This window comes from Prionailurus viverrinus, chromosome D1, assembly GCF_022837055.1.
Source record: "Prionailurus viverrinus isolate Anna chromosome D1, UM_Priviv_1.0, whole genome shotgun sequence".
NCBI classification, from domain to species: Eukaryota; Metazoa; Chordata; class Mammalia; order Carnivora; family Felidae; genus Prionailurus; species Prionailurus viverrinus.
In genome coordinates, this window is record NC_062570.1 from 38658697 (window position 1) to 38802875 (window position 144179).

At 42.4% G+C, this 144179-nt stretch overlaps 1 protein-coding gene and 2 long non-coding RNA genes across 7 annotated transcripts; 1 reads left to right on the plus strand and 2 right to left on the minus strand.

The window, feature by feature from the left end:
• Positions 1 to 16281: 16281 nt before the first annotated feature.
• Positions 16282 to 34029, minus strand: LOC125176334 (uncharacterized). 3 transcript variants are annotated; one of them, XR_007156218.1, is made up of 3 exons: positions 33445 to 34029; positions 31526 to 31667; positions 16282 to 16479 (listed from the first exon to the last, which is right to left on the minus strand). It is a non-coding gene; the product is annotated as an uncharacterized LOC125176334 (long non-coding RNA). The 3 variants fall into 3 exon arrangements; XR_007156219.1 differs by lacking the exon at positions 33445 to 34029 and adding an exon at positions 32969 to 33068; XR_007156217.1 differs by lacking the exon at positions 33445 to 34029 and adding an exon at positions 32949 to 33068.
• SESN3 (sestrin 3) lies at positions 33159 to 108260 on the plus strand. 2 transcript variants are annotated; one of them, XM_047877581.1, is made up of 10 exons: positions 33159 to 33230; positions 78767 to 78832; positions 81675 to 81872; positions 83321 to 83503; positions 87367 to 87603; positions 88095 to 88269; positions 94490 to 94608; positions 95478 to 95668; positions 98458 to 98602; positions 100400 to 108260. In XM_047877581.1, exons 3-10 carry the CDS (start codon positions 81765 to 81767, stop codon positions 100484 to 100486), a joined length of 1245 nt encoding a protein of 414 aa, XP_047733537.1. In that variant the 5' UTR covers positions 33159 to 33230; positions 78767 to 78832; positions 81675 to 81764; the 3' UTR covers positions 100487 to 108260. The 2 variants fall into 2 exon arrangements, with proteins under 2 accessions (XP_047733537.1, XP_047733536.1); XM_047877580.1 differs by lacking the exon at positions 33159 to 33230 and adding an exon at positions 34516 to 34867.
• On the minus strand, positions 88352 to 95642 carry LOC125176335 (uncharacterized). Of its 2 annotated transcripts, none has more exons than XR_007156220.1 (3): positions 95579 to 95642; positions 94320 to 94407; positions 88352 to 88511 (listed from the first exon to the last, which is right to left on the minus strand). It is a non-coding gene; the product is annotated as an uncharacterized LOC125176335 (long non-coding RNA). The 2 variants fall into 2 exon arrangements; XR_007156221.1 differs by lacking the exon at positions 95579 to 95642 and adding an exon at positions 95486 to 95561.
• Positions 108261 to 144179: the final 35919 nt, after the last annotated feature.

The following is a 144179-nucleotide window of genomic DNA, read 5'->3' on the forward strand; positions in this document are numbered from 1 at the left end:
TTAGATTCCAGATCTTTGACAATAAAAAGAACTCTACTTGGTTGGAAATCATATGACAATAGTAAACATGAGTGCCACTCACCATGTGCCAGGCGTGGTTCCAAGTGCTTTATATATATATACGTATTTTCTATTTTTTTAATGTTTATTTATTTTTGAGAGAGAGAGACTGAGAGAGGCAGAGAGAAGAAGATGGAGGATCCAAAGCAGGTTCCATGCTGCCAGCAGAGAGCCTGATGTGGGGCTCGAACCCACGAACCGTGAGATCATGACCTGAGCCGAAGTCAGACGCTTAACCGACTGAACTACCTGGTCGCTCCTAGGTGCTCTCTCAATATTATTTTCATTCAATACATGCAACCTTCCTATGAGATTGATACTATTAATATTTACCTTTTACAGATGAGGAAACAGACTCCAAGAGGTTAAATAATTTGCCAAAGGTCACTCAGCTGTCAAATGTCAGAGTCTGGGTATAAACGAACAAAGCCTAGTTCTACAGAATATGCTCATTACCATTGTTCCACATGGTATGCTTATCCAAACTGATTTACCTGGTTACAAGCAACCAAAGGAGAAAAACTAGCATGATTCTAAACGTTTGGGGAAGCCAAAAGTGTTAGTTTGCTTGTTTTACTGTAAACTTTTGGTTCGATGCATAGCCATAGTTTAGCAGTCCAAATTTTGTAGGCTTAGATTTGAAAAATTATTGTTAACATATTTGTATTGTTATTTTCCTAACTTTAATGTAAATCAAGGTCACTGTAGAAAAAATGTTAAATATAGAACAGATAAAGAGAGAAACAAGTCACTTAGACAACCACTATTTGCATTTTGGAGTATTTCATGTCAATTATTCTTTCCAGGGTATAGCTATGTATTTGGGTTCTAGATAGGCAGATTGAGGATCATGGTATATTCAGTTCAGTGTCTCAATCTTTGTCTGTGTCGTACTTTTTTACAAAAATTTCTTCTAAAATCTCATCATAAGGGCAGAAATATATGCCACCAAATGTGTATTCTATAATTTATTTAATCAAATCACTATTTTAGCCATTCGGTTTGTCACCATTTCCCTCACTGAAATAAATGCTTCCAGGGGTGCTGGGTGGCTCAGTTGGTTGAGCATCTGACTCTTGATTTCAGCTCAGGTCATGATCCCAGGGTCACGGGGTCGATCTCCACGTCAGGCTCTGTGCTGGGCGTGGAGCCCACTTAGGGTTCTTTCTCTCTCTCTCTCTCTCTCTCTCTGCCTCTGGCCCTCTTCTCTGCATGCTCTCTCTCTGTAAAAAATAAAATAAAATAAAATAAAATAAAATAAAATAAAATAAAATAAATAAAATTAATGCTTCCATAAACATCTTTATACATTTTTTTCAACAGTATTTCTTTTTAGGCTCTATTAGGATTGTATCAGACTTCATTAATTAGTTAATTCCACAAATACTCAATATGTATGATGTACGAGCTGCAGTTGAGGGGCTACCGTACTATTGTGTTACTGGGTCAAAAGGATGGAATATGGTTAAGAATCTTGACACGTGGGGGCACCTGGGTGGCTCAGTCAGTTAAGTGTCTGACTTCGACTCGGGGCATGACCTCACAGTCCGTGAGATCTAACCCCGCATCGGAATCTGTGCTGACAGCTCGGAGCCTGGAGCCTGCTTTGGATTTGGGGTCTCCCTCTCTCTCTCTGCCCCTCCCCTGTTCGCGCTCTGTCTCTCTCTTACTCTCTCTCAAAAATAAATAAATATTCCAAAAAAATTTTTAAAAGGAAAGAATGTGGGCATTCTTGACACATGTGGGCAACTGTTTCACTTGAAAGGCTGTTCCAATATTTTATCCTACAGAAGCTGCTTGAGAATGCATTTTACTGAATCCCATATGGACCAAGAATCAGATTTTCCAATTTGAAAGGTGAAAAATTATATCTCATCGTTGCCTTTGTACTTTTTTTTTTAATTTCTAGTGAGGTTATACTTCTTTTGTATATTTATTATTCATAAATGTTTAATTTTTAAACTCTTGTTCCGGCCTGGTCTAATTGAAGAAATTTCTCATCTCATATTTCTTTATAGCTTGAGAAAATGCAAAAATGCTCCCTGAAAGCCTTAATGTTGCTTTTTAGTGCCCATAAAAGTCAAGGTCAGGCTTTTAATACATCCAGCTTTCAGGAGTCTGGGTTATTGGAGAACATCAAAATGGGCCCACTGTATGAATTGAGGACTTGGAATGACCTGGACAGGGACATTAAGCAAAATTGGGCAGAAGGTATAAAATCTGTTGGTCTTTTGGCTCCAGGAAGTTAAACACATGCTGTATCAACAGTTGGAGTTCTTCTTTTTACAAAATATTTTTTTAATCCAAGCTTTGTCTCTAAGGCTAATTGCTAGTTAACAGAACTTAACGTAAATTAATGTAGTAATGTTACTTAAGTAACGTGCATCTCACTGAATCCCATATGCATAAAATACTTCTAAGCCCTTTAAAATGTACTTTTGTAATTTTGTCATTCTCAGAAATGACATCCGTTCACCTTTGCCATATTCTATTAGTTAGAAGCGAGTCATTGGGTCGTTCCCACTCAACTGATCACACAGGACGTATACACCGGAAGGTGAAGGTCATTAGGGGCTGTCTCAGGGGCTCTATCATTTACCTGTCTTGTGAGGGACTTGATCTATCTTGTTTGCAACATCACCGTTAGAACCTCAACTGGAACTGGCATACAGTAGGTGTTTAATAAATACTGTTTAGTTAATTAATTTATTGATCTGATAGACTATAATGGACAGGGAAATAGCTAAGTCTGTCAAGTCAAACAGACCTGACTTGAATTTATGCCTTTGCCACTTGCTAGCTGTGTGACCTGAACATATTGCCTCAGTGTCCACATCTGGGAAATGGGGATAATAATATCTACCTTGCAGAGTTATTACAATTCATTTTAATCATAGATGGATGGATAGATAGATATCATACATATTCATTTCATTTCATATCTATCTATCTATCATCACAATTCAGAGGATGACTCTCCTAACCTGGGGGTACAACTAAGCCTGGCAGCTGACGCCGTGCACTGAGACCCCTTGGCTATAAAGACCAACCTGGAGAAGAGTGTGTGAGTCACTTCCCAGGAGGCTTCACTCCCTCTACACCCACCCCGGGCCTTGTGTGGCCAAACTTAACCATAGAGAAGAGGGAAAGGGGGGGGAGGGTACCGAAGCAGAGACACGGACCAAAGGTCAGGCATGCACTGCAAGCAGCTCATTTCTAGTTACTATCCAGCCCCAACTGCTCTCATGGTGAGTCTGTGCCAAGCCCTCGTGCTCTTTCACTCTGTCCCCCCCATAACTGAGGGGGAGGCCCTGCCCCACAGAACTTCCCTGGTGCCATCTGGGGCTTGGGAGCTAACTGTGCCTAACCCCAAATAAGGGCAGGACTGTATAGGAAGCCAACCATCGGCACACGTACTGACCAACTGAACTGAACTGCTGGGGTCACAATCAGCCGACATCAGAAAAGTCCATCGAATGAGGGTGAAACTTTTCTACTTCGGCAGACGGTTTCACGCTAAATAAAAAATGCACACAAACACTCATAGTAAATAATATGTCCATTACTTGTCTGTCCATTTACTCCACAGTCATTTATTTAGTATTTGTGTGCAAAGCACCATGTATGGTACAAGAGGATTCGTAGAGAACTGATATACAGTAGTCCCCCCTTAGGGGCAAAGGATGCGATCTGCGACCCCCCCCCCCGTGGATGCCTGAAACACGGATGGTAACAAAACCTATATACGCTATGCTTTTTCCTGTACATGCATACCTGTCATAAAGTTGAATTTATCAATTAGATGCAGTAAGAGATGAACAACAATAACTAATAATAAAATAGAATGTTTTGAGATGATGTGAGATGATAAGATGCCTAGTGAGGAGCGGAAGTGAGTGACGTAGGCTCCGTGACACAGCATTAGGCTACCGTCGGCAATAGGTCGGCAGGATCATCTGCTTCCAGAGGGCGGTGTGGCCACAGATAACTGAAACTGTGGAAAGAGAAACTGGGGGGAAGGGGGTCGGCTGTAATAACTTTGTGGCTGTGCGATGGGGACTGCAAGGGAGCTCCTAACTCAGGTTTTCACGTAGGTAAAAACACCAACGACAACCACAGAAACTTCGAAATGAGTTTGGAAGAATAAAAGATTCCTTGCTTCAATTCATACTTATCAAGCTCTGAGACCCTATACTAAGGAAAGTGCTAGGTGATGTGGTGGAGAAAAAAAATAACAGTGAAAAACCCGCAGTTCCTGCCTTCAAATTGTTCATGGTCTTATGGGAAATAAAAGGGTAGGGGGAATTCTCTGGGGGAATAGATGGCTATCGGATTTTAGAAGAGGGAAGTTCAAGGCTTGGTTAGGAGGCAGCAGTGTGGCTACAATACATAAAGCGTGGGGATGAGGGGAACTTGGCAGGGGGTGGTGGGAGGCAGGCCTGAAGGGTGAGGCTTGGTTCTGACACGAAAAGCCTCATGCCAGGCCGAAAAGTTCCAACAGTATTCTGTGGGCGGCATCAGGCCGTAGATGGGGTACATAGGGGGCTGATGTTATCCGTTCTGTGTCTCCCAAGATCCCTCGGGCCCTTTGTATCATACATAGTTGAAGGGGAGAATGGTTCTGCCATTTCCCGGGCAAGAAATAACTGGGCCCTGAACCACGAAGGCAAGAGCAGATGGAAAGATGGGGAAGGATTCAAGAGCTAGATGGGAGGAAGAAAAACTAAAATATGGGGAGATAACTGCATAGTCTGAAAGGATTTTTGGACTCTTTGGAGTCACCTACGTTACCCCTATTTCACAGATAGGAGAACTTCCTACCAGAGAGGTCAAGTAACCTGCCCAAGATCACGCAATTGCCAACCTCGCCGGGGCTGAAGCGACACTGGTAATTGTGGTTATCGCCATACCTACTGGTTAGCTCGGGCTGCTTGTAACAAAACACCACAAATTAGGTGGCTGCTTAAAACAACAGAAGTGCAGGGCCTTACAGGCTTGGAGGCTAACATCTGAAATCAAGGTGCCAGCGGGACCATGTCTCCCCTGAGCCTTCTGGGGGAAACCTTCCTCGCGTCCTCCCAGCTTCCGGTGGTTTGCTGCCAGTCGTTTGTGTTCCTTGGCCTGTGGCTGCGTCATTCCAATTCTCTTCACATGGCATTCTCCTTCTTTGTGTCTGTCTCCACGCTGTCACCTTCTTATAAGGCCCCAATTATACTTGGTAAGGGGGACCCGCACTACTCCAGTACCACTCCATCGTAACTAATAACATCTGCAGCAAATCTATTGTCAAAGAAGTTCACATTCTGAGGTACTTAGGACTTCAATATCTCTTTTTCTTTTTTTTTTTTTTTATTCTCAGTGGGGAGGGTGGGGCGGGGAGGCCAAAATTCAACTCAACCCATGACACCGTATCAAGTTGTCTTGAAACAAAACAGCATTCTCTTGGAATACTTTTTTTTTATATATGAAATTTATCGTCAAATTGGTTTCCATACAACACCCAGTGCTCATCCCAACAGGTGCCCTCCTCAATGCCCATCACCCACTTTCCCCTCCCTCCCACCCCCACCCCCCATGAACCCTCAGTTTACTTTCAGTTTTTAAGTGTCTCTTACGGCTTGGCTCTCTCCCTCTCTAACTTTTTTTTCCCCTTTCCCTCCTCCATGGTCTTCTGTTAAGTTTCTCAGGATCCACATAAGAGTGAAAACATATGGTGTCTTCTTTCTCTGTACGACTTATTTCACTTAGCATAACACTCTCCAGTTCCATCCACGTTGCTACAAAAGGCCAGATTTCATTCTTTCTCATTGCCACGTAGTACTCCATTGTGTATATAAACCACAATTTCTTTCTCCATTCATCAGTTGATGGACATTTAGGTTCTTTCCATAATTTGGCCATTGTTGAAAGTGCTGCTATAAACATTGGGGTACAAGTGCCTCTCTTGGAATACTTTGGCTTCCCTTGCCTAAATACATGTAAAGTTCCGTGAGGACCTATATGTGGAGGTCAAGTCTTCAAAAACAGGCAAACTTGACTCCAGTCAAGGTAAATCCACTTGGATTTGAAGTGATTGGATTAAGGGAGGCAGTGTGAGGGGATCTCACCCTCCTGCAGTGTTTCCCCAGCCAGCCTCTGCATTTTGCCTCCAGTGTGGCCTTTCACAGTTCCCGAGCTTGCCCACAAGCTATCAGTTTATCTGGTCGTAACGTGGGAAGATAGCAGCTTCTCAATTCCTTCTCCCTGGTACAATAAGCCTTGGATGAACAGAGAATCGACAACATTTCATCTTCCATAGCAAATGCATTTTTCAGAGGAAATGCCTGGTGGAAATAATAGAATATTACCACTCTGTAGTTTTCTTGACTGCTGACTAATGAGAAACCAGAATCTAAAATAGCTGATTTGGTCTCGCCCAGGAAATGCTCTCCCCCCACTTCCTCCTATTTCCTCCCCTGGGCAGCAGCTCTGACCTCTAACCTGCCCTGGGGCTTTCACATCCCCTTGAACTCCCAGTCTGACCAGTCTGCAGAAAGCTTTTCTCAACTCCTCCCGGCACCAGGGAGCACGTCCCCTTGAGAGATGTTCAGACGAAGAAGGGGAAGACTAAGAACAGGATAGCTTCAGATACCTCACGGCTACACCTTTCTTGTAAAGAGTGCCAGGACTTTAGAGAAGCATTCAAAGGCTCACTGCATTCCCTCCAAGCTCCCCCAGAAAGGTAAAACTTAGATCACACTAAAGCACCTTCATTTGGAGCTTGGGGTCATTCAAACAGAGTGTGAACAAAATTTAATTTTGCCCTAGCAGTAAGGATTTGCTGAGCAAATTAATGCAGGAGTGTAAACAAGGCTTCTTGAGTCCGCCTAAGAGCCTGTAAAGGACAGCCTGCTTTCAAGGCTTGGAAGCAATCCTTTTACATGCTAATTACAAACCCTTCGGTGTTTGTGAAAGCGGGTCCCTCTGGGATTTCTATTTGCCAACAAGTTGTTTATTTCCAGTGTAAAGGGAGTGAAGGGTCTATGAATTATTGAGCGGCTACACAGTGTTTTGCCTGTGCGGGAGGAGAGGTTGCTTATCTTTATCTTCACAGCCATCCTCGGAGCTAAGCAGTGCCCCCGGGTTGCACCTGGGGAATGGAGGTTTAGCCCAAGGCACCGGGAGCCTAGGTAGTAGGTAGGTTGCGAAGCCGGATGCAAAACGGGGGAGCCTCAACGCCCTGCTCCAGCATGTTATCAACGTTTGAACATACTAAGTCTGCTTCCTTCCAAAGTATATTCCCAAATTCAGTCTCCTCAGTATTTCAGAACGGCCTGTCACTAAGCCCAAATTAGCTGGCTTTCGGAAACTCTGTTTTCATTTCAGGCACAAGGAAAATGGGGCATTCGGCCACGAAGCAAGGGGTCAGGGGAGAGGCAGGTCTGGGCTACTACCTGGTGGTCTGTGTGCCTTCCTCAGCTCTACCAACCACTCTGCAGGAAGACACGATGGAAAATCACTTCCTCTTTGTTACATCTTTTCCTCTTCTGGAAAGATGTGTTTTCCCCACTCTCAGCAGAGACAGACTTCCTGTGGTCTCTGGGTGCAGGCCAGATAGGTGAGAAACCTGCTGGGAAGTGTAATAGCCTGGGATGCCAGTTAGGTGGGGTTAACCCTTTGAGCCCCTTTCCGGTACTGCAGGCACTGTCTGCTAAGGTCAGAAAACCTGACAAAATGGCAGGCGGTAACATCGTGTTCTTAGAACAACTACAGAGGTCTACCCTCCCTCACCGTGAAGCGATATCTACAAGTCACATCATAACCTTCCCACTTAGACTTATTTTTAAAGCATACACAAAACACATTTCAGTGAAATTAGAGAACTGGAGCCTTTGACCCAGAAATGAAACAGCTGTTGGCTTCCAGACTGCTCGTCATTAGAGAGAAGGCTTGAACCTTCAGATGCAAGTTCAAACTCTATAAGGTACAGTATTGAACTTTGTATATAGTTCATGTGCCAAGAGCTAGCTGCCCAGCAGCACATAGTGCATGCAACTAAACAGGTTTCCAACAGTTATAAGGCACAACATATAAATCAAGCATTTAAAGTATTTATTAACGTTGAAATTTTTGAGGCAAAAAAAAAAAACACTTGCATAGATATGACTCTTATTACCCACAGGACCCACTGTTTGGATGCAAATAATCTTAACTGCTTGCACACCCATTGGTACCCTTTCAGCTAAGGAGCCATTCAGTCTCAGCTTCAAGTGCAGAGGAAGTGCAAATAGCCTCTGCACTTCAGAGCTGAGTTTGCTTTGCTAGGAAACCGTTGAGCAAATCCCAGCACGCTCTGATTCATTCTGCCTGCTGATTGGTCGCTCTCCTGGCCGCTGACGTCATCCTGTTGCTGGGTGGAAAACTGCTGCGGAGCCCTGGATCCCGACTTCAGATTCTTGTGAAGGGGACATTGTAATCAACAGCGAAATCAGATTGTAGCTCAAATGGAATGCTCTCCTTCGTGGGTGATAGTTTCAATCATTTTACGCCTCTTTTGTGTGCCTCCCCCCACCCCCACCTCATAATGTGGCAAAAGCTTTTGTGTGGCACTCTCCTCCAAGCCACCCAACCGCAACCCCGTCTAGAATACCTTTCTTCTTTGAGTGTCGGTGGTAGATGTTTTATACACCTCCCAGATGAGGCTGGCTTGCCGATTAGCTTATGTTCGCCTTTATCAACAGAATTGAAGTATGTTCTTACTTGCTACTGTGAATTGTGAAGTAGCACTTCGGACTTTCTGCAATAAATGCCTTCCCAGCTCTCATTTATTCTCACGGTATTCTATGAGGCATTGATAAACGGGGGAGGTGAATGGCAAAGGCCAGCTGAGCTATTTATTGCCCTTTACAGTTTGCGAAGCACTTTCTATGCTCCTTCTCATTTGCCCCTCACGACAATCCCATGAACTGAGCATATTACTTCCTCCATGTTATAGGTGAGGAAACAAGTCCCCCCCCCCCCCCCCCGCCCAATATTACATTGTTTGCCAGCCACATAATCGAAAATGACAGAGCTGGGATTCACACCCAGGCTTTCTGACTCTCCTTTCTGAATGTTTCTTATTCGGACGCAGCATCTGTAGCCCAGGGGGACTTAAGTGGCTTGCAAGGGTCGGTCCAAAGTAAATGGCTAACCCAGTGCCAGGATCCAGCACATCTCATTCTCAGTACAGGGTCTTTTCTTCTAAACCTCTTGTGAGCTCTCAAGACAGCATTCTTCAGGTTTTCTTTAGGGATCTTCTCAGATACACATTTATTTTAGAAAGCTCTAGGCTTTCACAAGCTTTTACTTATTAAGTGAAGCTTTCAGGGGAAAAAATAGAAAGCTAATAATTCAGATGCACATTTGCATACGTTACATAAGGCTTCTATAAGAGGTAGGATTCTCTAGTTGCAGGCTTATTTTAAGTTCCAATGAAATGACTTTGACAGAGCAGAAATCGCAGGCTCCTTACCCAGCTCAGTAACTTAGATGGCAGAGACATTTCTGCCATGGAAAGCCGGGCTCCTCCTCCTCCCTGAGGAGACCCTGGATTTCTCTTGTTGATCTCCGGCTGGGCTGATGAACCACCATTTGCTTGGCTTTCATCTTGTTCGTTGCTCCAAACTTCTAAGTTGCTCTTCAACTTTTAAGACACATTTGGAATATTTCAGCCTCCCTAAGTAATTTGTACATACGCAGAGCAAAACCCAAGGAGTTACTCCTTGGAGCCCACCACATCTGGTTTGCTTAGACAAAAACAATACGCCCTCACTCAGCTTCATTTTAAAGTGGGACAAAAATCCCTCCGCAACGACTTTGGAGGCTAAAATGTTGGAGGAGGGAATGAGGGAGTGAGGGGCACCGATGCCTCATGGAATTGTAGGTGTTTATTTTCTGTCTTGACCTTTGTGACTGCAGCCCCAAAACATAGTACTGTGACTTACACATCACAATTTACGTAGCTGATCTCAGGTACTTTACATGTTTCTGTTGTTCTCTCAATAGTTACCTTTTCCCCCTTTGGGGACATTGTGGGGCTGCATGTCCCTCTCAGTCCTCATGTTTCATGACTCCTGTGTGCGACTGACGTAGTCACAGGTCACTCTCAATTGCAGCAAAACGCTCTGTCTGAAACTGCTGACACTGCTCAGACGTCCGTGTTTTCACTGCCTGTGGAAGTACAAACATACTGATTCTTGTCTTTCTGTGTTATTTCAAGCCAACAAATCATTTTTCACATTGAAAGCCAGAATCTTGGTCTCCTGAACTCTCCAGAGGGACCCTAGGCAGTCTTCACAGCCAATCCTCTCCTCTCTGTTGAGTGAGCACCGTACACCTTTGCTCCTACCGTCCCTTGCCGGAAATGTGTATCTTACAAAAAGCACAGTTAGCTCTCAGTAAATGTTCAAGAAAAAAAAAAAAAAAATCCTACGGCCACATAGCTAGTTGGTGGCACTTGAAATTAAAATTAGATCCTGACCTCACTTAAACAAATATTTTTTTGAGGAAGAAACACATTCACGTAGGTTAAGAAATGTGTACGGAATCCATCTTGTTCCAAAACCCCAGGCATGACAGCTCTCTCCTGGGATCCCCGGAGCTGGATCACCCCTTCCTCTTAATCCATCAACTTCCCCTCCCTGACTCCCACTCTCTCTTGGAAGATTCATTTTGCCTAGAAGGTGACAGAGCAAACCAGATCACGGAACATACATCATGCTCTGAGCTAGATGACCTCAAAGGACACTTCTGCATGGCATCCTAGGTCTTCCGGTCTTAATGCAAAATCACGTGGGCTAGGTTGAGAATTCAGGCCCCGGAATCAGGCCTCATTCAAACCTCAGCTCTACAACACATCAGCAGACTGAGAGGAGGGACAGAAACCAATGTAAACGTGCGGATAATTTAACCTCCCCCATCTGTTTCTTTTTTTCTTCTTCTTCTTTTTATCAGTCAGGGACAGTCATGGATGTACTTCTCATAGATGAGGATTAAAGAGCACGAGGCCCATGAAGTGCGTATCGCAGACCTGGGATGTAGGATGTAAAAAAGTCCCAAAAAACGTCCCTGCGTATTTTTGCCAAACGGACAAAAATTCAGATGCAATAAGGAAACAAACCAAGGCGATGAGGGATTCAGGAAAGCAGATTTCAAGAATGAGTGCCTGTGGTACCCACAGTCTCATTAAAGAAAAAAAAAAAAAAACATGTGAAATATGCAGGGATAAGACGAAAAACTACAAATACATCTAGAAGCTTAACATCAAAAAGAAGGACTTTTGCCGTTTGCCCTGAGCTTTGCCAAATAAAACCGGGGCTTTTAGTACATCTGGTATGTTTGTTAATTAGAGTCCTGGGGGCAAAATCCAGCCCTTTTGATGTACTCTGTGGATGAAACTGGGGATCGGTGATACATAGAAGGAGTTGCACATTTCTTTTCTCCTGGTCTCACTGCATCACTTGCAGGCTCTGCAGAAGAAACTCCAGAGACCAAAAACTTTCACAAAATATCAGAAAACGTCTCTGGAGAGCAAAGCGCAGGAGGCTGTGGCGCCAACTCTGGGGAATGAACGTGAGCCCGCGTTACTCAATCATCATGGAGACCTGGGAAACGTCTGAAGGACTAAACTTTACATTTCTGTCCTGGAAACGTCTCAAATATCCGGGATGTTCTGTACAATTTCTTCAAGCCTATGAAAAATCATGCAGGCTAAGTTCCTGAACAAATGTGTACTGAGTGTCCACCACACGTAATGCACCTGTGCTCGGTGTGCGGAATCCCCTGATGAGAAAAACAGCCGCCCCATACGGACAGTCAGGTAGGCAGCAAAAGCAAAATACGATGTCACAAGTACTGTGACGTGGGGATTCACAGGGACCCGGGGTTCCCATCAGTACTGCACTTATCTCAGGCTACAAGACAGGGAGACACTTCCCAGGATAACAGTACCATATGGTCTCCAACATGCATTGATTAATCAATCAATAATCACCCAGAACGGAATCTCTAAATACTGCCATGCTAGGGGGCTTAAGGTCCCTCTGAGACCTGTCACCCAATTTTAAAAGTAGGATCTCAAATTAGCAAGAAGAAGACATGTTTATCAGATCTGCATATGGCATAAAGTTGGGAGAGAGCGCTAGTAAATTGACGACTTAAAAAGCAAGATTCGAAAAGATCTAGCAGCCTGGGAGGATGGCCTGAAACCAAGAAAAATGTAAAAATTTGTATTAAAAAACCAAATACATAAAAACAGGAGGAGAGAGAACTGGCTCAGAAGCAGCCTATGTGAGAAGACATAGGGAACGATGAACTGGAAGTTCTTCTTGGTTTGACTAACAAGCTTCTTTAACGAAACAAAATGTCATTATTAAACCGTAATAACCTTAAGGGCAGGGATCACACCTTAAATATTTTTAATATCCCTCCTTTGCCTACCATAGAGCCCAACACAGAGTAAGAGCTCTGTAGGACTTTCTTAAACGGGGTCAGAAGCGAAAAAGCCTCAAGTAATAAGCTCCACTAAACAATGGGTTGTGGTCGGGACCACCGGGGAAAGCTATAAACTCTTCTCTTACGTACAACTTTCCTGATACTGCCCTGGGCTTTCTCCTCCTGTTTCTTAAGCTGATAACCAAAATCAGAATCCTTTGCAAGACTTAGAAGTCTGACTCGATGCCCGCCTCACCTCCAGTCCCACTTGACAGGGTTCTTTTTGTTCACACGCTGTTCCAGCTTTTTCGGTTCCTCCGAAGCCAAGAAAAAGTGCTGGGCTCTGCACAGGAGACTCCTCCCCACCCCACCCTTGCCCCGCCTCACCCACAGGTTTTCCACCTGCTTCTCCCGGTTCACTATGGCACATTGCTTGAACTTGCTCAGGGAACCCTCCCTGAACCGCAGCCCAGGCCTGACCCCTCTATTGTACATTCTTCCAGCTCCCAATGCGTCCCCTTGCTAGCACTTTCTACAGGCCTCTTTCAACGTTAGCCAGGGAATTATTGTTGAAAATCTTCCTCCCCTGCTACAGTGTGCACTCCATGAGGGCAGGGGCATTGGCTGTCCTGTGTCTTCGCCACTGGATCCCACGTACCCAGGCCAGTATTTCTTAAACTTTAGTGCCTATGAATGGCCTCAGGGATCCTGTTAACCTGCAGATTCTGATTCAGGAGGTCTGGGGTGGGGCCCGAGATCCTGCATTTCTTCCAGATGATGCTGACATTACTGGTCTTCTCATCCGCTTTGAGAAGGCAAGTTCCGCAGCACAGCCTATGCAACACCCTCTTCTTCCCAGATCACTCAGATGATCTAGTCCCGCCGAGCCGGTCTTCCCGCCTCGGGTTCCTAGTGGTCCAGCCCCTAGGCCGCACACCTTCAAAGTGTCTTTCTGCAGTGTGAACCCGATCATGCTTCCCCCCTTGTTTTCAAAACTTTAGAGACTCCCTGCCACCTTGTAGGAAAAACAAACAAACAAACAAAACAAGCTTCTGAGTATGGCATTCAAGGCTTAACCCTGCCTACTTTTCGGGCCCTACCTCTTCTGCATCACCATCTTACATCCCAGACTCCTGCCCTCTCGAAGCCCTTGCAGATCCTCAGACTCACTAGGCTATTTGACCCCTCTCTACCTTTGCTCAGGCCACTGACTTCCCTTGGAATACCCTCTCCAGCTCCATCTGCCTGTCAGAAAGCCACACTCTTGGGTGGCTCAATCAGTTGAGTGCCTGACTTTGGCTCAGGTCATGATCTCCTGGTTTCCTGGGTTCGAGCCCTGCATCGGGCTCTGTGCAGAGCCTGCTTCGGATCCTCTGTCCTCCTCTCTCTCTGCCCCTCCCCCGCTCACACTGTCTCAAAAATAGAAAAATAAACTGAAAGAAAGAAAGAGAAAAAGGAAGAAAGGAAGAAAGAAATCCACACTCTTATGCTGTGTGAGGAACATTTCCAGGATTCTCCTCTCAAGGAGAACTGGCCTCTGCCTCGTTTGGGCTCTGCTGCAGCTCCTTGTGCTGTTCTAGATTATTTGCAGGACAGCTGTCTCCTTCCTGTCAGTGAGTCCTCTGAGCACAGAATTGTGTCTCATTTATCCCTGTTCCATTTATGCCTGGCACATGGCTGGCACTTAAAGAATGTGGAACACGAATGAATGGGTTTTACTATTCTCTGCTCCAAATGCCGTATTTTAAGGGGGATCCTTTGCCACAGTGGAGCCCTCCTAAGAAAGGAACACCAGTATTGGTCCAAAACCCACATGATACGAGAAACAGTTCAAGAAATGGCCTAAACATAAAGCGTGGAGAAAAGATGTGCCTGCGTTTAGTAGGTGCTCAATAAATATTTACTGAATGAACAAATGAGTCAGAATAGCTCTCTCCATCTGGAGCTCTCAACTAGAAGAGAGATTACCTGCGTTCTGAGTCATCCGTCGTTCCAGGAGCTTGAACATTATACCAAAGGCAGAGATCTCAGTCCAATAAAATGATGAATTTCCTAACAAGACCAAGATGTACCAAATTGCTCTCTCTCTACTCTAGGAGCCATCTAAGCCATCTCTTTCTTTTAAGTGACGCGACTAAGTCTCCGGACCAGTAAGAGTTATGTTTGTGACAAATGACAGAAAAAAATAAGTCGTGGGTGATTTATTGCCTCCAACGGTGTCACTAGGCGCCCCTCTTTTCCTCCCACCACCACTGCCCCTGTGCTGGCTTCAGTGCAAAGTCCCCCACAGCTCCAGCTCACTTGTCCCAACTCAAGGGAAGGACATCCTCCTGCTCCACACTCCTGTGACAGGTCCAGCTGGGACGGTGGCTGAACAAAACCCATGGCCCCAGGAAGGCAGTTCTCTGGTGGAACAGAGTATCACCTGCCAATGTTGGGCCCAGGGCAATTGAGGGAGAAGGACGGGGACAGGGCTGAGAGTGAAGGAGAGGACGATTTCTCAGACCAAGACAGCATAAGAGTTACCCAACAGAGGGGCACCTGGGTGGCTCAGTCGGTTGAGCAACTGACTTCAGCCAGGTCACGATCTCGCGGTCCATGAGTTCGAGCCCCACGTCAGGCTCTGGGCTGATGGCTCAGAGCCTGGAGCCTGTTACCGATTCTGTGTCTCCCTCTCTCTCTGCCCCTCCCCCACTCATGCTCTCTCTCTGTCTCAGAAATAAACATTTAAAAAAAAATGTTTTTTTTAAAAATAAAAAAAAGAGTTACCCAACAGAAAAATAAGAGCAGGGAGACAAAAACCACAGTTAGCCACCATGGCCCAAATCTTTCTTTGTTCCTACCATAAAATGTGTAATTGCGTTCAATAGTTGATGTGCACATAATATACATTTGGTTGACCACCACTGGTTATTAAAAACTCCCAAGCAATTCAATGCACATGTTACTAACCTGGTGAGAATTCACTAGACCAGAGGACTTTTGTATATTGACTTTTTTTTTTAATTTATTTATTTTAAAGTTTATTTATTTATTTTGAGAGAGACAGCAACAGCATGAGTGGGGGAGGGGCAGAGAGAGAGAGGGAGAGAGAGAATCTCAAGCAGGCTCTGAGTTGTCAGCCCAGAGCCAGACACAGAGCTCGAACTCATGAAACCATGAGATCATGCCCTGAGAGGAAACCAAGAGTCCGACGCTTAACCGACTGAGCCTCTCAGGCACCCCTGTAACATTGACTTTCTTTATTCACCTCTTCAAAAAATGTTTATAATATTGAGGATATAATGATGAGGAGAGCTGGCCTCATGAAGCCAATAATCTCATGGAGCAGGCAAACAGGAACAAAAACAATTGCCAAGCAGGTGCCCAGTAGCATGAGGAAATCACCTATATCCATATTATCACATCAAAATCTAAAAAGATAAAGCGAAAGTTTAATCAAGCTTCTTCACCACTAAGTATCAGTTTTCTTGGTTAACGTGACCAGCTGCCTCTCTGAGCGGTGATACAGATTGGCAGAAAAGTTATTTTTGCTGAAGGAATCTCAGTGTTTCCCTGGCGTATGGGAAGAAGAAACGCTACCCCCTGGCTTGGGGCCGTCAGTTCCAAACCTAGCAAAGACTCACGGACGTCACATCGCGGATATTGCAATCCCCCACCTTCAGAGCACAGAAAACAACAGCTTACTTTCAATGAGATGAGCAGCTCCTATCAGCCACTGTGTCTATAAAGAATAAAAAAGGAGAAAGGGAGGAGATAAGCAATGTCTTGATTCGCAAACCCTTTAATTCCTTGCGTCACCCATACTTCCGACTTTAGTCCTCAGTTTCACGGATTTTTCTCAGGTTGATGTTTTGAACTTCTACCATGATCCCACAAAGCGTGCGACCTCTCAGGTGTCCCCTTCGCTGTAGACATTCTTTTCTTGGTCTGTAGTAACATGGCCTGCTCCGCGTCCTTCAGAACCTGCCATAAGTGAGAAGGTTTGAGAATAACAAACCTCAGGCAGAGAGTAACAATGCTATTTTACTTGTCTCTCTAGCCTTGATCATATATTTCAAGTTCGTTGGGTCCCGCATGATAGCAGTGGTGGCTGAATTTACAAAGCTTACCAGAATTCTGTTCTCTGCTTTTCACCTGGTTTAAAAAAATGTTTCCTGTTGCCTATTGAAATCTTAGCTGCTCTTAAGTAGCACGCTGTACTTATCCTGAGTTAAGGAACATCTAGGAAAGACTCGGGATTATTTTGTTATCCCCTTCACAGGAAGCACAGATGTGCTACACTTAGGTGATCTAAGAGGCAAGGGGTTCCATTGTCATTGCTGGCCCACACTGTGGGCCCAGCTGGGCTGACATTTTAATTTGTTTCTTTTGTGGCTTCCATTATCCTGGGGACCAAGGTATAAACGTGTCTGGAATCACAATTTGTGGAAAGGCTAGTAAAACTTTGGAACAGTGCCAGGACCATTCAGTGCTTGGGATGGATTCCTTGGAGTCACTCCAAATGTATGGGTTGTCCATTTGTGCCATGTGGCCAGACTTGAGTCTAGAGTAGACAATTAAGACAAAATGATGTTTACTGCAGCCTTGCTGTACAATGGAAAAAAAACAAGGGAGCAGTCTGGAGAGGGTTGCCTCTGTGTTTAGAAGACTTCAGAAGGTTCCATAGAGGTATGCTGCTCACATGTGGAGAAGCTTGTAGGTGCTTAGAAAGCAGTTGCTATCCAGATATAAAAGATGATTTAAAGGGGAAGTGATGGTTAAGGACGAAAGGGCTCTGCTTTTTGGTAATTGTTCTGTCTATTGAAAGCAAAGGTAGCTCTATGCGATAAACCAAAGCATGGCATCCTGGTTCAGCCTGGGTTGGTACCCCAGCTTCCCCACTTGTTGGCTGTCAGACTCTGAGAAAGTGAACTTCTTCTCAGAAGAGCAACCGTATTGCGAAGTTAGGGTCAAATTAGGTAATACATACAAAATGTTTAGCATAGTGCCTGACCGCTGGAAAGCGTTCTGACAAGGCTCATAAGCAGACGATCTAAAACATTATATGAATCCAGTGGCTTATAAGGCTTTTGGGGTCTCAAGCCTTTCTGGAAACCTACTGAAAACTATTGGTCCTCGTTCCTCAGGGGGAATAAAATGCACACATACAAAATGTTTGCACACAGTTTTAGGGAGTTCAAAGACACAAGGCTGTACAGCAAGGTTAAGAGTCTTTGTTCTAGGGCTAAGTCCATTCCAAAAAGAGAGAAAAGTCCTCAGTTTTATTTTGTATAAGTTTTGATCATTTATGATCAGAATTTCATAACTTTTTAGATTAGGAAGGGATTTTACCTAGTCTAAATCCCCTCCCTTTTGTTTGGAGTAACAAAATATTAAGATCCTAAGAAAACACTTGGTGTCAGGGAACTCTATCAATTTCACCTTTACATAATTTAAAAGATAAATTTTCCTTTTATCAACTACTCTTCATTTTGAAATATTCCTTAAGATCTATTGTATGTCCACTCTCTTCCTAACTCTGTATTCTGAGACACATTTACAGTGCTCAGCTCATGTCCATTCAAAGCCCCACGATGGACACAATGACCATTAATTCTGTGTATTTTGATCGGCACATCTGCTGTACCCATTTGATATTGCGCTATTTGTTGAACTATATTGCTGGAGTGTAACTTCATCAAGTAGGAATTTGTATGAACAGAGTTATTGAGCACCGAGACTGGGACAGGCTCCATTCTCTCCTCCTAGGATACATGGATGAATAGACAGAGATGTTTTCTCCCCATGGAGCTCACAGTGAAAACGATCTTTTCTTTTGGACAAACATGGCTAGGGTTGAGATTCTATACGTGGACAGGAACAGAGGTAACCTGCAAGTTTCCAGTCAAGTGAATGTCACCAAAGCCTCCATTACCATTCCCCAAGGACACATGCCTTCATTTGCTTAAACAATAGTTGACAGCATGGACAGCACTAAACACAGAAAAGCCAAAGTGTGTCTGGGCATAATCCCACCCATAACTTCCCTCTGGCAGGAGCAAGAACTATATATCAAGGGGTAAATAGGCCATGTTTAGATAAGTCATCCCTTGGTTTTTCATTGAAAAATGCTTTTAAACACTTCTACTTTGCTTCCAGGATGTTTTGGGTGACTTTTGAGGAAAATGTGAACAAGAGAGCAAAGGCCTCTTAGCTGTTTATAGTTAGAATGGAGCAGGGAATATGGCTGCCAATGTGGAGAAGACGCTGATTCATATAAGGAACAGGAGACTGGAACGTGAAAAATTGGAAGTAGGTCAGATAAGGGACTGGGCCAAAGCAAGAGACACTAAAGGCTTTGAAATCATGGAATCTTGTTCAATCTACTCCTGGAGCCCCAGAAGCAGTAATGACACAAAGTCGGTGTAGCTAACACGTCGCTGGGATCCATGGGCTCTGGGCAATCCACCTGATCTCACGCAGAATACAGGTAGAATGATGTTGCTGTAGCCCTGAAGACACAGGGCAGAGACAACAGAGTCGAGGTGGTGCTGACCTGGCTCAGGAGCTGACAGTTGGGGCTAGAGCCTCCACTGACCTCAGCTTCCTGTTCTGTCTAGTGGAACGGACTACTGGCTTTCATCCTGAAGCTACTTTGGGTAACACCAGGTCTACGGAAACTATCGCACCGACACACCCAAGCATCTCCTTCCCTTCTTTGCTTTCCTACCTAGAACAATTTCATCCATTTTTGTTGCCCTCCACACCTACAGCCTCATCCTTGTCTGGCTAAATATTCTCCACAGTTCTTTGGAAAAGGGGAAACACTCTTCTTGACGTTATCAGGAGGATCTAACTCAGCCTTCACTTCAGCCCTTTTTTACCTGAGGTGTGACTGCGCAATAGCCTAAGAACCATAGCGAAAAAGCAAAAATCATGTTCGTCACATTCGAAGAAGGTGAAATTAAGTGAGTTGTGTCGTTTGCTCAAGAGAACAAAATCATTTGCTTTTGACCTGGTAATGCAGTGACCTTTCTTACGTGCACCCATAATGTGCAAGCCACAGTATTTTTGGCAGAAGACTTTCTTATCTCCTCTCCCAGTGAATGCTTTGATAGACGACAGTATAAATATCCTGTAGCCTGGGTCCTTGGTTTTGTAAACAGCCAGGAAATAAGATATTTTGCCTGATGACCAAGGCAGACTCACAAATAGGCTCCTATAAACAGAGGGCAATTGTAAAAGGCAAAGACAAAACCGATGGTTTGGTCCATGCTTTATATTTATCTTGCCCATTACACCACTCAGAGTACCCTCACAGCCCAGACCTATGTTTAAAAAAAAAAACAGACCTATGAATATGGTTAAGCCCTTGCTTGAGTCATACAGAATCCATCAGGCATATTATCTTTCATGATTTTGTTCATGTCACAAAAGGTAATTGCCTCCCGCAGACTAAAACTGGGGATCCTCAGCTATTGGCTAGTGGGCAAAACTCTTAAAGTATTCCAAGCCACTCTATCTCAGAATTCTAGCTTTTAAATGGATATAATATTTCCTTTTCCTGAGCTGGCAAACTGCCATCCTTCAGTTAGAACCTTAAGTAATAATCCTGACTGGCTATCTCTAGTTTAGCAAAAATAAATGCATTGAGCACAAGACACATAAAGGTACATACACATACGTGTGTGTGTGCGCACACTCACGTGTGTACATGTATAAGCCCAAGTTCCAGAGAAGATCATCCTTCTGCACCCAGAGAGAGGTCAGAATGAGGAATACATTGTCGTCACCTCATTTCTCCAAGCACTTATGTTCTTCATTATTCGACGTTATCTCTGACAGGGAGTTCTCTATCTTGGAATGCGATTGGATAGGCTAATGGAAAGCAAAAATGTTCTTTGCAAACACGAGTGCAATAAAGATGCTTAATGATAAACCTTGCATGTCATCAAGCACTTGAGGCCCTTTTAAATCAAAACAAACCGTGGCAAATGGTATGAGGGAACCCAGAACATTAAAATTCAAGTAAACTTCAATGCCTCTTGGAAAAAAGTACGATTGTTGTATGAAACCTTTAAAAATAACAACAGCGAACATCTGTAGAGTGCTCATGATAGGAGGAACACTGTTCTATGCACTTGGCATATATTTTTTATTTAACCCTCAAACACCCTCTAAAGTTCAATACTTAAAAACGAAATTTGAAGAAACATGAACAGTGACTAGAATACACAATATCGCGATAGAACAAAAAGTTTTCAATTTGCCCTTACAGAGCTCTTTTTTTAAATTTTTTAATTTTTTAAATTTACATCCAAGTTAGTTAGCATGTAGTGCAATAATGATTTCAGGAGTAGAATCCAGTGATTCATCCCCTACATATAACACCCAGTGTTGATTCCAATAAGTGTTCTCCTGAATGTTCCTTGCCTATTTAACCCATCCCTCCAGCTACAACCCCTCCAGTAACCATTTATTCTCTGTATTTAAGAGTCTTTCACGTTCTGTCCCCCTCCCTTTTTTACATTATTTTTGCTTCCCTTCCATTCTGTTCATCTGTTTTGTATCTTAAATTGCACATATGAGTGAAGTCATATATTTGTCTTTCTCTGCCTGACTTATTTCACTTAGCATAATACCCTCTAGCTCCATCCACGTTGTTGCAAATGGCAAGATTTCATTCTTTTTGATTGCCGAGGAATATTCCATTGTATATATATACCACCTCTTCTTTATCCATTCATCAGTTGATGGACATTTGGGCTCCTTCCATGTTGGCTATTGTCGATAGCGCTGCTATAAACATTAGGATGCATGTGCCCCTTCAAAACAGCACACCTGTATCCCTTGGACAAATACCTAGTAGTGTAATTGCTGGGTCATAGGGTAGTTCTATTTTTCATTTTTTGAGGAAACTCCATACTGTTTTCCAGAGTGGCTGCACCAGTTTGCACTCTCCCCAGCAGTGCAAAAAGTTCCTCTTCCTCCGCATCCTCGCTAACATCTGTTGTTGTCTGAGTTGTTATTTTTAATCATTCTGCCTGGTGTGAGTGGTATCTCATTGTGGTTTTGATTTGTATTTGCCTGATGATGAGGGATGTTGAGCATTTTTTCATGCGCTGCCCTTACAGAGCTCTTAGGCAACATATTTCAGGTCACTGCTAAATTTGTATCTTTATATTTACATTTATAAAGATATATATGTATAGAATTATATGAAGGTTTTTCATTTTCCATTCCTCGACATTCTAGCTCCCCATAGATGTGTGAATCTCTGGATGTTCAGGCTTTCTCAGAGACATAGGAAATGCAAAGTGACAAGTCTCAGACACACGGAAATAACGGCAGAGTGATGTCATCAATAGCAAGTCCAACACAACCACAACCCTTCCCTTATGGCCCAGGGGAAGAGCCATTTCCTTCTCTTCCCCATCCATAAAGTTTTCAAAGGTGTGGCAAGGCACACCTGCAATGATGATCCTCATTGATGAGGTGAAGTACCTCCCTCATTTTCCAAGGGCTTAGCCTAGCCTAAGAACTATTTACCTAGGAGATAGAGAACAGTTCAAGGCTTGCTGAGCTCAGAATGAGCCCAATGTAAAAGAGAGAGAGAGAGAGAGAGAGGTCTTAGAAACACAAAGGAGGGGCGCCTGGGTGGCGCAGTCGGTTAAGCGTCCGACTTCAACCAGGTCACGATCTCGCGGTCCGTGAGTTCGAGCCCCACGTCAGGCTCTGGGCTGATGGCTCAGAGCCTGGAGCCTGTTTCCGATTCTGTGTCTCCCTCTCTCTCTGCCCCTCCCCCATTCATGCTCTGTCTCTCTCTGTCCCAAAAATAAACATTGAAAAAAAAATTAAAAAAAAAAAAAAAGAAACACAAAGGAGCAGTGGCAAGAGAGAGAAAGAGAGAGACCTTAGAAAGAAAAAGGAGCAGTGTCTCCCGCACAGGCAAGGCATATGAGGCACAGGAATGGAAACCAAGAAAAGCCCAGATCTACTAAGGCTAGTGATTGGCTCTACAGAAACAGCTCAGTTAGTTAGGAACATTCCACATCTGGCAAGTTGAATCAAATTAAAACACTTCTATGTGTTTATATTTCCAAACCAAAATGACCTCCTCGTATATGCCTGGTCCCCTTTGTACCCCCATGAAGACCACCAAAGTGATCTTTAACCTGCAGGCTGACACTAAGTCACGCTCACTCACTTTATCTTTTTCTCGACTACTTAGTTCTTGGAATTAAGGAAATTTGAGGAAATTGAACTTTGATTTCTGTTTGGTTTTACTTTTTTAAAAAAGCTTTTTGGTTCAAAAACCCTAGAAAATCATTAAACCGGGCCAGCAGGCATTAGGTCTGAATGAAGAATAAAGAGTGAGCAGGGAGAAAACTTTTTGTCTCCCAAAGTTTTCTTCACAGGCAGTTGCTGGCATGGGCACTTTGGAATCACTTTGGCATTTAACCTGAAGGGGAAAAGCAGTTTGGGTAATAGATTACTGATATCCATCGTGCAACTAGGAACACAAAAAGTTTCTAAAAAGTTTGAGGTTCGTGCAGAGCAGACTTTCTTCATGAAACGTGGGCTGTAAGAATTTTTTATGTGCAAAAACTAACCTGGGGTTTTCTGGCCCAGTGAGTTCTAGTTCTTTCTTCTGGGCTGTCTGACTTTCACATCCATTTACTAATGAGAACTAAAAGTAATATGTCATATTTGTAAGTGCTTGACATGGAAACGAAGGAAGACCGTTTCAGTCCGTCTTTTTTGCTTGAAAGAAACAAAGGTGCATTCAAGTTACTCCATAAAATTGGTGGCGGGAGGAGATTAGCTGGGGGAAGGGAATTATTACAAGAATATGCAGCAAGGACTGAACAGGAAACACATCAGCACTGAAGGCATCTCTAACTACGAGTGTCTTAGTGCCTTCGCTTTTTTTCCGTGTGTTACTATGGCTGCCTCAACATTCACTCTCTATCTGTTCTGATCCTTCAAAGTTTGAGCTTGCATATGGTTCACGGCATCCTCTTACAATCTGACTGCTGCCAACTGGCTTAACATCTTAGCTTCCCATTGCCAAATCTCCAAGAGAGGCATCTGATTGGCCCTGGTTATCATTTTAAGCTAGTCTATACAGATGGCTGGCTGGGTTACAGAACGGTTGCCTTCAAACCAAGTGTCTACCCTTTGGTCCACTCATCTGGGAAGAGGGGCAAAGACATGGCATAAGAGCATGACTATTTAGAATGAGGCCCCAGTGGAAAGAGAAAGATATGGATGGGACAGGCTGAGAAAAGTATCTCTAGTTTGCTGGCAGATTACGGGAAACCAGTTTATCCATCTTCCTTCTGAGTGGAGCTAATCTTAACTAATCACAGCAGACCTGGACTATTTTCGGAGTGGCATGGGAGCATGACAGCGCCATCTTCTTTCCTCTCCCTTGCCCTCAACTTTATCACCTTTATCTCCGTTACATCTACCACTCTATCGCCATAACTGACCAAATGCCGAGGAATCTGCAGACTTCTGTATCAAAGTATTCGGAATTTCAACTTAGAGCGCCAACAAAAGTATTTCTCATTTTCCAGGGTCACTCAATTGTTTTATTTTAGAGTATCATGCCGGTAGACAATAAAATATTAGAATAGGGATCAGAGATACCCCTTGGCCCACTCCCATGGCATTTATTGCAATAGGAATTCAATCAACAGAAGCGCCCAAACTATATTTGGTGAGGGTTGGGAGATCTAAGTCAGCTGACCTCACCATTTGGTAACCTAATACAGAGAATTGGTTCAAAGAATATTTACAATAATGACCGATTGTACAATGCCAAGACATGATTGCATTAAGACTATTAAACTCTGGCATCAAGCAAATATGGATTCAAATCACAGCTCTGTCTTGCAATATCTGTGTGACTTTGACAAAATTGCCAGTCCCTGTGAATCACTTGTTAAGTGGATGTAATAAGAACCACTTCACAGGGGTTTTGTAAATATCTAGGCAAGATAATATTTATAATATTATTTAAGATAAATAAATATTTAGGCAAGATAATTTAGGCAAGATAAACCTGCATAGGTTATTGCAACATGCCTGGCACATAATAAGCACTCGGTAGGTGATAGTAATGGTTTCTATTGCTCTATTATCATTCACATGGGTGTTATGGGGATTGCAGAATGTGGATGAGAGATGTGAGGATTATCTTCAAAAACGAGACATCTTAGGAGAGATGACACAGACGTACTTATTAGAAGTGGGCATGCATAGAATTTGCACATAAACAAGCGTGACTCAGAAAAATGGTGGACTAAGTGGGAAATGTTATGTGTGAAACAATGTCTTTAATCGGGAAAAGGAGGTTCAAATTCTGGTGAATTTTTAATAGGGATAATGCCTCTGCAAAAAGAAAGGAGAGATCGCTCCCAGTGTGAAAGTGTATCTGCTGTAATGTAACAGGATGCCTAGGAGTTTCATAACTGGAACATGAACCCTATTAAAAGGGGGAATTAGAGCATCGAGCATTGCAAATGGAAAGGACCTACTGGATGGAAGACATGGAAGTCATTGTCAGAAACTAGGGACAGCCCACTGCTTGGGTGTACATTTCACTTCCCTGGGGAGGCTTAAACCTCCCGGGTCAGTGTCCCCTGCTGTATATTCTCTTCCTGTGTTTTCCCTACTAAAATACTCACTACACAGTGGTATTACTTGTTTGAGGTCTATCTTCTGCTTATAAGCTCAGTTTGACCCTGACTCTCTGTTTATCGCCTTGTTTCCGCAACTGGCCAAGTTCCTGGCACGTGGTAGGTATTCCACAAACATGCTGAGTGAATGAACGCATGAATGCAAGAATGAATTAAGTAATGAACATGGAATTCAGAGGTGATTGCATCATATACTGGTCTGCATTGTTCTCTAATATTTATAAGGATTAGTCCTACCTTCCTGTTGACATTATAAATTGTGTTGAGACACAGCAAAAATTCTGCATCATATGTCTCCACCACTATGAGATATCCAGTTACAGGCATAAATGGTCAAAGGTCTTTCTGAGCTCTCTACTAATAATCCTTTTTACCCTCTAGTCTCCATTTTCTATTCTTTTTATACCAATGCAGAAATTATACCTCTGTCTCACTATTACGGTATAAACATGTCTTTTGTTATTTTTCTCACCAGGACTTACCACTTGGTAAAGTCCCTATAAATAAGTGACTAAGGGAATATCTGGACAGTACATATTTCAGAGCACACTATCCAAACTTGCAGACTTCTAGAACCTCACACATTGCTGTTGTGATTTCAGGCTTATAGATCATGCAGGAATGCATCACCTCAAGCCAACATTTTGGGTTGAAATTCCTGTCTTTGTTGTTACCATTCACACAAATGTTGAATGTTTCTTCTCTTGTTAACAGGGAACATTTTACCGTTGCATGAAAATATTTTTACAATTTTAAGAAACTTGAGAACTTTTGTTGATAAAAGTAACATGCTCAGTTGCTTCCTAGTTAGCGAACTCTAATACATCCCATCAGTTCATCCAACAAGCTTTTTTGAACACCTCTTAGGTTCCAAGCACTTGAATTACTCAGATCAATAAGACTGGCCCCTAAAGATGCTCCAAGTCTTTATGTATCATAGCCACCTTCAGAGGGCCTGAAACTTGAAGTGTAGACTATTCCTTTCTAAGGGCCCCTTCAGTCTCACCTCTGTCCTGCATGTTGACTCCTACAAATCCCTCACAATAGACTACCATGGCATTTAAGACTTCTGAGTCTATAGATCATACTTCCTCTCTATGAATTAGATCCTACTCCCAAACTTCCTTACTGTCATGTAGATTTTTCTGTTTTATCCATCTACTTTCCCTTTTAGACAGCATATTTTACAATCATCTTGCTTTAAAATATATAAAATATTCCTCTGTCTGAGTTTTCGCATCTCTGAAAGAAGGACATTGAGAATTTGGGACCACGATTTTGGAATATCAAGGAGACAAACAGGTTAACATGGAGAAATAATCCCTGAGTGAACAAAGTATAAACCAGCACAACTCTGGCAATTTTTAAGAATAGAACTTTTACTTTCTCTCTGCCTACTTGAAGAACTTCTCCTGCTTCTCCTTTATCCTTCTTACACTAGATTCTCATGGAAATCCTAAGATAAAGCAGATCCACAGAATTTTAGAGCTTGAAAAGGTCTCTGTACTCCAACATGAGTTAACCACGAATAAAATAAAGTTTATGCCTTAGGGTCCACGGCCCTGGGAGAGGTCCAAGCAATGTGTGCACATTGTTATCTTTCTAATTAAATATCAAAAATAAGGGTTTTTTAAGTTTATTTATTTATTTTGAGAGAAAGAGGGAGCGCAAGCAGGGAAGGGGCAGAAAGAGGGAGAGAAAGAGGTAGAGGGAGAGAATCCCAAGCAGGCTCCACACTATCAGCACAGAGCCCTAAGTGGGGCTTGATCTCACGAACCATGAGATCATGACCCGAGCCAAAATCAAGAGTCAGACATTCAGCGGACTGAGCCATCCAGGTGCCCCAAAAGTAAGCTATTTTAACCATTATTGGTAAAGATTATATCTCTGCAGCCTGATTTACTTCCCTCAAACTTCCCCCTTGGGCTGGAGGAACTGGGGCAGCCATGGGTACTTTTGTTGATCTGGCTAAGGAGCAGTTGAGATGGAGATACCCTTAGCCCGGGTATACTGGGTTATATCCACTCTATGTGGATCACAGTTGTTTCAGGGGGTAGTTGTTCTTTTGAGTTGTTCCAGTGTAAGGATGGATTCTAGGAATAGTTCCAGTGCCCAGTGGGCTAATTAACTGGCATCATGTCACAAAGATGTAGGATTAGAGGCTGTTTCCTGATGCATATCTGTCTTACGGCATTCAGCACTGGCAATGTAAGCTAGGGAAAAGATAAATTATCTTTCTATCCTCCCTGAGAAGATAATATTGCAAAAACCATTGTCATATGAAGAGGAAATCAGCCCCCAAAATGTAGGAAAAAAAGTAAGAAGGGGTGGTATCAGATCGTTAATTGATAAACAGTTATTGGATTTTGTGATATTTATGGTATTTCACCCTAAAAATTTGTTGTAATTTTTGTTACTGACTTTAAGTAGCTGTTCACTTTCATAGCTAATTTTGGATCTATAATTTTATATTCTTTTCATAAAAAAGATTCTTATGGGGCACCTGGGTGGCGCAGTCGGTTAAGCGTCTGACTTCAACCAGGTCACGATCTCGCGGTCCGTGGGTTCGGGCCCCGCGTCAGGCTCTGGGCTGATGGCTCAGAGCCTGGAGCCTGTTTCCGATTCTGTGTCTCCCTCTCTCTCTGCCCCTCCCCCGTTCATGCTCTGTCTCTCTCTGTCCCAAAAATAAATAAACGTTGAAAAAAAAATTAAAAAAAAAAAAAAGATTCTTATTATATAAGCTTCAGTCTCCCCACCTGGATTTGGCCCCAGCCCTACTTAATCACCTCTCCACATTTAACAGATGGGGAAACTGAGGCCTAACCATACCACATAGTTCCAAGCACTACTGAACTAAACCCTAGGTCTCCTGACTTTTTGTCTATTGTTATCTTTACCCACATCATCTTACTTTTGAGAAGTACCTAAAAAATTAAATATCTCTACTAAAAAAAAAAAAAAAAAAAATCAAGTAAAAAAAAAAAAATCTCCTCACCACAGTATGTAATAATAGTAAACCTTACATAGCATTTCTTATATGTTAGGCATTGTTTTAAAGTGTTTCACATATAGCTCATTTAATCCTTAAAACAACTCTATGATTAAGCTAATATTGATACCCTCATTTTCAGAACAAAAATTTGTACCAAGAATGGTTATGTAACTAAAGTAAGGTCACAGTTTGCAGAGAATATAACATCCTTTGTACTGTGGATCCAGCAGCAAACATTTTTTAAGGGCTTACGATGTTCTAGGCACTTTGTTAAGCACTATAGTTAGTGCATTATCTCGTTCAATCTTTAAAATCACCTGTTAAGATAAGTAGCATTATTACTTCATCTTATGCTTGAGAAACTGAAGTACAGAGAAATTAAACAATTTGTGCCCAAGGTCATATGTCTGGTGAGGGGCAAAGCCAGGACTCAAATCCAAGCTTGGCTCCAGGGTCAGGGCTTTGAGTTTCTGCATGATACTGCCCATCAAGGAAATACTTTCAATGACTTACCATTGCCACAACTCCTGTGGTTCCTTTCCCCTAAAGTTACAATCAGAATGGGTATATGGGCAGAATTAGAATAAGGAGTGGGGTTAGCAGCCTAAAGGATATAGTAATCCCTTCTTTGACGATTGTTCTTCACCTTGTGAGATTTATATATAATCTCACTGTACACACACACACACACACACACACACACACACACACGTTTGGATCTTAGTGGAATATTTGTTCTTTGAAAAATGAGCTTTGAAAAGAATTTTCTTGGTGGTGATGGGTGATTGAGAGTGTGTGTGTGTGTGTGTGTGTGTGTGTGAGAGAGAGAGAGAGAGAGAGAGAGTCAAGGCCGTACATCATAATACTCCCTGCATCGGATCCTGCCCTCAACTTTTGCTGTCCCTTAGAGATGGCCACTTTATTTGTGACTCATATCCTGTGATAAAGTTAAGAATGACAACCAGCGGATCAGTGATTTAGATGCTGCAGAAGGTCTATCGAGGTGGCAAGTCCCTACAAATGTCAATAAGATAATGTAAATTAAGTGGCAAAATGTAATCCCTAGGGAGTGACAGAGACCTTGGTAAATAAAGTAGAGAGCACATGTCCAAACTCGAATAGCAGATACCGGCCTCCAGTAAACGGTTGCCATGTGTGACCATATCTGTCCATTCTTCAAGAGAAACTAGAAATCTAGATTTTTGGTGTAAAATCTCCTGAACTGTAAAAATTTTAAACTAATTCAAAAAATTTTTTTTTGTTTTTAAAGCACTGCGCTCGCTAACATTGTGCAGGCCAAACACACAACAACAAACCCCACATCAGTAGGCCTCTCCCTGGCAGTCTGCTCCAAAGGGGGTTAAATGCAGGAAACTCCGAAATGGGAAATGACAAGGGAGGACTGACAGAAATTTGGATCTTGGCGGAATATTTGTTTCTTGAAATATGAGCTTTGGTAAGAATTCTCTTGGTGGAGGTGGGTGTTTCAGGGTGTGGGATGGATACGGGCACTAAAGCAGTGGCCTTTTTGGATCAGATCCTCTTAATTTCTCCTCTGGTGTAGTATTGGTCTTGGGCCCAAGGAAAAAATAGCAGAAATCTAATTAACAGCTCAAAGGGAGCAATCAATTTACAATTGTGTGAAGTGCAAATTCCTTTGTGCAGGAAACAAATTACAGTATTTGCAAATTTGTAAATAATGCAGCACTTTCGGCTCTCCAAATGCTTTGGATGCCCCCAGGGAGAAGGAAACAGAAGTCTGAGGAGGCAAAATGTTAGAAAATGACCTATTGTCTCACGAAATGGAATTTTAAAAACATCTTTAGTAATTGATTTTTTCAATTGAATCCTTATTTAGGAACTATAAAGGGGCCCAGTTCTTAGGTCAGTAGGAGAATATCTAGAGAAGTAAACAATTTCACGTCCAAAAGTCACAGCATGTTATTTACAGGGTAACTTGTTTCAAAATTTCTGAACATAAAAAGTTGCCCCCAACTCTTCCTATGCTCTTGGTTTGTGGCTAGAACTTCCAATTTATAAAAAGAGATGGCAAGCCCTGGCCATAACAACCATTATGTTCAATGTCAGAGAAGGAATTGGTGACAGTTCAGGACATGGATCTGGTCTATCTGTTCCATAGCAATAATTTTGTGAACCGTTCAATTCACAGAGATTTATGGAGGCCCTTTTATAAAATGCTAAGCTGTTATTAGAGATTCACAAGGTGCCCTGGAAGAGTGTCTGGTGTATTTAGGAAAGTAACAGTGAAAACTCATTATTTTTGCCCAAGATTTTTGAAGCACTTCTCTTTGGGTTGAGCTAGGAATTGAGAATAAAGTAAACGTAACTTCATCCTTACCCTGAAGGTGTTCACAGTCTAATGAGAAGATAAAATTTAAGCCAAACATCTCAATGCGGAGATGGGTGCTAAAGAAGAGATATGAGGGTGAGCGCGTGGACACTTTGACAAGTGCTTGACTCTACCAGGAGATCTTTCAACAGGCGATGAAAATCGCCAGGCAGAAGGGCGTGGAAAGCATTAGAGATAGAGGTAAGTGGACTATTTATGGGCCTTATGTTGGAGAATGATGGTTCGGATTCGTGCTTTTTCAAATATTCTTTCCCCTGTGTTCTCATTCACTATAAGAGGAGTGCAAATTGGTTGAACCTTCCCACAAAATATTTTAGCCAATCGTTAACAGGACCCTTAAAACATATTCACATCCTTTCAGTTAGAAATTCCATTTCCAGGAATCAGAGGGACTGCCAGAAACGTATGTATGAGGAAGCTTATCACAGCCATTATTTATAACCATGAAACACTGGAAACAGCCTCCATGTTCAATAATGGAGTAATGGTTAAATAAGTTATGGAACATTCAAACCATGTGATTTTAAGCACTAAATGGAAAAAAGAAATCACATCTTAAAAGAGTTATTTCAAAACAGGCAAAAGTTATTTTAAAAAACAATGTAAAACAAGGGTGCCTGGGTGGCTCAGGGGGTTACGCGTCCGACTCTTGGTTTTGGCTCAGGTCGTGATCTTGTGGTTTCTGGGTTCCAGCTCTGTGCTGATGGTGCAGAGCCTGCCTGGGATTCTCGCTCTCTCTCTCTCTCTCTCCCTCCCCATCCTGTGCACTCTCTCAAAATAAATACATAAACTAAAAAAAAAAAAAAAAGGAAGAAAAAAAAAAAGAAAGAACGATGTAAAACATTTAATAAAGTATTATCTTAATTTTATAATAAAAAGTTGAAAAGTACTTCCCAGTGTTGGTAATTTTCACCAATATCTTAACTTTTCTGAGGTTTTTTTTTTTTATTCCATACATACCACACAACAAAAGGGAGTTTCTCCTTGTTCTGTGCGAAATCTGAAGAAGTGACTTTTGTTTTCTTCCCTCTTAAAAGTGTGATCCAGGATTCACAAGTCAATTAGCCTCTGAGTCGCATTCTCTTTATAATAACCAGGCTGACTAGAAAAGGAAGGGAGACCACGTAAGGAATGGAAGAGCAAGGAAGGATCCAGAAGTCGAATGTTAACATGAGAACAGAAAAGAACAAGTATGATGAGAGTGTGGGAGGTGAGGACTAGAAGAAAGGGTGGGGGTTGTGTGCTGAGGAGTTGCCGGATTGAAGATTTCAGGGGTGAAACATAGACCCATACGTCAGGGTTCCATGTAAGAAATGTCCCAATGCAGTACATGGTTAAATGCCAAATAAATGGCCCTATGGACAATTAATGTTATAAAAGTTTGGAGGAGTTTGGTGGAGACCACCATTATTTGGTCACATACATGAATCTATGTATCGGTCAAGCTATTCCTTTAAAACCTCCCTTTAGCAATCTTTGTCAGAGGGTGTAATTGTGTAGGCTCCACTCTCTTGGCCATCTTTTCTGGGGAATTTAGTTACTGAAGAGCTTAAAGAACCATTGTGAAAGGATTTTAACTACTAAGTAAAAGGAACGGTTATAAGAATACGATGGAAAACAATTTGAATCTAAAGCACTATTTGAGAAAATTCAATCTCTCCACAAAAATTCACTTCAGCCTTCAATATCTCCTATCCTTTAAAATGCATTCACATAAAATCTGCTTTACAAGGGAGAACCAGCCAGGAATATAGCCCAAGAAATTTACCACTAAACAGGGACACATATGTGTTTCAGTTCCTAGGAAAACTGTGCCTTGCTAACTTTCTCCCTGGATTTCTTGGTTCTCTGCATTGACGAGCCTATGGGTAATTTCTCTCCTTAATGTTCTTGTTTTTACAGTTTTTTCTGATTGTCAAGCACCTTCCCCACACCATTGCTATTCTAGGCTATACATGTCTACAACAGCATCAAGTGACCTTTAGCTATTACTAGTTAAGTGGATCAACACATTTACCCAACCGCATAACTCAGGCCCTTCAGGGGTTTTCCAGTCAATTTTAATGTATTTCAACCTGACACTGGCAGATTTCCACTTCCTTTGTTCCTTGTGTAGACTTGGTTTATGTGTGTTGGTCTCTAAAAGGGGCAGAGGAGGCAGCTGTTGAAAAAATAAGATTGACAGTTTTAACCACACAATTTGGTCTAATAGCTTTGATATGCTAAACTTGCTAGCTCCTCCAAGTGTACCTTTCTGATTTTGCATTACAACACCACTCTGAATCCCTAAGGAAACCAGGCTGTGTGTGTGTGTGTGTGTGTGTGTGTGTGTCCGTGTGTTTTTTAATTAAAAAGAAAAGGAAGAAAAGAAAGAAATGCAAACCAGTGAAACCGTTCTTTTACATCATCTCCAGATTCATTCTGCGGACTGCAGGCCTTCCCAAATCCCGGTACACTAGAGACCTCTAAAAAAGGAGAAGCTGAGACTACAGATCATGTTCTAAAGAGCGAAAACAGGTGATGTCATAACGCACAGTCCTGTGTGGTCACGGCCAAGGCCGGGTGGGGAGCCTGGGCTCCAGTGAGCACGGAGCTCCGCGCCAGTGGGTGAAGCAAGTTGTCTCCGGGGCCCAGAGGACACCCGTGAGGACCCGGCACCAATCAGGTTCTCGCTTGGCGCCTGCCTTTGTTCTCACTGGGGAGCAGGTTTCCGGGCGTCTTGCGTCGGGAACCCGCATTCGACCCGCACGCGCGTTGCTGGCCTCCTCAAGAGACCTGGCTCCCCCTTCGCCTGTTCCCCCTCGCTCTGCCAGCCAGAGCTTTCCCCATTTACATGTGGCTTCTCTCCCTAGAGCGTGGACGCCAAAATCCTGACTCACCATTTTTAGCTTTGGAAGAGGCAAGTCCAGCCCAATAGTTTACAGACGATTTGTTCTTCCTTCCAAACCTTCCTTCCAAGCCAAGGCTGTATGCTCTGCATGTTTCTGATCAACTGCCCCAGAAAGGGCTGTTAGGTGAAAGGATAACCCTGTTTCTTTGGCCTTTTCGTGCTGGACGAATAAAGGAACTTTCATTGCTGAGAGGACTGCGAGAAGGTGCTTCAGAGGGAGGAGGAAACCGCTAAACCGGAGGCTTTGTGTCTTTCTCCCCCTACCTCGATTAATGGTGTAAATCTGGTTCAAACATCTACCTCTACCCCCAGCCCAAGCCTTAGGTAATTGGTCTTTTGCAAAACAAGGCTCAAGATAAATGATGCATAAAGTTCTTTGAGATCCCTGGGTGCCAAGTGCTACGTGACTGCAGTCTTCTTCACAGCTAAGCTAAGATTTTGGCTGGGAGAAAGCCTACTAACTGTCCTGACAATGTGAACGTTTTAGCGACCGCCCCTCTCCCGTCCCCAACATCTCTCAAGAAACCAGGAAATATTTAGCTCAGTTTTAGACCCTCTAGTGAGGCTCTAGCTCCCAGCTATTTATCTCACTCTCCTTACCATTTTTGCAGGGACCTAGAGAAGGGGGCGTGGCCAGTCTTCGGGGGCGGGGCCGGGCCTCCAGGGATAATTTGCATCCGACACACCCTCTTCCTCCTATTGGCGGACCGCACAAGCTGTATTCCCACCCACCCCACTACCTAACTAACCCGCCATCTCTCTTCAGTTCCAAGCCTCGGAGATAAACTTAACTTGCCCGGAGATTCAAGGCGTCCTCGGCGTCTGTGATTGGCCGGCGCAGCTCCCAACCGGGCTCTAGTTGCTCATTGGCTGCGGGCTAGAGGCCCAGGGGCGTGGCCGGGGCTGTCCGAATGGCGGGAGGGGGCGGTACCGGAGCGTGGAGGTGGTGAAGGTGGTGGGGAGGCGGGGGCGGGGCCGCACTGAGGCGCTGCAGCGGCGGCGGAGGCGGCGGCAGCGGTGGCGGCTGCTCGTCCTAGCCTGGCGGGGGCGGGGGTCTGGAGGATGGGGGCGGGAGGAACAACGGGCCGGTGAGGAGCAGCCGCCGCCGTCTCCGCCGGCGCTTCGGCAGCCGCCGCGGTGGTCGCCTCGGTCAGCGCCGTTCACTCTCGGGCCGGCGCCTGCCATCCCGACATCTCGCCCGGGGGAGGCTGAGGCTGAAGCGCGGCCGGCGGCAGGGGGACGGTCCGGCCCCGGCCCCGCAGCGGCGCGGGCGGCCGCAGTGATACCCAGCCCCGGCCCGCCGTCCGTCTTCGCCCTCGGCGCCCGCAGCCAAGATGAACCGGGGCGGCAGCAGCCCGTCGGCCGCCGCCAACTACCTGCTCTGTACCAACTGCCGGAAAGTGCTGCGGAAGGTACGGGCTCGGCCTGGGGTCCAGCCCGAGAGGGGCGCTTCCTGCCGGCGGGGCTCGGGCAGCTCGGCCCGGGGGCGCACTGTTGGGGCGAGGCTCAAAGCCATCCCGGGGCACCTTCCCCACGCCGAGACCGAAGAAGGGGGCGTGGGTTGAGGGTGGAGGTTTGCACTGCTGCTTTTTATCTCCGCCGGGACAGATGCTAGTCCCGAGGGGTTGGGGATTTTTTTTTTCTTCCGATTTTCTTTTTGCTGCCGGTAGTCTTTTTCGGCTCACCTCCCTGCCTTGCCACCTCCGGCCTGCTCCGCGGGCGGAGGGAGGGGGGGAGCGGTTCGATCCTCCTCCCGGTGCTGTTGATGGAGGTCGGTGTGAAAATCTGAACAGCCTGGTCTGGGCTCGAGGAACCTGGCTGCGTCTTTGCTGTGGCTAACTCTCGGCGGGGGTTGTTTTTGTTTATTCGGTCGCTTCTGCCTTCCTTGCCTGCTCTCCCTTAATACCCCCCCTTTTTACATTCTTTTGACGGTAGTCTTGTGTCTGTAGTTCAGTGTTGAAAGGAACTGGTAAAGCAGCTTGAACTTTATGCCCATGGGAAATGCTGTTCGACCTTACAGTTCCTTTGGGGTTGGGGGAGGAGGAGACGGAGGTGGACGTAGGTTATCTCTCCTTAGCAGCACCCCCCCCCCCCGCCGCCCCTTGTAGGTCCAGAAAAATCAGAAGTACAATCAGTTTATTGCTCCAGAGTGACTGATAGAAAGTTTACTCCAGAATTGTTTAGTTTACTTGGCTTAATCACTCCGTTGAGGGGTGGGGGAGGGGAGTGAAAAGATGTCGCTTTAGAACGAGAAAAGCTTTTAATCAGACTTTAACAGCCTCCACTGGGTAATATTATGATCAGTTTATTTTTCTCCAAACTCTATTATTACATTTCATCAAGTGGAAACGTTAGTTGGGGTGCTTCTGTTTGTCCAGTACAAATGAATTAAAATTGCTGAGCTGTGCAAATACATCGGTACTGAAAGACTAGGATGAATACGGCACCGTTTTTAGTCAATTTCCCCAAATACAGTTCATTTGGGATTGTTATTTATATATTAAAAATATAAAGAAAGCATGTAAGTAAGCAAGCTCAAATATTTGCGCTCTTTGTCCAAAAACTGTTTTTCTTCCTCTGTGGGTCAGGCCAAGTGCCAATCAAAGTTGTTTTTCAAGCCTCTTTTCCCTGCAGTAGGGCTGCTGCTTCCCCCCTCCCTCCACTATTTTATTTGAGATCATGAAGAAAGCAAAGAGATTTTAGATTTGAAGTTAATCGAACAGCTAAATATGCCTTAAATTGTGTTTATTGGATATGTTTCTCTTGAAACAGATTTTTATTAAATGTGCATGTTGAGTATGTGCAGTTATTTTTTTCCATAAACTCTGGGATCGAATTACAGTTGATACTTGCTCAGCTCATTGTAGGGCAGCTTGTGAGAAATGTAATGGATCAGAAGTGCAGATCAGCTTAGTTGAATGTTAACTCTTTCACTTCAGGGTTAGATGTCATTGGAACCTAGCTTTAAAAAAATTATTTGCTAACTTCAAAAGTGGTTAGTTATGTTTTTAACACGAAACAAATTGTTGAGACACATTTGCTTAAACACAAGCCTGGTTAAAATAACAGCTAGTTATTTTTTTTTTTTTGACTGAATAAGGAACTATACTGACTTTGACTTTTTTTTAATGCCTCTGGCAATTTGGTAGGCTAATAAATTTGTTTGGAGGTGATATTAGGCTTCAAAATCTAGTTTTTTCTTTTAGGAGAACCATGGTTATGGATCCATCACACTTTGCTAGCATTCTTTATATTTTCCTCTTAGCTTTTGAGAAACTATTTCTATTTACCTAGAAAGAACATCCTCATTTCTAGTCATTATTAAAAGAAAGAGGTATATGGAAAATGGATATTCACCATTTTCATATTTTATAATTGCTATGTACCTCTGCCAGTATTCCAGTTTTTAGTAACTCCAAGGTATTTAATATTGATTCATGCAGTAGCATGAAATAACTTTAGATGGAAATGGGATTGTTTGAGCCAGTTATGACATGACTTGGCAACATTTGTAGCTTTTAAAGAGTGCTATTCTTCAGTGCTCTTAAAAGAGATCAAGTGCTCAGCATTTTAAATTCTTTGTCATTCTAAAAATAGCATGGAAGAGTTTATTTCTAATAAAGAGATGATTTTCTTTTTGCTAGAAAGTATATGACTTTAAAATTCATCTGTAACTCTCAAAATGCGATTCTTTGAATTGATCTTGTGTTTTCTACTTAATAAAGTGTTCAGTACTAACCAAGTGAGTCACAGCATACTGAATTTTAGTTCAGCGTAGTCCATAATGAGGAATGAAGTTCGGGTATATTACTCTTTGCTGTTATAATCCTCATTAATGATGGGGAAAGAGTCACCTTTTATGTGGCATGAAGCTGTATCTTTATGTAGCTTAATCTGTTGCAATGTGTTGAGTTTGGGGGGAACTTCAAAAGGAACTGGATTCTTCAAATGGAATAACTTGGTTTATTTAACCCGATGTCTGAAAATTGAGCTGTATATTGTATGAGAGTCAACATTTATAATTAGAAGTGCCTTTACAATTTGGATTCAGTGCCATCAAAAGTAGAAACACTTTTTAAAATAATTGAATATACCTAATTTGGTATCTTAGGTCAGGAACAACAATACATTTCCCAGATAGGAGAACAAATGAGCAAACAAAAAACTATCCTCCCATCTATAACTCTATATAAAGTCGAACTTGCTCTGTTATCAGTGAAACAATTCAATAAAGCTTCTAATAAAAGAGGAATTGCTTCTACTTACTTTGGGAAAGTTAATGAGTTTTGAAGTGTCATACACTTTACTTGAAGAAATTCCAGTGACGCCTAGATAAATTTTAAAGCGAAGTACCAAACTGCATTAAGGTAGGTAACTGTCAGTCCACTCATTTTCTGCTGAATAAAAGGGGGCATATGACAATGTTTTTTTGAGTATTGAGCAGCTAGTGCTACTGAGGTGAGTAAAACTGCATGTAAGTTGGAAGATTTAACATTTGAAAATTCTTCATGTGTTTAGGTAGTTCTAGTGATAGATCTTTATTGGTTATTACATTTTTCTGCTTTGTTTATATAACCACTTATTTTGACAGCTCTTGGTGGGTTTTTAAGTGAGAAGACTGAAAATAAAATGGGGAGTATTAGATGGAACCATATGAACCACTTTTATAATTAAAATTGTCAATTAATAGCAATTTTTTCAGGTCCAACCAATAGAATTGCTTTGGCTGATTTAGTAGCTATAGTCTACCTCGGTTAATCTGGTTTCTTGCATATATATTTTTGATAAAAAAATAACAGTTTTGGGCGCCTGGGTGGCGCAGTCGGTTAAGCGTCCGACTTCAGCCAGGTCACGATCTCGCGGTCCGTGAGTTCGAGCCCCGCGTCAGGCTCTGGGCTGATGGCTCAGAGCCTGGAGCCTGTTTCCGATTCTGTGTCTCCCTCTCTCTCTGCCCCTCCCCTGTTCATGCTCTGTCTCTCTCTGTCCCAAAAATAAAAAAATAAACGTTGAAAAAAAAATAATTAAAAAAAAAATAACAGTTTTTATTTTATCTTAACTGAACTAGGTGGAGATTAAGCAGTGAATTTATGACAGCAAACCATTATGCAGTGGTTTTCACACTGCTTTTCAGGGAGCCCTAAGAGGCGTCAGTGTTCATAAATGCATGAGTTGGATTACATTTTTCAGTACCTTTAAAATTATTTTTAAGTTAGAACTTAAAAATACAGCTACCCAAAAATATGTGTTCCCAAATTTTAACAAGTTGTTATCAAAGTTATCTTTTGTTACAGGATTATTCTTGTGCAGGCCTTGAATTAAAACTTGTTCTGCTACCTTTGTGCACGTATTTGAACTTTTTTGTTAATATGATATTGATAGGAGAGATTGTCATTGATTACGAAGGCTTTGGCCTTCAAAAAAAAAAAAAATCCTCCCTGCACATATCTGTTCATACTTTTACTTGTGAGAACGCAAAGGTATTGTTATCAGTAGTTGTTACTTTATAGCTGAAGTATATTAAAATCCATTGTTTTGTATGTTTATATGTTTCATAGTTCAGTTTCAATTGAAAGTTCATTTGTCAAAGGGATTCTGCTGCTTTCTCCCACCTCCCCACCACCCAATACGTAAACTGCCAAAACGTAACTGCTAAAGTAGTGATGCTGGAAGCCACAAGATGTACTCATAGGTAGGTCTTGTAATGTGGGTCAAATTAAATTCCTGGAAGGCTAGCTTCCTCTGCAAAATGTAGATAATCTCTGCTTGACTTAGGGGTTGCTGCGTAGCTCAGGAGAGGTAATGTGCGTTCGAGTACTTTGTAAACCATAAAGTACAACTATAAATCTAAGAAAAACATGTTCCCAGAAGACTGTAGTTCTTTGTGAGTCGTGGCAATCAATTTCAATCTATTTCAATACATACTGAGTGATTTGGTTAGTCTTCACTTTTCCGTCCTTTTTAATTATGGTCTATAAATGAGAAGTAAAGATATTCTGCAACATACTGAGTTTTGATTTGCATATTTCTATTTGTACCTACCCCACCCCCTCTTAAACAGAGCGAGCCGGTGAGTGCTGCTTTCATTTTTTCCAATAATTAAATAAAATGAAATTGCCTTTTGGGCACTTCAGCAGATGAGGGGAATTAGCATTTAGTTTGAAAAGACTACGAGTCAGAGATGATCATATTTAATACAAGCTGGGGAAAATCCAGCTGGGTTAAGCAAAGAATGTTTAATAATTCTAATTTAGGAGAAGAGTTACTGGAGTAAAGGTTTCTTAGTCTTTTCATCTTCTCCCTTCTCCCTTTTTTTCCCTTTTGAAACTATTGGGTTGTAACTTCAGTTTGCCTAGACTTTCACAGTTTTTAGAGTGCTTTCACATGATGTCAGCTGTTTCTCACAAACAGAAAATTTAAGTGCCATGACCTCTGTCATAAAAAGTCCATTTAATTCTTAGAACTGCTTCTATAATAAAACTGTATTCTAATTGTCCCCTGCAGTATTGAAGCTGCCAGGGAGTGTCCTCACTTCCAGCCTCCGCCTCTGTGAGTGCCTGTAGGTCCCCACAAACTCTCCGTCTGACCATTCTTTTTATTACTAGCAATGAATGTTGTCAGGTGTTCCTGAATTTTCAGGATCGCTTTTTGTATTTTGGAGCAAATATTTATCAACATCATGCCTGGGTAATAGAGCCATTAAAAGTGCAAGCTAGACGAATGGATTTTCCTATATGAGGGTATAGAAAGTTAAGTTTACTGATAGGGTTTCAGATCCCACATTGTAACTAACAAGGAGCTCTGCTTGTGGAGTTTTGGTGTGCTATCAAAGAAGACGACTCACAGTTAACTCTTTCATTTCTCAACTTCTTATCTGTGTCAGGCCAGATTTTCCTCACATACTTCAGTCAAAACATCGCAACAGATTGCATGCAGAATCAGCCATGAAATTCAGCTGTCTTATATTAAACAGACACTAAAGAGATTTGCACAAACGTAAATGTCACTCTGCTCGCTGTTTTTTTGTTTTGGAAAATAAAGTTATTTTCGTAAAAATACGTGCCTTATGTTAACATGTAATGGTTTTATTATTTTAAGGGAACTAACATTTAACATTTTCTCAGTTTTAACTTCTAATACGGTAAATATTGACAGTTATAACCCACACATCAACAAAAGCTGTTCGGCATTCTCAGTAATTTTTAAGAGTGAAGGAATTCTGAGACCAAAACATTTGAGAACTGCTGAGTCAGAGTTCATATAAATGTATGGTACATATTAATGTAATTCTCAGGAGTCTATGGGGGAAAATAAGAGGCTAATACCACTGACAGAAAATGTGGATAAGGCCATCTCATCACCTCTATTTTGTGTGGGGATGACTTACATATGCTGCCTGGCACCTTTTCAGTGACATTCTAAACGCTTCTCTACTACCATAGTGAGACTGAGGCTGACTAGAAGTGATCTTTACTTTTTGTGAGCATCTGGTAGAAACCAGGGTGGGGGAAAACACACATCTCTGGCTCTGAAGGAATATTCTCCTAAGTTCTACACAATGACTGAAGAATGGTCAGATCCAAAGATTATGTCCATTGTGCTCTAATTGGTTTGTTTGGGGCTGAAAAGGAAAGAAAGGCTCTGAGTAGCCGGGTTAGCCTTTTTTTCTTGAAAGCTGAGACATGTGGGAGAAGCAACCAAAGAAGAGACAAGAAAAAATCAGAAAAGTATCAGTGCAGGCTGCTGATAACAAGCATGGGTAGAATAAAGAAATGAAAACCACCACTGTAGACAGAAGATAGGACGACCCTGAATGTAGGAGTTCCTAAATACTGCAATCCCCAAAGATACAGCGCATTTTCTATTTTGTGTATAGGGGGTGCAGTTACCCTGTCCACACAAGCTATGGCAGACAATCTGTTCAATGTGGTCCCCAAGGCACCCGCATAAGGATCTATTTATCTGATTAGATCTGATGACACCTGTAAATGACTACCAGTATCTGAACTGTCCTTAGATATCACTGGGGGGGGAGGGGTGGGAATGGGGGAGGAGGTGGGATTCACCATATATAGTAAATACACAGCAAAGCCAAAATGTTTAGTCCTGTGTCCCACAGTTACATTAAACAAAGAAGTAGATGTGGTATAAACTGTTTAAAAACACATATCCCATACCATCAAAATCTATAGTTAACATGTAGAATTCCTGCTTGTCTTTGGAAATTCTTCTTCAAAACTCTTAGGATGTCTCAAAAGCGTTTCCTAATCTTTAAACTGTTTTCCTTCTATCTCAAGACTGCCATGGTGTCCATTTATCACACTTCACACGTTAAATCATGATGAACAATTTACATAGATCTTTCTGCTACTAGGTTGCCTGTTCTTTGGGATCTGGTTAATAGAAAGTTTATTTTTAGGAAAGTAGAATTTTGATTTAAAGATCTATTATTCTTATAACTACTGGCGGTGTACCTATATTGGATACATACAATCTGATAAAATGAAGACTTTTCTCTTTTTCCAAGAGATGTTTGATATTTGTCTGATATATCTGTTCATTGTGGTAATATTTTGTTCTATTTATGAGGAACACATTGAGAAGTTCAGAACAAAGATGATTTTAGTGATAAAGTCATCTTTGCAACCACGGAAATGTTTCAATGAAGTATCTACTTTTTGTAAGAGGTTCTTTTTTTTTTCTTTTTTTTTTAATGTTTTTATTTATTTTTGAGACAGAGAGAGATAGAGCATGAGCAGAGGAGGGGCAGAGAGAGAGGGAGACACAGAATCTGAAGCAGGCTCCAGGCTCTGAGCCGTCAGCACAGAGCCTGACGCGGGGCTCGAACTCACGGAGTGTGAGATCACGACCTGAGCTGAAGTTGGACACTTAACCGACTGAGCCACCCAGGCGCCCCTGTAGGGAGTTCTGATAGGGAGCACACACGTCAGTTCACTAAGAGGGTCAGGACACTGATGTTAGCTATTAGTCCTTCTGAGAAGCATAAAATGTCTATTGCTTTCATATGGACACCTGTTCTGTCTCCTGGAAAGTGCTGGTGTTTTATAAGGGATAGCAGTTTGGGAGTACTTAGGACATACCTTCAAACTTACAAGATTCTTTGTAGGCCACCTCCTAAGGTTCTTTCCACATATTATCCTGGCTGAGGCTTTTCCTCTTCTACTTCCCCCAAGTCCTCTATTTTGGAAATCTCCCAAGCCAGCTGTGATCTTCTTGGCCAGCACACACTCCCTTGGTAACTGAACCAGAGAATTGGTCCTAGGCCTGGACTGCCCGTTAGTTAGCCTTCACTTTTCAGATCCACCCAAAAGTGAGTCACTTGCTGGTCCGTGGGCCAGGTTATTGACTGCCTCCTGAGGGGCACCTCAATATTATCGGATATTTAATGGTGGGTCGACATTTTGTTGCTCAAAGCTTCTAATAAGGAGTAACAGGCATTCTACCTTACATTTCATGAAGAATATATTGAACATACCAAATATACATAAGTATGACCAAGTATAAAAATGGCTGATTTAGGGCCATATTCTTTCTTGCACCAGAGATTTCTTAAGGTATAAAATACATATTTGAGTAAGACTTACTTTTTTTCCTAATTAATAGCAACTTGTAATGGAGGCATATGTTCTCATATCTAGATAACATTTTATTTTTACCTCTCCCTTATCGCAAAGATGAAACTAGTCACCTGAAGAAATGAAATCTCTCTTTCTAGTAGCTAGAGGCTGAATATTGAGAAGACTGAAATTAACCTCATGGCTAACTAGAGCTGGATTTTGTGGAAGATCATTGTAATTATCTGAGATTGTAACTCTTAGTTTTGAAATGCATTTTATAAAATCAATAACGATACTAGCTTCTTTTGAATACCGCCTATGTGCCATAGACTGTGCTAAATATTGAAACCCTGCATATGTATCCTATTTAATCATCACAATGAACCTATAAAGAATTATTACTCACATTTTATGGATGAAGAGATTAGGGCTCAGAGAGCTTTAGTTACTTGATTAAGATCATAGTACCAAAACAGGTCTAACTCCAAAGCCTGGCTCATCATACATGTATAAGCACTGTATTTCCTTACATTCCACGTTTTCTTTATGTGAACGACTCGTACAAGACATAAAATTAATGAAACTTAACAGGACTTGATTACTTAAGAGATTAATAAGAGTGATTTCAAATTCAGATATTTTCTACTAGTTTATTTTTACATTAGAAATGCAAATTTCTCTAAAAGATTAAATTGATTGAGAAATAAATTGAAGTTCTCATTGACAGTTTTGCCCCATCTAGTTAGCTCTCTTCTCTCTATAAATCTGTTGTTAATTATCTTACCAGTCTTCCTAATCCCAGGATACATTTTTCCTAATTTTCCAGCAAACTGTGACCTATTTCTTTAGCCAATCAGTCATTCATTAGTTCGGTAACGTCGATTCACTCAGTACTGTTGAAATATCTGACAAGGGACACTGTCTAAAAATATTTTAAGTGTTTTGTCTTTTGAATAGGACCCCTAAGAAATGTTCTCAGCTTTCGGTAATCTCTTTGGGTAAAAAAGAGTTATTTATGAAGATAAGAGATCATGTGAATGCTCATTTCCACCATTCATTTTGGCTTTCTGTGGTAAGGCAAAAATGATGGTAAAAGGAAACAGAGAGCCCCTGGGACTGCTGTCCTTCCACTGGCTTCCCCACCTGCATTCTGTGTTCTACGTCCACAGAAGACTTACAGAAGAGTTTCCAGTCTTACCAAAGGTGTATGTTAGGGAGAAGAGTTTGTGGGAAGATGGCAGTTCTGCTATTCGTAAATTAGAACTCTCGAGAGTTTTCCATAGCAACACAAAAAGATTCCTAGTTAAGCACTATGAATATTACCGGTATACTCAATAGGCATTTACTGATTATCTTGGAAACCTAGCCACTAGGTGGAACATTGTTCCCAAGGGAAAATACACTCCAAAATCTAAGTAACTGCTTCACTGGAGGCTTCCCTAACTTTGGTATGCTTAACACTAAAAAAAGGGTAAGCGATTTTGACAAAAGAATAGTTTTTAGTATGTTCATTCTGGGAATATGTTTGGTTATCGTGTCTAATTCTGTTAATGCATCTCTATCCAATAGAAAATTCTGTTAATGCAGCTCTATCCAATATTCACGTAACAGTTGAAAAGAAGGGGATAAAAATTGGGTGATAATCAGGTGTTGGGATAACCAAGGGCCCAGCATCAGGCTGGCTTATCCTTGGGTGCTTTGTGTTTACTAAGGCTCTGCCCCAGTGGGTGGCATATTTTTTACTACCCATTTTGTCTTTAAGGTAATATAAATGAAAATCAATTTTATTTTATTTTTATTATTTTTTTAAAGTTTATTTATTTTGAGAGAGAGAGCATGAGCAGGGGAGAGGTAGAGAGAGGGAGAGAGAGAATCCCAAGCATGCTCCGCACTGTCAGCACAGAGCCAGACGTGGGTCTCAAACCCACAAACGGTGAGATCATGACCTGAGCCAAAACCAAGAGTTGGGCACTTAACCAACTGAACAAGCCAGGTGCCCCAAGAAAATCAATATTAATTCCTCAGCGAGTTTCCTTTTTATATGAAGTTAGGAATTTAACTTGCATATCTTATTTTTTGGGGTATAAAACGATAACACAAACCCAGCCAATTTACTTCACCAAAAGAGAATTAAAAAAAAAATCACCTAAGCTAATGGTACCTTAGCACTAAACCCCAAGTAATATTCAAATTCTTTTATTTTACATAAACATTTTTGTGTATTAGTTGAAATTAGTGAATTCTCAGGTGGGGTAAAGAATATTTGTTGTAGTCTTAGTTTTTGAAATACAGTATGACCTATATAGTTAATAATCTTCTAAGATATTGTTTTGTATTATGTAACTATTAAGATAACTACAAGGTCTAGGTTTTAATATTCTTGAGGCAAAGTGCATGGTTGAACACCCAAGATTAGCATGAATTTGCAAGTGTTCTTTTATGCAAGAGAACTACTTAGTATTTAGTGCCTTTAGAGTGAGGGACAGTACATGTTTAGGTAAATAAGAATGTAGAAACAATTCTCTCTTTTGGCAAAAATATATACATTGCCCTTTTATGCTTATTCTACATCTCAATGTTATTACCCCTTCATGGCCTTCATACTCTTAAGCAGTCAAGGAATGTAAAGGCTGTTAGCATTTATAAACCACTTGCATACTGTATGAATGTCTTTTATATTTATTAATTCAGCTCCTACCTCTTAGGTACTGAACGCACCGACAGCAAGGACATCAGGGCTCTTGCCTAAGCCGTGTCATGAGTTGCAGCATACATCTGGATCTCATAAAGAGAACTTCAAGATTATGCTCCTCATTTGACAGATGGTATAGAACAGTGTTTGGCAGATTTTTTTTTTTTTTTCTGTAAAGGACTAGCTAGTAAACAGTTTAGGTTTGTGAGCCTAAAGTAAGGCCTAAAGTAGTTGTCTGTGTGACAGCTACTCAGCTCTGTGCCGGTGTTGCGAGAGCAGTAGATAACCCATTACAGAATAGATGGTTTTGTACCAATAAAACTTTGTTTACGGACACTGCAGTTTTAACTTTATATTATTTGCACATGTCATGAATATTCTTTTGCGGGTTTGTTTTTTCAATTATTTAAAAATGTAAAACCCAGGCAGTACAAAAAGAGACAGCGGGCTGGGTTTAGCCCGCAGGCTAGCTTGCTGACCTCCAGGTGTAAAAGACGGCGCAAGGAATTTGGCATCTTCTGAGGTGTGCCAGCTCATACTAACATAGGTAATATGTAATAGGTAATAGTACCTATTTAAAAAAAAGTCTGTGTCATTCTAACTGTATAAAACTAATCAAATGCCACTCTGTAATAAACACTGCATTTATAAAAACATCTAATTGATGGGGCGCCCGGGTGGCGCAGTCGGTTAAGCGTCCGACTTCAGCCAGGTCACGATCTCGCGGTCTGTGAGTTCGAGCCCCGCGTCGGGCTCTGGGCTGATGGCTCAGATCCTGGAGCCTGTTTCCGATTCTGTGTCTCCCTCTCTCTCTGCCCCTCCCCCGTTCATGCTCTGTCTCTCTCTGTCCCAAAAACATCTAATTGGAATGACCTGTCTATTTAGTACCTGGATAAGTTAGGACGGATCCAAAGTAAAACTTCTAAAAATCTGTAGTTACTAAACACCCTAGAAAGCCCACATGTCAGGCCATTGAGCACTTATAAACACAGAGTGCTTTTTCACCTCTTTGGAAGTAACACCTTTTCACACCTTGTTTGATTTTCAGTAGCAGAACCGGTATGTATTACAGAGCTTTACATTGTAATTATGGTTACTTTTTTGAGAGTTTTGCAAAACCTAATTTATACGACTGGTTTGGATTGATAGGCCATAGTGCAAAACTAGTTTCTTAAGAGTCCGAATGTATTTTGTGCTGGTCAGAGTCCCCACTTAGGACTGCAGAGCTGTGTCATTCATATTGTCTTTGAGGTCTTGGGTGGAGCGGGCATATGATAGTTCCATAGATATTTCTTAGGACTGCAGCTAGGCAAGGCAAGAAGCTTAGTACTTTTTCTGTAGTAAGTTTTAAACTGTTGAACTCATTGTCTTATTCCATTAAAGTCCTAATTCCCTAACTACCTTCCTCCACCAACATTATCACAGTGGCAGTCAAGAAATGTGTCATCTGGTAAAGGAAAAAAACACACACTCCAGACCCAACAGAGGTAGTACCTGAATGCAGAGATGTATGAGCGTTGATGTGGGCAGTGTGTGTGAGGGGAGGGTGATGCAGTGGAGACAAACCCCACCTCCAGCGAGCAGACGTGATAGCTGTCAATACTTTATAAAAATGGAAAACCATTAATTATCCAGAATACTTTTTAGGACAGTGAGCTTTGAAAATTTCACACTGAGCATTTAGTCAGTGAGTAAAATGTGGCACCGTTTATCAGGGTTGAACATTCGTAAAAGCATGAGTATATGATGTTTTTCCGTGGTTGAGATCTAATGATATCCAAAGCAATGACGCAGTTGGTACAAAGTACAAGATTTAGACCCTGTTCAGTCCAGAATTTTCATTGAAATGAAGATCGACAGCTATGCATGTTAATATTGTGTGCTTCAAACGAGATCTGATAGGGAGTTCTTTTGACCAACCCTTGTTATGATTGCATATTGTTATGGTTATACATGGGAGAAATAAATGTGCCTAACCCAAGTATTGATATGGTTGACTATTTTATGTTATGAAGTAACCACTAATCTGATGCACTTGGTTTTAAGTATAATTGACGTACATTATGTTAGTTTCAGGTATACAGCATAATGATTAGATGTTTATATGCATTGCAAAATGATGACCACAGTATGTCTAGTTACCACCCAGCACCATACGGAGTTTCAAAGTTTTTCTCTTGTGATGAGAACCTTTAAGATTTACTTTCTTTGAAACTTTCAATTTGGCTATACGGTGTTGTTGACTGTAGTCACCATGCTGTATATTACATCCCCACTACTTACTTATTTTATACGTGGAAATTTGTGCCTCTTGATCCCCTTCACCAATTTTGCCCACCCCTCTATATCTTTCCTTCCCTCTATATCTCCCCTTTCCACCAATCCATTCTTGGTATCGATGAGTTTGATTTTGTCCTGTGCATTCCTTTATTTTTTTAGATTTTCACAGGTAAGTGAAACCATACAGTGTTTGTCTTTCCCTGTCTGACTTATTTCACATAGCATAATACCATCAAGGTCTATCCTTGTTGTTGTAAATGACAAGATTTCATTTTTCCCCCCATGGCTGAGTGGTATACCATTGTGTGTATATATCACATCTTTGTCCATTCATCCGTTGATGGGCGTTTAGGTTGTTTCCATATCTTGGCTGTTGTAAATAATGCTGCAGTGAACATAGAGGTGTATATATCTTTTTAGATTAGTCTTTTTGTTCTCTTATGATAAATACCCAGAAGTGGAATTGCTGAATCGTATGGTAGTTCTATTTTCAATTGAGGAGCCTCCATACTTTTTCATCCATAGTGGCTGTTAACCACTTTACATTCCCACCAGTAGGATACAAAGCCTCCCTTTTCTTCACATCCTCACTGACACTTGTTATTCCTTGTCCTTTTGATAATAGCCATTCTGACAGGTGTGAGATATCTCATTGCGGTTTTGATTTGCATTTCCCTGATGATTAGTGATGTTTAGCATCTTTTCATGTGCGTATTGGCCATCTGGATGTCTTTGGAAAAATGTCTATTTAGATCCTCTGCCCATTTTTTAATTTGGATTTTTTGGTGGTTTTTTTTTTTTTGTCATCATATGAGTTCTTTATATGTTTTCAATATTAACTCCTCAGATATATGATTTGCAAATATTTTCTCCCATTTGGTAGTTGCTTTTTTATTTTATTGATGGTTTCCTTGCTGTGCAGAAGCTTTTTAGTTTGATGTAGTACCATTTTTGCTCTTGTTCCCTTTGCCTTTGGAGTCAGATAAACAAACAAACAAACAAACACAAAAACACCAAGAATGATGTCCAGGAGCTTACCACCCTTGTTTTCTTCTAGGAATTACATGTTTCTCATTTTACATTCAAGTCTTCATTTTGAGCCAACTTTTGTATATGGGTTAAGATAGTGATCAGTTTCATTCTTTTGTATGTGACCGTCCAATTTTCCCAACAAATTATTGAAGAGATTGCCCTTCCCTGTTGAATGTCCTTGCCTCCTTTGTCTTAAATTAATTGACCATATATGCTTGGGTTTATTTCTGGGTCCTCTATTCTGTTCTGTTGATCTATGTATCTGTTTTTTTTGTTTGTTTGTTTGCCAGTACTGTACTATTTTGATTACTATAGCTTTGTAATGTATGATGTCAGGGAGTATGATCTTTGCTTTTTTTCTCAAGATAGCTTTGGCTGTTTGGAATCTTTTGTGGTTCTATATACACTTTAGGACTGATGCACTTGGTTTTTTTAAAAAACAAATCCTGTCTGGGGCTCCTGGGTGGCTCAGTCGATTGAGCGTCCAGCTTCGGCTCAGGTCATGATCTCAGTTTGTGTGTTCGAGCCCCGCATCGGGCTCTGTGCTGATAGCTTAGAGCCTGGAGCCTGCTTCGAATTCTGTGTCTCCCTCTCTCTCTGCTCCTCCCCCACTCATGCTCTGTCTGTCTCTCTCCTTCAAGAATAAATAAAAACATTAAAAAAATTCTTTTAATAAAAAAGTAAAAAACTAATCCTGTGATGTAAAAGCAGCCATTAATGGAAAATATTTTACTTTTAATTGATGGTAAGCTTTTAAAGGTAAGTACATCAGTGCTTTTTTCTTTTGTTTCCTTTACGAATGGCCTTTATTAAAGCTATTGCAGAGAACATATTTGTCACAACGGCAAATGGAAAGAATTGATAACTAACGAGTACCTTGATGATCACTCCATTTCACCGCAGATATTTATAGCAGCAGTTGAATTTTTTAAAAACTGAGTAAGAAACTCAGAATCCTGCCATCAAAGCACTGGCAGGTGTTGCATCTTTTGTTGCCGAGGGCCACTAAAATTTGAACCTGTCGTGACTTCATTCAACAATTGTAGCTTTTAATAAACCACTGTGTTCGCATTTATGAAAGGTACTCTGATGTGAAAAAATGAAGTAGTTTGTCCTCTCATACTTCTGGCTTGTCCCTCACTTTGTCAGTAACAGGTATGCATTTCATGACCATAAAATAGTAGAGGAGGATATTGTGACTGTAAAAGTCCGTTTCTTTTTATTCGATCGTTATAGTCATTTTAATGCCTTTTAGTGTTTCTGGATGATTAACTATTTTACAGAGCCGTGGAACACTTGAAAACCAAAATGCAGTGTGCTGCCAGTTGTAGATCAGTCAATTCAAGATAAAGGATTTCTAAAATGAAAATGGAAGTCCGTGGGAAGGCTAGACTGGACTCACAGAAACTTGCTACATACCTTTTCTGGAACATATGTAATGCATAATTGGTTTACAGTTGTTGCTAAAAGAAATTTACATTCAAATACTAAGTACCTTTGCACAAGTTTATAGCAGATAGTTGCTTTTCAAGACCAGTTAGTTGATTCACGGGAGACACAAGCCATTTTCTGATGGGCAAGGGTGGTTTTCCTGAATGTCATTGCAACCCCAGCAGTGACCTGACCACTGGATAGCAAGTTTTAGGAATTAATTTGGTTTTGATTGAAGTAATATCCTTTCCAAATTGCTAGGATTGATTCTCCCCTTCCACCCCCAGACTGAAGCTATTGTTTTATTTAAAATGGTTCACTTGGGTTGAAGTCATTTATTAACAGAATAACAAGTCTGTAAGTTAGTAAGCTTGTTTAATGTCTAGGACAATGGTTCTTGAAGTGTGGTCCTGGAACCAGCAGCATCAGCATCACCTGGGAGATTGCCAGAAATGCACTATTTTGGAACCCACTCCAGAGCTGCTGAATCAGGAACGTTGGAGGTGAGGTCTGTCCATCCGTGGTTTAGCAATCCCTCCAGGTGATCCTGATGTACTCTTAAGGATTGCGAACCTCTGGTCTATGGTCATTAACCTAATGCTTATACAAATCAGAATTGTGTGTGTCCCTTTTATTTTCAGTATGTATTATTAATTGAGAAATACGGTGAAAAGAGGAAATTGTTTCAGATTAAATCAATACTAAATCCCTACTCTTTATAGGTAGTAAAAGTAGGACCAGCTCCAGAATCAGAAGGATTCCTTTGCCTGTTTAAAAAATATAGTTGCAGATTTGAGACCATCTGGTACAATATGCTCTCACCTGAAGAAATCTAATGTCATATTCTATTGTTGCTGGATTCTGAAGTTTAGCTTCAGGAAAAAAAGAGAGTTGGGTTTTGGAAGCATTTTATGACTGAAATCAAATGAAAATATCTTTTGGAATTGCTTGTTTACATAGAAATAAGTGTTTTAGCACCAGCATTGATAGACTTTGCTGGGCCTCACCATCTTAGATTATTTTTATTTCACAGAAGATTGATGTTTTAAGCTTTTGTGGAGAAGATTATACTGGACATTTTGTTTTTCTTAAACAGAAGGAGAAGTGACACTATTTGTCCTGAAGACAGGTTTAGGATCGAAAGATGGGGTTTTTTTGTTTGTTTATTTGTTTGTGTATTGTTTTGAGTCTTTTAGGCAAATTTAAATATGCACGTAAACTACGGATATTCTTTTTTACCTGTAAACTGGTAGCTTACTGTTCAGTTACACACAGGGTGTCAGAAAGCTGAATCAGGAAGTCTGAAAAGTAACACAAAGGAAACTTAAGCACTATTTATTATATGTGGGCTCTATATAAATCAAAAGGATAAAAAATTGCTCTTTGAAAGGAAACAGTGTTTTGGCTAGTTGCAGTTCTGTCCAGGATAGTGAATATGAATAATTTTATTTTCTTATTTGGTTGCATATAATTTCGAGGTCATGGGAATTTTTCTCTTACTGTCTCTCTCTGAGTAGTAAAATCTAACCTGTGTTGATCTAACTGAGGAAAAATAATGGATTGTACTAAATTGCCCCCCACTCCCAAATTCCCTTATGTGTTAGCTGCCCAGAAGCATATGTAATTACTTGATTCTAACCCATGGAGAGTGATGCGTTTGTATTGACCACTTTTCTATCCTTCTGTGAGGAAAGGACTAATATAGTACCTTAAATAGAACTGTCTCCATGGCAATGGGCAGTCAGCTTTTGACTTTGAGACTCATAAAAAAGGAAATTTAGAGAGGCATTTTCATGGTCTAAAATAGCAGTGCAGCGAAAGTGAGGTATGAGAATATTTCCTGTCAGTTATTGCATGTCTGATTAAGCTAGCATATCTCTTTTTTTTTTCACATAGCACTTTTTATCTGAGCATTTCAAAATGCTACACAATTCCTTCTCTTAATTAATGAGTGATAATCATTATCTTCAGATTAATGGAAAACTTGAGAAGCTCAGATGTATGTTTAGGATTGGGACCCCTGTCTGTGAAAAAAGAAAGGCGGGGGGGGGGGGAGGGTTGCCTAGCTTTAGTTGTAATTTTATTCTCATGAAGAATAAAAATACTGAGTTATGGGTCGTTCTTCATTATATTGAAATAGAGTTCTCTGGGGAACACTGGAAGCAATGACAAGATTACAAATCAACACTTTATGCTTATGTTTCCCCCTAACTGCTTCCTATAATTATGAGTCTCTGGATCAGTTCTGTTTAAAAGACTGTCCTGGCAACCTGCCTGCCTTCCTTGTTCCTTCTTGCATCTATACCCACTTAAGAGGCAAAACTTTGGTTGGGCCACCGAGCTTTCAGTAAAGGTCAGTGAGCGTACTGTATCCTAGGGGCTAAAGAATGAGACCACATTATCATTTGTAATCTTTCGTCTTTTCTATATTTCCTTCTTGACTAAGCCTTATCTCAGTATAGGGTTAATTTCCAGTTGAATCATGTCTTACCTTTAAAGTATCATCATTAAATGCTTAATAGTCTAAGGTTACTTTTAACAAGGGAATTCATGAAACAAACACGCGACATAAATGCAGTGGAATACTGGGCAGCTCTTAGGATTAGATCTATGTATTGAAGTGAACTGATGTCTATAACAGGTTGCTGAGTGGAAAAGACTTTTTTTTTTTTCCAGGATGTGAAGTTTTTCATATTTATTTATTTATTTTTCATTTTCATTTTCAAAAAGGTAAAGAGATACAGAAGAGTTAGACTCCAAAATTAATAGTATCAATTCCTCTGTGATGGGATTACTGGAAATTCTTTTTTTATCTTTTACTTCCCTTCATTGTCCTTCGTTTAACAGTAAACACGTATTTCACAAAATTTTAAGAGCTATTACTATTTTGAAATAATAAGTTGAACAAATAATTTAATGGCAGGATAGTGCCGAGAGTAAATCCAAATGAGATGGTAAATTAAAGGCCCATTGAGACAAAAACAAAAGCTCATAGATTTAATAGATATCCATAGTAGCTGTGGGTAAATTGCCAAGGGAATAATAATGTGTGTGTAGGTGGTTAATAAGGACTCAGATATGTAGGCATAGATGTACACAATCTGGAAAGGAATGAAGGTATTGTAGCTCTCTGTTATCATATTAGTTATTCCAGGATTTCTCTTGAGGAACCTGATGTCGTTACTAATATTTAAACAGAAAATTAGTTTTTCTCTTTAATTTTGAATTCAAAAGATAGCTATAGTTGTATTGTTTTACCTTTATACCATGTGGTAGATAAGACTTACTGTATAAATTCCAGGAATTTATCAATTTTTAATTCGAACACCATCTATTAATCTAGAGGTGTTACTTATTAGGACCTGAAGATAGGAATAGGTGGTTACTTTATGAATAATTTAGTTAATTAATAATTATATTCCAGCATTTTTGAAGAATAAGAGGGTATGCATAGTATAACCTAGGTTTCAGAGAGCTTACTGTGTGGTTGGAGAGAAATATATTTTCTAGATAACTATGAAAGAAGGTAAAAATGGAAAACATATATTATTTTGGCGTTTTATAGATATTTATCAATTATTACTTGTCTTTAGCAATTGCGAAGGCGTGAATAAAATGTCGATCATCTAAATACAATGTGTGGAAAAGGATAGTTAAATATTAAATACTTTTTAAAAATTTTCAAGGCAGAGTGATGTGATCTTGGTGACTATTTTTAATGATTTTTTTAAATCTAAATTTTAATTTTTGAAAATGATCATCACTCAGTAAGGAGTATCTATAACCAATTATTTTGTTAATGAGGGTTTCTCACTTAAGTGGCCGTATTTTCCAATTCCGTTTTCCATTCTTAATTGTCTGGGTCATTTGTTGAGCAAAATATTGAGTTAAAGGACTACTGTGAGCCAATTAATAGTTTTGTAAATCCAGTCTATGCTATAAATCTCTCCTTTAACTTGTTTGATAATGTTTAAACATTTTGACTAGTTCATGGTGCTCTGAGAACTCAGTGTTGCCTAATTCCAATAACAGCAAATATGTAGTTGGTAATATGGCACTGTTTTAAGCAGTTTACAGGTATTCATTCATTCACTCATATAATTTTTCTCACTACCTGTTTAATAGCTTGCTATTTACCCCTTAGGTGAGGGAGAGATTCCCAACTCTGGGTCATGGCGATGGCCAGACACACAAAACATTGGACAGATGAGGTGAGCAGTCTGTTATGTATACTCACAGTCCAAGGGAAGAAAACACTGCACGTCACACAGGGCCACATGGCGGTTGTGTTCAGGAGTGAATGACCACGGTCTGTGGGGAAAAAGGCTTTTGTCGTATCAAGAGGTTAAAATACCCCATGGCTCCTGTGGGAATCTGTGATTGGCTTATTTGAATAATTCCATTGGCTGATAGGGAACTGAAACCTTCTACTCGGGAATAAGCAGGAATTGTACCTGGTCCATTGGTGAGGAGAGTTGTTTGGCCCGGGGACCTTATCCATGGTGAACAGTGTAAGGATAGGACTTTGTAGTTAGGCTATTTGAGATCCTCCTCGTTTTATTAGATGTCAAGGCAGCACATGATATTGAGCCTTAATTTTAGAGTTCACGCCATACTACCCTTTCAGGTAGGTACTATTATTAGCCCCATTTCATGGGATGAAGTTACCAGGTACACCAGGTAACTTGCTTAAAACTATGACAACCATGCCCTCAACTATTTTCTTGTACGTTTGCTTTCCCTCAACCTAGATGGAAATTCTCAGTATCCGAAAAGAAAAGCGTATAGAAATGAACTAACTCGGCATTTTTATTACTAATTGCCAACGAGTTTTCATCTAAGTGCCCTGATGATTTTATTTCATTTCTTTTCATAAGTCTATAAACTCTAGTATACTTCAATATATTTGCATTTCTTGATTGAGAATTGCTACACGTAGTTCTTATGAAGAGAGGTGATAGTTTGGTTTCTTCTTCAGAGAGCCTTTGAAAGCAGAAAAATAGTAAGATAATTTAGATTTTATTTTATCTAACATAGAGGGAATGGTCTACTGGTCTTCATTTCTAAAGGCTAGTATTTCTATGAGTAAGTTATATTTTTGATAAATAGGTAAGATACCTTTTGGTTGATAGAAATTTTGCTGGTTTGCTTGATTACAACCTTAGAATTTACAGACTTGATTTGTCACTTGATTGTCCCTGTTGTTTTATAAACATACTTTATTATATACCAAGAAGTAATTGGTTATTATCTGAGATATATATCGTATTTTTTTACTCTGCTGGTGTCAGGGCATCTCAATATTCTTGATACAATTGGTCATCTTTTCCTGTGAGTTTGGTTTTCAAATAATGCAAATCTAATTATAAATTGCCTAAATTAACTGTTTTTGTTCTTAAAAAAAAAATAGGACCAAATCTTTGATGTAAGGAAGATAAATATTTTTATAGAGCATTATTTATAATAAACTATATGACATATTTAAAGGCAAATTTTCCACATTTGAGTTCCTCTCATTCCCTTCATCTTGCCTGTGAACTTTGTCAAGTTAACTTTTTTTACATGAAACAATTTAACTTCGATGTGTTAAAGAGTCTTGAGTCTGGGATAGTGGGATGATGATAATAAATTTCTTTAGTCTTCCTTGTTTTTTTTTTTTTTTTAAGTGTATTTACTTTTGAGAGCAGGGGGGGGCGGGGCAGGGTAGGAGGGAAGGGGCAGAGGGAGAGGAAGAGAGAATCCCTTGCGGGGCTTGAACTGAGGAACTGTGAGATCATGACCTGAACTAAAACCAACAGTCAGCTGCTTAACTGACTGAGCTACCCAAGCGCCCCAATAAGACTTGTGTTTAAGTGATATAGTGTTGGAATGCAACATGCTGTCAGTTCTTCTAGAACACTTCTGCAAATCTGTTCCAATTGATGGGTTAGGGAAGGATTTGAGCATAACGGTGAATTTTGTATTTGCTTTGTGCAGTTTCATCTGTGAGAAACACGAGGTAAATTCAGAAAAGTACACCCATCTGATCTGACCTACCTAGGAATACCGGAAACACACGTACCTCGAACATCTGCCCTTTTCCTCAGTGCTCATAACCAGTGTTATGAGTTCCACCCATACTCATCTGGTGTTAGAGCTTTCCATCCGATTTCCCATCATCCTCTTTCCACTGCTTTGTAATTCAAAAATGGGGTGGGAGGATGTAGTACTAACAATAAGCTAATGCATTTCTTAATGCAGGAAGGTCTTAGGAAAACATAATCCAGAATGAAGGGAAATTAGTAAATCGTATCAGAAATTCTATCTAAAATTTGAATATAGGGCTACTTTTCATTTTATGCCCACTATATTCCTGACCCAGTACTGGGCTTTTTCTTCATACCTTATCTCATTCCATTTTCATAACAATCTCACAAAGTTGAGATACAATCCTTACTTTATGAAAGAATAAATTGAGGTTTGAAGAGATTAAATATTTACCTGCTGCTTGGATGCTACCGTGTTACCGTTATAATGTATTACTTTTCTTTTTCTCTGGGGAAATGTGTATTTTTTGAAACACTGGTTTATCTTTTTGTAATAAGCAAAGCACTATCGTTCTCCAAATTAGACAAAACACATTTTCTGGGGAAAAGAGTTTGTTAGCTTTTGTGGAGAAGGACACCAAAGCCTTATAATGTTGTAGAATATTACCATTCAAGACTGAAGAATCTGTATTTTGTGTTTTGCCACTATAGAAATAAATGTGACTTCGGTACTTCTGAAGGAACTTAAACCATGCCCTCAGTTCCATGTAACATTCTTATTTGAAACTTCCATGCTTTTCTCTAAGATCAAGTAATAACATTAACAAAATACAAAAGAAATTATTGGCTATCTGAAATGCAAGAGCCTGTTTAGTGTGTTAAAGTATGTAAAAATATTTACCAACTAAATCTTGCTGGTTAAATAATCACATGTCTAATCAGACTGTTATTAAAAATAATTTTAGTCACATGGGCAAGAGTGATTTAACTTTGGCTAAGTTCACTTCTGCTCTTGATCATAATTTAAAATCACCATTTGATTCCTCTTTAGTTTTAAATGTTTATTTTTGAGAGAGAGAGAGAGAGAGAGAGAGAGAGAGAGATGGAGCACAAGCAGGGGGAAGGGCAGAGAGAGAGGGAGAGAGAGAATCCAAAGCAAGCTTCAGGCCCTGAGCTGTCAGCATGGAGCCTGACACAGGGCTTGAACTCATGAGCCATGAGCCACAAGATCATGACCTGAGCTGAAGTTGGACACTTAACCTACTGAGCCAGCTAGGTGCCCCAGCATTTGATTAGTCTTTAAATCCTCTAAAAATTATCACTGGACTAGTTCTATTGGCTTAGAAATGTACTTTGTGAACTTAGTCTTTAGGTCTTGGTACCACTTGTGCTGAAGGAACTGAATTGTTCCCACTCTAATACACCGATCTTGGAGCAAAGATAGTCTGGGGTGCAACTAAGAAGACTAAAAGTCTTTGCTTTAGAAAGTAAAACTAGGCTTTGAAGGGCTATCAATAAAAACTCATGGGGAAGATCTATAGCTTCAGCCTTTGCCATTTGGACGCTGCTATTTGGAACCCAGCTGCCATACTGGAAGGAGGCTAAAGCAGCCCATGTGGAGGAGAAGCATGACACCCCAGCCAGTAGCTAGCACCTGCCAGCCATTTGAGGGAGGCACCTTGACCTAGTAGCCAACCTACACACTCTGATAGTTGTGTATCTGTTTGACATACTGATGATCATATGACTCTTCTTTTAGAAGAGAAGAAAATGTATTTTGGGGAAATTGCATTCTAGTGAAGAAATAGCTGAATTTGAAGACTGGTTAAGATTATGTGAATTCCCTAAAAAATAAGTTATGGAAAATGGACTCACTGAGTCATCCTTAATGGTGAAGCTAAAATTCTACATTATTTATATTTTTTTAATGTTTATTTATGTGTGTGTGTGTGTGTGTGCGCGTGAGGGAGGGGCAGAGAGAGAGGGGGACAGAGGATATGAAGTAGGCAGTGTGCTGACGGCACCCTGATGCGAGGCTCGAACTCACGAACTGTGAGATCATGACCTGAGCCGAAGTTGGGTGCTGAACCTTCTGAGCCACCCAGGCGCCCCTGCAATACATTTTTAAATAGAAATATCTGAGAACAAGACCATACATCACTGTGAGGACTTTGAAAGATCATTTACAATACTAGATTATAAAGATTTTTAATCTTATAAAGCAGCATGGATCTTTATAAGAAATAGATTTTGTTTTAAGGTTTTTTTTAGAGTATAGTATGTTTTCTTAACTGGATCATTTATACAGAACATAGAGTGTAGAACACTAAAAAGGTTTTTAGATATGTTTAAAGTGAAAGTCATTCCGTTATAAAAATATGCAAATTATATAGTATATCTATAATGGGTTATTTTCTATTTATATTTCTATAAAGTGTTTTATAAAATTTTACCAAAAATTCAAAATCTGAGTTTACCAGCTTATTAATAGATTAAGTAAAATGGCTATCTAAAATATAATGTTTGTTTTAAACTAATAAAGACAATGAGAAGGTAATTTGAAAGCATTTTGGTTATTTTGCTTCTGAAAACTCTTTTTCGGCATTTAGGGTTGCTCACAGCATTCTGTAAAACCAGAGAATGTGAATACAAAAAGGCCCTTAGAGATCATCTCTTTCACTTTTCAAATGAGAAAATTGATGCCCTGGAAACTGATCAAGGTCTCTCAGTGCTTAAGAAGGGAAGAGAACTCAGGTTGTTGATACCTTTTTCATTGTTATCATTTTGCCTGTAGCATTTAGTTACATAGTATTCTGTTTATTATTGTTTGAGGTACCTATATCTAATCGCACCAACTAGTTGTAAATTCCTTTAGGTAGCTTTTCTACTTTTTATAGTCTTGAAAGAGCAATTATGTAAGCTATTGAACAGTGAAGAATTCAGGTAGTGCATACTGATTGATTGGTTGGTTGATTTGAATGTGTGTTTTTAACTTGGAATGTCCAGTGCAATACTCTGGTTCCTAGTCTATGTCTTTTTAGTGCTTAAAAATTAGTAAAGCTTAGATCATATGAATCATCTTTATTTTGAGTTAACTAAAACACTAGGGATTTAGTCTACTAACACTCAAGCCTTAAGAAGAGGTTGTCCTTGGGGCGCCTGGGTGGCGCAGTCGGTTAAGCGTCCGACTTCAGCCAGGTCACGATCTCACGGTCCGTGAGTTCGAGCCCCGCGTCAGGCTCTGGGCTGATGGCTCGGAGCCTGGAGCCTGTTTCCGAGTCTGTGTCACCCTCTCTCTCTGCCCCTCCCCCGTTCATGCTCTGTCTCTCTCTGTCCCAAAAATAAATAAAAACGTTGAAAAAAAAAATTTAAAAAAAGAAGAGGTTGTCCTTAGTTTTTAAGTTAAATTAGTTACATAGAAGGATAAAGAAAAGAAGGGTGCATGAATAGCATCTGTATACAAGCTAATCTGGAAAATGGGAGGAGATATCAGAAGAATAACAAATTGGAGAAAGTCTTTTTGATAATTAGAAGATAACTTTCAGAGAATTTAATTGTAACATAATTACAGCTCTTTCAATCAAAACTACACTGAGAATTTTGTTGCCAAAACAAATTCAAAATATTTGGATGTGGAATAATTCTATTCAGCGTTAAATGTCTCTGTGTGTGTGTGTGTGTGTGTGTGTGTGTGTGTGTGTGTTGTGTGTATGTGTTAGAAGTAGCATGAGTCTATGATGATAATAATTGCTTAAGATGGTTGTTGTCCAAAAGTAGCTACTTAATATCATTAAATGTATAACAGTCTTAGTAATGTATAGAGATGTTATATGACCAGTCAACATTTATTGAGCAAAATGTTTAAATTTATTATCAAGTAAGATGGAACCCTTCTTTTATTTTTTTAGTTTTTTTTTAAGTTTATTTTATTTATTTTGAGAGAGAAAGAGCACACAAGTGGAGGACAGAGAGAGAGAGAGAGAGAGAGAGAGAGAGAGAGAGAATCCTTCTGCACTGTCAGTGCAGAGCCCAACATGGGGCTCGATCCCACAAATGTGAGATCATGACCTGAGCTGAAGTCAGTAGTCAGATGTTTAACCAACTGAGCCACCTGGGCACCCCTAGAACACTTCTTTTAGAATTGTGTTAGTGAAACAGAGGGAAAATCCATTTAAAGGTATGATCAGGTGTCATTTAAGTGAGAACCCAGAAGAGGATCGGTTTGAATGACTCAATGTAGAGAATGTAGGAACTGAGTGAGGTCTTGTGAGAGGAGTTGGCAACACTTTAATAAATACGAAGAAGAGGGGCACCTCTGTGGCTCAGTCAGTTACGCGTCAACTCTTGGTTTCGGCTAGGGTCTTGATCTCACAGTTCATGGGATCATCCCCCACTGACAGTGCAGAGCCTGCTTGGGATTCTTTCTCTCTCTCTGTTTGTACTCTCTCTGTCTCTCAAAATAAATAAATGAACTTTTAAAAAATATGAAGGGGGCGCCTGGGTGGCTCAGTTGGTTAGGCATCTGACTTCGGCTCAGGCCATGATCTCACGGTTCGTGAGTTCGGGCCCTGCATTGGGCTCTCTACTGTCAGCCCCGAGCCAGCTTGGGATCCTCTGTTCCCTTCTCTCTCTTTTCCTCCCCCACTTATGCTCTTTCTCTCTCTCTCTCTCTCAAAAATAAATAAACCTTAAAAGAATTTTTTTAATATGAAGAAGGAATGTGGCATTCCACCTAGACGTTCAAGGACAAAGGAACAAAAGGCACAGGAATATGCAGGGGCACCTGGGTGTCTCAGTTGGTTGAGCACACGCCTTCAGTTCAGGGGCCATGATCTTGCAGTCTGTGAGTTCGAGCCCCGTGTCGGGCTCTGTGCTGACAGCTCAGAGCCTGGAGTCTGCCTCGGATTCTGTGTCTCCTTCTCTCTCTGTCCCTCCCCCACTCATGTTCTGTCTCTCAAAAATGAATAAATTTTTAAATTTAAAAAAATTTTTTAAAACAGAAAGAAATATGCCAAAGAGTTTTTGGGAGTCAGCACGCCAGGGTAGCTGACGTGAAGTGCTCGTGTCAGAACACTTGGAAAACACATACTGGAAAGCTATGCAAGGGGCAGAAGGTTGAAAACTTTGCCTTCTTCTTTCTACTGTCCCCTTCCTCCCCCCACCGCACCCCCATAGCTGGGGATATAATGATGTATTAAAATGGGATAGTGGTGGTGGAAATGGAACACATATTCATCCCCAAAAGAGACCTTGTGAGCTGGTAGTAAGATAACCTAGTGTGAGGTTGCTATTGAATGTTAGAGTGTCCTGAATGGTAGGAAGTGCATGCCTTCAAAGTTTTGTTTTGTTTTGTTTTTAATTTTTTTATTTTAGAGAGAGAGGGCACATGAGCAGGGGGAGAGGGGCAGAGGGAGAGAGAATCTTAAGCAGGCTCCACCCTCACCACAGAGCCCGATCTGGGGCTTGATCTCAAGACCCCGGGATCATGACCCGAACCCAGATCAAGTGTCCGATGCTCAACCGACTGCGCCACCCAGGCACCCTGGAAGTGTGGGTCTTTAAATGTGGATGAAAGTAATCAAACACTTCACTCTTGCCAGCAGTCTCATCTCCATGAAATGCATATCCTTCTGTATACCTACCTTGTAAACTTCTATCTCAGGATCGTGAGAGTCCACCTAAATCCAAGATGCCTCCTTCTCTTATTTCTTTTTTATCCGTTGGTGTCACCATTATCCATCTATCCACGCTTCCAATTCAGCATTCTGTGAGGCAGCCTAGACTTCTCTCACTACCTCCTCTCGTATCCAGTCAGCCAATCCGTTCCATTTATTCTGTCTCCTAAGTAGCTCTCCCCAAAATGCCTTTTCTTAATCCTTACTGCTTAGTTAACAAGCCTTCTCTCCTAGAAATCATAGTAGCCCTCTAACACGTGTTCTGTTCTCCAGCCTCCCCCACACCAGTCCATTTTCTAGTCGATGTCAGAAATGTTTTCTTAAAAGATAAATAGAATCTGTTTAATATTGTCTGTTATTTATATGAAGTCCTAAACTCTTCGGTATGGCATTCAGGATATGACTCTTGCCTTATTGTGTCTCTAGCCTTATTCCCTCAGAGAATCCCTGAGGGATAATGTAGAACAGCATGTAGTTCCCCAGCTGTGTCACAGCTTTACATTTTCTATTCCTTTTACCTGGGATGTTGTACCCACATATACCCATCTATTTTCTAGGTGGCCTGAAACACTTCTGTCCCTTCCTAGAGATGTATCCCATTGGGAAAGCTTTTTTGATCCGCCTTGCAGGCAGAGCTAAGTATTCCTCCTTTGGTCATCTCTGCTATAGCTCCTAACGTCTATTGTAATTGTACATCCATTTTTATTTACCTGATGTTGCCTGGAGGTCAGCACTTACGCTTTATCTTCATACTCCCAGTACGCAGCCCAAGCCCTTCCAAAAAACAGCCTTTTAAAAACAAAACATCTGTTGAACAAATTAATAGTTCTTTATAAAAGTCCCAGTGTTTCACTTTAATCTCAGTAAGGTTTAAACACACGTAACACATTTTTTCGTCTTCTAGTTGTATTATAAGTTACCACAACTTTATTTTAATAATTGTCACGTAATAAGTGCCTGTTATGTGGCAGGTGCACTGATAGGCACCATTAAAAAAATTACCATAAACATGTCTAGCTGTACAAAAGCAGAAAACATAGCACACTGAGCCTCCAAAAGCCATCGCCAAATTCAGTATTGGTTAAGACTTTGCCACTTTTACTTCTTCGATCTGGTATTGTCATTGTTGCTGAAGTAATTTAAATTCGATCTCAAAACCCATTTTCTTTTTTTAAATTTTTTTTTAACATTTATTTTTGAGACAAGGAGAGACAGAGCATGAACGGGGGAGGGTCAGAGAGAGGGAGACACAGAATCTGAAACAGGCTCCAGGCTCCAAGCTGTCCGCACAGAGCCCGACGCGGGGCTCGAACTCACGGACCGCGAGATCATGACCTGAGCCCAAGTCGGCCACTTAACGGACTGAGCCACCCAGGCGCCCCGTAAACCCGTTTTCTTTTACCCTTGCTTCGTTAGTATGTATTTCTAAAATACGCGAATACATTCCTGTATAACTACAGTGGTAAACACCACACCTAACAAAATTGGCAGTAATTGCTTAATACCATGTAATATTTCACCGTACTCAATTTCCTCCCATTGCTTCTGTCTTTCGGGTTGACCTTTTCTGAATTAGGTCCACCAAAGCTACGTCTTGGAAGTCTCACTTAAGAGTAGTCTCTCCTCTTTTGCTGCTGTTGTTGTTTCTCAGGCCTTTAAACAGTTGGCTAGTTGTCCTACAGAATATTTCATCATCTGGGTATTTTTCTGCGTTTCCTCGTGTTGTCTTTTAAGTGCGCCTCTAACCCTCTGTTTCCTGTTAACTTGAAGTTTGGACTCAAAGCTTGATTAGATTCAGGTTCAAGTTACTTTTTGTACATAGACATTTTCCTAATCCTTTTTTATGGCTGTATCAATGGGATAGATTCTTAGAAGTGACCTTGCTGGGTCACAGGATAAATGCATATGTAATTTTTCCAGGAGTTGTCAAATTCCTGTCCATGAGAGTTCTTTGATTTTGGCATTCCCACAAGTTTTGAGAGTATCTGTTCCCTTACAGTGTTGCCAATAAATAATATGTTGCCTAACTTGGATTTTTGCCAATCTGATATAAGAAATATATTTGCTCTTCTCTTTTATGAGTAATTTCTTCCCTTAATGCCCATTCTTTATCTAGTTTTTGATTTGGTTTTGGTTTTTTCCTCTTGATTTTTAGGAGCTCACTATAAAATTAGAGAATTAACTATTATCTGTGTTAAGTTGCAAGTATTTACCATCTGATTTTGCTTACGGTATTTTTGTAGCGTGCAAATTGTGTATGTGTGTGTATGCGCACATGCATATGTGTGTGTGCATGTGTGGTTGAATACCAGGGTTGTTTTTTTTTTATTGTTTCTGGATTTCGAGTCATAATTAAGAAAGTTTATCGGTTTGTGCATGTGTTCATATGTCAACACAACTCTTACTTATGGAAATAATATTTTACTATATGGTACAGGTAGCCTCCCACTCCCAAATTGTGCTCTTCCACAGGGTTTGCTTGGTCATTTGTAATTGAATGTTTATTTTACAAATAAGAAAATGAGCGCTTCCATAGAAGTTCTGTGACCATGTAGTAATGAGAAAAACAAACCATCATAATTGTTCTTAAGAGTTTCTTAATATTTTGTCTTAATATGAAGGTTAAATGTAGCAATCCTTTTGCGGATGACTGAAACCATTTATAAGGATACATAATTAAAAGAGGGACAAGAGCGTATTGGAAACATTTATTTCAATCAGTGGTTCCCAAAGTGCAGTCTGTGGATCTCTAGACCTTAGTGACTCAAGTCAGAGCAGAGGCATCACACGGTAATGGTAACCCCTGTTATCCTCACCGCCCTGTATTCACAGTAAACAAGTCAATTTCACTCAAGAATAATCCTGATGTTGATGAGACAGTAGAGATTATACATTTTATTACATCTCGACCATTGAATACTTACCTTTTTGAGTCTGTTTCAGAATAGAGAATATGGGCAAAGCTCTTCTGCTCGCCAAACATGGTGGTTGTCTCAAGGCAAAGCAAGTGTGACTGAGTTGTGAGTCAAACTGTTCATTTTATGGAACACCATTTTTCGTGAAAGGATGACTGATAACCATCGTTTCAGACTTGGGTATTTAGCAGACATTTTCACAAAAATGAACACAGTGAGCCTGCCGCTTTAAGGCGAACAACTGACAGGATTTATTGCCAATGATAAAATTTGAGCTTTCACGAGAAAAGAATTTTAGAAGACTGGTGTCCTTTACCATGAGCTTTGACCACTTCTCAGTACTTGCGGATGTCTCTGATGTGATCAGTGGTGGTAGTAACAAATCTTATTTTTAATTTTATGTTAAATGTGTCAATATTTTAAAAACCCGCAAAGCTCAGGGAACCAATACTTTCTAAATGACCAGTGGTTAACATTACAGAAGCACAAGTGGGTAAATGATCGATTCAAAGTACAAGATAAGCCAATAGCTTTTAATGTGATGGAGTAAAGAGTTTATTGATAAGGCTTCAGATTCCACAGTGCAACAAACTTTTAAAAACTACCGTTTGTCCGGTTTTAGTGTAGTACCAAAGGATGTGCAAAATTATGTGAAAAGGCTATTAAAATATGCCTGCTTTTCATAGCTACACCTTTGTGAGGCCAGATTTTACTCATGGTGTATAATCACTGCACCAGATAACAACATTTTGAATGAAGAAGGAAATATAAGACTCCAGCTCTTTTTCTTTTTTTTTTTTTTTTTAATTTTTTAACACTTACTTATTTGTGAGAGAGAGTCAGCATGAACGAGGGAGGTGCAGAGAGAGAGGGAGACACAGAATCCAAAGCAGGCTCCAGGCTCCGAGCTGTCAGCACAGAGCCCGATGCGGGGCTCGAACTCACGGACTGTGAGATCATGACCTGAGCCGAAGTCGGACGCCCAACCGACTGAGCCACCCAGGTGCCGCGAGACTCCAGTTCTTTTTAATTAAGCCAGATATTTGCACAAATGTAAAATAATGCTTCTCTTCTCGGTAATTTGTTGTTGTTGTTTATAGTTTCCAAAAAACTCATTTGTGTTAACATGTGATGGGTTTTTTTACTTTTAAATGTAAACAAATAAATTTTTGAAATGTTCGTTGGTTTAATTCCTTAAACGGTGATTATTGAGAGATGTTACTTACATCTGGGGTCAATAATTTTAACACAAAGATGTCCTGACATCAGGAAGTTTGTGAACCATCCATTTAAATGAGCATAACCATTAATGGTTTTCATTGTAATTACAATAGGTGTTAAGCTTCCCTTGTGAATATTAAAGCACAATTTTGTAGTCCTCTGTTTATAGACTTTGACAACTTAGAACAGAAATGAAGTTAATGAGAATTTACAGATCAGATTTTTCTATTCCGGGCAAAAATTAAAACACAACAGTTCTTTTCAAAGCCACGCAAAAACTTCCATTTTTCTTTTTAAATTTCACTAAAACTGAGGTTGAGTATAATTCAACGTAAAATCAAGCATACTTTAATTGGCTCAGCCGTTGTGTTCCTGGAAGGCTGTGTGAAAGGTATTTTCTCCATTCAAAGAAGAGCATGAGTTCTTGTTATTTTTGAATACTCAGTGTGTAAAGAAGTATTGGTTTTCAAGCGGTGAAAATGCTTACATTTTGCGAATCTCTAGAAATCAACTGTATTTAATGTTTTCTTCCTTTGCGTCCTCTAAGCTAAGCAAGGGATCTGTATTTTGTTAATCACTGTGGCTTGAAGGATCTGGAAACTGGCCTGGCGTTTTGTGTTCCAGTAGGGTGACATAAAGGCCTTTTGATTTTCTTACAACCTAGTCAGTAGATGCTGAGTTATAGAAGTTTGATTTAAAACTGTGTATCCGTTGGGGCGCCTGGGCGGCTCAGTGGATTAAGCATCTGACTCTTAGTTTCAACTCAGGTCATGATCTCATGGTTTGTGGGATTGAGCCCAGCGTTCGACTCGGTGCTGACAGCATAGAGCCCGCTCGGGATTCTCTCTCCTTCTCTCTCTGCCCCTCCCCTGCTTGCTTGCTATCTCTCTCTCTCAAATCAGTAAGTGAACATTTAAAAAGAAAAAGACTGTGTTTCCCTATATACCAAGGGAACTACATTCACAGCACTTTTTTTGTTTCTCCAAAAGACTTGTACTATCGACCATATACTGATTATCATCAGAATATTATGTAACTGTATTTGTCTCTAATAGGAGTCTTACTTTCTAAAACTCACAATTTTAATTTCTTTGAATCTAACGAGTACATAATTTTAATAGTAAATCTTTGTAAAATCAAGGAGAGTTTTCATTATTACAGAATACAAAACTTTAAAAACTGTTTATAGGGATGTAAGGCTCTTGTCAATACTTTTGGGGAACTTGGGGAGAGATCCTATAATTGGTGGTAGAAAAGTATATTGTCTATATGTTAATAGGGAAGTATTGAGTTAGGTAGTTATTACAGATTTGCGTTATCTCAGATACAAAGAGTAATAGTTCTCTCTTCTTTTTTTTTTTTTTTTTTTTTTTTTTTGAGAGAGAGGATCTCAAGCAGGCTCCACACAGAGCTCAATCCCATGACTCTGGGATCATGACCTGAGCCTAAATCAAGAGTTGGACGCTCAACTGATTGAGCCACCCAGGCGCCTCTCTCTCCTCATTTTCTTGGGCTTTAGCCCAAAATTTTAATAGCATAGTCAGCACTTCTGCGTCTCTTAAAAAAAGTGCTCAATGCTGAAAAACTTATATAGGAGCCTTTGTGGCTCAAGATTAGTGTCACAGCATGTTATAACATTATTACTGATTTCTAGAAAATACTACAGATTATAGGAAATTGCAGATCTTGCTTGTTCTATCAATATAAAAAAATAAACAAGTGGGAAAAAGTGTCACATAGGGAACTCAGAGGGTACGAGGAAGGTAATGGATTGATGTCCAGGACTGTGTTTATTAGTTTAACTTCTTGTTTCTCGATAAGAATACAGAGAATGACCTCAAGTCCATAGGATGCTCTTGCCGTGCTGAAAGAAGAGTAAAAGGATGGAAGAGCCTGTACCAGACTCCTGTCTCCTAAGTTCAGTGCAACAAATAGACGAGTAGCTATTATTTTCATGTTGCTGTGTTACGCAATACTACAGATACTGCATCAGAAATCGATCATGCTCTTTAAGGTGCTTATTTATTGTTTGAGAGGAGTAATAAGATAATGATACACATTAATAGCTATAAGAGAAACAAAATTGTGAATCTTAAGAAGAATAGCTTTAAATTCATAGCAGAGCTTGGGAATTGGTAGGAATGGGGGGAGGGGAGCCCAAAAGAGACAGTATTGGAGCTGGATCTTAGCACCTCAAGGAATGGGGAGAATTTCAATAGACATTAAAAAGGGAAGACAGAGTCTTGGGGAATGCTGGTTCAAATATATCTGAATTCCACAGAATACAGAAAAGACTGCCGTATTAGAACTACCAACTTTTAATTTATAGGTGAATCTAACTTGATGGATTCATGCTACTCTGTGGCATTACATGGAACGTAGAAAGGGAGGTGTGTTCTTTGCTGCTCGCCTCTCGGGTGACCTTGGACATGAACACGATTTTAGATTGACTCCAGTCCGAAGGGTTACCTAGCTAGCTAGCAGTATGTTATTACTTGTGCTGTTTAAAGACTATCCTAGCTTCCGATTTGTTTTTAATGTTTCCACCTTTGTAAATTTGTGCCACTCTGTGGCTGTACAGGGTGCTAGTGGTCCTTTCGTTTTTGCAAGTTTGCTATCCCATAGTCAGTATGAAAATGGAAGCACTTGCCTGCTCTTTGCACAGGTGTTCACCATGTGTTCTAATGAGTAAAATTTAAGAGATTTTGCACTAGCCAACATTTAGAAAGTCATTTAGAAATTTTTCATTTAGAAATTCATCTATTTTGCAGTGCAAATTTAACTCAGTAGCTACCCTTTGCTCTATGGATATACATGTTTAATTATTGGTGGGATGAGATGTATTCATCTTTGCGTACTTAGATACACCTACCGCAACAACTATGATTACTGATTCCTGCTAGTGATAAATAATACTTCTCCATAGGTGAGTTTGTCTATCTTTAGGCCCACAGTTGGTAAAACAAATTTCCCAGATGGTTCCTACTACTTTGGCACACCAAGGTTTTTATTTTTTTAATGAGAGTTACTTAATCATGATGTCTCGTTATTTCTTGGAGCTCCTTTTTTGAAAAATGAAATCGATAAATACTATTATTTAAATGATGATTACATAAAACTTCCAGAAATGGACGAGACGTTTCCCTCACACTGTATACTGTATTAAGATGAAATCCTCAAAGATGAACAAGGCACTTTCTGAGCCCACCTGGACTGGGCAGCCTGGTAAGAGAATGAGGAGGTAAAGACATCACTGAAACAAATACACTTGATGAGTGCATTGCTTTTGGTGGAAGTGTTATGAGATTGCAAGTTAAAATTTTCATCCGTATGTGTTGTTAATGCTGAAGTTCACAGTCAACAAGGTCTTTGCATTGTTCTTCCGGTGATTCTACCCAGGGTTGGAGCTACTGTTGTAGGAAGGACTCGATAGGCTTTTACTAGATCAGTTCAAAGGAGTCCACTCCTGGGCCCAGGCCCTGAGAATGAGGCAGGATCCCCTACCTGTGAAGGGGAATTTGAAGTGTCCTTTGGCGTGTCAGTGCATTTCTGCCACACCCTCCGATGCCGGGCTCCGCTTCTGATGCCCAGTGAGTGGTTCTTTGCACCACCCTTCACTGTAAGGAATAGGAGAGATGTTGGTGACATTTCCCCCTGGGTACAATTGCCATTTTCTGCTTCCATATCTTTTCTCACAAAATAACCTTAGATCTCCATTATTATAATATCAGGCAGGCTAATACGTATTATAATCTAGTGTAGGAGAAGTCACAATTTTGTTAAATTGTCTTTGAGGCCATTTTGGGGTGGTGGGAACATAAGGTATATTCCAGGTCATTACAGAAATTTAAATGTGAATTTACCGTAAAATTACCTCTGTTGTAGTTCATCGCGAAGCCTGTTCTTTTCTCATTAAGGTATGGATAGAGAGAGTTTATATCTCTGTTCCTCTCCATTTGCCCTTTTCCTCTGAAATATGTAATGTCATCAATTTTTATAAAGCCAGCCATTGTTCCTGAAATTGTCTGCCAAGGAATAAAAAAATGGCATCAGCATTATTTCATAGCATAGAGCCACCTGTCCATCTCTGCCCTTTTTGCAGTGGTTTGTGCCAAAGTGAAACGTCTGAAAAAAAAGGAGATTCAACAACCGAAATGTACTATTCGTGTTGATAATTGCAGTTGGCTTTCTTATAGTCACACTTTAAAACTCTGTTTGGGGCATGTGTTTCATATGTCAGATGTTTTGTCACCGTCATGTGTTAAAAAAAAAAAAAAAAAGAATGTTGAAGCTATAAAACTGTCTTCTCAGGATATCTTTTAAAACTGTGGGATTAGTATGCTCCGTAGAGTCAAATCTCTGTTTTGCCATCATTTTTAAAAATTTTTATTAAGTTTATTTATTTATTTTGAGAGAGAGAGAGAGAGAGAACAAAGGAGGGCAGAGAGAGAGGGAGACAGAATCCCTAGCAGACTCTGGCTGTCAGTGTGAGCCTGATGTGGGGCTCGATCTCACAGACTGTGAGATCATGACCTGAGCCAAGATCAAGAGGCAGACGCTTAATCGACTGAACCACCAGGTGTTCTTGCCATAATTTTTATATGTTGAAGATATAAAAAGAAAAAAAAAACCTCTTCTTGTAAGTGTCTCTATGTAAAAACTTAATTGTACATATTACTCAGTATTTTTCTGTCCTGTAGAGATAAATTCATAAGCGGTTTTTACATTTTAATAAATAGAATGTGTATGTGCTTTGCTTTTCCATTGTAAACTGGTGAGATGGGTAAAAATTTAATTTAATTAAAAGTATTTAGGAGCAGGAAGTGCAGAAATTAATTCCGCTGAGCAGTCAGCTTTTTAGAGCCAAGTAATTTGTTGATTACCTCTAAAAACTCATAATTTTAAGAATTCCTAACTTCCAAGTATCTTAATTTCCTATTGGGATTAATTTATATAAAGTTATCTGGTAAACTGCTTGGCTGTTGCATGTCAAAAGAAGCAACTTTCTAAATATAATTAATCTTCATCCTTTCAGTGTTTTCTAGCAGATTATGACTTAATAAGCATAATCTCTGCTGATGAATTTCAAGCACAATTTCTTTTAGCTATAATGATATATCTGAAAAAAAGAAACTTTCCTTATGGTAGCATTCTTGACCTTAAAACCCTTGTAAAACAATCTTAAAACACATAGAACTGACAGAATATCAGTTCCTTTAACTATTTTTTTTCTTGATTGAAATTACAGAGTTTTGTGGGGAAAAAAATGTAAACAAATCCTGTGACTGCGAAGACATTTGAAAACAAAGCACAATTACATTTACTGTTGTCTGAAGTTTCTTGAAATTTTCTATACCCTTTGATTTTTTAACACTAAAGTCAACATTTTAGAGACTTTCTTCTTTTTCATTAGTAATCTGAACATTGTCATCAAATCAAGACTCCAAAGAATGGGATCTTCCGGCTTTTCTGCCATTACAGTTAATTTGTTGGTTTTCCAGTTTTAATATGCAAATTAACTTTGATTTGATTTCCATAAAGTGACTGTAATACGTGATACATGTTTATTATGCTTATATTCATCCCTGAAATTTTAACCATTCTGTATTTTTGCAACATCCCAGTTGCTAAAGTCAGGATTGATTGATGTTATGGAGCAATGCTGTACCATAGACTCTTTGGCGATGATTCGAAAAGTCTAGATTGGCATTGTATACAGCATGACACTCATTAGCAACATGTGACTATTGCACACCATCAGACATGACAAGTGTAATTAAGGCACCAAATTTTTAACTTTATTTAATGTTAACTTAAATTTCAATTGCCACATTGTGACTAGTGGCTACTGTAATGGACAGTGTAGCTTCAAAAACCTTAAGGGCTAATTTTGCGATTTTAGATGTCTTAACATTTTTTTACTTTTCTAAACCCAACGTGGGGCTTGAACCCACAACCCCGAAGATCAAGAGTCACATGCTCTACCAACTGAGCCAGACCGGCGCCCTGGGATTTTAGATGTTTGTAGGAATAAAACAAGGCCATTGTGCAAGAGTCGCTAGTACGAACAAAACCATTTGTTTCTGCAGAATAAGATATTAGTTTTATACTTAGAAAGAGGAAAATATGGCACTATTCTTCTCAAAACTAATGCAGCTGCAGGTGACTTTCACTTCTAGAACAACCCTTGAATTCTTGAATTAGAGCAGCATCTGTTGAGAAAATATAGCTCTTCTAGTTTGGGTGTTTTGTTTTGTTTTGCATTAGGGAAAATTGGCAGAAGAAAAATAAAACTAAGACCTTATTTTGTATTGTGCTTTGCATTTTTTTTTAAATGTTTATTTTTGAGAGAGAAAATCCCAAGCAGGCCCCATGCTGGTAGTATCAGTGTGGGGCTCGACGCCAGGCTGGACCTGGGGCTGGACTCGGGGCCCGAACTCATGAACTGTGAGATCATGACCTGACCTGACATCAAGAGTCAGATGCTTAACCGGCTGAGCCCCCCAGGTGCTTTGCATTTTTGTGTGTGTTATGTTCTCAAAGCCTCCCGAAAAGAGGGAAAGCTAAGAAAGACCTCAAAGTGAAAATTATTCTTATTTGTGAGAGGAAAATATTTCTCAACTCCTATGGCTGGGGAGGATCTGTGGAGAGGATGACTTAAAGCTTTAGTTGGGAAAAGGCAGTTACAGGATTTGTCGAGTGTTTGAATGCAGATTCGTAGGATGCAGAGTCAAAGAGAACTCTGAATCGGAACCAGGGCTACTGGTGCGTGGCAGTGATTTCATAACTCAGACAGGAAGGTGAGACGGGACAGTGGCTCTGGGGTAGAAGGTTAGTTTTAAGCTTGGTTTTAAGGTGCAAAGAGTACAAACAGGTGATGTCACAGGCCAATCAAAACGCCCCAAAGCCAGACTGAAGGGCAGAGAAGAGCCAGATACAAGGAGTCCAGTGCATGGCTTGCTCATTTTCATTCACCTGCCCTTTTCTCTCCACCCTCCTCTCCCCGGGACAGTGACTGTCACACCATTCAGTAAATGTGGTTTTATGTAAGGAAGATGGAAGCCCTGGAAGAAAATACTCACTTGAGAGAACAACTATTCATGAAACAAAGGCAGAGGATGTCTAGGAAAAGTGTAACAATGGTCAAAGACTAGGTAGATCAGGGTGGTCCGGCGTTATGGAAGCAACCAAGGGTAGAATTGCACAGGAGACACATCTGAACCATGCAAGGAGGCAAGAAAACTGGCCATTGTGTAAGGAGCATCTCAGCTGGGATCTGAAGAGCACGTTTGTGTGAAAACCACAAAAGTAGTGGTTGCCAAGGGCTGGGGGGGGGGGGGGGGGGGGAGGGAAAAGCAGAGTTGTTGTTCAGTGGGTATAAAATTTCAGTTATGCAAGAGAAAAAGTCCTAGACATCTGTTGTATAACATTGTACTTAACAGTTAACAATACTGTACCGTACTACCTGACTTGTCCCGAGAGTAGGTCTTATGTGTTTCTTAGCATAATTTTTTGAAAGGGAGAAACAGTTTTTATTTTTCTGGAGACGATCTGTAATACCAACAGAAACGGAGATAACGATTCTTGGAACGGGCCGATTTTGTGTGTTTTTCCTGAATTGTCCTTCTCTGGATTCACTCTTAATTTGAGAGCATTTCTGCAATTACGTTAAGATGCTTGGTTATGGGATTGAGGAGGTGTGATCATCAAACTGATAGCTCAGCAGAGAAATCATTTCTCGTGTCAAAAAGGCATTAAAAATGCCTAAGATGTGATTTTAAAAAAGTAAATGAAGAGTCTAGAGAGGTGCTGTCTGGCAGAACCTTCTGCCTTGGCACACGGGAATGTCTGCACTGTCCTTTGCAGTAGCCATGGGCGCATGTGGCTGGTGAGTGTGTGAAGTGTGACTAGTGTGATTGAGGAACTGTACTTTTAACTTTATTTAGCTTTAATTAATCTAGATGTAGTCACATGTGGCTGATGGCTACCTTACAAGGCAACACAGGTCTAGGGACTTCAGAAAAGTTAATCGGGGTATGAATGAGGTAGGAAATCAGTCCTGGATGCTTGTTGTTGTTATATAAAGTTTCTTTATTTCTGACACACAAAGAGGGAGAGCGTGAGCAGGGGAGGGGCAGAGTGGGGGGAGAGAATCCCAAGCAGGCTCTGCCTTGTGAGCGCAGAGCCAGTTGTGGGGCTCAGTCCTACGAACCCTGAAATCATGACCTGATTTATTAACTGAATTACATAGTGATTTTTAGAAACCAGTCATATTGGTAGTAAATCATTCTGTCTCCCACAGTCCCTTTGTACACTTTTAGTTTATTTTTCCTTCCCTATATTTTCTTTGAATTTTATTTATTATTTCTAAAGGACATAAAAACCTCCACTCATCTCCCCATTGGCATTTTCCTCCTCACACCTGTGATTGGTCCTCACAGTCTCTTAACTGCTTTTTTCATTTGAAATGATTAGTCATCAAGGAAATTACTTTTCATGTATGACTGCATTAGGCTGTACTATAAAGAGAATATTTGAAATTTTGTTTTCTATAACTTACAGAGGCTAGCAGAGGGAAGAAAGCTGTTATTTTCTTTTAAATTATTTTTTTGGGTAAAACTAGATTGTGGTTGATGTAGACCAGAAATACCAATATTAGAAATTCTAAATCACTCCTTTTTACGTGGAGTCCTCTAGTGTATTTGACCAGTAGGCTGCAATATGCTTATCATTACTTGATAAATACAGCCTAGATGCCTTTCTGAAACTTGAGCAGGTTTAGGTGATCATTATTCAATGTATTTATTCTGATACGATTCCGAAAATTGATGGGGATTGTGTGCCAGGCTCATGAGGGCAGGGACCCTTTCTGTTTCACTTCCTCTGTATGCCCCGAGTCTGACGCAGTATCTGATTAGGTTCTCAAAAACTCATTAAATGCCTGGCCGCCTACTTTTGTCAGTTTGTTTTGTAACTGCGATTGAAGTAAGGGATTTGATTAGCTATTTTGTGTTTGGTAGGCTTTCTGATTGTAAGGAATAAAAAAGATTCTGGCTACCTCATGGAGGGAGAAAGGGGCAGGAGGAAGGGAGAAAAAGACACAGGAGAGCCCACGGTTAGACTTGACTTCCTCTAGTAACTCCATAGAAACTCTAGTGCTGTTCTCCTTGGAAGCAGGTACTATTGTTGCCTCCTCTAATGCTTCCTTCTTGTGTTCTCTGCTCTGCTTCTGAGTGCTATTTTGTTGCTCTTCTCTCTGTCACAGTGCATTCCTTTCATACAAGTCTAGCAACTCTAGATCTTAGTGGTCCAGCTGAGTACCCTCAATTCTGTTTGGGCAGAACTTTTGCATCAAGGCACCCGTAGGCTGCAGATGAGCCTCTGTGTTGATTGGTCTAGTCTGCTGTGGCCAGGAGACGAGGTCACGTGAACTAGATCCTGCCATCCTTGCATAAGGAATCGTTTAGAGTGGCTTCCTCAGTTTACAGGTTTCCTGAGGAGGACTTGGTGGCATCTGAAACTTAGTACACTCGTTTCCAGTAGACCTCTGTTCTCATGTTTGATTTCCCACGCAGTCTTTATAATCTTTGTCAACCGTGACATTGACATACATTGTGTTAGTTTCAGGTGTACAACATAATGATCCGACGCTCACCTACATTGCAAAAGTCGAGTTACCGTCTGTCACCATGCAGAGTTCCACATTTTTTGGTCTTGTGATGAGAACTTTTTAAGAATTACTTTCGGGGCGCCTGGGTGGCGCAGTCGGTTAAGCGTCCGACTTCAGCCAGGTCACGATCTCGCGGTCCGTGGGTTCGAGCCCCGCGTCGGGCTCTGGGCTGATGGCTCAGAGCCTGGAGCCTGTTTCCGATTCTGTGTCTCCCTCTCTCTCTGCCCCTCGCCCGTTCATGCTCTGTCTCTCTCTGTCCCAAAAATAAATAAACGTTGAAAAAAAAATTTAAAAAAAAAAAAAAAAAAAAAAGAATTACTTTCTTAGCAACTTTCAAATTTGCTATGCAATATTATTGACCGTAGTCGCCGTGACTTACTTGTTTTATAACTGGAAGTTGGTGCCTCTTTGTCTTCCTCACCACTTTGCCCACCTCTCCACCCTTCTCCCCTCTGGGAGTCAGCCATCAGTTTTCTCTGTCTAGGAATTTGGTTTGGTTTTGTGTGTTCATTTGTTTTATCATTTAGATTCCACATGTAGTGAAATCACACAGTATTTACCTTTGTCTAACGTCCGTCATTTGGCATAATGTCCTCAAGGTCTATTCGTGTTGTCACAGATGGAAAGATTCCTTTCTTTTTTATGGCTGAAAGGTATTCCATTGTCATATACAGTATACTACATCTTTATCCATTCATCCATTCATGAAATCCATTCATGAATACTTAGATTATTTCCATATCTTGATTATTGTAAATAATGCTGCAATAAACATAGAGGTGTATTTATATGTTTCCAAATTAGTGTTTTCATTTTCTTCAGATAAGTTCCTAGCAGTAGGATGGCTAGATATATGGTAGTTCTATTTTTAATTTTTTTTAAGTTTATTATTCATTTTTGAGAGAGAAAGAACGCTCATGCAGGTGGGGGAGGGCAGAGAAAGAGGGAGCCCAACGCTGAGCTCGATCCCCCCACCCTGGGATCATGACCTGAGTCAAAATCAAGAGTGGGCACCCCTCCATTCAAGTCTTTAATCCATATTGAGACAATTTTTGTGTGTGGGGTAAGCATAGTCCCTAGTTTTGTGTTACGGTTTCATAGGGCTTCTTTTTTAGAACTTTAGAATATTGCTTTTATTATAGAAAATTAAGTGGCTCTCCTCTCTCTCCTTCTAGCTAAGAAGGACTTCAAAGACTTGAGAGCCTCCCTCTGACCATCTCTGCTCTTCAACATGCCTGCAGAGAAGTTATAATTACCTGATTGAAATATTTCTGGCTTTGTGGATAGCACACTTAAATAGGGATACCAAATATATTTTTAATTAAAAATTTCTTAACAAAAATTTTCTAACTTGAAAAACTCTAACCCTCAGACACACCATTGGCGGTCTACCAGTTCCTTCTCAGTGTAGCAAGAGTTGCACTAAGCATCACTGTGCTCTCCGTTTCTTGGATTAAGTGAACCTCCACTTCTCCATGTTTCACATTTTTTCTTAAAGCTTCACAACTTTATCGTGGGCATGTTTATTCCTGCCTTATTCAGGAAAAACCCCCACAGGTCAGGTCATTGCTCTGAGGAGTCGCAAGCAATCCTCTGAATTCCACCTTTCGTTGTAGCTCAGATTGAGGTGTAACAGTCCGCTAGTATAATATCAGATACGATTTTATTAGGGAGCCCGACCGTTTTCAGTCATGTCGAAAACGGGCTAAAAATCTCTGGTGCTACAGAATATGACCAAGGGAAATGAAATTTCAGAAGCCTACTGTGTATCCCGCGCTGGGATAGTAGCTTGCCCCATTATCTGTTTTTGTTTTTAAGTTTTATTTTGATTCCAGTTAGTTAAACATGGTTTTCCTATTAGCTTCAGGTATACACTGTAGCGATTCAGCACTTCCGTTACATCACCCGGAGCTTGTCTCAAGTGCACTCCTTAATCCCCATCACCTGTTTCACCCATCCCCCTCCCCCCCTCCCCTCTGGCAACCATCGGTTTGTCCTCTGCAGTTAAGAGTGTTTCTTGTTTTGTCTCTCTCTTATTTTTTCCCCCTTGTATGTTTGTTTTGTTTCTTAAATTCCACATATGAGTGAAATCTTATGCTATTTGTCTTTCTCTAACTGATTTATTTATACTCTCTAGGTACATTCATGTTGTTACAAATGGCAAGACTTTGTTCTTTTTTTAAAAATTTTTTTTAATGTTTATTCATTTTTTGAAAGACAGAGAGAGACAGAGCACAAGCAGGGGTGGGGCAGAGAGAAAGGGAGGCACAGAATCCTAAGCAGGCTCCAGGCTCTGAGCTGTCAGCACAGAGCCCCACGTGGGTCTCAAACTCACTAACCACGAGATCATGACCTGAGCCGAAGTCGGACACTCAACCGACTGAGCCACCCTGGTGCCCCAAGACTTCGTTCTTTTTTATGGCTGAATGATATTCCACTGTGTGTATGTATACATATATATACATACACATAGTGAAATATCTCACTTCTTTTTTGTCCATCCATCAATGGATGGACACTGGGGCTGCTTCCATATCTTGGCTATTGTAAGTAATGGTGCTATAAACATAGGAATGCGTGCATCCCTTTGAATTAGTGTCTTGTATTCTCTGGGTAAATACCCAGTAGTGCGATTGCTGGATTTTCTGGGATCTGAGATTTGAACTTTATTTTGATTTTATATAATTCTATTTATTTATTCAATTTGGTTGAGTACCTCAGCAATAAATCTGTACCAATTTAACTTTCCTTAGAAAGTCATCATTAATACATAAAACTTTTCTTTTAAAAACAGGATAAAAGAATCAGAGTGTCTCAACCCTTGACAAGAGGACCAAGTGCCTTTATTCCAGAGAAGGAAGTAAGTTTATCTGTGTTAAAATACACTAAGTGTGACTCACAAAAAAGCAACTTCATTATATCAAAGAATATTTCCATTTTTTAAAATATTTTTTTAAGTTTATTTATTTTGGGGGGAGGGGAGGGGCAGATAGAGAGAATCCTAAGCAGGCTCCACACTGTCAGCACAGAGCCCGACATGAGGCTCGATCTCACTAACTGTGAGATCATGACCTGAGCCAAGATTAAGAGGTGGACGCTCAACCGAATGAGTCACCTAGGCTCCCCTCTCCATTTTTAATATGGAAGTAAACCTGTGTTTTGCTCTTGTTTCTTATTTATATGTCAGAGAACCACAGAGATATTTTCTTTTGAATGTCACTTACAAGTTGATGTGTATAAGAATCTGCCTTTTTATTTTAGAGTTAGTTGTCCTATGCGGTTAGAAAAATTAAATTTTACCCTATTTGATTTCAAATATAACTTTTCTGAACAAAGCTGCTAACAGTAATGAAGTTTTTTTTTTAATTAAGTTTAATATTAACTTGAAGGTTTTTGGGTTTTTAAATAGCCACCATTTCATGGTGAGTATAGGCTATATAAATGTTAAGAAAATAAATATTTTGAAATGAAAATATGAGTTTCCCAACTAAACCTATTAAACAAAACGTGCTGTTACATCATTAGCAATTACTCTTTTGTTTTGGTTCTAAGTCTCCGGGCAGAATGTCAATATAATCTGTATAATCTGTACCTTTGGTGAAGGTGGGGAGTCAAGATGGTAAATGCAAGAAAGGTGGGGAGTCAAGATGGTAATGCAAAGGAAATTATAACCAATAGAAGATTTGTGCCTGTTTTGTGGATATACATCTCTATGAAAGATCATAGCAATGTGCAGGACTTCCTAGATTCCTAGGTGCCTCTCAGATAGAAACTTGAGCTAAGAAAAGTTTAAGAACCCCTGATTGAGGAGTTTTTCTCTGCTTGAAGGAGTTATTAACTTACTGAATATGATTGTATATGCTGATTGACTATTTACTGCAAAGACATTCATCTTAGAGCATCAGCGTTATTCCTATACTGTTCTTAAAGTAGTCAAAAAAGATTGTTTACAGAGCAGCTCTTATCTGCGGGGCATTTTCTGAACAGAAGGGAAGAATAGAATTTGAAGAATGTCTACCAGGTCATGGCCAGTGTCAGTTTTTCTTCATCTTCATTTTGCTTTTTTAGTGACCTTACCGTTTGAATGGAAAGGTTAAAGGAAAGTTAACAGTAATGTTTGGAGAACTCGGCATCTCTAGCTGATCTTGGTAGTGACCAGTCATTAGAAAGACAGCTGTGCCAATGCCCATTTTCCTCAGACAGGGTAGGGGCCGCTCTTGGCAGAGTGATTGCCTCATATACATAAAGACTTCCAGAAACAGCTGTGTTCACGCTGTGTATCTGAAGGTCATCTGGTTTGCAGAAGCCACCACTGTTTTCGGGACCTCTTGCATCTATTAATGTCTTCCGCATCAGTTAAACAAAAGAAACTGCTGGGGAAAACAAAACCAAACCAACAAATCTCTTTTTAATGACACGTGGTTGACCCAGATCTTACTGCTGTTCACATCACTTGGTCCCTGTAGTTGACAAAATGTGGGGAAATGGGCAAATGAAAGTGTATGTGGCTTTTTAACTAGCTGAACTGAAATTGCTTTTTTACACCATTGTAATTAACATTTCCTCACAGTTCACACTTTTCAAACATTGTATTTCCTTTGGGATTACATTTTCCTCAGTCAATAGTGCCTTTGTGTAATTTGTACTTATTTTTTCAGAAGAGACTGTGAAGCCAGCCCTAAAGAGTAAACAGAGTTTCTGATAGCAGTATGGGTCTTTAGAAAGACCATTAGCGTGGACTTCAGAAAATCTGGATTCTAGACCAGGCTGTGCTGTTAACTCGATGCATGAGCTCGAATTTCATTCTGAATCTAAAGTGGGGAATGTATTCTTAAGTCTGGAATTCTAATTCTAAAGTATCAGTAAGTAATGAACCAATCAGAGAAATATTCATCTCATGTCCATTAATTCCCACAGAGCCAGCTCTCTTCTACAAGGTGCTGATAAGCTCTTAGCACCTTCAGAGCCAATTCTTGGTGTGATGCCCAAGCTGTCATTGTGTATAAAGCTATATGGACTCATCTATTCTTGAGAAAGCTCTTTTGATTCCCTGGGATGGAGGACGTCCATTTTAATAACTAACCTTGTTTGTAGTCATTAATAACAATAGGCTGAAAATAAGAATGAGCGTATTCTAGTGTCCTTACTAATTTTTTCAATGAACACTTTCTACAAATTATATTTTCCTTTGTCCCTAAAAGAACTTCAGAAAGCTTTTTATTTAATGTTGAATGAAAACAAGCAAAAGATCAGACCGAAAATATTTGCCTTGAGATTATGTGATTAAGTATCTTCGTGGGCCGTTGCGATAAAATTGTAAATACATGAACCAAACGCCACTGCTTTCGCCTCACCACGAATTGGTGTAATAACGGCCAGGCAAGTGGGCCCTGAAAATTTGCCTTATGTGCCTGGTGCAGCAGATGGAAGCGTCTTTTCTCCAGACTCGTAGCTGTGTGTATAGTGTTTGATAACTCGACATTTGTTGTCTAATAAATGATGGTCCCAGAGCCAAGAAAGAGTGGTGCTTTCTTTTTTTTTTTTTTTTTTTTTTATTTCTGTTTCTAGCCTGAGCAACTGCGTAATTTCAGTGTCTGTTCATATGAAAAGAACATTCATTTGCTTCGACGGTGGCATAATTTCGGTCAACGAAAGATACGTTAGTTCTCGGTAATCATTTTGTGTGTTTCTTGACTGTTTAGGTTGTCCAAGCAAACACAGTGGATGAACGTACTAACTTTCTCGTGGAAGAATACTCTACATCCGGTCGCCTGGACAACATCACACAGGTCATGAGTTTGCACGCTCAGTACCTGGAGTCTTTCCTGCGGAGCCAGTTCTACATGCTGCGCATGGACGGCCCCCTTCCTCTGCCGCACCGGCACTACATCGCAATAATGGTGCGCTGGGTTCCCCGTCTCCTGATTCGCGGGACGTCGTCCTCGCGCGCTCCTTCTCCGCCCTTCTAGTGTGTGTGTGTTCGTGTGTGTAGAGCTGCGTATCATTTTGTAGAACGAAGAATTGAACAAGCCCGTGGCTTTTCGGACACCGTCTCTTGGATACATTTTGACTGCTTTCAAATTCCTTAAGGCACTGAATATTTCTCATTTAAGTGTGTCAGTCTCTTGTTAATGATGCGTCTAGGGTCCAAAGCGATAGCCCTAATATCCCACAAGTTTGGGGTTTGCTACTGGCACCTTGTTTTTATTATGAATATGAAACAGGTTGGTTGTGACCTCTTGTTCAGCCGTTTAATACGTGAAGTGCATCACTAATCTGGCCAAAGAAGAGGAAAGTATCAGCACCAGTGGAGACTCTGGATAAGAGAATTCTTAAATGGATGATAACACTGCCAAGTATCCTACTTGGTACAAACTAGTTAATGTTTCGCTGGGGGTGGGGAGAGAATTATAAATCGGGATGGTAGGCAGCAGGAGCGAGAAGGATAGAAAGAAACAGTGTTACAGTTGGACTGTTAGTGGAGAAAAAGAGGAGGGACATGGCCCAAGTGCCATGTGTTGAGAGTGTAGGAGAACAGCTGGGGAGTTAGCAGGCTAGTTTAACGTGATGATCCTGTTTATGCACTCCCTGCGGTTTTAAACAAGAGAAAGGCAGCGTTCTGTGTTCTGTCGACTGATGAACACGCCCGAGACTGTAATTCCGGCTTCCAGTGTTGACGACAGTCAGGCCGAAGGCAGACTTAGAACGATCACAAACTAAGAGATAAACAAGATACAGAAAACAGAACGAGCAAACAGTGCTATTTCGCTGAGAGGCAGTCCTGGGGAAGAGAGCTGTGAAAAGTCTGCTTTGCATGGATTTCCCAGATTGGCGGTTTTGACTGCATAGGAAGGAACAGTGTCCGCCGGCTTTAGTCTTATCTCAGTAGGGCTGATGTGCACAGATAATTCTGAAATCACAGTTATCTTGCCGGGGTAAGAGAGACGGCCAAATTAGCCTGCCTTCTTGAGTGGGGAGAATACAAGTTAGTGAGCTTTTACTGTGTCTCAGGTAGAATATAGTTTATATCACTTACGATAATGAAACGGACATGTATTTTCTTGACACAGCTAGAAAGTGGATTCTAGGTTGACCTGTGCCAGCTTCTGGATGAGGAAGGAATTGCCTTCATGTGACAAGTGTTTGCTTATACAGATACCAGCCACGTGTATTGAGTCAGGAATCTATGGCAGTATTGTGATACAAGTTTCAGAAGGAAGAGGAATCTGTAAGAAAAGAATTTACTGGTGTTAAAATTATTAAATGCCAAATAAATGATTTGTTTAGAAATAGTAGACTAAGACTTTTACCATGATGGTTCTGTCACCGAACTCTTTTTGTGTTTTAGGCTGCAGCTAGACATCAGTGTTCTTACTTAATAAACATGCATGTGGATGAATTTTTAAAGACAGGAGGGATTGCTGAGTGGTTGAATGGCTTGGAATACGTACCACAAAGACTGAAGAATCTTAATGAAATAAATAAGCTGCTAGCACACCGACCATGGCTCATCACGAAAGAGCACATTCAGGTACCAAGTGCTGGGTTGTAAGAAGGTTTACTAATGATTCTAACTAAGAGCTTTTTTGTTTTGGGTTTTTTTGTTTGTTTGGTTTTGGTTTTTTTGTTTTTGTTTTTGCTTAAGACTTAGTATTAAATACTTGCATATTAGAAATTTAAACATAGTGTATCAGTATGTAGAAGAGATAAATGTAGAAAGTCTGTAATTTAGGTGCAGATGAGTATGCCTCCTTAGGTAATCAGTAATTCGCTCTGTGGGTACTTTAGTGAGTGGCGAAGAGAAAAGTTGATTTCTGTTTTCAGGCAGGAGGTGGAACAAAGAAAATAAACTGGCAGTTTAGGATACCTGGGTTCTCACATGTTTGTGACCTTTAGTGAATTCACTTCTGTGGGCCTCAGTTCCCCCATCCGTAAAGTGAGGGGCCTGGATTAAATGAGTTCTAAGCCCTTTTCTGGTTCTTAACATTTCATAATTTTAAGATTTGCAAGATACAGTTTTGCAAATACAAAGTGATTTGCCAAGTGGTGCGAACACTGAAATGCTCCATGGACCCGCCAGCTTAAAGGAGAAACAGAAACAGAGTTGCGATTGACTAGAGCACTTGGTAGCAGAAAGGAGCTTCAGTGAGGCCATTATGCAATATCCCGGCACTGTGCTTGGCATTTGGTAACTATTCAGTACCTAGCAGCTGTCATCGAAATTACTATCAGAGAAGTCTTAGGTATTTAAAATCTCTGCTTCTAATGTATATAAATGTTCTTGGTGTTTTTGATACTCTTCTTAGACTACATTTTTGTTAATTATTTCCCCAGTTAAACCAAGCCGAGCTTTGGTTATTCTTTATACTCGTAGCTTTTGAATATCTGTCTGGGAACACATGAAAACATAATGCTGTCCTGAAGTTTGTGTTCTGATTTGATAATGTGTAACTTAGAAGAAGTAATCATTATTTTTATGTCATATGTTAATAACTTGGTGCCCTGTGGTTTGGTGGGTCTAAAAAGGGAGACCCTGCCCTTACCCATGCTTGGAATCTAGGGGAAGAAAGAAAGAGAGGTAATGACGATGATCACCACACCGTAGTGTATGAAGGTATGAATAAAAAGAATGGGACCAGGAAGTTGCATGAAAGAGGTAACATTTGAGACAGGTCTTGAAGAGTAAGTGGGAATTTTCAGGTAGCAGAAGGTATTCCAGACAGACAGTGGAAACATTTTATGTTGGGAAAGTAGCCAATAGCTTTGGGTGACTGAATCAAGGGCAGGTTATGTGAGGTGGGGGTAAGAGATGGGAAGAATTGAGAGCATGTTGTTATGACACGGCAGATACTGTACTAAAGAATTTATGTCCTATCCTTAGAAAGTTGTGTTCTCCAGAGTCATGTTATGTCACCTCAGGGGTACACAAGGCAGTTCTTCAAAATGTTAGCAAATCGTGTATATGCACGCATGTGTGCACATGTATTCTCTCCTTAATCAGTTTCTCTACTTGTATATTTTACAATATTAGTAGTACAGCATATTTTTATAACTAACTATATAAAATGTACTTTATGAGTATTTTTTTTTAATATGTCTTAATTTATACGTAAATGTACGTGCTCTCAGGGGTTGGGCCCCTCCAACTGGCACTGTCAGAAGTATATGTGATCAAAAGATGTTGATCCTAGGGAATCCCTAGGATAAAGAATGAAGAACCATTAAAGGTTCTTGAGCTGAGTTGTAATATGAGTGTATGTGGTGGTGCAGAAGACAAATCACAAATGGTACAGGCTAGACACAGGGGAGCCAGTCATAAAGCCATTGCCGCAGTCCACTTGAGAGATGACTTTTTTTAAGCCCTGGAGAGATAAAGAGGAGCGATCAGACTGTATGTAAGCAGTCTGCATGAGAAAAAGCAGGGCTTGCTGATTCATAGAATGTGAGGGTGGAGGGGCTGGGTGAGACAGGAGAATCAGTAAGGTTTCTACCTTCCTGACCGGGCAGGAGGCAGTGCCATGAGCGGGGAGGCATACACGCAGCCCTGAGAATGGAAGATTGTGACATCCATTTAGTGATGTCCAGTTACCGGAGGAAACACAGGTCTGTGACTCAAGATCAAGGATAGATTAGAAATAAAATCAGACAGTTATTTACAGATAAGCGAAGATCAAGTTGAATGAATGGCTGATCCTTCCGGGGAGATACTGCACAAGGAAAGGAGATCATGGGTAGAAGAGAGCATTTCAGAGGCAAGCAGAAGAAGAAGGGGGCTGGGAGGGAGATGGGGAGACATGCATCACCGGGTAGACAGGGTGCAGAACAAATTAGTGAAAGTGCTGAAGGCAAGGGAGGTTAATTTCAAGGGAGGAAGTAAGGAAAACATAAATTCTACAGAGATCAAATAGGACACGTGCTAAAAAAGAAATAGATCTGCCCTGTTGGGGGGTCATATGTGCCCTTAGTGAAAGTAGCTTCTGGAGCTTGCTTCAAAAAGCAGGTTCTAATGAACTAAAGATACAGAAATGAATGTGAGATGCGAATTTCGAGGTGATGAGTGTTGGCTGTCTGTCCTCTCAGGTTTAATACTCTTGGAGAAGACTGACAAAGGCATTGTAAATTCTACCAATCCTTTTGGAAGTCTCTTTGGCAGCATTAGCAAAAGTCTTCACATCATAATTGCCCTAAAAGTCCTATTGGGAGTTGTTTCTAGAATATGAACACAGCTGTAGCATGAAGATGCTATTTATAATAACAGGTACACAAAAAAATAGAAGCAATTTGAGGATCTGACAGGGTATTCGAAGATGGAGAAGTAGTTCCATATTTCCACTGCCATGCGATAGATGGCCACGCTTAACGTTAAGTAAGACCGTGGAGCCTCGTGAAAATTGAACATGTCAAAATGTGAGGCCCCCCAAAATAGAGGTATCCTCTGATGACATAATTATGCTTATAAAAATAAAATAAAATACATAAAAACTATATTAGGATGGTAGGTTGTGATTAATTTTTCCTTTTTCCTGAGCCTTTGGTAATATATTAAATTTCATGTGTGTGAGTGTGTGTGTGTGTGTGTGTGTGTGTGGTTAATGGAGAGTAAAGCAAAAGAGGTTTTGGTGGGGGGTTGGCTTGAAGTGAGCAAAATTAAATAAAAGTTTAGGTTCGTGGGGAGCAGCAGGACACAGACATGTACCCCAAGCAAGAGAGCAAGAACACTGATGGGAAAGAATCCCCAGTGGATTGCCAGATGGAATTGGCTCTCGGAGAAAATGGGGATGGAAGCATCACTGTTTTTAATGGCTTCACTTGTGATTCCATCATTCAGCTGGAGGATGAAGTAAAATAACATACGAAACAGTGCTCTGAAACTTTTGAAGTTCTTATTCAAAGGTGAGGTATGGTTTCTATCATCTGCCATAGGCTCTTTCTCCATCAGGAAAGATATCTAAAAGACGACTAACAAAGTTGCCTTACTGAATTGGGTTTTTTTGTGTGACTTTTAAGGTAAAAGTCTTTACCTAAAAACCTTAAAATGAATGGTTTTGCAAGATCATCTCGAAAGTCCCTTCTAGCTTCCGTGTTCTTTGATTCTCTGAAATATCTTATGTAAACCACATAACATGTAAAAGTGCTTTGGAAGCAGAAGTTCCATTGAGCGTATAAGGGATTTAGAAGAATCTGCCACAGAATTATATTGTTAGGTTTGACAGTTTAATGCAATATTGTTTGGCCAAAGCCATATCTTTATTATGTGAAACATTTTCAAAAGGGAGTTTTATGTTTGATTACTATAAATGGGCATAAAACTGGCGGATTTTTCATGCTTTCCAAAATTGCTTTGTAGCATTCTGTGATTTTCATTTTTACTCTGATTTGCTTTTCTCGTTTCAGAAACTTGTCAAAACTGGAGAAAATAATTGGTCTCTGCCCGAACTGGTACATGCTGTGGTCCTACTGGCACATTATCATGCTTTGGCAAGCTTTGTTTTTGGTAGTGGCATCAATCCAGAGAGAGATCCAGAAATCTCCAACGGATTCAGGCTAATATCAGTCAACAATTTCTGTGTTTGCGATCTCGCTAATGACAACAGCATAGAGAACGCATCCCTTACAGGCAGCAACTTCGGGGTCAGTTTTCTGAACTTTGTTTTTCTTTACTATTTTGCCTTTAAATTTCCCAATGTTAAAAATATCTAGAAAGAAATCATGGTCGGACTCTACAGGATATCATATACTTGAAATATTTTTGTACAGTTTTTCTTACTGTAGAAATGCAACCTGTACACGAAGTTCTGAATTGTCTTAAGAGGCTTTTAAAGCAAATAGATATTATTACAAATCATAAGGCTGCCTCATTTTTTAAAATAAACTATAATATATACCAAATGCTAGAATTCTAGATTAAATATATCTATACTTATCAATTTTCTGTGTTTGCAACTGAAGCAGAAACATCATACTTCTGAAAATGTCTGAAATCTGTCATTTGATTCCCTTTGGAGTTAAAACCCGCCTAAACTGTGCCTGTGCCACTGTACATAGTAAGGTGACATTGGGAGACAGAGACATGTACTAGAATAATTCTTAATAACACCCAACATGATCTTTCCTGGCTCCAGATTGTAGATTCTCTAAGCGAGCTAGAGGCCTTAATGGAAAGAATGAAAAGGCTTCATGAAGAAAGGGAAGATGAAGAGGCATCTCAGGAAGAAATGACCACTCGCTTTGAGAAGGAGAAGAAAGAAAGTCTTTTTGTGGTCTCTGGAGATACTTTTCATTCATTTCCTCATTCAGGTGTGCTTCTACCCAAGCCCCCACTGTCTTTGCCCTTGACCTCCTGTATCCCTGACAGACCACCTTCGGTATTTTTCATATAGACATGTAGAAGCGACTCTGCGACCACCATGTTCCTCTTATGTAGGCCTCCTCCTCCACCTTGCCCGAATGCTGGTGCTCTCCCGTTAGGTTCGTGCGTCTTTCAATGCACCCCAGGTCCAGCTGACAGGAACTTGCAGCTTTGCAGGACGCGCTCTGTCCTGCAGAAAATGTTATTCAAAGCAGAACAGTTGCTTAGAAAGTTAAGAGATACCTGATTCATTCTACTTTTGTGATGTTTTCAAGTGATAAGTGAAATCCTGTTTCAATAGATAACATTCTTATAATACATCTCTGCCTTTTTTGTGTGCGCGTGGGGAGCATGTGGGAGGATTGTTCTCGCACTGTTACTTTTCCACATTAGTTCTAAAATTACATTGTACTTGCGTTTGCAAGATTTCTTTGGAGAAATCTTCAGAATTTAATAAAAATGTATTATTTAGGTCATTTTCTTATATGGGATTTGGAGGAATTCATTCTCTTTTAAAAGGAGGAATTCATTCTGTATTGAAAGCTAGGCTTCTTTGCTCTAGTCTTAAAAATGTACTTTTTTTTTCTAATACTCTCAGAGACATTGAATTAGGAGACTTTTCAGTTATGACTAAAAAAGATGTTGAATACCACATAGTAAATGTTATTAAAATAGCATTGACTCGGTAGAAAGCCGAAACCCTTCAAAGTCATCAATCTACATCACATTTTAAAAATAGAGTTCCATTGATTTAAAAAATTTTTAGTCTTAAGCCCAGTCTCATAAATTCCGAGGGTAACTGATTTGGCCATAACTTGTTTGTTAAACATAACTTGCTTGTTAAACATAGCACTGACCAGTAGTTCTCAGAAGTTTTGCCAGAAAGAACAAAAACCCCTTTTATCATCTCCCCTGACGATCTTTTTTATGATAGATTTTATCCACCAAATTGAGTATATTAAGTTCTAGTTTCTCAGAGCTTCTAAGCGGCTGGAAATCCCAAGTAAAGAAACATGGTGTTTTAGGTATTAGCTTAATATCCATTCTACAAACATGCCTTGAGTTCCCTAGATGGTCTTGGCACTGTAGTGGGAGCTAAGGCTTTCAGGCTAAATAGGACACAACTCCTACCCTTTGGGAGCTCCCAGTGCTGATGGGAGAGAAACAATTTCAATATGTAGCAGAATGTGAACAGTATAGGAGCCTAGAAGAGGGCCCTGAATCCACTGTTGGTGGGAGGGGAATGTGCACAGAAGGGGCCCTACAAGACTTCCTCCAGCCATTTGGCTCTAAGAGACTTGAGTGCAAGGGGTTGGTGGCAAACAGTCAACTGAGCCAAGGCATGATGGTAAGGAAACAGGATGCCGGGCACAGGAACAAGTGGTTCCGTGTTGTTAGGGCAGAGGTGATGATGTAGGTAATGTCATCACGTAAGCCGGGTAGGTAAACAGAGGCCTTATCGTGATGACCTTTCTAACCTTCAGGAGCATGCAGTCTGCCATATTTGGGATATTTCGAGTTAAGAGGTCTGGAGATGTCTAGTACACTGCTTCTCAGACTTTCACTGCGTGTGAGTCCCTGGGGGAATCTTGTTGAAATGCCAATTTTGATTCAGTCAGTCTGGGCGAGGACCTGAGAGGCCACGTTTCTAAAATTCCCCCAAGTCCTATCAGTGCTGCCAGTCTGCAAACCACACCTGAGTAGGAAGGGGCTGGCAGATAGTCTGAGGGTCAGGAAAGGGTTTGATTTGTGTGTTGTTGTTTTTTTTTTAATTTTTTTTTCAACGTTTTTTTAATTTATTTTTGGGACAGAGAGAGACAGAGCATGAACGGGGGAGGGGCAGAGAGAGAGGGAGACACAGAATCGGAAACAGGCTCCAGGCTCCGAGCCATCAGCCCAGAGCCCGACACGGGGCTCGAACTCTCGGACCGCGAGATCGTGACCTGGCTGAAGTCGGACACTTAACCGACTGTGCCATCCAGGCGCCCCATGTTTTTTTTAATTTTTTAAGTTTATTTATTTTGATAGTGCATGTGCGTGCACACAAGTAGGGGAGAGATAGAGAATGCCAAGCAGGCTCCCACTGTCAGCACAGAGCCTACGGCAGGGCTTGAACCCACAAACCATGAGATCATGACCTGAGCAGAAATCAAGAGTCAGATGCTTAACCGACTGAGCCACCCTGGTGCCCCCGGGAGAGGGTTTTAAACTCAGGATGAAATTTTGGAAGTTATAGACATGTAATTGGGAGTTAAAATCAAAAGAGTTATTTATAAAAACCATCCAGAGAGAATACATGGGACAGAGGAAAATTATAAGCTTAGGGTGAACCTTCTAGGTAAACCAATATTTTAAAATGTAAACATTTTTATTAAGGTTAGTAATATCTATTTGCTTTCAGACATTAACTTTTTAAAAAATTTTTTAACGTTTATTTATTATTGAGAGGGAGATACAGAGCGTGAGCAGGGGATGGGTAGAGAGAGGGGAGCCACAGAATCTGAAGCGGGCTCCAGGCTCTGAGCTGTCAGCACAGAGCCCGATGCAGGGCTCGAACTCACGAACTGTGAGATCATGACCTGAGCCGAAGTCGGTTGCCTAACCAACTGAGCCACCCGTGGGCCCCCAGACATTAACTTTTAAGAGCTTCTCTAACATCACTAGAGCTTGGAGGATAAAAATATTTTATTTCTTTTAGTCGGTTTTGTTTTTAATATTGAAAATACATTCTGGACCCCAGCCTCTGCCTTCTTGGACCCTTGAGCAGGGACTTCTGCCTTCTACAGTGAATTTTTGCTAGCAAGTCTTAAATCCTAGCCAGAAATTATGTTCTAGTTTTGACAAGAGAGGCTGTATCATTTGTAAATCATTCAGGGAAAGAAATCATTTTGTTGTTTACTCTTAACCATTCCCAATACCACATTTGCTAGTCCCACAAAGGTAACAGCAAAAGGACTCTGTACAATGGCTTATGAAGTCATTTTTATAACCTTAACCATGTTTTAAAGTGGAAATAGAAATTTATATTTTTTCTGTAATGAATTTCTTGGTTTGACCAGTGTGATAAAGCATTCCAGATTCCATGTGGAGATTCTAAGAATAGCTTTTCAAGCCTTTTGAAGAAAATGTTTAAAATGTTCTACAGAGGTGGTATTCTATAGCTTGGTAACCGAGTTAACTAGCTTTTATTCTTTTTTTGTTTCTCAAGTTAGAAAGCCATCCCACTACTGTAATAGATTGTTTTCTGTGTTCTGTTAGGGGCAGATGAATCCAGCCTGTGTGCAACATACTATTTCCTTTGAGTCTAGACTGAAATATTTGTTTTAGATAGAGTTAAAATTGGAGTTTTAGATTTGTTGATCAGAGTACTAATTTTAACTTCTCGAAATAAATTTAGAGAAAAAGCATTTGTAGTTTGAGAGACCTTTGTACATTTCTTTCTGTGGATGAAATCGGCAAACAGGTTTTGATTGACTCTTAATTTTATTTATTTTTTTAAATTTTTTATTGTTTTAAGTTTATTTATTTTGAGAGTGAGAGTGAGAGAGAAAGAGAGAGAGCAAGTAGGGGAAGGGCAGAGAGGGAGAGATGCAGAGAGAGAGAGAGAACTCCAAGCGGGCTTCGCACTGTCAATGCAGAGCCTGATGCAGGGCTTGAACCCACGAACCGTGAGATCATGACCTGAGCTGAAGTCAAGAGTCAGATGCTTAACTGACTGAGCCACCCTGGCACCCTAACTCCTAATTTTAAAATGAATAAAGGGATATTATTCGTAGGATAAATTCTATCTTATTTGTTTAGTTACTCATTGTTTATTTAAAAACGTTGAAAGGCATACGACAACTTTGAAAATGCGTATGAGCAAAACAAAAACTAACGTCACCATCAAATGAACCAGTTGTGTAATGGTCAACTCTGGTATCGGTATTTGCCAAATGAAACCCAACTGGTTGTGCAGTGTGGGTGGAAGGATCACGTCAGGAGAGAAACTGTTTTACACACTTTAGTTATCACTCACTGTTCTTGGTTTGATTTTACTTCACAGCCCACAAAACTTCTCGTTTTCCTAGCACTGCGGTGATCGCTGCAAATTTTTAATTTTTTGCCTCGTTTCTATTGATTAGTCTGTGATGGACTGACTTAAGGAAAGCCTAACGTCAATCGTAAATCTTAAGAGATAAAGGGTTGAAAATGCCATTTTCAAAGTGTTTCCATTTACCCGAAGAGAATTGTGCAACAGGAGGAGACAGTGCAGTGGTTGTGGGTTGGGCGAGGGATAAGTCTGAGATTTTGTGTTAGAAAATGGAAAGTCGCTTGAAAGCTTCAGATCAGATTACGTAGTCCAGTGTTTCCAAGTTTCCCACATCCTCCTAAATGAATCCGCATGGTATTTCTTACTGACAGTGGTGTAACTGACACTTAGTTTACTTTTTTCTTAAGGAGGTACTTCTTTTTGCATTAATGAAACGAACAAACAAAAAAAAAATAGATACTAAGTACATAGCATAGTACCTTGTATATAGTAAGTCCTCAACAAATGCCAGTCTCTTCTCATTTGGTATAATAAAGAAGTTAGGTAAGAATTTTAACATTTCCAAAGTTGGGTAACCTGGATGCTTGATCTCTCCTGACATTATCAAGCACCCATTAGGCCATGGCAGTGACCTAAGGAAAGGTTAGACCCTGTAAGGAAAGAATAATTATTGCTAGGATTTTCACAAAAGAACAGAGATTAAAGATAATGAAGGCAGTACTGATTGACCACATCTTCTGGATGCATTACTATAATTGCCCTTGTTTATTTAAGCTTCTCAAGACTGTCTGGTTAAGAATTCGTTTTTTTATGCCATCAAATTGTTTTAGGAGCTATTTAATATTTGTTTATTAATTACTTATTAAGTATTAGATTTATTTGATACTGATTAAAATAACTTAATAAGAAAACATTGGTCTTTGCATGGCAGGAGTATTTTTTCTCTTATTTTGAAAAGAGCATGTTCACTTTCTAGAGTAGAAGGTAGTAAATAAAGGTAGCTCATTCCCTTTCAGTGGTTGAAATCGGAAAAAAGTATGAAGACAGACTAACCTAAAAAAAAAAAAGTGAGTTAGAAGAGAATTGTTTTTACACCAAATTAACATGCACTGAGCATTTAAAATTTTTCAGTGGTGGGCTCCTGGGTAGCACTTGGTTGGTTGGGCATCTAACTCTTGACTTCGGCTCAGGTCATGATCTCCTGGTTTGTGAGTTCGAGCCCCACATCAGGCTCCATGCTCATGGTGTGGAGCTTGCTTGGGATTCTCTCTTGCTTCTCTCTCTCTCTCTCTCTCTCTCTCTCTCTCTCTGTCTCAAAATAAATAAACTTTAAAAAATGAAATAAAATTTTTCAGTGGTAAATTTTTACTCTTATCAAGTATGCAGAAGCCAGCTGTCTTAAAGATTCTTGTAGTCTATCTTCCTGAATGCCACGTTTATAATATTTTAATCACAATCTCACCAACACATTGTTTACTTCCTATGATGCATGCAAGCTTTTTTTTATCTCCGCATGCACAGGAAAGCACACATACGTTAGGTGTAAAACTCAGTGAATTTTCCCAAACTGAATCTTCCTATTTTAGCACCCAAGTCAACTAAGAATTATAACAGTGGTACCCAAAAAGGCCACTTTCCTCCCTGCTGAGTTCCCTTCCCAGGCCCTCTCCGTAAATGCCGGCTGGTGAGCTAATCATGAAGTACACTGCACTAATTTTTACCACGCACACATCCAGATGAAACACCATCAAATTTTAACAAAATCTACCTTAACTTTAAGCTCCACTGAAGTGGTCTTTTCCCTTCACCTCCTCTCTTTCCCTCTTCATCCCGCGTTGGGTTCAAATAACGTTTAAGCTTTATACTCCATTTATATGCGCTAGTAAAACTAGTGTATTGATCCTTTGCCACTGCTGCTTAGATATTTCAGTGTAGTCATTTTCTCGCCCAGACAACCACACTTACATGCTGATTGCCTCTGTCTTGGTAATGAAATTGCATTCAAAACTTAAGCCGTAAAGTCAATATTGTCACTTCAGAAATGCATGGAAAGCTAAAAGGTGGAGGGAAATGGAACAGTTGCATTGATCTGTATACAGTTTCCTTTATACTAGAATGTTCATTGTTGCCCTTAGATTTTGAAGATGACATGATTATAACATCTGATGTCTCCCGATACATTGAAGACCCTGGTTTTGGGTATGAGGACTTTGCCAGACGAGGAGAAGAGCATTTGCCAACATTCCGAGCTCAGGTAGAAGATGCCTTTCGTTCAGAGGAACTAGAGAATAAATACTGTCCTCTAACTGTGAAATGTTGAAATGTAAATCCATTGACTTCTAAATAAATTAATGGTCATTTTGATAGAGTCCGTAAATCCTTTTACGTAACCTTGTTTTTAGTCTGGTCTAATTTGATCTCCCAGTAGACAGCTTATTATTTTATTATTTCTATGTTTCCCCCTCTAAGAAAGCAAAAGGAATCTGTCTTGTTCAGTTACTTGCATTATTACATGGTAATTGTATAATGTTCATACCATTTTTTTTTTTCTTGGAGAGGAGCAGGGAGGAAATCAAGCGATTAAAGTTCCATTTATAATAAAATGGCATTTTGTAATAAGATCACCCACCGGTAGCTCTGGGCTCAAGCACCACCGTGCTCCCACCCCTACAAAACGGAGCCACCATAGCGATATGGCTCCTAACAAGAGTGTAAGTTTGAATTAAGACAGACTCCTTGGCACTTGTCCACGTGATCTGCTGATTGTGTCACTGAGCAGCTTTGGTCACGTAGGAATATTCCAGCATTCTGGAAGGTGTTCTTCCAGATAAGGGTGTCGTTTGCATCCTGCCTGACTACAGGAGGTGGCCAGAGTTCATCCCAACATGTCAAACCGTGGTCCCCACTGAGGAGGCACTCTCATCTACAGACCGATGTGAAAGGTTCTTCGTAGAGCTATCAACTTAGAATTAGAGTTGAAATACGTTCATGTACCTGCTTCAGTAATTATATTTAATAAAAATATAATTTTTTTATTATAAAAAATTATAATATAAAAAAAATATTATAAAAAAACTAAGAATTAGTGACCATTTTGCAACTGGATACAACTTCTCCTTTTAGGACTATACCTGGGAAAATCATGGGTTCTCCCTGGTGAACAGACTTTATTCTGACATTGGACACCTTCTTGATGAGAAGTTTCGCATGGTCTACAATCTCACCTATAACACTATGGCCACCCACGAGGACGTTGACACCACCATGCTGCGCAGAGCTTTATTCAACTATGTTCACTGTATGTTTGGAATCAGGTATGTTCGTTGTCAAGACAGTTTGGAACATTTCTAAGTGAAAATTCTGGCCTGAGCCTCGCTTCTGTCTTCTTCAACGCTATATAGTACTAGGGAGAGAATATTACCTGTGGACTTCTGATTTTTAAAAATTCCTTCCATTTTAGAGAAGAACATTTTTCTTTGTTTAACTGTGGGGAATCTTAGCATGTACCTACAAATACAATAATAAGAATTTATTGAGGAGGGAAAAAAATCAGTAATCATCGGGGGATAGGATGGGCTCAGACTCATTTTAAGAATCCTTCCTGTAAGAATCAGGGAGTTAAAAAACCATCTATTATGTCCCTTTAGCTCACTGTCATAAATGTTGGTTTGTTTGTTTATTTTTAAAAGAATAGTAATTAGGGTCTAAATAAAAGTAGGATAGATTGTGTCCTCATAAAGATCACAGGAGAACACTGAAATGAAACCATCAGTCAATATAAATTAATGGCCTCTAACTTTAGAAAATTGGCATTGAGAGAACAGTGAGTGCATGAGCGAATGAGATTGAATGGTCTAATCAGGAAAGCTTTTTTGGGAGAATGTGCCTTTTTGAGCTGGGTTTTGAAGGCGTTTATGGAGATAGATTTGCAAAAAGAGAAGATTCGCCGTCATGAATACATTCAACTTGACTCCACTGTATCCTTTCTGATACAGGATCAGAAAACCTTTATGGAATGGAATTAGAATGCAATTTGTTGAGCAAAGTACCTTCTGTAGTTTTAATTTACAGAAATTTTCCTGAAACATCTAAGAGTAAAGCATTCCACCTAGAAGACACTATTGTGATGATAAATAATAACTGTGCTCTTTGCTCATTTACCAGTCCAGACAATAAATTATCACAGAACCATCACATTTTGAAACACACACATTATATCTACCTAATTAAGAAAAATAAATACTAACAATTTAATTCAATTATGATAAATTGTATTCAAGACACTAAATAACATGTTATGGTGATTATATTTACCTGTTGGATACTACCCAAAAAAGCTCAGATAAAAATCTTTGAATACTTACGTTTAACTGAGCATATTTTGGGGTTAAAAATGAACTGAAAACATAGAAGAGAAATCCCACAACCTCCTACTACTGCCTTTACCCTCCCGTCTGCCTCTGTGTCCCTTTACTCTGCTGTCTCCTCCCTTGTATTATGGATGAACTGTCCCCCTGTGCACTTGGGCACAAAATCTCATCTCCTCTCATTTAGGATCCCTGTTCTAGGATAAAGGAGATGTGGTATATTCATGCAATGGAATGTTACTCAGCCATAAAAAATAATCAGATCTTGCCATTTGTGACAACAGGGATAGACTTAGAGGGTATGATGCTAAGTGAAATAAGAGAGAGACAAATACCATATGATTTCACTTATATGTGGAATCTAGAAAACAAAGCAAAGAAACAGAAACAGACAGTTAAAGAGAACAAACGGATGGTGGGAGGGGGGCGGGTGTGTGTGTGTGTGTGTGTGTGTGTGTGTGTGTGGAGGGAAGGCCAGAATTGGTGAAGGGAATCAAGAGGTAAAACTTAAAGTTATAAAATAAGTCATGATGATGTAATGTTCAGCACAAGGAATCCAGTCAGTAAGATTGTAATAACTTTGTATGGTGGCAGATGGTAACTACCTTTGCGGTGAGCATTTTGTAAAATACATTAATGTTGAATCACTGTGTCATACACCTATAACCAATACAGTTGGTTGTCAACTGTAATTAAAAGTAAAACTTCGGGGTGCCTGGGTGGCTCAGACAGTTGAGCGTCTGACTTCAGCTCAGGTCATGATCTCGCGGTTCGTGGGTTCGAGCCCTACGTTGGGCTCTGTGCTGACAGCTCAGAGCCTGGAGCCTGCTTCGGATTCTGTGTCTCCCTCTCTCTCTGCTCTCCCGCTCACACTCTGTCTCTCTCTCTCTCTCTCTCTCTCTCTCAGAAACAAATAAACATTAAAACAAACAAAAAAAAAAAGTAAAAATTCTTCCTTCTCTCTCCTGCAAAATCAACTTTACCCTGTTTATTGGATCGTTCCCGTTAGTATGTAAACAATGCTGTTCCTTCTCTGATCTTTAAGAATGAAATCCTTTCTTCATCCTACTTTTCCTTCTGGCTGCTGCATCCTTTTCCTGCTCCCAGGCACCGCACATCTGTCACCATCTTCTCATCCCCCATTCCCCGTTGAATGCACTAAGGTACTACACCAGAGAAACCACTTTTGGTGAGGTTCCCGGTGATCTCTGGACGGCTGCTCCCAGTGCTCGGTGCTCAGCTCCTATCTGATCCGATCAGCTGGCGGCATCTGACACAGTGGATTAACTCCCCGCCTTGGAACCCTGGCTCCTGCCTTGGGGCTTTACATGTGCCCTGTTCCTCGTGGCCTTTGCTCAGATGTCACCCACCCTACCTAAAATCAGCAGCTCCTCCTACCACAGGCTCCAATTTCCTTTTCTCTCCGAAGCAGTTAGCACCACCTGACATATTATGTGCTTGTCTTTCTTTTTTTCCCTCTTTTCTCTCCAACAGGATTTCAGTTCCATGAGACCAAGGATTTTTTTGTTCAGTCTGTTCATCACTGTATCACCAGTACCTAGAAGAGGACACGCAAAGCGCACGGCACATAAGAGGCACTCAGTGAATATCTGTTAGAACAGTTAGTTGATGAGCTGTTGGCATTTAACTGCTAGACCATAAACCTCTCTTGAGGCAAATCGAGAAACCAGAAGTTTGATTTTGTCATTATAAAACTGTTGTCCTCCTGCTCGTAGGTATGATGACTATGATTACGGAGAAGTTAATCAACTACTTGAACGAAGCCTGAAGGTTTACATTAAGACGGTGACCTGCTATCCTGAGAGAACTACCAAGCGCATGTATGATAGTTACTGGCGTCAGTTCAAGCACTCAGAAAAGGTGCGTTGCATGACTGCACGTTCTGTGTGCCTTAGACACGTGTCCACTATCATTAGGAAGGACTGTGAAAAACTGCACGTGAAAGTGTTAATAAATCAGCGCCATTAAAGAAGAGGAGCGGCGTCATCTGGCTGTCCCTTGAACAATATTTTCAAATTCAGGTTTACTGAAGATTAACTAAATTTTTGTTGTGTGTTTTGTCCGGTGTGGTAAGTACGGCAAAAGCGTAGAATCAGCCATTGCAAGACTGGATCTGAATATTGGTATTTTTGAAGTTCATTTAGGAAAATGTCTACCAGTCCAGCGACTAACAAAAATCAACCCTACTGAGATGTGTTAGGTGTGGTTGTGCCGTGCCCAGAAGGTATATCCATTTAGAGATGAACTAGCCATTAGAGTTAACCTATTTGTACGATAGTCTCTCATTCCAATTTGGTAATTTTGTATTTTGACAATATAATGCAGGACCTTTTAGCCAAATATATATACCCTTATGTAAGAATATTTCTTTCAGGGCGCCTGGGTGGCTCAGTCAGTTAAGTGTCCGACTTCAGCTCAGGTCATGATCTCGCGGTTTACAAGTTCGAGCCCCACGTTAGACTCTGTGCTGACAGCTCAGAGCCTGGAACCTGCTTCAGATTCTGTGTCTCCCTCTCTCTCTGCCCCTCCCATGCTCGTGCTCTGTCTCTCAATAATAAATGTTAAAAAAAATTAAAAAAAAAAAAAAAGAATATTTCTTTGGATGAAATACATAGGAATCATTATGTAAGATCTAATAAATGTTAAGGATCTTTACCAACGTTGTAGTAGAAGAACTGGCCTTAAATCCTAGATCGTTTTGACCTGTAAGTCCAAGAATCTTCCATTTACACTGCAGGTTCCCAGCTTTTGAGGGTAAGAAAATCCATTTAGGGTCCTAATATTCACTAATTAACTCTGTGGCCTTGGCAGAAAATGTTACAGCCTCCATACCTGACGGATTTTATGAAGTCTTTGGGCCAGTCACACAGACGATAAATAACCCATTTTACTGCCTGCATCTCTTCTTGATCTTTATGCCCTATTTATATGTTTGCATTACTTTACTGGGTTGTATCTAGAAATTCCCTTTATTCGTCAAGAGACTATCCCTAACCCGTAGAACATTATCAAAATAAATGCGATATCAAAACACATTTCTTTGTAGTCTATTTTGAAAAATAGATTGGTATTAATTTTAATCTATCAGCTAATGTGTGTCTCCCCCAACACTTAGGGGCTTGTATCCGAAAGACTCCAGGGAAGGTACACATATCTAACAAGGACCAGACAGTAATTGCAAACTGCTGTAAGCTTCAGGTTTTCACTTCCGTACCTTTCCAAGTATACAGGAAGAAATGTTCTTAAAAGCTTTCTGAGGACTGAACATAGGCTCTGAGAAATGTAGAGCTGATTTTTAGCCACATACACTGGAAGAAGAGAAAGTTGCAATTTATTAAAAAATTGAAAAGTGTGTGATTTCGTAATCCAGAAGATTGATTGGCTTTATACACATCGTGTACATTCTGACATAATGCTTGGTACTTTCAAGACTTTTAGAGGTCATTTTTGCCACTCACAAGATCCCTTTCTCTTTTATAGACACGGTTTTGTTATGAGCGTTCCATCATTTACACGCGTAGATATGCTGAGGCATGTGTGTTTGTACGTGGGTCTGTGTACACAAGACAAACCCTTGTAAATGTCTGTTAAAAAAAAAAAAGAAGTTTTTCCAGTTGTTTGTAATGGTCACTAAGTTGCTAACGTTGTCGTTTCTAGGTTCACGTAAATTTGCTTTTAATGGAAGCACGGATGCAAGCTGAACTTCTTTATGCCCTTCGTGCCATAACTCGGCATTTGACCTGAAGCATCACCCAGCGAAAACGTCATATGTGTGTAAAGACCTTTTCACACAAGAACATACATCAGAAGCTGTTTGTGATGGGCATCAAAAGTTATTCAATTCTCTAGTGTCAAAGTTAAGCCGTTCTCTTTGGCGGCTGTAATGTGCAATGATGTGTTTTATTTTTCTTGATGCTTAACATTACTAACAATTGCAAAAATAATACTGAGGAGCACTACTTTGCATTGTTTTATAGTTGGAGTTTTGGATACTGATCATAAATCACGAACCTGGTTTATTAATGCTTAACTTCAGCGCTTTTGGGTTTGTATGTATGTGTATTCTTTTATTTCCTTCTTTCTTTTTTTTTATTATTATTATTATTATTTTTTTTTTTGGAATAAGGAAAAGCGCTTACAATCTGCTCAAGTGATTGTTTTTCAGATATTGGAATTCAGCAAAGAATGACCTCTTCTGGCCATTCTAAACTTTTAACGTTGTGTCCTAAATCTGGTGGAGGAGAAGCATGCGCTGTTGAACTAAGCTGCTCACAGGACACATATCTGTGTCCCCAGGAGATTATTTGTCAGGCACTGTTTGTGGTTTTTGTTTGTTTGTTTGTTTTTGTTTTTTGGGTTTTTTTTTTTTTTTTTTTTTTTTTACTGCTATTGGCGATAACGTGAAATGTGATACAGCCATTGTCCATAATTTAATGTGAAATTAATCATGATGAATTCTATAGCATGCTACTGAAATGCCAAATTCAGCTCTTTTCTTTCTCTTCTGAAACAGAAGTTTCCGTTTTCCATATCAGATGTATATATTAAAAGCAGAATTATGCACAATCCTTTCTATCACTAACAGTCCTCCTCAGTCATGTAAGTCATCAGCGCTCACAGAGCTGCTCACCGCTCATTCAGTTGGCACACGCAAGCCTGTACCCACACAAGACTGACCAAAAAAGTTTCTTTGCACGTTTTCTTTTCTCATAGCGTTTTCTATATCGCAGTAAGCGGAGGAAGGTTAATATACTTGTATTTTTTCCTGGTAGCTTTTAGAACTTCTTTCCCATGATTTTTCTTCTAATAGGCTGAGGAGTTGAATATTCAGAGGTAACAATTGTGTTTCTATGCATTAATGTGATTGAACAGCAACAACAACAACAAAAAAAAGTGCAATATGTCGGGAAAAAAATACTCAGCTGAACTTTCCCCCCATTATGTCATTGCAGAAGTGTCCTTGTAAACAGAGCCATAAAGAAATTTTGTTCAAATTTCTTTATTGCACAAGGCTTTTGCCTTACTGGGGTTGAACAATATTGTTTTCCTAATGCCAAAGCACCCCCTTCCCCAGAAAAAAAAAAAAATCTCTTTGGACAACTGGTTTAAAAAAGCTATCAAGTCTTAGGGGAGGAAGAAGCATCCAAAAAGTCACATTTTTGCATCGGTTTGTGTTGCCTGATTAGACTATCCTTACAGAGCACAACATTATGTGTTTCTAGCTTTAATTTGTATTGTGTTAATGAACCAGTGAAGTGCCTAAGAGATGCTTACAACTATCCAGTAGGACACGACCACACTGCTTAAACGCTTTTTGGTTAACTAAGGGTGACTTGAATTTTCACAGATCTGCTAATTTTTTAAAAACAACTCCATTTTCTCATGGTAAATAATAGAGTCAAAATTCTCCATTAGAGTTCCCACAAAGATTTCATCGAAGACTGACTTATTTGTTGTATAGGACTTATTTGTTGTATAGGATTCTTTCTCATGAAAGAATCTTGGGTTTTGTTAAGTCATTTTCCCCTTCCGTTCACTCTCCTTTTCTGGTACAATACATTAGGTTGCTTTCTTTTAGAGTTTGTCCCAGATAAGAAAATAGAAAGATGACTGTAAACCTACTAACACAAGGTGGTTCTGCATTTTTAGATTCCAGGATCTCATTTGAAATCTTCCACGTGAGGAAAAAATTACTAATATTTTTTAAGACAGGGTGGTTTATTTAAAGATATCATTCAGAGAATTCATGCCAGATCTCTTCTGTTTATTGCATATGCCATATGTTGACTTCATTCGGCATCACATCATGTAGAAATGTCTGTTAACTGCAAGGAAAGTATTTAGGAAAATGATAAAACACGGATGATAACATCAATGCATATTTGACTTCCCTAACCTTAGAACTTTCGAGTTGAGGATATCTTTTATTCTTGACGGTTTTTTATTTTGTTTTGTTTTTTAAGTACAATCCTTTCAGTTAATAACCCTGTATTATTGTGCAGGTGACCTGTATTACAGGATAAAAAAGGATCTTTATAAAATGGAAAAGAAGGAGAAATTGTCACAGAAAAACCATTATGAGCTTTAGACCAAAAGGGGAAACAAGGTGTAAGTAACGAAAATGGCCACTTAGTTTTTGTCTTTTTTTTTTTTTTTTTTTTAACCCCAGAATTGGAAGTAGTTGGAGTTTGGGTTTTGGAAATATTAGTGCCTTTACTAGATCTCTTTTCTAGCAGAGTTTCTTTTTAGCTCAGCATTGCTCTACTCATCAGTAATCAGGAACGTAAATTGACTTGGAACTATAAACAAAAACAAAACAATGTATTTATGAACCTCAGTGAACCAGCCTAGAAAAATTGACTTCCGAAGGTGCTGGGGCACCTACTGAGACGCAGCACGCACAACATGAGTACCATTTTACAGCAAGGTTGCTGTGTGAACTTTCTCTAATGCAGACTTGAAATTCTGATGCGGTTTTCCAGGGTGGTATTTTTTCAGAGTATTGAATTTACTATGTAGTAATTTATAGTATAGCTTTTTATATTAAAATGTGATATTTTTCAAAGAGATATCTGGTTCAATTAGTGTAACGATACGATTATACGATACGCTAACCTCCACCTTGGGGCTCACATTGTGCCAAACTTAAATGTGCAAGTGTACTTGGAAAAACAGCACATGTGACTGTGAATTCTCTAACTTCATTGCTTATTACGTTGAAATTAGTCTAACAAGCCACTGATAATCTGCCTGGTTGATGTCTATTTATTTCCCGGCTTCCCTTGTAATGCTTAATTTCTCAGATCACCTTAGGAAATACCTAAATAAAGACTCTCCCACCTGAACGTCAATCTGATCTGTAAACCGATCCCTTGACTGTGGGGTTGGCCAGGCAGCTGGCCCCCTGGATCCTTCGGCTTCGGTCTCCTCAGATGGATCCTTGATAATCAGAGGAATCGAGGCTTGCTGAGATGAGACCACTCATTACCTTCTTTACCTTTTTGAACCAAGTAGGTTGTCTCAGTCTCAGGAAGAATCTTTGTCCCATCCGGGGTACTTTTACAATAAAAGATGGCTAATGTGGAATCTGGGCCATGGCCTTGGCCTTTAGTTATGGCTTTAAACCCAAACAATGGCAGAGCAACACAGGGCTGTTTTCAAACAGAGAACTCAGTGGAAGCTTTATATTAAAATCCTATTTGAACCAGAGCCCCTATTTTAATTGTTAGGAAGTCCCCTAAGGATTTTAAATTCTTCTAAAAACTAAATCACATTATTCTACAGCAGCTTTTTCCTTTTCCACCTTACAGAGTTTTGTTTTGTTTTTTTTTAATCCAAAATGCTAGATTCTTAGGCCGCAGCAAAATAAAATGATCAGCAATCAAAGATCTATACTTAAAAGTAGTTCACCGCTTTAGTGCAGAGTGCATGCATGTGTGAAGGTAAGATTCTTTTAAACTCGTAAATCCGGTTCATCGGGGACAAAAATTCATTTCAGTGCATGTTATAAGAATGATTTGCACTGTGATAGTAAAATGAGGTTTTCGTTTTGTGTTGCGTTTTGAAGACAATTCTAAGTCATCCCTCTGGAAAGCAAGACCTTAAACTCTTCTCTTTACCTAATGGACTTTTTCTTCTTTTATGCAAATAGACGGTCTTGCATGGAGTAAAAAGTATGCAACAGTAGCGTTGTATAAATAGTATATGAAATTTTCTTAGTAGTATAATGCAACAGCACCCTGAAAGACACGGGGCCCCACGGTTCGGATCGAGTGTTAAGTCACCTAATTTGTATAATCAGAACCTGTTCTCGGTGGCCGTCATTTTAATCTGTTTCCCTATCGTACCCCTCCGGAGACAGAGAATCAAGTGACGTCGCCTTTCCTCAGAGCAGTACTGTAACATGAATGTATCCCTCTCAGTCCACAGAACTGCAACGCCCCCCTGTGTGTGGAGCCTACGTCCACGCTGATTTGGCTTAGTTAGTAGTGTCTGCTCAGGTGAGAAGTAGAACATCGCTGGGGTGAAACGGATCCTAGAGGTGGAGGCAGAGCCCTGTGAGGAAGGAGAAGGTTTTCAGTGAACGCGTGGCACGTTCGAGTGTGGCCATCCTCAGCATCGTGCGCCTGATATTAAGGAACATTCCCATGTGGGAGTTCCTATCTGCATTCAGTCCCCCCTTTCCTGCCTGCTTTCTTCCCCCAAGTGCCTCAACCTCTACATGCTCGCCATCTTCCCCTTCCCTCAGCCCATCTTGGTCTGAAGGCCTCTTCACAATCCAAACCAAACATCACCAGCCACCTGCTGATAGTCACCAGCATTTACTTTTCTGAGTTCCTTTTTCTCCACTCGTTAAGAATAGGACTTTGTCCCCGCTCCTCTACATCCCCCCAGTCATCCAGCGACATGTCGGCTAACCTTCTCCATAGACACCCTAGCAGATATTATGCAGCACCGAGTGTAATCCTGTCCATCCCATACTCGAATACCCTTTCCCGGCTGCCTCTACCTCATCCCCAAAGAGCCTATAAATTCAGAGTATCCAACCTTTTCATGGATTCACTCTCTGTTGTTCAGTAATGCTACTTCCATATTTTAATAAATCTTAGAAGATTTTTGCCTTCTATCAAAGTAGAAGTCTTTATATTTATACACGATACAGAAATGGAACTATTTCTACCATGCAGAATTTAGCATTTAGCAGGACTGTAAAGTGATTGATTGAGTTACCACCCTAACCTGGATCTATATTAGGTAATAAATACTGGTGTTAGTCCAAGTTATTTGAATGTAAATGAACAAATCTCTAGCAATCCAGACTGATGTGTAACCCCTCGGGGAAACAGGCAATTTCTGGCATATCCATGGGTGTCGTTACTTGGGCCTTGAAACACGCTTCTAAGAGAAGGACGTATGATAAAGAGTGTTGAGGTGGTCCCATTGGATCGCAGAAGCCCATTTGATATATAACATAGATAAAATACCACACAATTGGGTACATAAGGGTTTTTGAACAAGCTTTCCTGGATTAGACTAGGCTTCTAGCCCCCATTCCTACCTTGCGTTCTCCACGGGGGAGAAAAGTACTATGGGGTGAAAAGGGAACGCACTGACTTTGTAGTCTTTATTCCCCTGGCTGCAGTTCGGGTATATCCAGACTGTCCTTAAGGAACAAGTGCGCAGAAGAAGCAACAACAGTTCTTCCTCTCCAGCCAGTGTGCACCCTGTTCATGGCTGACGACTCTGTCCGGTTTCTAACACGGGGCATGTTCATCTACAGATGGCTGGCTGACCCGGTGATGAACCACCCTGTTTGGAAGTGTAGGTTAATACAATCTGTGGTGGCATTTGAATGCTTTACGTTCCATTCGTGAACAACCTAACCTGACGGCAGAGTCTCTTAGATGCCTTTAAGGTTCCCAGGAGTGAATCGATGCCTCGTTGAGAAGTGACACTTAATAATGGAGACCGAAGGGATGGTTCTCGCAAAATCGTATGTCGTGAAGGGTTCATTCTAGCTTAATTCTGGCTGCACCACCATGAAGTACAGAACTAACAAAGAAAAAATACAGGGGTGGGGGAAGCAGGAATATCTGATTTTTTTCAGTGCTTGTGGAAATCTTTGAGGTAACGATATGCATACTATAAAATAGCCTTTAGAACAAACACCCCATTTTACCTCTAGCTTATAGGACAACATCAAACATTAGTGAGTCTAAGTACGATAAATATAATTTTTGGTATATAAATTTTGCTAAAACAGTCTATTTTCTTGCACCCCTCAGCTTAACCTCTTAGAAATGAATGTATAATTTCCACAGAAAGATTATCAAAGGGAGAGAGAATCTCTGGTATGTAATGCTAAAGTATTGTTCATGAATTCTGATTAGCTAAGTGTATGCACTATGACATTTAGCAGATATCTTTCTTAGTCAGTCTTTACAGATTTTCCACTGACTTCCAAATCTTATAAGGAAGGACCCAAAGGTAGGATGAAGGAAACCTATCAGTTGGGTAGCCAAGTCGTTTCCTTTGTAATATTGAGAGACTATTTTCTCCTTTCTGAATTTCACTGGTTCTCTAAAATAAAAGGTAAGAGTTCACCGGTACCCTTGTTCATCAAGGCAAGTGATCCAAACTCTATCTCGTGCACATATTTTCTTTGCATCCGCATATCTTCTCTGGAAAGAAAATACGATTTTTCCCTTCCTCTTTCTCTTCATATGTACTCTTTTCAACTCAAAATAAGACAGACACAGGAAGCAAATCAAGCCAGTTCGGCATCATCTCCATGCTAATAGAATAGTCCCATCTACATGCACAGTTTGAGCAAGGTAAAAAAGAACCTTGTCAGGTCAACTCGGAACATGGCCTTGCTTCTTGGATTAGCTCCTTCGAACCTGAAAATAACTTTCCTGGTCATGGAAGAACTGGATGTATCCTTTAGCTTATGAAATAGGATTTGAACTTGAAATCTTTTTTTTTTTTTTTAAATCCTGATTCTGCAGGGCAGCTACATAATGAATGTATATATTAAGACTTTGTAGCTGAATTGCACATGAAATCAGATTGCCAACTTCTTGACTCTCAATTTTAGACATCATTTTATCCTTAAGTTGTGAGCGATATATGTAGCATGCTGTGAAACGTCTATTATAGTTCTTTAATTCATCAGTATTAATACAGAATTATCTTTTGCGTTCCTTGGTACTTTTTATTCAGTGTAATCAGAAGCTGTGATGTTTTGCCTTTGTAGTCCTGTGCTTTGTTACTGTAATTTTTTTTTTTTACGAAGCACGTGACTTTGGACTAATGTGAGGCAGATGACATGATCTTTAAGACTGCTATATATATCAGTCTCTTACTATATAAGGTTTTCAATTAGAATAAGCTTTTATCAAATAGATCATTGATGCAATTTAGGATTCACGCAGTTTTCAGCGTCCAATGGCGGTCTTATATTTATAGTTTCAATTCTGAAGATAGCAAACTTGATAAACAGCCACTTTAAACTTGTTCTGGCAAACCAGACCCTGCTCTAGATGTAGTAGTCTAAGGTAGTTAACCATATAAGCCTTTTCAACTATTATGCCCTCCACAGAGTCAGCAGTTAAGGAGATTATAGAACCCATGAAAGCTTTTTGTATGTATAAGTAGGTTTTATTTTTCTTATGTTGCTGATTTTACAATTCTGACTAAAGCTGACCTGAATGGATCAGTTTATGTGTAATATTCTAGTGCTTTAATGGCTTTTTTTTTTTTTTGGAGGGATGGGTAATATTATTTGAACAGATGCAGAAGGAACTGTTAGTGAGTCAAGACAAACACATTTGAAATAAAGGAACTGTGTATTAACATGTTAACAATTCATAACTGCACTTTTTATGACATTTTGAAAATCTATTTATAGGTACAGAACAATGGGTTTTGTTAAACTGTATCACATTTATACTTGCAGAAATTTATTTCATTGTTATTAGTAGGAATTTTATTGGTTCAATAAAATTGGCAAAACTGATCCCTGATTATTTGCTTTTATGTATTTACATTTTTATTGGAGTAGCATTCTTGCGTAGGTTTGTTTCTGCTCAGTTATTGAGACATGCGTTCGGAAAGACATCACAACAGTAAGTCGTTTTTTCCCAGAATTCCTGACCCAAAGATTTCTGGTGACAGTTCTTATTAAATTATCACTTGATATTGTATTAATGGAATATTGCAATAGCGTTAAGTTGTGCAAAATACATAAATCCTGTTACCTTTTTAAATGTCATTTGTGAGGGGCACCTGGGTGGCTCATTCAGCTGAGCGTCTGATTTCCGCTCAGCTCACGATCTCCCGGTTCAGGAGTTCAAGCCCCATCAGGCTCATTGCTGTCAGTGCGGAGCCCGCTTCAGATCCTCTGCCTCCCGCTCCGTGCCCGCCCCCCCAAAAGCATAAAATGTCAGTTGTGATCACAGCAAGAGGCAAATTAATTTCACCATTGTCTCTTGTGAGCCAAAACAGTAATGTAGAATGGGAATGGAGCATTGAACCTGGGGTCAGAGCCTGGCTTCGGAACTTTCTCTTTGTATTCCAGTGTTAGCTTTGTGACCCTAGAAGTAATTTAATCTCTGTGATCCATGATTTCCACACCACAGTCTGAGGGGAGTAATACCTCCTTGACGTGGTTATTTGAGAATTAGGTGAAATGTAGCCATGTATTCGAAATATGCATACAGTGGTGAGTTTGAGCAGCTAAATGAGAAAGCCTGAAAGCAGTGTTGTGGCTAATTGAAACAGATAAGAACAGATGGGGAAAGGGAGGTTATAATGTGTAATGGGAAGTGATGGTAAAGTCCCAAGTAGAAATGTAAGCTAGGCTTTCGGAAAGCTACAGAGGATGTGTAAAGTCTCTCATGTAGGGTTTTCTAAGCCAAGTCCTAATTTTGATTTATGCTGATTACATAAAAATTCCTATCAAAGGCGAGCGCTTTCCCTTTGTGCCGCCTGTCCAGCTGTAAGGGAGGATCGGCAGAAACCACCTCCTTGCTGATGAGAGTCTGTCTCTTTTAATAATATGCAACGTCCGGGGGAGAATTAGGGGAGGGCACATCCGGCCAACTCAGCCAGCAGCCTGGCCCTTCCCCACGGCCTCCCTCAACTCAAAATCCCCCTTTTGAACACTGGTTCCCTGAGAATTTGTTAACAACCCTGAACCATTTTTTAAAGTGAAATAAAAGTCAATGTTTACGTGTATGCTTGGTCGTTTCACATACACAATCTCATTTATGTCTCATGGTAACTTTGAAAAGAGCCACTGTGTCCATTTTGCAGACGAGGAAGTTGAGCCTTAGAGAGCTTTGTCTGCCTAAGAGTTGGCACCTAGAAGAGTCACACTGAGGACCTGGACTCGTCTTTCTAATACCACTTTTTATACTAAACTTCCCCACCTTTATTCAGCCTACGCTACTTACTTGATGATGTAAGTACCATCAGCATATTTTACTAAAAAATGAAAGGCTAGTCCATGCTCCAAACAAGAAGTTAGAAAATTTTCCTCTCTGGGTAACTTGCAACTTTTTTGAGTTTTAAAAAATAGGGGTTTTTTTGTTTGTTTTTTCTTCCAGTCCTGTAGGGGCACTTCTATTTAAAAGACAGTCCCCAGGGGAAAGGTTCCCAGACCAATTATATCAAATCAGTAGCTGTAAATTTAAAAGCTAAAAATTTTTCCCAAGAGAACAAGCCTGATCCTAAAGAAGACTCAGGAAAATTTAAGAATGTATTGCATTTCCGGGGTGCCTGGGCGGCTCAGCTGGTCAAGCGTCCAGACTCTTGGTTTCGGCTCAGGTCATGATATCATGGTTCATGAGTTCAAGCCCCACATCAGGTTTCACGCTGACAGTGTGGAGCCTGCTTGGGGTTCTTTCTCCCCCTCTCTCTCTGCCCCTCCCCTGCTCACTCTCTCTAAATAAATAAATTTAAAAAAATTTTTTTTAATGTATTGCATTTTTATTCTTAGGAGCACTCTACTATTGGGTGGAAGTTACCAATTCAAAGTCATAGTTTCTAATGCACCTAACTTTCTCACTATGGATGGAGAAGAGAAGTCAGTGGCAGAAAATGTCTCTTCTCCCTAATCTCACATCCTTGACCTGTGTCAAAACACAGGTGAGCCAAACCTTTCCATAGAACTCTTTCAAAGGAAGTTGAGGCTAGACTTCTTCATGCTCCCTGTTTGGCATCAGCCTGCTCCTAAAATAAACATTAACAAAGCCGTCATCTTCGTTTCAAAGGGGAATTTCGGAAAACGGCCCTGGTTACACAACTTTCCACCACCCATTAATTCTCTCCTTCACTTGGTCAGATGCATTAGTGCACGCCCCTTGTATACCATTGCACCAGTCACGGTGGCCTCTTGCTAACTCCCTCCCGCCTTGCTGCTGAGGCCAGTTGTAGGCCTCCGGCCAGGTTGGAGGCACTGGCCAGGTTCGATGGGGGAGAATGTGCGATGGGCCGTGGACAGCTGGCTTCTGGCTTCTGGCCCTGGGGATGCTCCGAGTGAGTGCTCGTGGCAGGATGCCAGAGCCAACCGCCTTTGCACGAGGCGTGTATAACCAGTACTGACCAGCACATTGACAAGGCAGTGCGAGATAGGAGTTTAGAAAACACGTCCTAGAATAAATTCAAATCTCAGTGCCACCATTGCTAGCTATCTGGCCTTGAACAAGTAACTTAACGCTGTGGTTTCTCTGTTTCCTCAACTGTAAACTGCAGATCACAGTATTAAGAAGGACATAGCCCCTGTCCTTAACAAAGGGGAAGTATGGGTAGGAAGAAGGTAATATAGCGACATCAGACAACATAGAAAAGAATAAAGTAATCGTTTGTAGCCCGGGGTCATAAAAATAGCTATCATTTACCAAGAACCTTCTCTCAGTGTTAGGAACTTTGAAGACATTTTATTATAATCTGCAAGTGGGTATTTCCTCCAGTTTATTTAAATTTTTTTTCAACGTTTTTTATTTATTTTTGGGACAGAGAGAGACAGAGCATGAACGGGGGAGGGGCAGAGAGAGAGGGAGACACAGAATCGGAAACAGGCTCCAGGCTCCGAGCCATCAGCCCAGAGCCTGACGCGGGGCTCGAACTCCCGGACCGTGAGATCGTGACCTGGCTGAAGTCGGACACTTAACCGACTGCGCCACCCAGGCGCCCCATCCTCCAGTTTAAAGAGTTAAAAAAAAATAGGCTGAGCAAAATGAAGTGACTTGTCTAAGGTCAAACAGGTGGATGGTAGAACCACCCTCAGGTTTGTCTAGCTTGAGTTGCTCTTCTGTTTCTTCTACGCCAAATAAAGAGGAAAGTATCACATTCTGCTTGGTGTTCTGAGTGAAGGTCTAACGGGCGCTTGTAGAATTGCTACGATTTGGATTTGCAGACTGCAGAAGGGCACATTTAGGTAGAGAAGCCAGAGGGAGCAAGCCCCCGAGCGCCATCCTCAGGCCATGGGTGTGGCACTTTGCATTAGAAGATGAATTTGGAAAGTGTAATTTGCTCAGACTGTGCAGGGTCTTAAGGGTTAGGCTAAAATACGTGTACTTATTCATGGATGAAAATGGATGAAAGCCATTTTCAATAGGTCTTGAGCTCGGGAATGGACACGTCCCGCTTTGAAACCACAGCATCTCCTTGACAACCAGAGCCTGACTAGAATTTCAGGGCCTCGTGGAAGCAGGTAGCTGGGATGCCGTCTTTGGGAGGTGTCCTGAGTATCTTGAATAATTTCCTGAATATTTTCGCACATCCCCGACGGCGATGTATGGCACACCCTCACTGTACCGGAATGAGATCCTGGAAGCCATACTGTGGACATGCAAGGCCTTCCCTTCCCACGCAAGACCCTTCTGATGCCCGGGACCAACCCAAGAGCCGTCAGAAGGGAACTGTGTGCCTTCTGGCTGTGCATTACCTAAAGTTCAAGTAGATTGTTTGCATAAATGCAACAATTAATGTCCTTCCAGCAGCCACAACCTTTGAAATGTGACTTTAACAACTTCTCTCATCAAGGAGTAGAGCCTATTTTTCTTGGTTCGTCTTGTGACTTGGTGTGGCCCACAGTATGGCAGAAGGGACATTGTATAAGTTGCAGACCTAGGTTCTAAGAAACCTCGAATGCGTCTGCCCTCTCTCGGAATCCCGCCGTGCCTGGGGCCAGCCTGCCGGAGGATAGGACACCTGCAACGAGTTGAGTTGATCCACTCTGGCCAAGGCCTTGGGTAGAGAAGCTCACCCAAGATCAGTAGTCGTTAGCTGACCTCCACCTGACAGCTCACCGAGCTCAGTGCAGGTAAGCATAATCACCCAGGCGACCCAGACACATGAGCATACCTCATTATTCCTACTGAAGTTCTCTGCTTGAATGTTAGACAGCATTGTCGTGGCAACAGGTAGCTGGTGTCGTGTACGTGCTGGATGCAGTCAGTACTGCACCCCGTACAGAATCTGCACTGGGAAATTTCTTGCTCAGATCGCAGTTTATGAAGGATAGCCTGGAGAATAGTCTTGGGGATTTTCATTTGTATCTCCAGAGTCAATGCAGTTAGGAACTTACCAATCAGCCCTTTGTCAGCCCTGTCCTCAGAATGTCCATCTTTGCGAGGTTGATATATCACATTCCTACTAAGCTTGTTCTTAGGTCTTCACCCTCTATACTTGGGGCCCTTAAGCATGACTGTACCCATACCTGGCCTGGTGAGGTCAGGGCCGAAGTATCCAAACTTTAGAGGATAAGAATCACTGAGGAGCTTTTTAAAAATCCAGATTCAGGGAACCACCCGCAGCAATTCTGACTGAGCGAGTACAGGCCTCCATCTCAAGTAACCGGGGGCCACATAGTCAGACCTGGAAGGAAAATGGTTGGGTTATAAGAACTTTACAGTTCTGGGGCGCCTGGGTGGCTCAGTCGGGTAAGCATCTGACTCTTGATCTTGGCTCAGGTCATGATCCCAGGGTCACGGGATCGAGCCCCATGTCGGGCTCTGTGCTGACAGCGTGGAACCTGTTTGGGATTCCCTCTCCTCTCTCTCTCTCTCTCCCTCCCTCCCCTGCTTGTGCTCTCTCTCTCTTTCTCTCTCTCTTTCTCTCTCACTTTCAAAATAAAAAACATTAAAAAATTTAAAAAAGAACTTTGAAGCTTCCTGCTATACTTTTATTGCTCTCTCAGGTGGAGTGTAGGCCAAATTAATAGTTCTCAACCCTGGGGACTTTAAAAATACTGATATCTGAAAACGATCCCCCACCCTGAGACTTTGATGGAATTAGTTTGAGTTGCATCCAGGTCAATTGGTTTTGAAATCTCTCCTGGGGATTCCAATGCCCGGCCCATTTTGAGAACCAGCGGGCAGAATTAGAACACATCCCACTTGAAGAGATATCTTTCTAACAGTGGAGAAAATTGCAGCCCTGATTTACCACACTGACCTGCAGGCAGAATGCGGAGAAGAAAGATTAGACAGAAACGAAAAAGAATTCCCAGCCGCTTCTAAGATGGCGTCCTCACGGTGGGATCTCAGAAGTGCTGGGAAGGTGAACAGGGAAACACACACCCATCTCAGGGGACCCCTAGGAAAAGAAGACAAGCGCCCATGCCCGCTTCTGAGCAGAGCACCAGTGCACATTGGAGTCATTCTAGATTTCTCTACATTTTTATATCTGTATTTCTATGTATCTACATTTCCGTGCCTATATGTGTACTTACCAGGATGGTGCATGAGCTACATTGTGTCTTCTGTCATCACTCTGCTCCCTGTAACTTTGTGGTAAGAATGAAATACACCCATGAAAATAAGACACAGGGGGAATCTAAAAATTAAACGGACTCTGCTTTCGGTGGATGAATGGATAAAGAAGATGTGGTGTATATGCACAATGGAGTATCACTCGGCAGTCAAAAAGAATGAAATCTTGCCATTTGCAACCACGTGGATGGAACTGGAGCGAAATTAGTCAGAGGAAGACGAATATTATATGACTTCACTCATACGAGGACTTTAAGATACACAACAGATGAACATAAGGGAAGGGAAGCAAAAATAATATAAAAACAGGGAGGGCGACAAAACATAAGAGACTCCTAAATATGCAGAACAAACAGAGGGTTACTGGAGGGGGTGTGGGAGGAGGGATGGGCTAAAGGGGTAAGGGCCACTAAGAAATCTACTCCCGAAATCATTGTTGTACCATATGCTAACTAACTTGGGTGGAAATTAAAAAAAAAAAAAAATTAAATGGACTATGCTAGATTGCAGTCTAAATTGTGGTTCTCAAACCTTCCCTCGGAGCATCAAAATCTACAGGAAAGTTCCTTAAAAATAAACATTCCTGGAAACACTCAGATTTACTGGATTAGACTGGAAGGTAAGGGCTCAGACGGTTTCCCTTTCTATGAGCTCTGCACACAAATTTTTATGCATTCAGCACCATCCCTCGAAGTCCTGCTTTTGAGAACCATGTAGCTTTTGGGAGCAAGTCTCCTTAGACCACATTATCCACAGAGTTACATGCCCTTAAATGCACCTTGACTGCCTATACTCTCTCTGTGTTCAGTATTGGACTGGGAAACCAGATGGGGTCCAGGAGCTGCCTGGGAGGCTGGGAGGTGAGCAGGGGAGGGGGAGGTTGTGGGCTTCAGAAGCCCCTCCACCCTGACTTCGGGCACCAGGCACGGTGGTGATGGAGGCGAGATAGCTGGTACAGCCTACTTCCTGGGCTCTCGTGGGGCCTCTAGCTGCTCAGAGCTGTACTGGCCTGACTTTTCCGAAAGGAATATGCCCCGTCTCATCTCAGAATAGTAGATTCTAACCAACTCCTTCCACTGAACCCTGCTACGTAATACAGGATTCTGTAACTCTTTCTACCAATTCTGCCTGTGGCTCCCAAAAGGATTCAGGAGAAGGTAAAGTGCCCCCGTATTCCAAAGTGGAATGATGCCCCATGTATTCGGGACTGGCAACAGAGGTGGCCCCAATCCTCTCGGTGACCCTTCCTCCAGCCCCGCTACTGGCTATGAAAGAGCTGAGAGAGAAGAGTTCTTTCTTTAGAAAGAACTGGGCTCGAGTCCCAGCTCCCTTCACAGAGACCACTCTGAGGAATTTATACATGTCTTGGGGAGTTTAGGGAAACTTACAGATTGCTATTCAACTCCACTCTAAAAGGAAGCACACAGTGAAACTGTGGCTTGGGCTTCCCTGGTGGGCAGGCCAGCCCGGGAGAGAGGGCAAGGGGCAGACACAACTACCCGCCCAGCACCTGCCATGGCAAGGATGTCCGCTCCCCCTACGGAGGCCAGGAGGGGTAACCAGGCTGCAGCATTTGAAGGGACACTGTTTAGGAAGAGCACCCTTGGGGTGCCTGGGTGGCTCAGTCGGTTGAGCATCTGACTCCGGCTCAGGTCATGATCTCGTGGTTCTTGAGTTCGAGCCCTGTGTTGGGTCACTGCTGTCAGCACTGAGCCTGCCTCGGATCTTCTGTCTCCCCCCCCTTCCCCTCCCCCACTCGTGCTCTCTCAAAAATAAAAAATAAACATTAAAATGTCTGCACTGAGCCTGCCTTGGATGCTCTGCCCCCCCCTTCCCCTCCCCTGCTCGTGCTCTCTCAAAAATAAAAAAATAAGCATTAAAAAAATAAAAGAGGAAGAGGATCTGCAGAGTAAGGTTGCCCGCCCCACCCCACCCCCAAACACAAACAAAGGCCAGACTGGGGAGAGGGTCGGCAAGAGACCCCCCCCCCGACAGAGTGCGTCTTCCGAGTGCATCCACTGTGGCCTGCGCTGTTGGCTTTTATTATAAGAGCAACAAAAGCTACAGCAGAGTTTAAAACTGTGTGTGGAGGAGGGAGGAAGGATAGGGACATGATGGGATTTGCATTTCAAGAACATTCTGGAGGGGGCACAGAGAACGGAGGGGCCCAGAATAGAAGTGTGAAGGCTGGTTTAAGGAGGCAGGCAGAGCAGTAAGAGGTGCAGGTGGCACCCACTGGGGTGGGCGCTGCACAGAGGGTGAGAGTAGATGGATTCCAGGACACGTGAGGAGTAGCCGCAAGCACACGGATGGGGGGACAGGCGAAAACAGTAAGAAGGTGTCAGGACGACTCCCAGGTTCTTGCCTGGCCCAAGTCGCCACCTGCTGGAGCCACTTAGAGAACACGGGAGGGGGCCAATAGGGAAGAGACCATGTGTCTTTTGCCTTGGTCCCTGGGGATCTGGGGTGCCTTTAAGACACATAAAAATGTCACGTAGGTGAGCTGAAGCTCTGCCCCTAGGTGGGATGGCTTAGGATGAAGAGTGAGGGATGAAGGTGACCTGAAAGCCAGCCTGGAGGCCAGGACGAGGAGAAGGCACTGTGCCAGGTTAGGAGGTAGCAAAGGGACTCCCAGAGACGCAGGCAGAAAGGCCACGTGCCCCACCTGTTCTCAGTGGGAGCCACACAACAGGGGATACATACATATGCTCCCGCCCACGGGGACTTTGCAATCCACAAAACAAAAGAACTACAAATCGCAGTAAGTGTTGTAAAGGGAAAGACAGGGGGAATAAGGGTGAATTGTGGGGCAGGGAAGGGTTGTTGGAGGACGGGACGTTCCGCAGATCAGCTCCTCTCCACTGGGATGCTAATGGGGGGCCGCTGATCCCAGGTAAATACGCCCCAGGATCCACGTTGATTTCTTAAACTCCTGGATTGAAGACACCAGTGCACAGGGAGCAGGGACGTGTTTGGGGAGGAGGGGTGCTCCTGGCGCCCATTGTCTGCCTCCTCACTGGAGCCCATTCTTCCCTCCCCAACAACTGCCAGGAGGTGCTGAGGACCCATGGGGACCCACTGACTATTTTTGACCAGTGAGTGTCTCCCAAAAGAAGGGGACAGGACTGGCGGGATTGGCCCAGGACGAATGTCTTGCCGGCCATCAATAGGTGGAGAGAAGGTACCACAGGCCCTGGTCCAGTTGGAAGATGTTTGGGCTCTTGTCCACAGCCTAGGGACATGTACAACCTGGCCTGCACTGACCCGTGAGGGAGCCAAGCCCTTGTTCAAAGTAAAGTGACAGAGAGGGTGTCAGGTACCACTCAGCCCTGCCAAGCAGTCTGCAAAGAAATGCTAACTGGGGTTGCCATGGTGATTTTTGTGGCGAGGGCACCAGGGATTCGGATGGCCTTGGAGATACAGCCCAAGACTTTCCCTGCCCAGACTGCCTGAAATACACCCCAGACTAAAGGTGCATTTCTCCACCCAAGGTCCCTGTTGGACTGCTTTATTGGATTCCTTTAATTTAATTCTTTGCAAAGTAAACGGTGTGGTATTATTCATACACAATCCCATTTAATCAAGGCAAATGAGAAGCACCCTTGTAAGGCGGCAGCCTTAAACACTGTGAGAAAGCACCAAGTCACTGTGAAGGGAGTCCTTAGGCTCTGGCCTCAGATCCAGATTTAAATGTTTATTTCTTTTTGAGAGAGAGAGCGCGGGGGAGGGGCAGAGAGAGAAGGGACAGAGGATCCGAAGCCGCCCCACCCGACAGCAGCAAGCCCAATGCGGGGCTCGAACACTCCAAGTTCGACCTGAGCCCAAGTTGGATGCTGACCTGACTGAGCCACCCAGGCGCCCTCCGGGGACTCAGACCCAGATTCAAAGCCCAGCTCTGCCACCTACCGGCTCCGCCCCAACTGGTTCTGTGACCTTGGGCAGATTCCACAACTTCATCTTCCTTCTCGGTCTTCTAGAATGAGGATAATAGAACTTCCTTCCCAGGGATGTTTTGAGAATTCAGTGAGATAATGCCTGTAAAGGATTTGATGATAATAGGAGTAATTATGATGCTAATGTTGATTGAACACTTACAGTACACCTGATGCGGTCAAAGCGGTTTACTTGAATGAACGAGCGAATGAATGACCTATTTCTCAGAACCCAGGCCTTTTTGCCTGGTCCTGCCTCTCCACATTCTGCCTTGTGCCCTTCCCCGCTCCTTAAGCCCAATACAGGGCCTTGACTGCAGCCACACTGGCCTCCGCTCCTTCTTACAGCCCCCACCTTCTCTCCTGCCTCTGACCCCAGGCTCCAACTGGGCTCCCTCCCACCACCTCTGTCTCCCCAACTCCTACTCGCTTTTCAGGTGCAAATCAAACGTCCCCTTTTCTTTGAAGCCTCCAGGGGCTGCAGGCAGGCCACAGTCAGCTGCACCTTCCTCAGCGCTCCCACACACTTCCTCCACACCTAAGACTGATAAACACAAGCGCCGAGCAATGCGCTGAAGTCCCTTAGCTTTCTAAACCCATCAAATAACCGCAGGGACCCTATAATGCAGGTTTTATAATTGACTCTGCTTTAGATACAAAACGTGAGGCACGGAGATGCTAAGTAACTTGCCCAGTGCCACACAGCCCAGAAGCAGCAGGGCCAGGGCACCAACTGCAGAGCTAGGACCGTGGTCACCACACTATGCTGCTTCTCTTGGTGCAAGGTGCCTGGGCCCTTCTCTTCCGTGTCAGGCGGGGAGAGCCGGGGGACTGTGTTCCATCATTCCTGCCCCCCCCCACCACCCCAGGATCTCAGCACAATACCCGGCACACAAGCTCATGCAACCTCCTTCCCCCAAGACAATAAACAGATTATTGGAGGAAAAACCACTAATCCAAGAAAACTCACCCATGTGTCCTGCTCTCCTTTTCTTTCTGTCCCTGATTTCTGATTGGGAAATTCCGCTCTGACTCCTGTGCAAGGGGCCAAGTACAGTCTCTTTGAAGTTGATGTCTGATAAAGAACTTCTAGTTCATCCGTCCAATGCTTTTTAAAACAGCTTTTATTTTTCCCCATGGAGAGAAGCCTGGAGCCTAATTATAAACAGAGACATAGCATTTGTAGTGACACCTTTTCCCATTGAAAGAGAGGGATTCTGTTTTTATTTTTTAAAAAAAATTTTTTTTTAACGTTTATTTATTTTTGAGGCAGGGAGAGACAGAGCATGAACAGGGGAGGGTCAGAGAGAGGGAGACACAGAATCTGAAGCAGGCTCCAGGCTCTGAGCTGTCAGCACAGAGCCCGACACGGGGCTAGAACTCACGGACCACGAGATCATGACTGACCTAAGCCGAAGTCGGCCGCCTAACCGACTGAGCCACCCAGGTGCCCCAAGGGATTCTGTTTTTAAAGAAAAGAGTAATAGCAGAATTCAAATGGCAATGGGGCTTCCAGAAAGGTCGCTCCCTGGCGGAGCAGCTCCTGGAGGCCGCTGGAGAGCCACAGGGGGAGCACTGTGAAGGCTGCACAGCCCCGTGCTCGTCTCTCAGCCAGAATGTAGCACGAAGATAAGCAGTCCTGAGAGACAGAGGATTTGGGCAAAATCCTTGGAGTTAGCAAGACTGAAAGGCTGCCCGGCTGGTGATTGTCCCTTTTCTTGCCTCCCAGTTCATGGTCTAAATTGCACATCTCCAGGATTCTTTCCTTTCCCATCAGACATGGATCAGGTCTGGGGCCAACTGGTCCTTTGCCTTGAGTGTTCCACGTTCTTGCGCCCCCCCCCCCACCCCCAGACACACACACTTAGAAACAAAAGGTGTGGCTTTGCCAAGATTAAATGGCCTGTCTTTCAAAACTCCCAAGTCTGGCTCAGTTCAACACGCACAAGAGGAGGCCTTTGAAGGTGCTACGGCTAATTTTTCTTTTTTTTTTTTTTTTTTTAATTTTTTTTTTTTTTAACGTTTTATTTATTTTTGAGACAGAGAGAGACAGAGCATGAACGGGGGAGGGGCAGAGAGAGAGGGAGACACAGAATCGGAAGCAGGCTCCAGGCTCTGAGCCATCAGCCCAGAGCCCGACGCGGGGCTCGAACTCACGGACCGCGAGATCGTGACCTGGCTGAAGTTGGACGCTTAACCGACTGTGCCACCCAGGCGCCCCAGCGGCTAATTTTTCTAATAAGGCAAAACTACCCAGCAGGACCGAGGCCAGAAAAAGAACAGACATCTTTCAACTTCAGGTCCTCGTCAGCCCTGAAAAAAATGGATTTTTCAGCCAAAGCTTAAACATGTGCTGAAGCCCCAGATTTGAAAAATGTTTACAACCAGAACTGGGAGAGGACATGGGAGGTGGTAAGGAAATGTGGGGGCGGGGGAAACACTGGTGTAGGGTTTGGCTTCCAGTCTGCGATGACTGAGTTCATGAGCTTGCACACTCTTGGCCCCATTGGCAAGTATATACTGAGCACGTCCTGGAACTAAAACTTAGTGTGGAATCCGAAGGTGTCAGCCACAGGGTGCCACCCTCCGAGTGATTCATCACCTCACCACGGAGTTCGGGGGCCTGAAATACGCGAAGATCGCTGTATAAAGGACGTGGCACGTGGCAGGGCCTCTCCAAGTCACTTCCTGTCTTCTCTTTGGGCTATTGGAGAGGAAGTGAGGTGACCACTAGAGATGTCCTGGGGCAGAGAGGTGCACTTTGACCATGGAAAGGGAAAGACCTGGGTGGGCCTGAGTGGCCAGCAGGATCGGCACGGGAGACACGGCCAGGGGTGAGGTGGGCCATGATGAGTGAGCTCTAGCTGGTGCTGGAAGGGAGATGGGAGAGGGGCACAGAACGTTCAGTCAGGGGCCCCCACCGCCAGGCCAACTGGTTTGGCTTATCCTGGCTTCGCGATTGGGGTGCCAGAATCTGACAGCTTTGTGTGTGTGTGTGTGTGTGTGTGTGTGTGTGTGTGTTTGCTTTTTGCTTTACTAGGGATTTCTTACAGATTTGCAAAATCTGAATTTGAATGTCTGGGGTGGGGGAAAATTTGCTCTCCAATTTTCAATTTCGCTCCAGGCCCCATTCCTTCTGCTGATCACCGGATTCATACATTTCTGTTACCCTCCCCCAGGTCCTGTAGGAACTTGAGTTTGTGGATCCTAACCCGATGGGCAACGGGAAAATGGGACGTTTTCAGAAGGATGGAAATGGTGTTTCAGAACTATCACTCGCACGTAGGGTTGGCAGATCAAATACAGATGCCCAGTTAAATTTGAATTTCAGGGGGCGCCTGGGTGGCTCCGTCAGTTGAGCAACTGACTTTGGCTCAGGTCATGATCTCACGGTTCGTGAGTTTGAGCCCCACGTCGGGCTCTGTGCTGACAGCACAGAGCCTGGAGCCTGCTTCTGATTCTGTGTTTCCTTCTCTCTCTGTCCCTCCCCCACTCATGCTCTGTCTGTTTCTGTCTCAGAAATAAATAAACACTAAAAAAATTTTTTAAAAAATTTGAATTTCAGGAAAACAACAAAAATATTTTTAATGCGAGTATGTCCCATACAATAAAAAGTTTTCACTGCTTTTCTAAAATTCAAACTTAACTGAGCATTGTGGTTTTGGTTTTGGCTGAATCTGGCAACTGTACTCATGTGGTGTATATCAGATTATTGGGAGGAAAAGAGGATGAGATCAAATGTGGAGGTTGTACAGGATCCCCCAAAAGAGATCGATAATCCCCCTTACTGGGCAGGTGGCTGGACAGGAGGGGACAGAGGTTCTGAAGAAGGAACAGGCAGAACATCCAGGGGCACCTGGGTGGCTCAGCGGGTTCAGGGTCCGACTCTTGGTTTCGGCTCAGGTCACGATCTCAGTTTGTGGGGTCGGACGGTGTAGATCCTGCTTGGGAGTCTCTCCCTCTCTCTGCCCCTCCCCCACTTGCGTGCGTGTGCACACACTCTCTCTCTTAAAATAAACTTAAGAAAAAAAAAAAAAAGAACCCACAGTCTGGTCAGAGATGCGGAGCAAAGACAGAGAAGTTACCTGAGAGTTAGGTAAGGACAATTCACACTGTCGCTCTGCCACTTAATTAGGCAGGATTCTCCCCGCCTCAGTTTCCCCATTAGCACCTCAAAATGTGTCACGAGGAGTAAAGAGGCGGTGGAAATGCCTTACAGGCGCTGCACAAACATGAATTGTTATCACAAGGCCCCAGCCCTGTTCTTCTCCACATCCACGGCTGCTAAAGCCATGTGTCTTCCACGCTGTCTGTGCCCGATTATTTTTTCTTTTTAATTTTCTATTTATTTTTGACAGAGAGAGAGACAGAGCGTGAGTGGGGGGAGGGGCAGAGAGAGAGGGAGACACAGAATCCAAAGCAGGCTCCGAGCTGTCAGCACAGAGCCTGACGCGGGGCTCAAACTCACAGACCGAGAGATCGTGACCTGAGCCGAAGTCAGTCGGACGCTCAACCGACTGAGCCACCCAGGCGCCCCTGTGCCCGGTTATTTTGAACGCAAGGGTGACATGTCACCTTGTCCCATTTCCCCCTGGCCCGTGCCCCTTGGACTTGTGCAATTCCCTGCTCTCCCACGTGGGCACTCGCACGTGCTCAGAGGTTCTTTCCCTTGGCAAACTTGATGAGGTTTCCTCCGCTTTTTTAGTGAGCCTGGGTAAAAATGTTTCTGAGGGCAGAGTTAGGGACAGAGCCCCACAGGCTATAAATTCTGGCCCTCCGTCCATGACCAAACACCCTGCGGGGCCCATCTAATGTGCCTGTACCCACACCTGGCTTCTCTGTGCTCAGCCATCAGGCAGAAGCTTGCTCTGGAGATGACAAATGCCGGTGGGTTCGGAGTCCAACCCTCTTCTCTGCCACTTTCCACCTCTGTCACTCGGGACAGGTCATGCGGCTTTTCCATCCAGAGATAAAGTTCCATTTCGCCTTTTGATGTTCTTTTAATTGTTTTTTTTTTTTTCTTCATGTCAATTTCATGAGTCTACACAATTTCTCTCTGGGTTACAAAGGATCGGGGCATCAGATGCTCTCCCCTGCCTGGATTTCCTCAGGTCACCTCGCCCTGGGGAGCGGGAGGGGGGCTCTGCCTGCCTCACACACACACCCCTAAACAGGGGCCCCTTCCAGGACACCGCACCTTTCCTTGGCCTCTGTTGCCACCTGCAGGATCATTTGGGGGAGAGTTCAGTGACCTTGGACGGCAGTGGAAAAAGCAGGTTAACAGCAGCGTGAAGTCTTTGGGCTTCCCTCGCTGTCGGAGACTTCGTGAGGCACAACGTAACATCATCATCCCTCTGGAGCTCACCCTCCAACATTTAATTAGCTGAGGGACTTTGGGCCGGTCACTGCTTTGGGCCTGTTTCCTTATCTCTAAAACAGTATGTAATATGCGTAAAATTGCTTTGTGATAGTGATTGTTGATGGGTCACTCATTCCCTTCTGTGTTCATGAAGTAAACACCACGTCAACACAAAGACGCACAAAAAATAGGTCTTCCCTATTTGATGAAGAGGAAATCATCATCTTACAGTGGCATCAGTCAAATCCACAGGAAACTGTCCATTCGTTGTGACACTTGCTGCAACAGAGGTATGAACAAAGCGTCACGTGAACTAAGTCGTGACTAACTCTGTCGGCAGCAAGCAGGCAAGACCTCACAGTGGAAGAGACATATGCGTTGGGTTTGGAAAAACACATAGGGGTTCACCGGAATTTGGAGAAACACACAGGAAATGCTCCCCATGAAGAGAGCCCGGGAAAGGACATTCCAGAGGGAGGGAGCCCTGAACCCAAATGCTTTGACCTCTCTTGCTCTAGAAAGTTCCCAAGGAGCAACTGAACATTCAGATTCCGCAGTGGGCCTGGTAGGAGAGAAGTGTAAGGAGAGAGAATTTTGCTAACTTCAAAGCCAGGAGGTAGCCACTCACCTTGCCTGTGGTGAGGCTCAGTCCTGGCAGGAGGCTAGGATGTGGAGGAAAGAGAGCTGCAAGGTGGGGAAAAGAACATTCACTTCAGGGTCAGGAGGTGTGTGCTTCATGACCCAGGCTCTGCCACCCACTCAGCATGTGACCTTGGCTGAGTTAACCACCCTTTCTATGCTTCAGGTTCCTCATTTGCAAACAAGGGGAATAATACCCACCTCAGAGCACCACTGCAAGATATACGCAAAAGAGTTAAACAGTGCCCGCCACATAATTAGCCACTGGTGTTACTATTATGTGTCCGCCTTCAGGAAGTTCTTTTACCTCACCAAGCCTACTTTCCTCATCTATAAAACTGAGAATAACAGTGTTTTCCCTGCACGTATTAGGAACTGCGAAGATACCACCAAGTAACACAGACCGTGAAGTTCATAAAACCTGAGTTGTGGGGCGCCTGGGTGGCTCAGTCGGTTGAGCGGCCGACTTCGGCTCAGGTCACGATCTCTCGGTCAGAGCCCGGAGCCTGTTTCAGATTCTGTGTCTCCCTCTCTCTGTGACCCTCCCCCGTTCATGCTCTGTCTCTCTCTGTCTCAAAAATAAATAAACGTAAAAAAAAAAAAATTAAAAAAAAAAAACCTGAGTTGTAAATAAGAATGAGATAATCAAGCTGACATTTAAAAACTGCCTACTATTTCGTAAGGCATTTTCTTTTTTTTTTTTTTATTTTTTTAAATTTTTTTTTTCAACATTTATTTATTTTTGGGACAGAGAGAGACAGAGCATGAACGGGGGAGGGGCAGAGAGAGAGGGAGACACAGAATCGGAAACAGGCTCCAGGCTCTGAGCCATCAGCCCAGAGCCTGACGCGGGGCTCGAACTCACGGACCGCGAGATTGTGACCTGGCTGAAGTCGGACGCTTAATCGACTGCGCCACCCAGGCGCCCCAGGCATTTTCACTTTCATTACCTCATCTAACTCTTCCTGACAACAATCTTATAAAGTAGGAAGCACGTTTAGGTGGATCTTACATGTAAGAATCAGATGTTCTGTGAGCAGGTACCGATGGAGCCGTGAAGAAGAGAGGATCACAGGAACTACAACTGAGCAAAGGGAACAGCCGCGGCGTGCCTATTGGCAGCCCCAGGCGTAGTGCTTACACGCCTACATCCTACTCACTCTTTCTGGATCTTTCCAAACTCATGCCTTTCAGTGCCACCTCTGTGTACCCTGACAGCCCCACACTTCTATCTCCAGCCCGGCCCTCTCCAGACAACCTCTCCAAAGTTCTTCTAGCAGACACCTCAAACTTGAGATGTCCCAAACTTAAGCTTTTCTTTGCCTTTCTCCACAGTCTTCCAGTCTCGGTCGGTGGTGGCTCTATGTCCACAATCAGACAAGAATCTTTTTTTTTTTTTTTTAAGACTTAAAAAAAAAAACCAAAAACTTTATTTTAGAGAGAGAGAGAAAGTGAGTGGGGGAGAGGAGCAGAGGAAGCTCAAGAGAGAATCCCAAGCAGGCTCCACACTCAGTGCGGAGCCTGTCATGGGGCTCGATCCCACGACCCTGGGATCATAAAGGGAGCTGAAATCAAGAGTTGGACGTTCAACTGGCTGAGCCCCCCAGGAGCCCCAAGAATCTTTTTTACTCTAGTTTGAAATGCACGCCCACCATGCGACCACTTCTCTCCACCTCCAGCACCCCCCACTGGCCTGAGAGAACACCCTTCTCACCTGGCTCATTACTGTGGCCTCCATTTTGCTTCATTATCTCCCACCGTCTATTCTCAACACAGCAACCAAGGTGAACCTTGTGAAAAGCAAATGTCCACCTGCTGCTCAAAACCCCAGGAGTGGCTCCCCATTTCTTTCACGTGAAGGCCAAAGTCATAAACTGCCAAGCCCTGTATAATCGGCCCCCTTCCAACAGAAACGATTTCGCTATTATATGTATTGTCTATTGTCTGACTGCAAGCTCAGCAAGGAACCATTAACTGGCACAGAGTGGGCACTCTATAAATATGTGTTGAATGGTTAAAGTGACTATTCAAGCACTGAATCGTACAGTGGTAAGTGCTAGAAAGAAGATGCACTTTGGTAAGAGGAAATTCACAGGGAGGGAGGGGGGAACTCCAGCTGGATGTAACAGCTCCCCAGCCAGGGCTTCTTCCGCCCAGACGGTGTGCACAGAGGAGGCGCTTTCCCATGCGACCTGACTTGGAATCTGAGGGATTCCATACGCTCTCCCCTCCTTGGCCCGCTTTCTTTCTGTGTGGAGACTTTGTGGCTCCTTAAAATGCAAACAGCTCTCAAGAGGACGAATACAGGTACAATCAACCGGACTCGCACTGGCTCTGCCAGAGACAAGAGGCGCAGGAGACCCTCCCCGGAAGCCTTCCTGCAAGGTGACCGCGATGGCTGTGAAGGAAGTCACCTAGTCCCGCCTCACCCGTTAGGGAGGGAACTTGGGATAAGATTGCCCCCTGCTGGCAAACCTATGAAATCAGCGCACAGAGGAAGAGCGCAGGGATAATGGGAGCAAATACCTGCCGGACTCAGCTGAAACCCGATGCACTTGTTAGCACATCTCCGATGCGGCGCGTCACACACACACACACAAAAGGGCACACGGGTTAGGGAAGGGCGGGCCCTACGGGCCCCACTGAGGTGGGTTAACAGACTGTCCGAGCCTGATGCAAGTGTACCTTTGATTCACCTAACTCCCCTGCTCTGAGTTCACGGTCTTCCAGCAACTTCGCTTGTTCGGGCCTCCCTTGGAGCTCGCCTCCAGGGAGAGACGCTGCATAGGCGGATTCACAGGTGTGGACCCTCCGCAGCCCCTTCTCGGTGTAAGGTCATAAGTGACCCTCAGCCGGGTCAGCGCCTCCCGGTCCTTACCAGTCGGGTCACCAGGTGAGGCCGTTGGCGGTCGGGGGCGCCCAGCTCTGCCGGAGCTGCCAACACTGGCCGGGTAGGGTCACCCTGGGGCGGGCCGGGGCCCAGACCCCGGAGCCGAGCGCTGGCCTCCCGCGTGCTCCGCCCTTCGCGGGATGGGCTCGAGCCCCAGCAGGGCCCTCGGCGGCTACAGGGAGGCTCAGGCGACAGTGCGGAATTGGGTGGATGAGAGTGCCCTTTCCTGGGAGTCTAAGGCCTCCTTCCTTCGCAGCGGGAGGCCGGGGAAGACCCCGCGCCGGAAGGAAGGACGGGAGGTCCCGCCAGCGAGCCCCCTGGCTGTCCGACTCGTCTCAGCCCTTTCCCTTGGGCCCACCTTCCCCGCGGCGGCGGCCGTCACCAGGGATGCAGGGAGCGGGTGGGTGTCGGGAGATTGGTGGGGCCGCCGCCCTCGGACACGCAGGGCCCTGCGCCGACAGGACCCCACCCCACCTTGTGCCGCCGCCGTCGGACTGGGCCGGCTGCAGTCGCAGGGCGCGCCACCTGGAGGCCGCGGGGCCCACGGCGACCCTGGTGGAGAACGGTTCTCACTGCGGCGCCTCCGGACCCCCACCCACCCACCCACCCAGGCGGCCGACAGCCCCGAGCGGAGACGGGCGCCCCGCCGCCCTCCTCCGCGAGAGTCCGCCCCACCGCTGCCCTCGAGGGCCCAGGGGCTGTCAGAGGCGGCGCCGGCTTTCCCTGCAGCTGGGCACGAAATGTCTAAGTCAGTTGCCCAGTGACGGCTGCAGGACCGCCAGCTTTCAGAACTGAGTCTCCGCTCAGTCTCCCGGTACTGGATTGGGATAGGGAAGGGGGTTTCATCCCGGTTTGGGCCTTGTGTCCTAAGCATCGGCCTGTCCTTTTGCCCAGGAGGAAACAGGCCGAGCGGCCTCGGAAAGGCGCGCGGTCACCCGGAGGAAGGGACAGTGCTGTCACCTGGCCGCCTCCCCGATGACTTCGGAACTTGGTGCAGCCACACGCAGAGGTTGGGAGGGGGGGGTGGACAGACTCGGTCCAGCCCAAGAGAAGGAGTGGCTTTCTCCCCCAACTACCCCAGGGGAAAATAAACAGTCTCTGGCATTTTCCTGCATTCCTGATTTTCAACCAAACTATTGTTGGAGATTGGCCACTGTGGGCCGGGGATGGAGAACTTCCCCTCGGGCGGAGCAAACCCGCCCATTCCCAGGCCAGCGGCGAAGTCGGCGCCCGCCCCGGCCTGCCCTCCCAGGAACAAAGCCCCTTTGTCGCCCGCCTTCCCGGGGCCGAGGCTGCCCCGCCACGCCCGGGGCTCCCTCCCCTTCGAGGACTCCAAAGCCGGCCAGGAGCCTCACCACCGTTCTTCCAGGTCCCCTGCCTGCGAAGAAAACAAAGCAGCCTTCCTCATCGCTCCGGGGGAGTGCAAGGGAAGAGAACATTTCCTGCGCTTTGAGTGTGTGCGCCCTTGTCTCCTCCCTGACAGCCTTGACCCCAGGAATTAGTTCTTTCGGGTCCTGCACCTTGTGCGAGGTCCCACAGTTGGTGAATGGCAGAGGGTCTCAGACCCAGCACCGTTTCAGAGAAATTACGTACACACACGCACACACACATGAATATATACACATACGAATTTATACATGTGCATTTTTTTTCCTTTCCACCACCCAGGGCTGAGAATGAATGCCATTTCGACGTTGTCCCCTTTCCGTCTCCAGAACTGTGGCTGGTGTGTACTTGCGTCCAGGCTTTCCATGTGCCCCAGCAAATAGCACCCTCACTCCCTCCTTCACCCACCTCCCTTTTACCTGCCCTGCTTCCTTGGTTGCTTAGTAGCACTTAGGGTCACAGTGTCACTGCTTTGGAGGTCCCCCCTCATAGACCACCCCCGCCCCCCCGCCTCCTCATTTAGATCTGAGAGGTGGTGCCTTCTGCTGGCTGTGCCCCCAGAATGGTCCTCTCCCTTCCGGCTCTGGCTTGTCAGCCCCCCACAATGCTCCTGCCAGTGTCTCAGCACCCTGCCAAGACCTGGAAGGACCTGGTCTCTCCCATCCGCTCTGCAGAAGGGCAGAGCCTCAGGGGTGGTCACACCCCTGCCCCACCTTGGGGACCTGTTGGCAGCATCCACAGGCGTCCACGCAAGCTAGAGCCAGTCCCAGACCCAGGATGATTGCCAAAGGCAGAGGGCAGTAGGTGCTGGCTGTGGTGCCACTAAGGGACCACAGACCAAAAGTACAGACTGAGTGACTCCTTGGGGAGAATATTCACATGGGGGTGTTGGTTATTTTGCGGGAGGCAAAAATGAGGTGCTTGAAGTCACAGCTCCATATGTGACCGAATTCTCCTCCCACCCCCACCCTTTCCCTGCCTGTGCTCCTCCTCTGTTTGCATTGGCTGTGGCTCACTTCGTCTTGCCAGATGACTCAGTACAGTTGGGAAGTTTTGCTTATTTGAGGGAGGCCTGTATACTATATGGGCACCAAGAGTCACACGCAAAAAGGTTGAATTAAATAAATAAAAATAAAATGCCCAGGACTGGGTAACTGATCCCTGGCACACTTGTGATCCTTGACGGATGCTGAATGTTTGGATCAACCAAAAGCAAGACCAGGGTCATCCACGTGGGGCTCAAGGACCCCCCCAGTAACCTTGAAGCAGGAGGAACAAGTGAAAAACACACAGGCTCTAACCTGGCTTAGAATCCTGGTTCTGACACTGGCCGTGCCATCTTGGATCGGCTATTCAACCTCTCTGAGCTTCAGATTCATCTTCCACAAAAAATAGAAACCACAATCCTTTATCTTGGCGGGGTTTTTGTGAAGAGTAAATGAAATAACCTATTTGAAAGTGTCTCGTGTGCGGCAAATGCTCAGTTGAGTGTTAATTTCATTGTTGAAAATTCTATTCAAAATGAGGCCAAAGATGATTTCTGTCATCAGTCTCTGGAAAGACAGTCCTTCAGAGGTCTTTGGGCACCTCAAGCAGGAGCCGGAGATATTTAGAAAGGAGGAAAAGAAGCTGGAATGAAGACTGGAGGGTTCAGGGCCGTATTTCCTTCTTGGATTCTCCGTTTGAGTGCTAGGGGGAGGAAGTGTGGTTTTCTGGCAGCATGACGGTGTTTTGGCAACATCTTAAAAATGGTCTCCCCTTTTTGCTAAATGGGCCCAAGTCTAGTCTCCCCCCTTCCCTCCTCCCTTCACCCCCTTTTCCTTCTCTCCCCTGTTTCTCCCACACCGACTGGATCTCAATTAGTCCTTTTGAATCTCAATGTCCTCATCTGAAAGCTGGCAATCAGAGTAATGAATTCAGAGGGTCACAAGAAGGGTCAAGAGAGATAACATATTCAGTAAGTCAGCCCTATCTCCCTTCAGCCGCCTCATATTTTCCTCTTCCCTGTTGACTTCTAATTTTCCCTCCTTCTCCTTCTTCCCCTTCTCCAAAGAGATGGAAAGTGAGGCTGGATCAGCCGCAGAGACGAAGGGTGCGTCTGGGAAACGTGTGCTTCCTTTATACCATTCCACCCTGTCTGGCCGCTACCGTTTGAAGATGACCGCCATTGTGAGTGGCTCTTACTATCTTGTCACCTAACGAGCTCCCACCACCAGCAGCAGCCTCTAGGAGTAAACAGCCTCTGAATTATTTACTTTTAGGAACTTTTCACTGGGTGTGTGGTCACAACGTGGAACCCTACAATAAATAAATTCAATACTGTAAGCTGATTCCATTTGGGGCCATGCCTGAACTCAGCAACATTAAAAATGTACCAGCCTGTGCTGAGGGCTCCTCGGGCAGCTTCCTTGAAAGGACTTGCAGTGTTCATCTTAGTGCTTCGTTTGGGCTTAGCGATCTGGCTGCTCCTTTTGAGGATTATCCGGAAGTCAGGGCCTGAATGTTCTTGTGTCCAACAGGAAAGACTGTCCTGGTCCGGGGCTCAGCCCCTTACCCGTCAGCCGGTCCTCCCCTCTGTGGTGCCGCTTCCTTATACAGTTCAATCCGGATTGATCGCTTGATGCAGTTGTTTATTGGGCAACCATTTATTGTGATCCCTGCTGTGGGGGAGGGGGTGGTAATAAAGCCCCCACGCCTTGCCCTCTATTCGGGACAACTCTGGAGAGCTCTTCCAGCTTCAAAGCTCTCCAAGGGCCTGCTGAGTCCTTTGGTATGACGGCCACAGCCCACCTCTTCCTCTGCTGAACACTGTGTCCTCTTTCGGGGGTGCTCCCTGAGCACTCATCAGTTACCTTCCATCATGCTGGTCTCATCTCAGGAATCAGAATTCCTGGGGGCCCGACCTGCAACACAGAGCTGCATGGAAAGTGGCCTGAGACACACCTGTGTTTCCATCCTGCCTCTATCACTCAGTGGCTATGTGACTTTGGGCAAGCTCTTTAACCTCTGGCAACTTCTTTTTCCATCTGGGGGAAACAGATGATGGGAAAGATTAAATGAGTTTATATGCAGTGTGTAAGTACCTGGGTCACTGAAGCAGCTTAACAAACGTGACTTCTGTCTACGGCCATACCACCCCGAATGTGCCTGATCTCGGAAGCTAAGCAGGGCCGGGCCTGGTTAGTATTTGGATGGGAAACAAATGGGACTTCTTTCTTTAATAATACTTGTCAAACATGACATCCCCGATCCTACTGGAACTTGCCTTTCAAGTTTATACATTTTGCTAGAATTTACGTTTTTATATTCTTGAAAATAATACTGCATCCTTGAAAGGGATAACTCTTTAAAAATTTTTTTTAAATGTTTTTATTTACTTTTGAGAGAGACGGAGAGACAGAGTATGAGCTGGGGAGGGGCATAGAGAGAGGGAGACACAGAATCTGAAGCAGGGTCCAGGCTCTGAGCTGTCAGCACAGAGCCCGATGCTGGGCTCGAATCCATGAACCTTGAGATCATGACCTGAGCCGAAGTCGGATGCTTAACTCACTGAGCCACCCAAGCACCCCAAAAGGGATAAGTCTTTCATTATTAAAGTTTTAGAACTCTGTCTTAAATGAAGCAATAGTGGTTAAGAAATCAGAGGGAGTGCGGATTTGGTTGCCCTTAAATGAGCAAGCTAACCTTATGACCTAGCGAATCATTGCAAAATGTCCTCATCTGTAGAATGGGACATTAACAATACATACTTATGACAGATGGTATTTTCCTTGAATGCCTCCGGTAGTATTTCTCATCCCAGCTGCTCTTCTAAAATGACCTTGACATTCCTCCATCAACAGATGGAGCCTAATTCCCATCCCCTTGCATCCAGGCTGACCTCAGTGACTTACTTGACCATAGAATGTTGCAGAAACAAGATTCTGGGACCTCCGAGGCTAGATTACAGGAGACCAAGTCACTTCATCTGGGTTTCTTGTAGCATCCCTGTTGGAGCCCAGCCGGCATGCGGTAAGAAGCCCAAACACTTGGAGAGGTTGTGGCAAAGGTATCTCCTTAACAGCCCCAGCTGACAGCCAGCATCACCTGCCAGCCGACGGAGTGAGCCACCTTGGATGTCAGGCCCCATTGGGCCTTCAGATGCCTGTGCCCCAGCCAACGTATAACTGCAACCCCGAGAGGCCCCCCAAAGAACGGCCCCACTGAGCCCAGTCAAACTGCGGACTATGACAGGTAATAATAAACTGTTGTTTTAAACCATGAAGTGATGGGCTGCTTTGTTCTGCAGCAACAGAAACCCAAACACTACCTCCTAGGCCTGTTGCGAAATGCGATGAGATAATGCGTACACATTGATTGGCAACTGATTACTACACTTGGAAAAAACGGGTAAGCTGATTTATATGGGGAGATAGAACATGGGGACAAATAAACCCAGCCCCAAGCAGGCATGGTCTGATCCACTCATCTGTCACAATTCAGGCTCTCTATAGAATCATGAAATCGCGGAGTAGAAAGGAATCTTGGAATTCTTCTAGTTCAACTTCCCACCCAGCGAGGACATTCCTTCGTGAATGCTTGTTTAATCCAACTGTTACTTATTAACCCCTGCTCTGTGGTCGCTGGTGAGGATGGGAAGTGGGATAATGAAGGTGACTGAGACCAAGGCCAGCACCAGGGGCAAGCCCACGGACCAGACCGTGGTGGCCCCGTGTGGTATCTGCATTTCCCCAGCACCGAGTGGCCATTTCATTGCTGGCCAGCTCTGGTTATACACCTTCCCTTCCCTGTGCCCGGGCTCCTGCTCATGTATTTTTTGTGTACCAACTTGTATTTTGAGTGGCAGTTCTCAGGCTCTTCGCTGTCTTGCTCCGTATCCTGAAGTCGCCTACTGACACGTCCACTTACCCACCTGGGCCCATGCTCACCCTTATCAAGGAAGGTGGGCTCTGCCTGGCCCTGGAACACCAGCCCGTGGGCTCTTTGAGGACAGTCCCTGGATCTGTTGTCACTGGGGCCTCAGCTCCTAGAGCAACCAAAACCAAACAAATGATAAACAAGAAAAACAAAAAGAAGAAAAGAAACAAGAGCGACTAGACACCGCAGCCAGTTATGTGTGGGTCTGGAAACATACGAGAGATTCCCTTCCTTCATGTCTGTTTCAGTATATGTGCTACCAAAGCCAGTTCACATTTCATGTTCATTTCAAAGAAGGACAGCATAGGCTGCTTTCTCAAGCTTCACAAATGACACTAAGTTTTTAATAGGCTGGAGTTTTAAGAGACAGGGGAAACCAGTTTAAAAAAAAACAAAAAACAAAAAAACCCAGAAGAGTTCATTACAGCCGAGTAGTTAGAACGTGCTACGGTGTATGAGCCGTCACTGTAACCCACACACAGCCATGTTTTATGGCTTCCTAAAATTACCTATAAAAACGTTTCACGCCCCACGAGCTTCACACAAATATAGGGCTAGAATTTTTATTTTAAACAATAAATGTGAGTTCTGTGCCACAGCTGAGAAACCCTTTGTCTTCTCTTGAGACACAGAGAACGTAACCCACCAGAGCCCTCCGAAGCCAGCCTTCCTCCTCCCCTGCCTCACCTGCTGAGAGCTTTGTCCCCCCTCACGGGTGTTGGGAACGGAGCAGTTTCACTGTCCCTTACTCTTCAGTCAGATCCCTCTCCTCAATCTCTTCCTCCTCATTTGAAAATGTCATCCCTGGCTTGTACTACTGTTTCTCTGCAGAGCCGTAATGGTAGTTTATGTACAACAGAACACAGGGCTCTTTTATTTGGCAATTTATCCTAGTTTTTGCTGCTATGATGTATTCATACCATGGGGTGGGGGCAAAATCTGTTCCATCATCTCTGAAGAGAGCGCAGTCCCCTTCACAAAATCACCAGAACTTTCCTACATACTTCCAGCGCCTCCCTGGGAGTTCAATCCTCTGTTCCCGAGCAGAAATGAGTCAGTGGCGGAGGGCATGGTGCCCTTGGCAATCTCTGGGTAATCAGTCTAGAATAGAGGGCAGCCCCAGCCCACCGCTTAGTTTCTCTGCTTGATATTTTATAGGCCAGAGTGCCGATTTTCATCAACTTCTTCATCTCCACTTTGACCCCGTTCAGCCCTGGCTGGGCTACAGAGTCGGGAAGGTCTTTTGAAGTCACACTGCTTCTTATTTCCAGAATAGGATTTTCGCTTGCTTTCCCCACCTCCCCCCACGTACTTACATTTGCTGTTCTTTGGGAGTAACTAATGCGGGGTCCTCGGCCCTTCCCACGTGGAAAAGACTAGCTGGAGGCCCTTTCTGATAGCTCATTGCTTTGGGTTCTGGGCAGGAAGTGATGGACCTTCAGAGCCAAAACCAGGGAATCATGATAGCCCCTCCTGGACTGAGATGTGTCTAGGGAGTCATGACGGACCCTCCTCTGGGGAGGCGAGTCTGAGATGTTCTGCTGAGCCTTCCTAGGATAAGAAGGACGTGGGAATTCATGACACCTCTCCTGAAGACAGAGGGATCTGTGGAGTCATAACGACAATGCCTGTAGCAAGATAGACCTTCATTCTTCCATTAGGCATTGGTCCCACAGGCCTCCAACTGGGCCACACCCCACAAGCAAATCTCCATCACCTTCCTCTTTCTCCTTTCCTGCTCGGGGGTGAAGAGAGCGTGCGTCCTGGTCCACAGCCTCCATCCTCCTCCCGCAACTGACGCTGGCAAGCTGCAGGTACTTTCTGCAGCACCTGCAACTGAATCGAACGTTCACGGCGGCCCCAGTGGCAAGTGATGCTTCAAATGCATGACCGCCAAGAGAGGTGGAGCCATTACCAGGGCCGCAGCACGTCGTGGGGCTTCTGTGCTTTAAAGGGCAGGGAGAAGAAACCACAGCAGAGGGTGCATCCAGTTTCTCAGGTGCCGGGGCCAGATGGTGCCATTAGAGAGTCTGAGAGAAATGCAGCCCCCTTAACACCCCCCCCCACACACACACCGGGGGGGGGGGGCTTTGTGGCTTCCGGAGACTCCTTATTCAGTTCCTAAGAGGGGCACCTCCAACTTTTCAAGCAAAGCAGTGGGTGGGATAAAGATCTGCCACCAGCACACTGTTTACCTGCAGCCAGCGAAGCCTGCTTGGATACTCGGGGCCTCGTCCAAGTGGTGGATCAGGTACTCATTCAGGGAAAGAGTATTTGTGTGAAGGTTAGAAACAAAAATAGCTTTCAGTGATGAGCTCCGGCTACACTTTTCAGTAACTAAAAAAAAAAAAAAAAAAGGACACGAAATCGATCCTGAGTCTCTTTCCTGATCAATTGCATTTTCGTTATGGTCACAGCTCTCTCTCCCTCAGGGGGAAGGGACTTCATTTCTCATTCTTGAGCAGTTCATTTCTTCTTTGATCTTTTCACTGACTCGGTCTAAGCCAACGCCCTAAAATTGCTTTTACTCTGTCTCACGAAGAAAGAAAGGTCATGTCCTTATACAACGCTAGCATTTGGAGAAATGCCTATATAATATCTAAGTGCTTGAAATGAGCAATTCTGAGACTCGGTCCCTATTGTAAGTGCGCTGAGGAGAGATGTGTGTTAATAATGATCAGATCCCCTTCCTTATCGTCTTTGCCCAACGCAGCGGCTTGGAGATGGAGGCCTGTGTAGAGCAGCGTGAAATGCTTCCCCAGGGAAGAGCGTGGCTCAGGGGGGCTGTTGCCTGGGAGCACTTGTGGTAGTATCAGAAATCTGCCCCTGAACTTGACACCCTGCCTCAACTGCCTGACAGTGGAATTTGGAAAGGAGGGTGCATCGCTCACAGCAGGGCTGGCATGACAGAGGTTACGAGGTACTTTCTTTGTGCCCCGCAATGGGCTAAGCATACCTCATCCATATTCTTGCTCTCCAACCACAATACCAGCTTACCAGCTGGTGACGAATACATAATTCTCCAGGTTATGTTGTTCTGGGATCGTGTCAGCAACCAACCTAGGAGCCCTTGGAGAACCGATCAATCAGAGGGTCAACTTGACCATGAGTTCCTTGAGATGGGTTCCTCAACCGCATCTCAATTTTATCTCTGTGGACCGAGGCGCTGGACCCTTCACTGACGGTTCTGGGCCGTGGTAAAACAGACTTCAAGGCTGAAGGGAGCAAGGGGCAGTTCGGGCTGCCACTGGAGCCAAAGTCCTTGGTCCTCTTCAAATAAAAATTGGATTTGCTGAGAGATGAGTCTGAACAAGGGACTGTTTCCCTCTGGACTATTTTGCTGTCAAACCGGCAGGGCTGTGACACTGTGCAAGGCTGCCTGGGCAGACTCCTTCTTCGAAGGAACCCAGCTCTAATATTTGCAGGCTCCCCACGATGTTTATGATCAGTGCTGCTCAATCTTCATTTTTCTGGAGATAACTCTTCCCAGTCCTTTGAAATCAAGTGACCCAAAGCAGGCTGGAATTACTCAGGGAAGCCAGGAGTCTTTAAGCACCTGTCCACAATGATGGAGGTTTCTCATAAGGGGACACAATAGATAGACCCCTGTTTTACAACCTCACCTCTAATCCGAGTGGTTGAATGTATTTGTAAACCTGAGTCCCTTCTTAAAGTTAAGTTGTTGTTTTTTCTGTAATGAGTTTGCATTTTCCCTTCTCAAGATGGAAACTTATTTTGAAATCCTGTGCCCATTTAAAACCATTTTTGACAGTTAAAATACATATAAATAGGTTCAGCTCAGGTCATGATCTCACGGTTCATGGGATCCAGCCCCAAGTGGGCTCTGGGCTGACAGTACGGAGCCTGCTTGGGATTGTTTCTCTCCCTCTCTCTCTGCCCCTCCCCCGCTTGCACGCACACATGCCTGGGGACACAGGTGCACTCTCTCTCAAAATAAATAAACATTTAAAAAATACATATAAATAGAATATATCATGTGGGAAAGATTGCATTCCTGATATGCCCTTCTATAAACTCAATTTATTCCCTTCAAAAAGGTAAACTCTGACTTAATAGAACAACTACAAAATCGGTGAGAGTATTCTTCTTAGGCACTTCTGTGAGATCCGTACCTATTAAGGATGTTTGCTGTCTGTCTGGGTGTTATATTTATCAGTTTTCTCCCCTTCTCGCCAACCTTAGTCTGTAAGTTGTACAGTACAAGTTCACAACCGTATTTTTGGTCAACCCTTGTGCCTAATAAACAGCGTAGTAGACATGAAGTGTCCGACAAATGAAGAGTAACTAGAAACTCAAAAGGCATATCATGTCACGTTTTGCAGCCTATCTGATAACCTAATCTTATCTCAGTGGGTTTATTTTCAGAAGCCAAGGAAAAGTACTTGTATGGAAAGCCCAATCATAAACACCCACTCTCATCTCCAGATAGCACAGAAAATTCTAGAACAAAGATTCCTATTTCCTGATTCTTAACAGAGCCCTGCCTGCCTGCTTTGGGATTGAGAGAGAAGGTCTACAGACAGCACCTAAGTCATTCATTAAAATTTTGAGTTGAGACATCCCTTTGCACGAGAAAGTTTTGCTGCTTATCATGATGTGCTTTGGAGCTGGACTGTTGCATTTCAAGACCCAAGTCTACTTGCTGGCCGTGTGATCTTGGACAACTTGTTAACCTCCCTACTGGCCCTTCTGCCTTCTTTTGTAAAAATCCTTTGTAAAATATAGATGCCCTTTAGTGGAGTGTTGAGAACATAAGTGCTCAACAAAATCCAGCTGTTACTGTTATTGTGATTATGGTGCCACCCAAGTCATGGAAACAGCAAGTCAAGTTTCAGGGGCCGTGTAGTGATGTTATTCCTCAGGCTCATCCAATTTTTCTACCAATTGAGTCTACACTTTTGCTTCTCCCTTCTATAAAACACTGGGAGGATCATGGTAAATAATAATGCCTTTATGTTTACGAGGCCTGCTCACACTCAGTTTCTCATTTGATCTCCGCAATAACCCTGTCAAAGCGAATGAGAAAGATCTTGTTATCTCTATTTTATAGGCAAGGAACTGAAGGCAAAAGACAGGTTAGGTGCCCTGCCCAGACTAATAAAAAGTAGAATGGGACTTGAAGCAATTTGTATCGAAAGCCCAATATACTCACTTTGTCTTTCTCCCTGCGTCTCAGGGATGAGTAGAAAGGGCCTTGGTAAAAAGGGTCATTCCCCTAATTCCAGCTCCCGATTGCCATGTTCCCTGGTCTAGGCCAGTGGTCAAGTTTTGCTGCCCTCGCGGGGAGCATCAGGACAGGGAGCACTTCTCCTCCCCTTCTTGGCATTCTGGACCCTCAGTCCAGCTGCCTTAGCTCTGATTCGTAAGCATCTGGTACCAGCTTCTTATGCCCAAGGTTGTACCGGCAGGTGTTACTAGGAGGTACCTGGCTGGGGCGAGTCGCATTGTTTCTACACATACAAACCTTTCTAACATCTACCCTAAGTATCAACAGGCTCACCAAGAGCAGATTTGAAAAAAAAAAATGTCACAGGAAGACATCAGGCTGGAATAAATGGATAGATATTGGAGGTGGAGGGGTGTTTCTGTTCTGTGAAAGGCCAGAGTAGCTCCAGCTTCCAAGCAGCCAGGCTGGACCCCGGGCACTGAGGCAACAGATTTGAGCACTTCGCGTTCTCTTTTGCATGAACAACAGCTTTCGGGAGACCATCCCTTCTGCTCTAGTGCACAAAGTGGGGAAGGGCTCTCCCAAAACACCCAGGGCCCAGGGCAGCTGAAATGATCTAAAATTGTAGAATCAACCCTGGCTGTACAACAGAACCATAGGTGAAATTTAAAAAAAAATTTTAATGTTATTTATTTTTTATATATAGAGAGAGACAGAGTGTAAGCAGAGGGAGGGGCAGAGAGAGAGGGAGACACAGAATCCAAAGCAGGCTCCAGGTTCTGAGCTGTCGGCACAGAGCCCAACATGGGGCTCTAACCCACAAACTGCGAGATCATGACCTGAGCCAAAGTCTGACACTTAACCACTGAGCCACCCAGGTACCCCTAGATGAAACTTTACACAAATACTGATGCCCAGACCAATTCAATCAGAATCTTTGAACCTGAGATCCAGGCACCAGATTTTTTTAATAGCTGTACTGAAATATGTTGTATTATATAAACTGTGTAATTGGAATACAATAAACTGCACATATTTAAACAATTTGTTGAGTTTTGACTTAAGTATATATCCTGATCCATCACTAGAATCAAGATGATGAACGTGAACATCACCTCCTAAAGTTTCTTCACACCTTTTGTAATTCTTCCCTACCTTCCCCATCCCCACAAGGCAGAAGTCGATCTGCTTTCTGTTGCTATAGATTTATATTTATACTTGTGTTTTCTAGAATTTTATATAAATGGAATCATATGGTACATTCCTTTTCTTTTATCTGGCTTCACTAACTCAGAGTTATTTTGAGATTTACCACGTGGTTATGTGTTAATTCCTTTTTATCGCTGCGTAGTATTCCATTGTGGGATATACCACCACCTGTTGATCAATTCACCTGTCACCAGACATTTGAGTTCTTCCCAGTTTGGGACTATGGCAAATAAAGCTACTCCGAACACACATGAGCAGGTCTTTGTCTGGATGTATGCTTTCTTTTTTCCTAGATAAACAGCACGGAGTGGAAGGACTGATTCACGTGGCAGGTATATATCTAGCACTTGAAGAAGCGTCCAGATGCCTTTCCAAAGTGGTTGTTCCCTTTTACATTTCCACCAGCAGCACATGAGAGTTCCTGTGGCTCCACGCCCTCTCCATTCTATGGGTGTAGGTGTGCAGTACATTTAATTTGCATTTCCCTAATGACTGATGATGTTGAGCATCTTTTCATGTGCTTTATCTCCCCCACCCCCCGCCTTCTTTGACATTATGTGTATGTCTTTTGGTGACATTTTAGTTCAGATCTTTAGGGATGGGACCTAAGAATCAATTAAAAGTAAATAAAATCTCCCTGGTGATTCTAAATATTTACCTAGGATTAAGCACTACCGTCTCACTGAAAACTTGAGTGCAAACCTCCCATTTAGTCATGTGGAAACTGAAATCTAGAAAGGTACTGGGTTACATATAGAGCAAGGAAAATTTCAAGACAACAAAATCACCCTTAAAATGATTGTGGCCATTTGGGGCACCTGGGTGGTTCAGTTGGTTAAGAGTCCGACTCTTGGTTTCGGTTCAGGTCATGAACTCAGGGTCATGGGATTGAGCCCCACATCGGGCTCTCACTGAGCATGGAGCCTGCTGAAGATTCGCTCTTTCTCGAGGATCTCTTTTACACTGCTGGTGGGAATGCAAACTGGTACAGCCACCCTGGAAAACAGTATGGAGGTGCCTCAAAAAGTTAAAAATAGAACTACTCTATGACCCAGCAATTGTGCTACTAGGTATTTATCCAAGGGATACAGGTGTGCTGTTTCAAAGGGGCACACGCACCCCCACGTTTACAGCAGCACTATCAACAATAGCCAAAGTATGGAAGGAGCCCAAATGTCCATTGATGGATGAATGAATAAAGAAGATGTGGTATATATATATATACACACACACACACACACACACACACACACACACACACACAATGGAGTATTACTGGGCAATCAAAAAGAATAGAATCTTGCCATTTGCAACTACATGGATGGAACGTGAGGGTATTATGCTAAGCAAAATTAGTCAGTCAGAGAAAGACAAATATCATATGACTTCATTCATATGAGGACTTTAAGATACAAAGCAGACGAACATAAGGGAAGGGAAGCAAAAATAATATAAAAACAAAGAGGGGGACCAAAACATAAGAGACTCTTAAATATGGAGAACAAACAGAGGGTTCCTGGAGGGGTTGTGGGAGGGGGGATGGGCTAAATGGGTAAGGGGCTTTAAGGAATCTACTCCTGCAATCATTGTTGCACTATATGCTAACTAACTTGGATGTAAATTTAAAAAATAAATTAAATAAAAATGAAAAAAAATATATATTATGTCTCTCTCTCTCCCCTTCTGTCCCTCCCCTGCTCACTCTCCCTGTCTCAAAAAATAAAATAAAGTAAAATAAAATGATTGTGGCCATTATAGAGCAATTCTTCACTGCAGACCTACCTTGTTGCTGTAAGTTGGACAATGTCTATCTGCGTAAGACTTATTGTGTTCAGACTTACTGGTGCCTGTTTCAACCTGATCATTCTCTGTTTCACTTCCTCATCTGAGTAATTGTTCTATAATAAAAATTTGAAGGAAATGACTAAGTGTGTGACCGTATTAGAACTATGGTGAAATGGAAGGGAAAATGGTCTCATGGCTTCTACATATAGTGTGGACTCTGTAACTCTAGAGGGCTCCATTCACACAGACTATGGTGTGAAAGGCATTCCTGGAGTTGTGCAGTGCACAATCTATACAACCTTATATAGTGATCCTGAACAGCCTTGAACTCTAAGTTCTGGGTCTCACCTAATTGTGCAATGATGGGAAAGTCAGTTGAATCTCTGAATCTTAGCTTAACAATCTATAAAATTGGGGTAATCAGTGCTCACAGGATGGATATGACTGAAATGAGGTCCTGTTAGGGACTGGCAAACCCAAGTGGCTATGGGAGCTAAGCAAGTAACTTAACTGAGCAACGTGGGTCGGGTCAGAGAGGTGACAAGGAAATTATGGGGCTCACGACAAACCGTCTATTCAGCTCTAGCTGATGATGGCCTTGTAAAAATGCTGGCACACTTACCAGAGCTTCTGTTTGTTAAAAGAAGTCAAAACCCAAAATATCTGTGGTCAAACGTAGTCTGCTGGTGACTGTGAAAGGGCTTTATAAATTCTAAGTCACCTTATGTATGAGGCTTAACTTGAGCTGTGGGTCTGTCCGTGAGGGAGTATCTTAGATGTTTATCTTGCGTCCCTCCTCTCGTCACAGAGGCAAGTCAACCTGGGAAGCCGGGTCATGACCAGAAGGTTGTATGGTTGCAATGGGATTGAAAAGAGGCGTTAGGTAAGTTGAGGTTTAATGGCATTGAGCTAAAACAACCTGATGCATTCATTTTACGGGGCAGGTGATGGATCTGGGTTTGGAAATACTCAAAATTCAAGTTGCCAAGCCTTCGTCCCTTGTCGTCAGTGTCTGTCGCAGTGACCTTTCTTTCTCTGCCATACAATGGCTGATCAACTCCCTCTCTGCTGGGAACACCTTTTCTCTATCTGTTCTAGTGCACTCGACTGGATTAGAAAGTTGTGGTGTGGTAGAGTGGCCCCGGTGACTTGAACCAGGAGCCCTGATTAGACGCATCTCTTCTCCATTCTGCTTTCAGTGACGTCAGACGGGCAGCTTGAAATTAGCCACCGTGTGAGGATTTATACCAGAGAAACGGGCCAACGTTACAAATCAGGTTTGTCCCCCCCCCACCCCAGAGAGCTGGTTGTTCAGCGTCAGCCAGCGCACCACCGGTTATGAGCGCCACGGGCCCTGCAGCCTGGTTACCTCTTCCACGTGTATATTTCTACTTTGATCTATGAGGGGCTGATCTTCTATTTGACACCTAGAGAGCAATTTGCTGGCATTATTTCCAAGATCTTAGAGGGCACCTCGCTTTGTCCCCAGCCCTCACAGGAAAGGGCTCACCGGGGCAAGGCGCTGGCCCCATGAGAGGCTGCTCCAAGGCGGGACCTCCTGGCCCTCGGCACAGTGCCTTCCATCATGCCCCTCGCCTACCTAAACAATTCCCTTGTGTGGCCGTTTCTCCAGCTGGGGGGAAGGATGGCAGGAGATCACTTATTCTAACTCGCTAGCAGGGACGCAGCGTGCTAGCTGTTCTCAGACTCTTTGTATTTTCACAGGCGACAGAGACAGCCCAAGGGAAAAGAGCCAAGGGGTAAGTTTGCGGGCCGCTGGGGAGTTCGTTGCCATCCCGGAGCTTCGTGACGTTTCTGAAACGCTCTCAGGTTGGCTACCACCTAAGAGTAACCCCGCTAATTAATTTCGCGAGTCTGGGAAGAAGAAACGCGGACAACGATAATGAGACGACAACGATAGTGAGACAGTTTCACCATCCCTCCCGGTAATACCTCAGAGAATTTCCCTGACTTTTGGTGACCCTCAAATAGAAGAGAGAAGTTCATAAAACTTGATCAGAAACATCTGTGATTCGGTGATAGAAAATTACCTGTTGCAAAGCAGAGATGTATTGCATGCAATTTGGCAAGGCCCTAAGGAGGGTCCTTCCCATCCAGCCCTTCTTGTTTTGCAAATGCCCCCACAAGGACATCCAGAAAAAGAACAGCAACTCAAAGGAAGTAAGTTCAGGTCTCCTGTGTCCCAACGAGCACCCTCCCCTTTGACCAGCCTGCTCATTCCTCACTTCTGGAACTTCCATTTCCCTGAGCGTTTACTTCCAGACACAGTGAACAGGATACACCTGGATGGGCCCAGTCAACAAGCATCTTAGGGAAATACACACTTAGAGATCCTCGAGACACATAATCCTGGAAGTTGGCTGTCTGGTGTTCTTTGAAACAGATGACTCCGCAGCAGGCCAGGGCTGGCCTTCAGTTTGCAGGCTTGTCTGGGCGGCTACCGTCGGTTCTCAGAGGATCCCCCGTGGCTTTTCATTCTGATGTGTTTCTTGCTCAGCTCTATTGTTATATGACTCATACGGTGTCTTCTTTTCGACACCTAATATCCCAGGGACTCAGCCGACTTGTACATGAGGGATGTGCCTGAGGAGTGTGCAGACCAGTCTATTGAAGACGGGATTTATCGAGTTTTGAGAAAATAGACTTAAGGGTAGATGAGAGGCAGAATTCTGAGGACCTTAAATCCAGAGCCAAACCCAGTCTTTGGCTAAACCATTTATACTTTCTGGAGAACTGCTTTAATTTTCATTTGTATCTACTCACATTTAAAAAAAAAAAAAAAACATGAACCAGGGTTACCTGGGTGGCTCAGCTGGTTAGGTACCCGACTTT

Coding starts and splice junctions, on each gene's coding strand:
- SESN3 (XM_047877580.1), top strand. CDS start 34,790: ATGAACCGGGGCGGCAGCAGCCCGTCGGCCGCCGCCAACTACCTGCTC. Junction 87,604..88,094: donor TTACAGGCAGCAACTTCGGG/GTCAGTTTTCTG, acceptor TCCTGGCTCCAG/ATTGTAGATTCTCTAAGCGA. Junction 95,669..98,457: donor CACTGTATGTTTGGAATCAG/GTATGTTCGTTG, acceptor TCCTGCTCGTAG/GTATGATGACTATGATTACG.